The 143430-nt window shown below is 42.4% G+C and overlaps 5 protein-coding genes and 3 long non-coding RNA genes across 13 annotated transcripts; 3 read left to right on the top strand and 5 right to left on the bottom strand.

Annotated features, from left to right (window-relative positions):
- Nucleotides 1-15692: 15692 nt before the first annotated feature.
- On the top strand, nt 15693-50086 carry LOC126999315 (adiponectin receptor protein-like). The gene is made up of 7 exons (XM_050861769.1): nt 15693-16051; nt 21842-22044; nt 23873-23958; nt 38325-38520; nt 40076-40263; nt 44656-44849; nt 45361-50086. Exons 1-7 carry the CDS (start codon nt 15836-15838, stop codon nt 45508-45510), a joined length of 1233 nt encoding a protein of 410 aa, XP_050717726.1. The 5' UTR covers nt 15693-15835; the 3' UTR covers nt 45511-50086.
- LOC126999312 (uncharacterized) lies at nt 49940-58640 on the bottom strand. 2 transcript variants are annotated; one of them, XM_050861761.1, is made up of 3 exons: nt 58295-58640; nt 56702-56788; nt 49940-56159 (listed from the first exon to the last, which is right to left on the bottom strand). In XM_050861761.1, exons 2-3 carry the CDS (start codon nt 56759-56761, stop codon nt 50412-50414), a joined length of 5808 nt encoding a protein of 1935 aa, XP_050717718.1. In that variant the 5' UTR covers nt 56762-56788; nt 58295-58640; the 3' UTR covers nt 49940-50411. The 2 variants fall into 2 exon arrangements, with proteins under 2 accessions (XP_050717718.1, XP_050717717.1); XM_050861760.1 differs by having other exon boundaries at nt 58282-58640.
- A 581-nt stretch (nt 58641-59221) lies between these two features.
- On the top strand, nt 59222-79777 carry LOC126999313 (nucleolar complex protein 3 homolog). Of its 2 annotated transcripts, none has more exons than XM_050861763.1 (16): nt 59222-59372; nt 66437-66765; nt 68274-68529; nt 68796-68850; nt 69115-69287; nt 69684-69898; nt 72021-72174; nt 72787-72914; nt 73403-73594; nt 73937-74155; nt 74442-74623; nt 75636-75844; nt 77059-77240; nt 77772-77903; nt 78233-78330; nt 78748-79777. In XM_050861763.1, exons 2-16 carry the CDS (start codon nt 66760-66762, stop codon nt 79166-79168), a joined length of 2622 nt encoding a protein of 873 aa, XP_050717720.1. In that variant the 5' UTR covers nt 59222-59372; nt 66437-66759; the 3' UTR covers nt 79169-79777. The 2 variants fall into 2 exon arrangements, with proteins under 2 accessions (XP_050717720.1, XP_050717721.1); XM_050861764.1 differs by lacking the exon at nt 59222-59372 and adding an exon at nt 62498-62625.
- LOC126999314 (uncharacterized) lies at nt 59502-64362 on the bottom strand. 4 transcript variants are annotated; one of them, XM_050861765.1, is made up of 5 exons: nt 64228-64362; nt 63272-63697; nt 62370-62579; nt 61424-62035; nt 59502-60940 (listed from the first exon to the last, which is right to left on the bottom strand). In XM_050861765.1, exons 3-5 carry the CDS (start codon nt 62529-62531, stop codon nt 60413-60415), a joined length of 1302 nt encoding a protein of 433 aa, XP_050717722.1. In that variant the 5' UTR covers nt 62532-62579; nt 63272-63697; nt 64228-64362; the 3' UTR covers nt 59502-60412. The 4 variants fall into 4 exon arrangements, with proteins under 4 accessions (XP_050717722.1, XP_050717723.1, XP_050717725.1 ...); XM_050861766.1 differs by lacking the exon at nt 64228-64362 and adding an exon at nt 63985-64173; XM_050861768.1 differs by lacking the exons at nt 63272-63697; nt 64228-64362 and adding an exon at nt 63985-64174.
- Nucleotides 78930-104684, bottom strand: LOC126999319 (uncharacterized). The gene is made up of 3 exons (XR_007753232.1): nt 104018-104684; nt 80584-80698; nt 78930-79078 (listed from the first exon to the last, which is right to left on the bottom strand). It is a non-coding gene; the product is annotated as an uncharacterized LOC126999319 (long non-coding RNA).
- On the top strand, nt 80896-88296 carry LOC126999316 (calmodulin-like). The gene is made up of 3 exons (XM_050861770.1): nt 80896-81049; nt 82390-82594; nt 87909-88296. Exons 2-3 carry the CDS (start codon nt 82397-82399, stop codon nt 88149-88151), a joined length of 441 nt encoding a protein of 146 aa, XP_050717727.1. The 5' UTR covers nt 80896-81049; nt 82390-82396; the 3' UTR covers nt 88152-88296.
- On the bottom strand, nt 82506-83974 carry LOC126999318 (uncharacterized). The gene is made up of 3 exons (XR_007753231.1): nt 83861-83974; nt 82860-83736; nt 82506-82633 (listed from the first exon to the last, which is right to left on the bottom strand). It is a non-coding gene; the product is annotated as an uncharacterized LOC126999318 (long non-coding RNA).
- On the bottom strand, nt 89737-91339 carry LOC126999317 (uncharacterized). Its single transcript, XR_007753230.1, has 2 exons — nt 89994-91339; nt 89737-89843 (listed from the first exon to the last, which is right to left on the bottom strand). It is a non-coding gene; the product is annotated as an uncharacterized LOC126999317 (long non-coding RNA).
- Nucleotides 104685-143430: the final 38746 nt, after the last annotated feature.

Below are 143430 nucleotides of genomic sequence, written 5' to 3' on the forward strand. Positions count from 1 at the left end.
GTAGATAGAAAGGAAGAGAAGGGAAGGGTTAGAGATAGATGAAAATAAAGGAAGGGGAGGAGGGAAGGGAATAGATTTAGAGAAGAAAGATAGGTAAAAATGAGGTATAGATAAGAAAATAGATAAAAAGGGTATATATTTAAAAGAAGGAGAAAGGAAGGAAGGTGAGGGGGAAAGGAGATAAATATAGATAGAGGTAAAGAAAGATGAATGAAAAAAAATTAAAAGAGCGAGAGATAAGAAGAAAAAGATGACAAAATTAGGAAGGTAGAGAAAAGTAAACAGATAGTCATGTACACACACACACACACACACACACACACACACACACACACACACACACACACACACACACACACACACACACACACACACACACACACAATAAAAAAAAATAACTAAAAAAAAAGCAAAGACAAACAGAAGATAAAATACCGAAGCAGAGTAATTACCTGACAGATTAAAATCCCTCCCCTCTGCTCCACCTGAGACTGACCTCATTAAGCCCCTCAGGTAAAGCTCACCTGAGAGAAAAATACACCTGTTGGGATGGGTGGGTCAGGTATTTGTTTGTTTGTATATTTGTTTCTTTCTTTTTCGTCTTTTCTTTCTTTCCTTCTTTCTTTTTCATTCTTTTTTCTTTATTTATTTTCTTTTTTTCATTCTTTCTTTTCTTTATTACTTTCTTTCCTTCCTTCATCTTACTTTATTCATTCTTTCTCTTATTCTTTTTTTTTTTTACTTTTTACTCTTTCTTTCTTTCCTTCTTATTTTCTTTCATTCTCTTTCTTCTATTCTTTTATTTTCTTTCTTTCTTTATTAATTAGGGTATGGGAGGTAATTTAAGGCTTTCATCATCATCATCATCATCAACATCGTCATCAACATCATATTACTACTACTACTACTACTACTACTACTACTACTACTACATTGAGAGAGAGAGAGAGAGAGAGAGAGAGAGAGAGAGAGAGAGAGAGAGAGAGAGAGAGAGAGAGAGAGAGAGTAAAAGAGGAAAAATGCAAAATAAGCAAAAAGGAAAGCAATAAGGATAAGAGAGGAACGGATGCTGCCCCGAAAACCATCCCAAGGTCATTCTTAGGATGATCTGTCACGTTCCTTCGGCTCTTCGTTCTGCCATCCCGGATCCGACAAACTCCGTGATCGGCGCCTTCACGGTACTTTCGATTAATTTAATATTCCCGTCTGGTGGTTTTAGGAGGCAAGTCTTGCTCCAACCCTCCTCGCCTCGACGGGGCTGGGGAGCGTCAGGAGGCCTAAGGTCTTCCTGGCGAGCGTCGCAGGACCCAGGAGTCCCGGCAGAGCGTCTCGGCTCCTCCGGGCCGTTCATGGCGGTGCTGGAGATCCCGAGGGTCCAGGGGCGGGGGGTGGGGCCAGCAAGACAGTACTATCTGAATAAACAGACGACCCAGTTAATGACACGTTCATTACACGTTGTAAAAGGAAGGTACTGAAGGCAATCGTGTCATCTTTACAAAAACAACAGAAAAAATCAGAAAAGACAAAAATCCAGCATTAAGGCGTGTGGTGTTGTGTGTTGGTATGAGTGGGTCTTTTCTGGGGTGAAGGAGACTTACCCGTACCAGCACACAGCACCAAGCAAAGACGATACAAGAGAACACCGAGAATAAAGGATAAAACAGAAACAACACCAGAAAGAAGAAGAATATAGAAAAGAATAAAAGAAGAAGGCGTTTGGTGTTGTATGCTGGGACGAGTGGGTCTTTTCTGGGGTGAAGGAGACTCAGGAGTACCAGCACACAGCACCAAGAAAGGGCGTTTGAAGAGAACACCAAGAAAAGAGGATAGAACAGAAACAACACCAGAAAGAAGAATGATATAGAAACAATAAAAGAAGAAGGCGTTTGGTGTCGTATGCTGGGACGAGTGGGTCTTTTCTGGGGTGAAGGAGACTCAGGAGTACCCGCACACAGCACCAAGTAAAGGCGATACGAGAGAACATCAAGAAAACTGGATAAAATAGAAACAATACCAGAAAAGGAATCATATAGAAAGAAAATAAAAGAAGAAGGATGTAGAAAAAGACCACCAAAAATGATAATACAGAACCACAACATCGATAAAAGGAAAATATCGTGTCATCTCATCAACTACAAAAATGAACAAAAAAATCACAAAGACAAAAAGCCAAAAAAATCTAGCATTAAGGCGTGTGGTGTTGTGTGTTGGTATGAGTGGGTCTTTTCTGGGGTGAAGGAGACTTACCCGTACCAGCACACAGCACCAAGGAAAGGCGATTGAAGAGAACAAGGAAAGAGGATAGAACAGAAACAACACCAGAAATAAGAATGATATAGAAACAGAATAAAAGAAGAAGGCGTTTGGTGTTGTATGCTGGGGCGAGTGGGTTTTTTCTGGGGTGAAGGAGACTCAGGAGTACCAGCAACAGCACCAAGAAAAGGCGATACGAGAGAACACCAAAAGGAAGAGGATAGAACAAAAACAACACCAGAATAAAGGAGAAATATAGAAAAAGAAGATAGAAAATATAAATAAAGAACATCAGAATGATAACACGGAATCACAACATCGATAAAAAGACATATGTAGACATCCACCTTTCGGCCCTGACTAACATCCAAAATTATGGGTGAGTCTTTTCTGGGGTGAAAGAGGCTCATCCAGACCAAGGAACATCAAAAAGGATGATATTAAAAGAACACCAAGAAAATCAGATAAAAACAAAATTGTGAAAAGAAAAGAAAAATTAGATTAAATTAAATAAAATAAATAAATAAATAAGAACAATGTAATTATATAGAATTTAAAAAAAAAATAAAAATCAAATATAAGAAAAGGACATCATTCACCTTTATTCCCGAACACCAACATTAAAAATATGAGTGAGTCTTTTCTGGGGGAGGGAGGGGGGAAGGCTCGTCCAAACCGTCACAGGACATTCAGAAAAGGATGATATAAACACACACACAAAAAAAACACTGTAAAAGGATGACTTGCTTTACGGTGATTCCCAACTTTTCTGTCGTTTCGCCCTTCATGTGGACAAGAAAATAAGTAGCCGAAACACGAAACTTACTTGCTTAACTCTCTAACACTTCACTCCGCTCATTTCTCCTCCTCTTCATCTCCTCCCTTCAATAACATAAATAACATACGAAATAAATAGTAACCGGACACAGAATTTACGTGCTTAAGAAAATTCAATAGCCGCATTTTACGAGACTTGTTTTTCAGTCGACTTATTGCTGGTAATATATATATCCACCTCAGGTTATATTCCCTCCCACCTTTTTTTTTACAGCAGAGGAGACAGTTCAAGGGCGTAAAAAAACAATAATGAAAAAAAAAAACCGCTGTTACTACTACTTAACCGGTTGGGAAATGCTGCTCTTCACTATTTCAGTCTATTTTTACGTATTACTCAGCTAGTGATTCGATAACCTACTCCTGCCCTTTACACTTGCAGTTTCAGACGACGGGACCTGATAAGCTGAGACACGTCGGCAGGAAAGTGTACCATATGATTAGCTAGTCTCAAGTGTTGTGTTGCCTCATCAGTATTGACAAATCATCCTCTTATATATATTTGAACACGGACTTATCTTGGTTTTAGAGAGAGAGAGAGAGAGAGAGAGAGAGAGAGAGAGAGAGAGAGAGAGAGAGAGAGAGAGAGAGAGAGAGTGGTTAAGTGAAGAAGATAAAGAACTGAAGAAGCGATAGAGAAAATAGATAGAAGAAAAGATAAAAGGAAGATGAACAAGGAAAGAAAGAAAAAAGAAAAAAAAAACAAGCAGAGAGAGAGAGAGAGAGAGAGAGAGAGAGAGAGAGAGAGAGAGAGAGAGATCACTGGAGATGACTGGTCCACGCCACTCTAGATCCCACATATTCCACTCAAGGCCACAATGAGGAAGAGAGAGATTAAGAGAGTGGATCCCATATAGGTGAGGTCAGCGGGGGCATGACGTAGAATCCAAGAGGGTTTAGACTGAAGAGTGATCAGGTTTTGGGTCACAACATCTATTCCCAAAACCCACAGAGATTATAATTGGGTTCTCTTTTTTTTATCACGTTCATGGTTCAAAAGCCTTGTCAAACTATCACTAGACTCATAAAGGATGAATTATTGCCACCTTTCTCGTAAAACATCAACTAAAGCGGATTGTTACAGGTAAATGAAGAGGAAAGGTAAATGAACTTCCTACCTGTCTTTCACCTTACCTTACATAACTTACCTGAGCTTACGTAAAAGATCAAGGTGAAGGTAAATAGCGAAGGAAGGAAATGAGTACGATGATAGTCAGTTTTGTCTTACGTGAAAAATAAAGACAAAGGGAAATACTAATAACACAACCTCTACCACTTCTTCCTCTATTCCATCCACCTCTTACCTTCCCTTCCATCAGGCTTCCTACTCATTCTCTCCTTTCTCTGATTTTTCTTCCGACTTCCTTCCTGTGACTATTTTTTGTCCCATACCCTTTTTTTCATCTACTTTCCTTCTTTGACCTTTCTTCTACTTTGACTTTCTTTCTTCTAACTTCATTTTGTCCCTTTGTCTTTATTTTTCTCGTAAGACAAAACTGACTTATCATCGTACTCATTTCCTTCCTTCGTTATTTACCTTTACCTTGATATTTTAGGTAAGCTCAGGTAAGTTATGTAAGGTAAGGTGAAAGACAGGTAGGAAGATCATTTACCTGTCCTCTTCATTTACCTGTAACAATCCGCTTTAGTTGGTGTTATACGGGAAAGTTTGCAATAATTTCTCCTTCACCCACTTTTACCCGTCATAATTAGTCTTAATTTAACCTCTAACACCTGTGAACTGATTTACTAGATAGTTATGCAGGTGTGAAGTGAAAGTGTAGCCAGATTGCTCTTCTCTATCTCCACCTCCTTCTCCACCTTCATCATATTCCCTAATCCACACAACCATTTATATCATTCCTTCCACCCGTTCCTTCCTTCCACCTTCCTTCGGTACAGATCTTGTTATTGTCAATGTTCTGTTTTTGTTGTTCTTCATAATCCACTACTATCAACTTATTCTTGTCTTTGTTCTCTTTCTTGCTCCTCATCCTCTTTTTCCTCGTTTTTTTTCCTGTCTATCTATATCAATCTATAAATCTATGTGTCCATCAATTAATCTCTATCTGTCTACCTATCTGTCTATACCTGTCAATCTCTTTATCTATCTATCTATATTATCTATCTATCTATCTATCTATCTATCTATTTATTTAAAAACAAACACGACCGCCATAATGTTCGCTAAGATATAAGTGCACAGTCATTGCGGCTATCGCTTGATTTGATGTAATTTCACGTAGCTTGAAGGGCAGACTGAATATCTATGTAAATCTGTGTAAACCTCAACCTACCTCCACCACCTCTTTTTCTATCTTCCTCACCTCCTCCTCCTTCTACCACAACCTCCCTCTCCTCCACCTACCTTTATCACTTCTTCCTCTATTCGCTCCACTTCTTATTTTCCCTTCATCACAATGCCTTCTTCCACCTCATCCTCCAACCCCTTCACCTCCTAATTCTGTCACCTACCTCTTTTATCCACCTACTTATCTCTTGCTCTATTTCTTCCACCTCTTACCTTGCCCTCATGCATTCCCTTCCATCAATCTTCCTTCCTCCAACTCTTTTTCTGCCTCCATTTCCTCCCTCATCCCCTAACACGTCGTCTACCTCTCTCCCCCTCCAAGTCCATTCCTATATACATGCGACTGTAGGGTAAAGGGGGAAAAGAATGTGTTTTACGATAGAAGCTTTTTTGTGTGTGTCTGTGTGGGTGTAGAAAGCGTGGTGTTGCAAGGTTGTGGTGGTGGTGGTGGTGGTGGGGGCGTAAGGTATAGGAAGTGAAGAAGATAAAGAAAGAACGAAAGCAACAAGAGAGAGAGAGAAAAAAGATTAAAGAAGAAGATACAGTGGAAAGATAGATGGGTGGTGGTGGTGGTGGTGAGTTATGAAGGAAGGAAGGCAGTAAAAGATGATGAGTGAGTAGAGTTGGAAGCTATGTAGAAGAGTTTTAGAATCGAGTCACACAACGAATAAAAGAATAAATAATGAAACTCGTGGAAATCTTAATATATTGCTTACCTGACCGAAGACTTTGCACAATTTCCGGAGACTTGCGAAGTTATTTTTTAATTTTACATTCCTCCTTTAATACACAGAATAAAAGTTTGGCCAGGGAATATAAGTCTGAGAAAATAGATAAGAAAATGCTACCCTCTTTTTTTTATTTATTCTCCTTTACTTTCCTTCTTTATACAAGCTTAGTAGGATTGAGAAATAAGTGTATGTTCGAGTATCGTAAAATCGATGTCTTTTTATTTTTATTTTTACTTCCATCTTTCACACACACACACACACACACACACACACACACACACACACACACACACAAAAGTGAACTGAACGCGTGAGCAATAAATAATTCAAACTTCCATCTTCTTTCCTTTTCCTTTTTATCATACATTCTCTTCTTACACAAGTATCAGGTGCGTTCCCCGTGCGTAACCTACCTGTCCTTACCTGCCTCTTCTCACGCTCACCTTGACACACACACACACACACACACATAACCCTGACCTTACGCTTCCTTTCTCTAATTCGTGTTTGCTTACTTCAGGAAATGTAAAGTATAGGAAAGAAGGAAGTGCTGGTGTAGGAAGGAGGACGAGGAGTGAAGTGAAATACTCGTAGGATGTCAAGTGAAGGAATGTGATCGAATGTCTAGGAAAGAAGGAAACTCTGGTTGTAAGAAGTTGAGTATGAAGGAGAAAGTGCAGGAAGTGAATCGGTTTTTGTGTTCTTTGTTTTATTTATTTCTTCCTTGTCCTTGCTATCGTTGTTTTCCGTGTTGTGGTAATGAGGAATTATACTTTTCCCTTCCTCTTCTTTTCTTATTTTCTCTTTCCTTGCTTCTTTTCTTATTTTTTCTTCTCTTACTTTTCTCTTTTTTCCTTCTTCTTTTCTCATTCCTTTCTCTTTTTCCTGCTTTTCTTCTTTTCTTTGTATAAATTTAGCCTATAATTATGTTTAAATCACTTGAGTTTATTTTAATCCATTTATAAGTATGCTAAAAGATCTTGATTTCTTCACTCATTCAATTTTAAACTTCTATTTTTTACATTATTTTCCTCTTTTATATTAGTTGACAAGGTGAGGAGAAAGTAAGAATATGAAGTAGTAGTAGTAGTAGTAGTAGTAGTAGTAGTAGTAGTATAACTCCCTTGCCCTTGACCTTACTACTGACCAACATTGAAGTGGAACACAACACAATACTTTGCCACGCCACAATGCAACACAATACCAGTCAACACAAAGCAACACACAAAAGGGCGCAAGTCAAGGGAATATCTACGCATCACCCTTACAACGACACACACACACACACACACACACACACACACACCTAATAATCTTTCTCATCCTCCTCATTCTCTTCCTCTTTCTCCTCTCCTTCGTTTTCTTTCTCTTCTTTCAACTTATTCTTCTTTTCCATCATTCTTTTCCTCGCTCTTATTCTTCGTCTTCTGTTCTTCTTTTACTCCCACATTTTCTTTCTTCTTACTTTCTCCTCTTCGATTTCTTTCTCCTTGTTCAACTTATTCTCCTTTTCATCCTCTTTTCTTAGTTTTCCTCTTCCACTCCTTTCATCTTTTCTTTATCTTTCCTCTCCATTTTCCTTTTCTCTTCGTTGTCTTATTCCTCTTTCAACTCGTTCTCCTTTTCCATAATTTTCCTCCTCGCCCTCTTTCTTCGTTTCCTCCTATTCCTCTTCCTTCTCCTCGTAATTCATGTCTTCTTTATCTGTTCATATCCTTCTTCCACCTTGCCCTTGTCCTCTTTCTCTTCCTAGTTCCTCTAAGTTTCTGATACACTCTTTTTCATCCTCCTAATCCTTCCTTTTAATCCATTCTTTTTCCTCTGTTCCTCTGAAAACTGATCTACAACCTGCTCTTTCATTTACTAATACTTTACCTCCTCCTGATCCTTCCTTCCCATCTTTCCCTCTTCCTCCTCCTTCCTCTCATTTCCTTTCCAACATTCTAACCTCTCAAACCATTATAAGCAACGGTATATTAGGCAAAAACAAACAACCTTCTTCTCCTCCCCTTTCTCTTATTATTCTCCTCTTTCTCTCTCTTTATTAACCCCCTCTAGACAGTTACAAGCAACGGTGTAGTGTTACGAAAACCGCCACATAGTAACTAACATGCTAGGCTTCTACTGCTATACAAGAACCGGTTATATGCACTGGCTTCACCCTATAGCTGGTCTTGTGTGTTGGTGTGTGTGTGTGTGGGTGTGGGTGTTGGGGGGGAGGGGGGGGAGGAGGTGAAGTAAGGGAGACCGTTATGTTCCTCCCTACCTCTGCCTCCCTTCCCCCCCCTCTCCTCCTCCTCCTCTTCGTCCTCCTCCTCCTCCTACTTTTTATCGTCTTCCCTCTTCCTCCTCCTCCTGTCGTGTTTTAAGTATATTAGCGCTTCTGTCTTCGCCGTCTTGTGTTTCTATTTGTAGCTTAGGAACACACACACACACACACACACACACACACACACACACATACACATTTCTTATTGATTTGTATAATGACACCCGAGTTAACAAAATGGGATATCGCGAACTTTACTCAATTACATAATAAAAAAAAAGTTTGTATAAATAGCTCAGAACATTAGCTAAGAGCAGTGTAAGGTTTCCAAGGCTTAGTATAACATGTCAGAGTAAGGTGAGGTTATTAAAGGTCAGGTTAGATAAGAGGTAGATACAGATAGGCAAGGTACTTTAGGCACTGTAGATAAGGGCCTCGTCACCATCACCACCACCACCACCACCATCACCAACATAGAGTAGCTAACATATAGGAAGATGAGATATGATGAAGTGAGGTGAAAGGCTTTAGTGTGGTCAGTATCTATCCATATCTATCTATCTATCTACTTACCTATCTATCTGTCTCCTATCTATCCATATATCTACTTACCTACCTACCTACTTATCTGTATCTATCTATCCATCCATCTATCTATATCTATCTATTTATATTTATCTATCTGTCTGTCTATCCATCTATTGTATGTATTGTATGACGTAAAACATCCTCCTCCTCCTCATCATCATCACCATCATCTTCACACTTCTAAGCTAAGCAACATTAGAAGCAAAGTGCGATACATGTTAAGATAATGAAAGACACGAATGATAGATTGTCCAAGTATATGTTTCATGCTCTTATTTTTTACAGAAGACCCCCCCACCACCACCATCACCACCACCACCACCACCATCACTCACCACACCCACGCCACCAATATGTCCTTGAGCTGGCAACCGCAAGGCCAGTCAGTAACCAGCTCTATTATTATTATTATTATTATTATTATTTAGTTGTAAGGTTATCAATAAGAGTCTCAAGCCTACACTCACTCTCCATACTTTCAAAATCACAAAGTTTCATATTAATGCAAAAAAATGATCTAAGAGAGTTGTGTTCATACCCCACTTGCTTCTATAGCCTATTGATTATGTGTAAAATCTAGTAAAAGTTAGTTGAGTTAATAAGTAAAGGTAAAGTTGGGGGCTTATCCTAAAGATGCGCGAGGCCTCAGTGCTGAAATCTGTCACATTGGCCTTTAGTCTAAATTGTATTCATAGCCTAGTTGTTTCTTTGGACTTTTATCAACGTGCAAAAGTAAAATGTATTAAAAGGTAGGTAATAGGTGAAGGTACAGACAGGGACACAGGGACACATAGCCCATTGTTAAGGTGGAATAGTATGCCAGAAAGGTTTAATTAGGGAAAGTTATGGATGAGGAAGACCATTAAATTAAATAAATTGGCCTTAACGAAGCACAGAGGGTTAAATATACGGTAATAAAGATGATAATGCTGAAAATAATACGAAAGAAAGTCTGTAGGAAGAAAAAGAAGATAAAAAGGGATAGCAAATTAAGGTTTCAGTATATTCTCCGCTGGTATTATATAAAAAAAAAGTTCTTTGCAGTAAAACAGAAGAAAAGAAAACATGCTAGACTATCAATTGGAGGAACATAGTAACGATTTTTTTTTCTTTATTCCTTTCTCTCTCAGCTTAGCATGCACCGAAGGGATGAACTGCCATGCTTTGATTGAGTATGCATAGGAATGTGTGTGTGTGTGTGTGTGTGTGTGTGTGTGTGTAAAATATTATGCAGCATGCCCGGTCAGGAGTCACGTGTATGGATGGATAAAGTGTGTGTGTGTGTGTGTGTGTGTGTGTGTTATTTTTAGAGCCCTCTGGTTTCAGTTGCTACGGGCGTCGTTTGCTATGAAGAGTATACAAAAGTCAGTCAATCTCTCTCTCTCTCTCTCTCTCTCTCTCTCTCTCTCTCTCTCTCTCTCTCTCTCTCTCTGTGACGCACTATCGAGATAAAAAAAGAAAATATGACACGAAGCAATAAATTTATGACTAAGAAAACATGCAAGGGAGGAAGAAAGAGAAGAATGACAGCAACTTGTGATAAAGAACACACACACACACACACACACACAGACACACACACACACGCACACACACACACACATGTCAACTTTAAGAGGTACAAGACACATGACATTTTGCGAATCAAACGATATGATAAGGATGCTCTCTCTCTCTCTCTCTCTCTCTCTCTCTCTCTCTCTCTCTCTCTCTGATAAAATAAAAAGGAAATAGAAAAACTGAAGATTGCATAGACCACAATAGCCCCCCCCCTACCCCCGTTTCCTCATGTCAACAACCCCCTACCCCCCCTACCCCCCCAACACACACACACACACACACACACACGTACGTCATTTCAGGAAATTAAAAAGTGTTCCAATATTATCACTTTTCTTCCTCCGCCTCCTCTTCTTCTTCTCCTTCTTCTTCCTCCGCCTCCTCTTCTTCTTCTCCTTCCTCGAGGGCATTATTCTCTGGGGTCTGTCTCTCTGGTATTCCCTAGGTAGAGGCAGGTGAGGTGAAGGGGGTAGAGGCTGGGGGAAGGGGGGAGAGGGGAGGACTTAGGTAATCCCCCCCCCCCACCCCCCACCCCCGCCACACCACACCAGGTAAGGTCAAATTATAGAAACTCGTGAGGCATGCAGAAAAAACCGGCGATTCTCTCTCTCTCTCTCTCTCTCTCTCTCTCTCTCTCTCTCTCTCTCTCTCTCTCATTGCGGTAATTCAAGTACATATTCTTAATTATTATGGGGCCTACACACTTACATTAGGCTTTCGTAGAGGTTGTTATGTTAGTATTTCCATGCATAAAAAACCGTCGATTCTCTCTCTCTCTCTCTCTCTCTCTCTCTCTCTCTCTCTCTCTCTGTGGTAATTTAAGCCCGTATTCTTAATTATTTTGGGGCCTACGCACTCATATTAGGCTTTCGTAGAGGTTGTTATGTTAGTATTTCCATGAGTAGTCTTATGAGCCTCTAACTAGATAGAGAACTAGATAGATAGATAGTTATGTTAGATACTAGATAGATAAATAGATAGATAGTTTGGTTAAATACTAGATAGATAAATAGATAGATACCAGATAGATGGATAATTTGACAAGACTTCTACACCATGAACGTAAAAATAAAAAAAATAAAAAAACTCATGTGAGCCAGACTAATCTCCTTTGTGACCTCTGGAAATATGTGTTGTGAAAGCGTCCCAGAATACGAGTCCTTAGGTATACAATTTCCCGTAAGATAGAAAGAATAAAGGAATTGAGTGCAGTACTGTGGTTCCCCCGGATATGAGGTAACCAGCTGCCTCTCTTCCCTGATGTAAACAAACTCAGGAGCGAAGGATGTGGGAAGGGCTTTTGTTTATTATTATCCTTCTTTTATATATTCATTCCTTACCACAAGACGTTCATTCTAGACAGTGATTCAGTTTTTTTCTTTGTTTTCTCTTTTGTTTTCTTATTAATGTTATGTTATGTTATTAATGTTATATATGTTATGTTTCTCTATATTCATTCCTTACCAAAAGACGTTCATTCTAAACAGTGATTCCGTTTTTTTTCTTTGTTTTCTCTTTTATTTTCTTATAAATGTTATGTTATTTTGTTATTAATGTTATGTTAGGTTATGTTATCAATGTTGTATATGTTATGTTTCTCTTATATATTCATTCTTTACCACAAGACGTTCATTCTAAACAGTGATTCCGTTTTTTTTTTTTTTGTTTTCTCTTTTATTTTCTCATTAATGTTGTGTTATTTTGTTATTAATGTTATGTTATCAATGTTATCAATGTTATATATGTTATGTTTAGCTATACTATATTCCTATGGCATTTGTTGTTATTAATGTTTTTAGTTTGTTTTGTTATTATTTATCTATCATATTTGACGTCAGTGAGTGTCTTCTTCAAGTGGATCTTCCTTTCTTACACACTGTTTCCTGTTCTGTTCAGTATTTTCCAGCTGGTTATGGTGAGTCATGGTGAGGAAGCTTTTTGTTCGTTTTCTTTTTCCTATTTCTTTCTTTTATTATTCTTTTCTTTACGAGTCTGCCGTGCGTGCATTGGTATAACACGATTGTTTCCTCTTCTCTCTATTGTTTCTTTAATTTAGTAGATCACTGTTTTCCATTTAATTCTGTCTGGTCATGGCGATGTTTTACGGTGATACTCTTTGTCATTATTCTCTTTTCCTTTCTTTTATCTTTTACGAGCCCGCTGCGTATTATAAATTATCTATGTTGTTATTTTTTTACCTTTATCCACTTCTTCCCTCATTATATTCACTACTTTTTATTTAATCGTCCCTTGCCATGATGATGTAGCCTATATATTTCGCGACCTTTATATTTTATTCCATCCGTTCTTTTATCTAGTTATCTATAATATTTTACTTACTTTACTCACTTTTCCCTTATTTATTCAGTATTCGTCATGTCCTGGTGTCGCGTCATGATGGTGCAGTTCCTCGTGATTTGCATTTATCTTTAACGTCTCTGCTTTTCCCTCCCTTTTTACAGCATCCCGAGGGAGTGAGTGTCCAAGGCATTTAACTTTGACGTCTCTGCTTCTTTTCCCTCCCTTTTTACAGCATCCCGAGGGAGGAGTGAGTGTCCAAGGCGAGCTGGATACGAGGCGCTGCTGGTCTTCTGGCTGGCGCTAATTAAAAGTTCAGTATCACCTACACGTGGCCAGGTATCGATTATTAGCGTAACCGGATCTGCGTGGGAGAGAGGAGGGAGGGAGGGAGGGAGAGGCAGTCGGCATGAGATGGATAGCTTACCCAACATTCATATATCCTTTTTTCGATTTTTCTGATCGTGTATTGCTCTGGTTTCAAGAATACCTGTGACGATTGATGTAGGTGGAGCAGTTGTTTAATTTTCATCTCTCCCTTTACGTTCTGGTTAAGAGAACACCGTAGAAATTAATGAATAGGAGAGAAAGGTAGAGAGAGACTGATGCGTTTACATTCATCCATGTATCTTCGATTTTTTTTTCATCTTTTTCACACTATATAAAAATACCGTAGACATTGATGAGTATTGAGAGAGTAGTTATCCTTTCTTCATTTCCCTTCTCTCTTAACAGTCTAGTAACGAAAACACCATAGAAATTAATGAGTAAAAAGATTTTATTGTATAGTTTGTAGTATTTCCCCCCCCTTATTATTCATTCCTCTTATGTAATTACCGTATAAATTAATGTGTTTAAGGAATGCATTTATATTTTCTTCATTTTCCCCATCTCTCTTTCTCACTCTACTTAGGAAAATACCGTGGAAATTTAAGGACGAGTAATCGATATAAACGAAGCGATTATATATTTTCTCCATTTCCTTTCTCTTTAATTAGGAAAACACCGTGAAAATAAGATAAAATAATTGATATCAAGGAAGTGATTATCTTTTCTTCATTTCCTTTCTCTTCCTACGCTCTAGTTCGGAAAATATACCGTGAAAATTAAGAGATAAGTAATCGATATCAAGGAAGCAGTTACCTTTTCCTTTCCTTTTTCCACCTTACGCTTGAGTTAGGAAAAATACCGTGGAAATTAAGAAGAAATAATCGATACAAAGGAAGCAGTTATCTTTTCTCTTCCTTTCTGTGTGCTCTGGTTATGAGAATCCCGTGGGAGTTAAGAGAGATAATCGATATACCAAGGAACAAATCATTTCTTCATTTCCGTTCTCTACGCTCTCTGGCTGTAAGAAGAGAACTGAAATAAGTGGCTGAAAAGAGAAAGGTATTAGATTTAGGTGGCAGAGGCAAGTGTGTCTGTCTATCTTGCCTTTCTGGAACACCGAGGAAGGGAAAAAAATCAGACCGGCTTGAGACAAAAAAAATGAAAAACGCTTTTGAACACGTTAACTTCTTTCTCTCCCTATTATATATCTTAACCCTTCATTTTATTCGCTTACATGTACGTGAATCTTCCGCTTTTCATTTATTTAGTGTGGATATAGACACGTAATGGTTGAGAGAGCAAAGGAGGACGTGATAGAGCCATATTGTGATTCTGGCATCTATAACAAGTACCGTAATATCCACAAAGCGCCATTCTAACCTATATTCAATGACTCAGGGAGGTTAAAATACATCCATTCCTTAAATATATTCCCCATCCATGCTCATTTTGACCTTGAACTCCTCATTTGCGGCTTAAATGTTGTGGGAAAATTCATGGTGAGTCTCCGGCGAAGGTGACAATGTTTTGCGTAAGTCCCTTTAAATGCTCCTTATTCACTTGCTATACGCCTTGTTCTAAAGCGATAATGATACGATCTAAGTAATAATAAGGCTTTGTGGATATTTTTTGTGCTTTAAAGTGGTGTGCAAACGTTGGTGAAGCCGTACTACATAAAGGGGTGATTACATATGGAGGGGTGATGGAAGGGGCCGTGGAGGGAGGGAGTCAGCGTTGCCAATTCTCGTACTCTTGTATATCTAATAAGTTGCTCTTGCGGTTATGAGCACGCGTTGTATGCATTTAAGGAGATGTTTTCCTATAGCGTCACTAATAAATCACGTCAACAACTCGAGTGGAATGGAAAGTAGAATATTTCCTTACTCTAACATTTTGCGCTCTCATGCTGCGTGGCAAACAGCATCGCCAGACGTTCGATAACTATTTAAGCATTCGATAAGCATCCCCTTTGTGTACAAGATGCGATGAGATGTATGGTAAAATATGATACTCTTCGTGTGCATGGCTTGTGAAAATAGTTGATATAAGTTTAGTGCAAAAGTAGGATTTGGGAGAATAACCCACTACTGTGATATATAGGTAGAATAGCTATTACGGTAAGGTTTATGGAACTGTTAGAGTTAATTTATCGCTCTGGCCTTGTAAATATGTTATATTGAATCTTGAATGATTAAATCCTGTCATTCGTATTGATGCGACAATCTTTGTCCAGAAATTAATAGTTTTAACATCTTGAGTACGAGAATATGGGTTGTGAGCATCTTTCCATATTATCGTACTCAGTACATTGCATTCACCGGTTCCAGCCTCAACTGTCGTACACCCACAAACATCGATATTGAATTAAAGTTAATGTAATAACCATTAATTACTGATGCTTTTGAGAGAATCAAGAGGAGGAGGAGGCCCTACGAAGCGATACAAAGCCACACAGGTGAAAAGAAGAGGAGAAAGAGGAGTAAGAAGGTCGGCATTGGCAACCTCCAGAGCCACCGAGGGCAGTCAGCTGATGTCATGGCAGGGAGGAGGATGTGTGTGGCAACCCGCAGTGCAATCCTTTATTCTTAGTGTGGTGGTCGTGTGCGGCGGTAAGGCAGTGCAGCTGGTGAGGCCTGACAGAAGGGAGACAGAGCCATAATCATGAGTGGGTTTGACGAGGTCCTGGGCACGAGAATAGAGGTGAGGAGGAGAACTTTGGGGCAGTCCATGGACCTCTCGGATGGCTCGGTGGACCAGGACTTGTTATTCCCGGAGTTCACCAAGTTGCTGGAGGATACGGTGCCCGGCGACGACGAGAGCGAGGGCTGCCCGCTCCCAGGCACCCCCGAGGACGAGTCTCTCATTGATTCCAAAGAGGCGAGTGCGGGAAATGGGGTTTGTGTTGAGACCTGCTGGTGGTGACGCAATCTTAAACACACACACACACACACACACACGGGGCCTCTCTCATGTATTTTCCGCCCCTTTCTTCTTCGCTTTATTCTCTTCTCCGCTTTTTATTCTCCTTCATCTCGTATCAATGCCCTCTTTTTTGCCTTTTTGCTCGTTTTCCTCTTTGATTTTCTCGTTTTCCTCTTCCCTCTTCACATGTGTTTTCCGCCCCTTTCTTCTTCGCTTTATTCCCTTCTCCGCTTTTTATTCTCCTTCAACTCATATCAACACCCCTTTTTTTGCCTTCTTGCTCGTTTTCCTCTGATTTTCTCGTTTTCCTCTTCCCTCTTCACATGTATTTCCCGTTCCTTTCTTCCTCTTTATTCCCTTTTCCGCTTTTTATTTTCTTTCACCTCTTATTAATGTCCTCTTGTTTTTTTTTGTTTTGTTTTTGCTTTCTACCTCGTTTTCCTCTACGCAGTACCCTCTTCCCCCTTTCACATGTATTTCCCGTCCCTTTCTTCCTCTCTTTATTCTCTTTTCCGACATTTTATTCTCCTTTACTTCATATCAATGCCCTCTTTTTTGCCTTCTTGCTCGTTTTACTCTGATTTTTCTCGTTTTCCTCTACGCAGTACCCTCTTCTCCCTCTTCATGTATTTCCCGTTTCTCTTTCCGCTTTTATTACTACACACATGGACCCAAGCCTTCTCTCTCTTGTTCCTCCTTTTCCTCTCCCCTGTTCCTCATTTTCCTCTCCCCTGTTCCTCATTTTCCTCACCCTTGTTCCTCCTCTTCCTCTGCTCATTTTCCTCCATCCACTTAGTCTTTTCCTTCTTCAAACGTATTTCCCTTTCCTCTTTCCGTCCTTCATTTCAACACATAATGAAGCAAACCTTGTATTAATAACTTCTTTGTGTGCTTTCCTCCTTGCTTTATGCTTTCCACAATACGTATTTTCCCCTCTCATCCTGCCCCTCCTATCTACTTCCCTTTCATTTTAATTTCATTCACACACCTGAACGGGCGTAAAAGCACTTAAAACTCACCCTGTCTTTGCATTGTAACTTCCTATCTTCCATTCTTGTAGAGGATACGCAATAGTAAGAGTGACCTTGTATATTTATCACCACACTACTGCCACCTGTTTTCCCTTCTATCACACCTATTCCTCCCTATTCCCTCAACATATGGTCTAAAAAGATGTATTCCCAGCGTTTAACCATTCTCTTCTCCCATCCTCCCCTCTCATAACCTCCGTGTGTGCCGCGCATAATATAGTGACCTTGATGTACGATTTAGAATGCTCCCCTCATCCTCCCCCCCCCCTCCCCCCCTCATACCCTCACCCCCCATTGACATCCTACGCATCCGGAAGCTGCTGTGACCCTTGTAACTTGACCTTTCCAATCCTACCTTCCCTGACCTCCCAAGATTCAGGTCATTGCCTCCCCCTTTCAGTTTGTCCACAGCTGTAGTAGGCTTATTCAGCTCCATAGGGGTTTAGAATGTGTTTTAGGGGTTTGTAGAGATGGTGAGTGGGGATACATGACACCTCTGATTTGTATTCCATCGGTGTTGATACCTAAGATGTGTGTGGAAGATGAATGTGTCCCTGGCATTACACACACACACACACACACACACACTAGTTTTTTCTTGTTTCTACTCTGGTTTAGTTTTGTTTAGTTAGTTTTATCATTAGTTTAGTTAGTTATCTTTGGTTTAGTTAGGTTTATTTACATTACCTGCCTCTTATTCATCATTGAAGGACATTAACACTTCAGAATTCGTGGTGAAAGTTCTGTTATAGGCCTCCATTTTTTGTTGTTTAGCTAGATCATTTGTCTCCTTAGCCTTGTGTTGTGTCTTCTTGGTTTCTTCATAATAAGTTACTCATCAATAGAAAAGCAATAGAGCAGTCTTTTGAAATAGCATCTACATTTCCTACGTACATAAAATAACAAAAAGAGAACTGGTGTTTGTCATGATTATTTTTTAGAAAGTGGGGAGAGACAGTTGGTGTCATGTTATTTTAGAGAAAGTGCAGAGAGAGAGAGAGAGAGAGAGAGAGAGAGAGAGAGAGATTGGTGTGATAGTTGGCTGGTTGTGAATGGTGAGCAAGGAGATCAGAAGCTGTGATGTGTCCAAATGAGGCAGAATGGGTGCTACCTAACACTGGTGCCACATGCAACTACGGCACCTCAAAGCAGCTGTCATGGATCTCTTAACTATCAGTATATGCATGTAAGAGGTTTATCAAAGCACAAAGAAAATATGCATGCTATATTATATTTAAAAAGATCAACCATGGAGTCTTTTGTAAATCATATTCAGACGTTGACCTTGCGAAAATGTATTGTCCTCCGTTTCTTCATGATATGCTTGGCAGATAACAATGAGCTAGCTACCAGCATGATACACACACACACACACACACACACACACACACACACACACACACACACACACACACACACACACACACACACACACACACAAACAAAAACCTAAATGCGTCGAAGAAAAAGAGACAGACAACTCCAAGTAATATATTGTAGATACCTTGACATTCATATTCAAGAGTGCACAGCAAGAAACTATATTAAAGAGAGACAAGGATGTGAGAAAATTCAACTCCCCAGACATAGCAAAGGAGAAGTCATATTGTGTAACCTTCAGAGTTTTAACGAAAAATATTATTGGATCGTTTCAAGAGGCAGGACACCACAAGCTTTTCTCAGTCCTGTAAAAATACAATTAGGTAACAATACACACACACATGGGGTGTTATCCTTGAGTTTTATGCTTCAGATTTGTTTATGGGAAAAGTTTTGAAAGATCTACCAGAATTTGTTCCAGAGGGCATTGAGTCTTAATCCTTGCATGGTAAAAGAGTTATGCTTGAGCTTTAATAGTTTCCAAACCGTATCAAACTCTCATCGCCTTCACTCCTCCCACTCCTTTGGCAGCACATTCTTAGGTAAAGTTCTGGGCAAACGCAGCAGCTGTGCTTGGCCTTGGTGTTCATTCGTCCCGTTGGTCCTTGAGCACATTTAGACGAGTAAAAAAAAAAGGACAGTATAGTGCTTGTATCTTAAGTTGATCACCATTTATTTGTAATTCATAGACCTCCTGGTAAGCAATAGAAGGCATTTTTGTCACCATAGTAACAACAGCACAAGCACCAGTGAAGTTAGCAGCTGGTGGTCATGTTAAGAATGCATGAAGTACACTTGTGCAAATATATGAAGTATCTTTGTTTATTTTAACTAGAAAAAATATTTACATAATTACATGAAGACGAGGCACTGCAGACTTCAACTTAATTTTAAAAAGAATCATTGAGTCAAAGCATTCATGTTAGGATATGTTTACTGTACTTACTTTGGTTGCTTTGGTTTGCTGGGTACCGGTATGTAAAGTTTTTCAACATGAGCTTTTTCTTTTATTTAATTTAGCGTGTGTATCTAGCATACCTAGTTGCACCCATAGAAAGGAAAATAAACTGTTTAATCAAAAGCTTGCTCGGAGGGTGCTGTCAGTAATGGAGGCGATGAGTGAGTGAAGCAACGTGGCCTCAGGCGTATGCTCCCCGATAATTAGTAGTAATAGCACGTCTGTCCCCCCTGAACTCCGGAACTACAGAGTGTCACCGCATAACCTTTAGGAGCACATAGAGTAACATGATGAATGTCTTAATATAGAATAACTTTTATAAATCTCAGTAAAATGCCTGAATTAAAGCATCATGTGATTTGTATCTGCTCTCCCTGAACCCTTGCCAAGCCGTCTGATGTCACACAACCTTCCGTGGTCGGCCAACAACCTTTACGGGGTCCCCTGGGTTCACTCAGGTCCCCCCGGTGGCCTGGCTCACCTCAGCTGTTCCCCCTTAATGCTTAAAGGACATGCTGGCTATGGGTGTAATGGCTGGCATGTCGCCCCCACCCTATATGCTTTTGAATGTTGAGTTTATGGTGATTTAGTTTAGGGTCATTCAGATGATTATTAGTAAGGTACTCTACTCTTCCCCTCTCCCTTAGCCTCACCTTCCTTCCCTTACCTTCCCTTACTTTCTAGCCTCCTTCCAGTACTTTCTAACTTCCATCCCTTCCCTTCCCTTCTCTTCCCTTCCTTCCCCTTCCCTTCCCTACATCCTAACCCCTTACTTCCCCATCCTTATTAGAGTGACCTGCTTTTCATTGGTATATTATGTAATGTCATGCTTGATCTGTACAGCACTGAATATTGAGGTCGTCATAAAGCGATGTAATATACGTATCATCACCACCAGCTTTTACTAGTTCACTGTAAGCCTTTTCATATCATATTCCACTCTATTTGATATCAATGTGTTCCATCCTGCTTTTACAAATGGTCTGCTTTTCTCTCCTCACCTGGTGCTCTGACTTGCATAATATCTGGGTTGCTGCTCTCTTTCCCTGGTGGTTCATTTGTTATCAGTTCTAGGCATGATATGATCTGCCCAAGTTGGTGTTTTGTTTCTAATGATCACTATAATATCCATCCTTCAGTTTTGGGTAGCCTTCACATATTGCACAGTTTTGCGTGTATAACTGTAGACTATCACCAAACTTTGTACTTGAATACCGTACATTTACAGCTTTATTCATTGCCACATTTGTCCAAGTACTAATTTACGATCTCAGTTTTGTTGCGAATAAATGTTTTGTCGCTGAGTAGTTACACAATAATGACCTTTTGTTCATTATTGTGTGAATGTTGAACACAACCTTCCTCCCTCACTGATTTATATTCATGTATGTTTTGTTTCCATGCAGCGTTACTTAATTCAGGGTTAAATGGTACTCAGAAAAATTTGCCACTTTATCTAAATGAATAGTATTGGGAATATTGTGAATAGAGGAATATATGGCACAAGATCGACAGATGTGGAGGAGAGTGATCGCCCGTCCAACCCCACCTTCAATGGGAAAATATGGACATTAAACGACAATGATGATGATCTAAATGAATAGGCGTATCATGACCCTTAGCAAATGTGTGGTTTATGAGTGCTTTTACTTAATGAAATATATAATAAAGGAGGAATTTGAAGTGTCTTGTCCTTATATAATAATTCAATTAGTCCCCTTTCTCAAGTGAAAACAAACACATAAGAATCTATCTACAGCTTTAATGGATGAAAAGCTTCACATAATTACATAATCAACATAAGCTACCCATTACACATTTCCTATAGAGCTTTTCAATTTACCCAGACCCCTTTCCAGTCAAAACAAATATAAAATTATTATTCACAGTTCTGATGCAAAAACTTACCATAATTGCATAACTGACATAACTGCTCACTTCATGCTCCTTACCTATATATAGCTTCTTAGTTCACCCAGCCACCTTTCAAGTCAAAACCAATACATACTTTAACATCCGTTTATATACATTTCTGGTGCAAAAACTTCCTAAAATTCATAACTTGCCTAACTATCCACTTCACATTAGTTATATATAGCTCCTTAGTTCACCCAAGTCACCACTACTGTCGCCACCCTTGCCTTACCCCCTTTTCCTCACCATCACCACCTTTGCACTTCACTTACCCTTTTTCCTCACCCCACCCCCACATCTACCCTTCCCTTTCTCCCTTTAGCTCACCCCACCACCACCACTCTTCCCTTATCTCATTATCCTCACCACCATCATCACCTTTCCCTTACCCCCTTTTCCTCACCATCACCAGCAGCACCATCAAAACTAACCTAACCTAACCCCCATTTTCTCCCCCCACAGGACGAGGAGCTTCGACACAGAGTGGTTAACCGAGAGTCCCACGATGATGACCTGGTGCTCAGCTCGATGGCCCAGAGTGCCTTTGAGACGGCGGAGGAGCTGGTGCACAAGGTCTGGGAGGAGGTGAGCAGCTGGAAGACCCAACCCTTCTCCAAGCTGCCCAAGTGGCTTCAGGACAACGATTACCTGCATCACTGGCACAGGTGGGTGGTGGTGCGGGGGGGAAGACCAAGGGGTATGCTTCAGGCACACTCTTGTCTTTTTTTTCCTTTAGCTGCTTTCGTTACTGTTAACCTGGTAGCAGCGACGGGCCAAATTTGTGGCTTTACCATGTAGCAGCGATGGGCCAAATTTGTGCCATGATATCAACCCCCCAAAATAGATGATACATAATCTGATCACAAATGCTTTGATATATATCATGAAATGGTTTGTGTGAGTGATGATTTTTTCTCACTTGGAGGGACCATTAAGAGACATGATCCCCGCTGCTACTGGGTTAAACAAAATCAGTGTCAGTACTCGATGTAAGGGGGAATAACAGTAAATAATTTGTCTTTTATCTAGCTGAGTTGGAGTGGTATTACTCCATGAAGTTTATAGTAGAGGAGGAACACTTATGTGTCACAAAAGTAGTGCTCATAATGCCGCCAACTTCATGCCAGTCCTTTAGTTTAGGTTTCACATTTTTTTTATGTAATACTTATAGTTTTGTGACCCTGTAAAAAGAATGCTGTCTATTAACTCTTAGCATCAATGCCTTGAATGATTACTTTTAAATGACTCAATTTTTAAATTTTTTTTATCTAACACACTATAATTGCATTAATATAACCCTATCTAAACTTTTTGCCACCAGTGGATTATAACTGATGTAAAATGACTCAGTCTTATATAGATTAACATCTAATGCATTATAAATTGTCTTATGAATATAGGGAGAAAGCTTTTGTCATACATTCAGCATTGTTTTTGACACTCCCAGGAACCGATTATAGTGGGTGTAGGTGTTGGTATGTTAGTGGGGAGTATAAGGGTGGGTAGGAGGTAGTGTGAGTATTTTGCATGGATGAAGGTGTGACAAGGTGTTTGTAACTGGATGTTATTTAGATAAACTCACTGGAATGAAGTATAGCGAGTGAAGGTGTTGGTATGTGTGGGTATTTGTGCATAAATGTGCTTGGCTACGGCTCTGATTGTGTGAAATGGGTTAAGTGTAGGGAAGAGTGTTCTAGAGTGTGTGAGTGGATGTATATATTGCTTTACATTGGTTGGTTAGGGTCAAGTGTGGATGTGGGTGAATGTGGGTGTGTAAGTGGGTATGGGTATTGCTAAGGGTATGTGTTGGTATGACTGCAGGTGTAAATGTGTATGTCTGGCTGGAGGTATGTTTGTGTGTGTGTGCGTATGTGTATATATCATCCCATTGTATTTATTGCAGCGTGAAGGAAAAAACGCGCCATTGTTCTTTGTCTTTTTCTTTACATTTGCATCACTGTTTCTACATGCTAAAAAATGTTCTGTATGCCTTCACCTTCTTCTTTCCTCACTGACCTTACCCTCCCCTCTCTCCCTCTCTCCCTCCTCTTGATTCCCTCTCATATCTATCTACTCAATCTTACACAACCCCTCGTCTTATCATTATCTCGTAGCCTCTGTTAAGAACCACCTCTCACGTTTTTACCATTCTCTTATGCTTGCTCTCACTTTCATGTCTTCCCTTACTCACAAGCTGTCTAAATCGAGAAAGGGTTCAAGCAAGGGTTATTTGTGTGTTTTAGGATAAATTGGATAAACATGGATAGGGAGACAAGACATTACAGGCATGACTCAGCTATAATATGAACCACTTTTTAAGATTTTTGTATTGAGCGAGACAGTTGGAAGGGCAAAATAAGAAAGGAAAAAAAGCTTGCAAACAATTCGACTGCTTCCACACTCTCATCTTCTTCCCATTCGCTCTTTTCTCAGTCTTCTCCCTCACTTTCATTCACGTTCTAACCATTCCCTCTCTCTCGTCTTCCCCCGCAGACCGCCTCTTCCCTCCTTCGCCGCCTGCTTCAAGTCCATCTTCAGGATACACACAGAGACAGGCAACATTTGGACACATCTGTTGGGTGAGTTGGCCTTTACTACTATTATTATTACCATTATTATTGATGCTCTCGTTTTTGCTTTTTCCTTATCAGCGGTAACTCCTTCATTGTGGCGTGAGTCATTACCATCAATCATAGCTGCAGTATCACCACATAACAAATTCCTTGACATTTCGTAAGCCCCTAATCGCATCTTGAGTCACTATCTTCAGTCGGGCCGGCAATAGCACCATAAATTCTAACCTTCACCGTCCTTCAAGCTGCATTATCACCAGACTATGCCAACACACTAATGCCATGATGTAAAGCACTATTACTAGACTATAAAGATACAGATGTTTTTAGGCTATACAACTCTTCACTTTGTTCATCAGTTTCATGTAAGAATTCAGAGTGTTTTCTTTCCAGTTTTTAGTAAGGATGATGATGGCCGAGTTTGTTGACCTGTGTCTTAAATGTTGTAATGGGAGGCTAGTAGATTATGTGCCATTATTTGCAGGACCTCTGAGTTCATATAAGGCCGTATTACTAAACATTACGTCGCCCAGGTTCACATATATGACAAGGCTTTCGTAGGTGTTTTGGGCATTTCCAGGAGTAGTTTCATGACCCTGGTGGTAGTTTGACCCTTCTTCTGTACCGTGGACCTAAAGAAACACTCATTAGAACCCTATTGATCCTCTCTTTGACCCTTAGAAATAGTTGATGTGAGAAGGTAAAGTGTCTGATAATACCAACCATTATCTTTACAATTTTTAGTAATAAGTTATATACGGCTCGGTTGGTTTTGTGTACCCTCCGTGTTTTCAAGGTTCTGATGGCAGTGTGTAGATTTATGATCTTGTGCCATTATATGCAGAAATTATTGGTATTTTCTTCAGTCTTAACCCGGTAGAAAAGGGATCATGTTTCTTAATGGTCCCTCCAAGCAAGAAAAATAAAAAAAAATCACCCCTCACACAAACCATTTCATAATATATATCAACGCATTTGTGATCAGTTTATGTATTATCTATTTTGGGTGGTTTATATCATGGCACAAATTTGGCCCGTCGCTGCTACACGGTAAAGCCACAAATTTGGCCCGTCGCTGCTACACGGTAAAGCCACAAATTTGGCCCGTCGCTGCTACTGGGTTAACTCATACGTAAGAAATATTTGAATGAATGGCTGTGAAATATCCATCCCCCATTATATAAACTATACCCATTATCTAGAGTTTCATGTAGCAGATCTGTTAGTGTATATTTTTCAAGTGCCATTCTGCCGTTCCCACATGCAAGCCTTTATCTCGCCCCTCCACCACATTCCTCCGTTCACTATTATCAGCTCAAAGTATAAAAGTCTAAGATGTCGCATGACCCGGCTGACAGGACAGGTACTGGTACTGATAACACCTTAGTCTGATAAGGCCGCGTTATCTTACCTCTCAGCCTCCTACCTACGTCATCCCTCTCTTTCCCGCCCACCTGCCCTCTTATCTACTCTTCACTATTATTATTATTATTATTATTATTATTATTATTATTATTATTATTATTATTATTGAGGTCTTCATGAAAGGGCATCAAGGGAAACTAAAAACAACTAAGATATGAATAAGTCAATGCAAAAGTAATAAATAAGTAAATAGAGAAAGAAAAGAAAAACTCCCCTCCCGAAATTGACTCCTCTTTCGGCCACTCCTCTCCAATCCTTGTAGGGGTGGTAAGTAGCGGGCTTTTTTTTATTTTTCATTATTTTTTTTTTAAGCCCTTGATCTGTCTCATTTGCTGTAAAAAAAAAAGAGAAAAAAAAAAAGAGCAGACTTGGATACAAATAATAAAACACATTGACGGTAAAGTAAGAAGAAGAATAAATAAAAGGGGAGACAAAAACAATACCTAATGAGCTAACAAGTGGGTGTTGACTTTTGCTTTAAACTCATTAGGCCAATTCTACACTTCATCATCATCATCATGGAGTAAGAGGCAAAGGAAGAGGAGGTGGGAGAAAATGAGGAGGAGGAGGAGGAGTAGGAGAGGAGGGTTGATTCCACACACCCACACAGAAAACCTATCATATATCAAAAATGACTTACCCATAAAGATCAGCGCCACATGACCATTTTGACCTTGGCACTCGGACCTGTCTGTGCCACCCCATTGTCTCCCTCGTCACTCTGCCGCTTATCTGTGTCTGGTGTTCATGTCGCGGTTGCATCCCCTTTGTTCTCTGTGGTGCTCCTCGTCCTCTGCCGTCTGACTCTATATACCTGTTAAGCTTCTCTCCTCAAATTCTTATACATACTACTTCATCCTTCCTTGCTATCTCCCTCCTCTTTCTTTCCCTCCAAACTCTTTGACTCAATCTATCTGTTTAACGTCTTTCCTTAAATTCTTGTGCATACTGCTTTGCCCTTTCTTGCTGTCTTGTTTCCCTTCTCTTTCTTTCTCATTTTTCACCGCCTTCCTCCTCTGCCTTCTGCTTTTTCCTTCCTTCTCCTCTTTGCACTCAAACTCATACATTTTTCTCTTTCCTTCTCCTTTCCTCAAAACTCTTGTCTCTTCTTCCTTCCTTTTCCTCTTCCTCCTCTTCATCCTTACCCCAAAAACTAATGGCTTTTTTTCCTTTCTTTTCCTTTCCCAAAAAACTTTTATGTCTCCTTTTCTTTCCTTTTCCTCCTCCTCCTCATCCTTACTCAGAAAACCTTGTATCCATCTCCTTTTTTTCCATTTCCTTGCCCTCGTACCCCCCTCTTTCTATTTCCTTCTTCTCCCTCCATGACCCTCTATCTTTTTTGTGTCATTGGTCATGAGAGTAAACATGTATCATTTAACATCACCAGTTGACTTAAAGATTTTTCATATTCACTCCTCAGCAGTTGGTGAAGCTTAAGGACTTAGGGAAGCATGTCATGTGGCCTACTAAGAGTCTCAGATCATTCCTGACACTGATACTTGGCAATAGAAACAGCAAGGGCAAGATTGGAAGCCCAGATCTAACTTTGAAGGCTTGCACAAACCCCTCCTTGTCAGGTCATACATGGGGCGTGTAGGGACAGAGGGGCTAACGTTCCATTACATTATAACGCGTGTAAGTCCCTCTGTGATGCCATATGACCACTGCAGTTGTGGCACCATGATTTTACAGTCCAATCAATCACGTCACTCTGTCATTACACGCCTCATAAGTAAATGGACAATGAGAGCGACAGACTAGGAAATGATTAATGGAAGAAGACCCAAGGGAACACTGTTTTTTATTTACATTGAGACTGGAAACTAGAGGCACGTGACATTGATGACTGGAAATATTTGGAGGTCTATGTTTTGTAGTGAAAAAAAGGAAGTGAATTTGTCAAAAGGAAAGAGTGTTCATCAGTCTTCGTCTTGATAGTAAATTGTTTTCTCTGAGGATTTCAACATTGCTTTGATATTTGTTTTGACCTAGGATTTATTTAACAGATATATTATTATTTTTTTTGCTAGCTTGTTTATTTGTGGCAATGGAGATGGATAAAGATAGCTAGTGGGTAGATAGTAGAACAGTAATAAAGAAAAGCTACCACGTCAATGATTAAAAATATGTGAGAGAGGTTTATGTATTGCAGGAGAATGATACAGGTTGATGATGATGAGGAGGAGGAAGAAAATGAACTCTTGACAAAGGAAAGAATATATACCAATCCTCGTCTTACATAATTCTTTGACCTCGCCTAAAATTTACATGTTTTCATTCCTATTCTTCTTTCGTCTTTCCTGTTCTGAATACTGATTATAAAAGAAGGAGACAGAGGTGGAGATTCTCGTCAATTACTAGTCCGAACATGCCTTTATGCTATGCCTGGATAAGGAACTCATCTCCATCTTCACTACCATGATTCAGGATGCCATGCCACCCTCACATGTCTCCTAATATTGCATAACACCCTTGCCTATCTTGACTCTCCGCTGACGTCTTCTCCGTTATGCCTCTGTCGTATATTTTGCAAGTTGGCGTGTGTCCTCTGGCGCCAGAAGGTCATGTTTATTCTGCCCATGTCCGCCTTTCCGCCTTCTCACCTTATTTGTACTGGGCATGAGTAGGCAGATTGTATGTGTGTGTGAACTTGTCTATCTTTCTATATCGATTTATATGCTAACTGTATTTTGTTTTTATTTTTCTCTTTGCCTTCTCCTGTACAGTGCATGAAAAGGGAAGCTGTATGTCTGTGAATTTTTCTATCTATTTATCTATCTATATCAATTATCTATCTACATTATCTTTCTGCTATTTCACTTTATATATACATGCATGAAAAGGCTAATTTTATGTAGCTGTAAACCTGTCTATCTCTCAGTCTATTTTTCTATCTAATATATGAACTGTGTATTTCATCATTATGTGTTTTTGTCATGTCTTATATGTGCACTAATGACAAAGCAAATTATATGTGTTTGTGAGCCTGTCTTATCTCTATCTATCTACCCTTAACATCCATCTATATCTATCTACCTATCTATATACTCCATCTATCCACCATTCTGTAAGCATCCCTCAAGCCATTTCACTGCAAATTTTATGACGGTGCTCAGGTTATTTGTGGCGCATTAAGGGGGTGAGTGATGTGTGGGTTGCGTCATGCCTCCCGGATCCCTCACTGCTGACGTGGGGCACTGAGGCGAAGGGTTACTGTACGTCCTCAGAGGGATAATTTGCGGGATAATTTGCATAAGAGATTCCATTGGCTCTTCTTCTTTGGTATAACTTATTTTGTTTTGGGATTGATCAAACATTTCTCTGATTTAACTTGTTTTCTGTTGGGATTTCTTTAACATTGCTTGGATATTTGTTTTGCCCTAGGATTTATTTAACACATATATTAGTTTTTTCGCTAGCTTATTTATTTGTGCTAATGGAGATAGATAAAGATAGCTTGTGGGTAGATAGTAGAACAGTAATACAGAAAACAGTTACCACGACACACTGCAATAAAACAAAACAGATGACCAGAGAAGAGTGAGCAAGTTATATGCATCCAAACCTAAAAAAATAAAGAAGAATGTTAATATACACTTGCAAAATGATTACCACCACCACCAGCAGCATATGGCGTGACTTGGACCTTGGGGGTGATTTGGCAACATTAATGATTGTGTGCAGAAGTTCAAGTGTGTGTGTGTGTGTGTGTGTGTGTGTGTGTGTGTGTGTGTGTGTGTGTGTGTGTGTGTGTGTGTGTGTGTGTCCTCATCGCCGTGGTAAGAACATTGCTATCAGGGGAGCACTTCACCATACCTCTCGTCACCTCACCTCACCTCACCATTACCGACCTTAGCCCTCCCTTCCATGACGTCACTCCCTGCTGGTTAGTGCCGGTTCATCTTACCCTTTGATCATTAACCTTTCCTCGTTATACCTGTCTAAAGGTGGATATTGTATTTAACTTTTTTTTTCCAAGTCATCCCAATCTTTGCAGCTGTGGTCGGTATTTTAAGTCACTTTGGCTTCTCACATCAGCTATTTCTAAAGGTCAGAGAGGGGGTAAGTCGGGTTCTGATGAGTGTTTCTTTTGGTTCACGGCGCAGAAGAACGGTCACACTACCACTAGGGCCATAAAACTACTCATGGAAATGCACACAACTCCTACAAAAGCCCTGTCAAATATGTGTACTCGGGCGACGAAATGTTAAGTAATGTGACGCTATAGCATATGCATCTAACTTTACCTTATGTAACCTGGCTGGCTGGTGTGATTTCTTTTGGCTCTTTGATTACTTAACCCTGATCTCTCTTCCTGTTTAAAGATCATCACTTAGTAACACAATTTTTTTTATATTAATTCTGCCTGGCTGGTGGTGATTTATTTTGGCTCTGATTATTTAACCCTAATTTCTCTTCCTGTTTAAACATTATCACTTAGTAACACAATTTTTATTTATTCATTCTTTTTTACATTAATGCTGGCTGGCTGGTGGTGTTTCTCTCCCTCTTCATTTTTATTCCTCGCACCTCCCCCTGTTTTGAATCTTAACATCGCTCTGTCTGGTGATGCTGGTAACCTCTCCTTTCCTGCTAGTCTAAACATGGGTGGTATCGCATTTAACTTTTTTTTTTACATTAATGCTGGCTGGTGGTGATTCTCTCTACTACTTCATTTTCAATCCTTGCACCTCCCCCTGTTTTGAATCTTAACATTGCTCTGTCTGGTGATGCTGGTAACCTCTCCTTTCCTGCTAGTCTAATCATAGGTGGAATCGTATTTAACATTTTTTCTCTACATCTCTCAGGGCAGTTGGTGATTTTAACCCTTGCCCTTTCCCAGCCACTATAAACATGGATGGGTTCATATTTAACTTCCTTTTTTTTACTTCACTCCTGGTTGTTTCTTCCTGCTATGTCCATTGTTATTTCATGTCGCTTCCCTGCCTCTCCTAACTTCGCATCACTTCTGGCAATACTCTTCATTTCTCCACCGCTGGCTATTCCTTCCTTTGTTAATTCATGTCCCTCCCTTCCTGTTCTTACTTGGCATCACTTCTTTGAGTACTCTCTTGATCACTTCACTCCTGGCTGTTTCTACCCGCCAAGTCATGTCTCTCCCCTGCCTCTCATGTTAAGACTAGCAGGAAAGGACAGAGATTAACAGCATCACCAGACAGAGTGATGTTAAGATTCTGAGCAGAAGGAGGTGCAAGGAATAAGAATGAAGCAGTAGAGAGAATCACCAGCCAGCATTAATGTGAAAAAAGAATAAATAAATAAAAATTGTGTTACTAAATGATAATGTGTAAACAGGAAGAGAAATTAGGGTTAAATAATAAAAAAAGTCACCACTTCTTGCAACATTCTTTTGTTTCTCTCCTGCCTGTCCTTACTTAGCATCCCTATCTACAATTTCTCTCGACTTGTTTTTTGAGTTAATCTTTGTCCCTCCCTTGCCTGTCCTTAGCACCACTACTTACAACATTCTCTAGATAGGTTTTTTTGAGTTGAAGTTTTGAAATTCATGATAACACTTTCTAGAGGATGTCAGGAGTGAGTTTGATGCATATATCCACAAGTAAGATTATTTCATCCTGCTCTGTGGATAACTGTCCCTCACCTGCCCCTCTAGATATTAATATTCCCCTCAGCATCACTCGAAACAAGATCATTCACCAGCATCTAGAGGTGAATGTCCTCTTGAGCAACACTTTTATTTCTTTTGATTATTCTGTGTTGTTTTTTGAGTTAGATGAATTGTATAACAGACTGGTGGAATACAGACAGAAATACATGAAATAGCAGGGTGGGAATAGGGGCTTACTCTCTCAAGAAGGGAATGTATGTAAATATAGAACTAGTTGTGTTGTGGGCTAGGTGTGTAGAAAGAGAAGGAAAGAAGGAGGGGAAGAAAGAAAGGAAGGGAGGAAGAAAGAAAAGAAAGGAAGGGCGAGGAAGGAAGGAACGAAGGTGTGTATGAGACAGTAGGTTAGTTGCAGGGGGTTGCTCTCTCAAGAAGGAAGGGTATAAACAGAGAGAGAAAGGAGACAATTATATAACCAGTTGTGTTGTGGATTAGGTGTGTAGAAAAAGAAGGAAAGAAGGATGGAAAGAAAGGAAGGGAGGAAGAAAGAAAAGAAGGAAGTAAGAAAGGAAGGGGGACATGAGACAGTAGGTTAGATACAGGGGGTTGCTCTCTCAAGAAGGAAGAGCATAAACAGAGAGGGAAAGGAGACAATTATATAACCAGTTGTGTTGTGGGTTAGGTGTGTAGAAAATAGAAATACATGAGACAGTAGGTTGCTCTCTCAAGAAGGAAGAGCATAAACAGAAGGAAAGGGGGCAATATATAACCAGTTGTGTTGTGGGTTAGAGTTGGCAGGAAGAGAAGAAAAGACTGACACATATAGCCTGCCTTTGACAAGCATCAGATGTTTTGGTATTAAGTCACCTTCTGCCTGAGCCAACACACCCCAACCTCATTGTCAAGTGGCCCGCTGCCAACTCTTGCCTCGCTGGTGCCACGTGGTGCAGCGCTGGCCCACTCGGCACCGACACGAGAAATAACGAAGGCTAATTAATAGTCAGGGGAGCCATGGGGTGATGCAGGGGCTGACGTGTGAAGTTCATGTTCCAACGCTTTATTAGGTGCTAGTGAAAGGGATCATAGTCAGCTTGCATGCACAACTAGAATAGGATTTTGTGACTTGCATGTTTGTTGTATTGTATGTCTCTAACCTGCTATCATGTATTTCATCCAATCTCGTCTCTTAACCAGGTAGCAGCGGGGATCATGTTTCTTAATGGTCCCTCTAAGCAAGAAAAATGAGAAAAAATCACCCCTCGCACAAACCATTTCATTATATATATCAAAGCATTTGTGATCAGATTATGTATCATCTTTTTTGGGGGGTTTATATATACGGTAAACCCACAGATTTGGCCCGTCGCTGCTAGCGGGTTAAGCAGTGGTTGATTTTTGTTTCGTAGTGTTAAGTGAAAGAGGAAAGGTTCATGGTCAGCACTAAACACCTGCCTAGTATATGACTTTGTGACATGCATGTTCTTATTAACTTCTTTTGTCTTCTCTCTTGCTCGTGGTGGAATGACAGTGACATCCAGTTAACTTTTCATTGATTGGCAGTGAAATTTAAGCGACACTCAAGAGCTGTGACACACTAACTCGAGCATGTTACTGACTTCTAATCTTGTCTTATCACTGCCTTGCTGAGGGCATCAACTTATGTGTCTTTTATATCACTGGTCAGTTACACATAACCATTCTCAGTCCCATGTTCTTAGTCACTTTCGGCGCTCACAACAAATATATCCAAAGGCCACAAATGAGCTTAGTTGTATTCTCATGAGTGTTTTTCATGTGCATGGTGAAGAAGGCTTGTCAAACTATCACTAGGCTCATAAAAACACTCATAAAACTACCCAGAACCTCTATAATAGGCCTATGAAATGTAGATGTGTAAGCCAAGGAGACTGAGCCTTAGATACATGCTTAGAATATTACATATGTGTGTCTGATTGTTACTTCACTTATCTTATCTCTGACTCACTAACGAGCATCAAGCGCTGTCTTTTGTGGTATGAGTGAATGTATCGCTTAGTTATACATGGCAAGACGTAAATAATTGGTGGAGTATGGCTTTATTTATTTATTTTTTTTTTTTTACAACAAAGGAGACAGCTCAAGGGCACAAAAAAGGAAACAATAATAAAAAAAAAGCCTACTACTCGCTGCTCCTCTCCTCTTATTTCTGGTTCACTAAGAGGCATCAACTATCGTCGTTTGAAGTATCGGTGAATCTTTTAGTTCAGTTATACACGGCAAGGCTTAGATACCTGGCTGGAATATGGCAGGCATGTATATATATATTAATTTAGTTTTATTTCTACTTCATAAAAGGGCATCAATATCATCTTCAGGTAGGGTGAATGTTCTTAGTTCAGTTATACATGGTAAGGCTTAGATACCTGGCTGAAATATGGCAGGCATGTATATATATTAGTTTACTTTTATTTCTACTTCATAAAAGGGCATCAATATCATCTGGTATGGGTGAATGTTCTTAGTTCGGTGACACAGCCCTGGGTCACGGCTATCTCTGAAGTGTGTGCATGTGGCGCGGTGTGTGTGGTGTGGTGTAAGGCCTGCCCACATGTGACTCTGCCCAAACACGTGGCAGATGTGTGTTTTTAGTCCAAGGCTGTGTGGACCTCGGGTAAACAACAACAACGTAGATTCGAGTAAACAAGGTAGTTGAGCGTGAAGTGTCTTGTCAAGTGGTATACAAGATGAAAAAATGTTTACCGATAATTATTGTTTTGATCTTCATGGCCTCCTTTGCTGGGAAAAATAATGCTGTCCCTAAAGTATATAATATAACACTTAAGATCCTCAAGTGGTGTCAATGGAGTAAAAATGTATAGGTGTTGTTATTAGGGGAAACTTTATTATCTTTTGAGTTTAAGTTTGTGTGGACCTCATGAGTAGTAAAAATGCTGTAAATTCTGGTGGATAAGGTAGTTGGGTGTGAAGCGCTTACTCAAATAGTGTAAATATGTGAAAATGATTAGTATTAGGAGTATCAAAAACTGTTTACTATGACTGTAAGGATGATACTGATTTATTTACTTATTTATTTTCTTCTACTTTTCTTTCTTCTTCTTTTTGTCTTTACCCTTTTCCTCTTTATCTCATGCTTTTTATCTTTTATCTTACCCATTTTATATTTTATTCTACTTTCTCTCTTTGTTCATTTATTTTTATTCATTATTTCTGTCACAAAGGAAACACATCAAGGGCCTATAAAAGATACTCAAGAAACTCCCACAAAAATTCAACTTTTATATACAGAGAAAAAAAAACACAAACAAGCAAACTTAGCTTCTGGAGTGTCCCGATATTACACTCTTAAAAACTCCCATTTCCCACTTTAATTTTAGCCTCTTGATATTTTCCCTCTTAGTGTGTTGGCGCAGACTTATTCAGGAAGGAAACACACCATGGGCCTATAAAAAACACTCAAGAAACTCCCACAAAAATGCAACTCTTAAATACAATAGAAAGATGAAAATGCAAAAAACAAACTATCAAACTTACCCCAGGAGAGTCTCGATACCAGGCTCTCAAAAACTCCCATTCCCCCCTTTAATTTTAACCTGCGTTGGCTCAGGCTTATTCAGGAAGCGTCCATCATTATCACCTTACAAATGGCCAGGGCACCACCTACCCCCTACCCCAAGGCTGCCTGCAAATACCCCACTGCCTAATGTTTGGCACACACACACGCACTACATTCCCTGGCATCCCTCTACCCACGGCTGTCATTATGGCTTTAAATATATCACAACTACCCTTCTCTTGGTGCCCCACAGCTGTACATTATGTTGTTCTTACCTAACCATTTTTTTCCCCTTAAGTAAGTCACATGTGGAAGGTTTTTCTCATTACCTGACTCCTACTTTCAAGTAGGTCATATGTATGGATTTCCTCTTAGGTTTAGTTAACATATAGAAGACTGACCTCATCATTAAACTCTTTCTCTAAATAGGTCACATATATTTTTTTCTCAAGTATTGGTCACATTGATAAGGTTTTCCTCATCACCCAACTCATATAAAAGGTGAAATATTATCCTAAAAAACTGATAGGTATTTTATAACTTTGCCAGCACCTGAAAAGTCCTAATTGGAATAGCATTTGGCCATCTCATGATTCAGACTACGTACCCTATTTTCTGTATTTTAATAATTTCATATAATATTATAATTTAGACAGTTATAATTTTTTCTCAGCTTACAATTTCCAACCTTCACAAATTTTGACTATTGGGATTTTCAGATCAATGGAATTTTACTGAGCTTCATTTTTATATCTGTTTTTCCATTTTTTTTTTTTTTTTCCTAACACTAGTATTAATCAGAAGGGTCCATACAGCCTCCATGTGTCTATATTCCTCCTGCCTATGACTTGAACACTTACAAGAGGGGATTATCAAAGCACCTCTCCAAACAGTTCTGACCCTCTCTTTTGCATTTCTCACTTTACACTATTTGCAAGACCAGCTACCAGTGGACTTATTTATTTCATCTTTCCATTATTTTCCCTTGAGCTGCCTCCATATCCGTAAAAAACACTTCCTACACACCGAGGTATCTGGCAGCTCTGGACAGGCTATTCCGAGTACAAAGAGTGATTGGCGTCATTACCCACATGGCTGTGTAGGTGTGGGGGGTCAGACTATTAGTGTTATCTGGAGCACACGCTGGTAATTGCCGCTGTTATACACTTAACTCCATCGCCTCCTGCCTTCGTCCCTCACTCCCTCTCTCCCTTTTCACAGTTGGGTTTAGCATTCCTTCGTACTATTAATTTCAACAGTACCTTATTTTCGTGTCTCGTCAAGTAGCCAGTGACAAGATACTATGAATGCTACTATTTTATCGCTTAACTTCATCGCTTCCTGCCTTCATCCATCCCCCCTCTCTCCCTTTCACTGGCTGGGTGGTTGAATTTAATGTTTTCTTCATGTGATTAATCTCAACAGTAACTTATTTTGTGTCTTATCAAGTAGCCAGAGACAAAAATATGGGTGGTTGAATTTAATGTTTTCTTCATGTGATTAATCTCAAGAGTAACTTATTTTGTGTCATCAAGTAGCCAGAGACAAAATACTATAATTGCACTTAACTATTACCACCTCCTCCCTCTCTCCTGCCCTTCCTTTTCACGGGTTGGGTGGTTGAACTTAATGTTTTCTCCTTGCTATTAATTTCAACAGTACCTTATTTTCGTGTCTCCTCAAGTAACCAGTGACAAGATACTGTAATTGCACTTAAGTTCACCATCTCCTCCCTCCCTTCCTCCCTCCTACCTTTCCTTTTCACAGGCTGTGGGGTTGAATTTTACATTTTCTCCTTGCTATTAATTTCATGAACTTATTTTTGTGTCTTAAGTAACTAGAGACATGATACTATAATTGCACTTAACTTCATTGCTTCCTCCCTCCCTCCTTCCTTTCCTTTTCACAGGCTGTTGGGTTGTACTTAACACTTACTTTACAACACTTACTTTACGCTATTAATTTCATGAGTAACATATTTTTGTTTTTCCTCAAGTAACCAGAGACAAGATACTATAAATGCTACTATTATTGCATCACTGACCCCAGGCTGCATATTTCTCATTAGGGTGTTGGAAGAGAGAGAAGGAGAAGAGTGTTAGTGTTCTCTCTCTGTTATCATCTCTCGGAATAAGTTATCCCTTTGTGCCATCAAGCCGCCAGGCAAGGCTGCTATGATGGGTTATCCGTCAGAGCTTATCACCTCGCATGGCGGCATATTCATGGAGGTGTATAATCATGTTTCCTCCTCGCCTTTCATCACGTGCGGCACTTACTGCTCTTTTCCGTATAAACAGGTAAACAGAGATAAGCCGTGAATTCATCCATACTCGCTCTCTCTATTCCTTGGGGTGTAAAAATGTATTCTTCTTTCCTTTCGTCTTTTGTGCAACTTGTTTTGTGGATTGGGTGTAAAAATGTATTCTTCTTTCCTTTCGTCTTTTGTGCAACTTGTTTTGTGGAGATTAGATGAGATATGGTGCAAATACATTCATGATCACTACTGTATATATAATTCATTTGGGCGTAAAAATGTTTTCTTCTCGCCTTTCATCTCCTGCACAGCTTAATTTTTACATATAGTGAGGTTGACAGAGGTAAGGTATGCCGTGAATGCTACCACACTCACTTATCTGTCTGTATCATTCATTCAGGTATAAAAGTATTGTCTCCTCGTCTTTTGTCTCTTACACAACTTATCTTTGCATATTGGCACGCAAACAGAGATAAGATAGGCTGATAACACTTCCATCATCATAAGCTCCTTGTCTTTACCCACCCAAGGCTGTGTTTCTTTTTGTTGGGATGTTGAAATGTTATCTCTGTATGACTGTTTAATAAAGGTGTACAATGAAGGAATAGATAAATGTGTGCCATTCTATGTAGTAAAGAAGAAATGAAATTGGAAAGGTTTAGCCCGGTAGCAGCGGGGATCATGTTTCTTAATGGTCCCTCTAAGCGAGAAAAATGGGAAAAAATCACCCCTCACACAAGCCATTTCATAATATATATCAAAGCATTTGTGATCAGATTATGTATCATTTTTTTGGGGGGGGTTATATCGTGGCACAAATTTGGCCCGTCGTTGCTACACGGTAAAGCCACAAATTTGGCCCGTCGCTGCTACCGGGTTAATGCAAGATGTTTTGATGCCAAGCAAAATAGACAGCATGGAAAATTTAGAAAAGAATGAAACCAAAAGAGAAAGATTTAAACATTATGAATAGAACATAGTGGAAATATGTAAGGATGAACCAGAATTGTTCTATAAATACCTTTAGAGTAAACTAAAAGAGAGAGTGTAACAAGGATAAAAGATGATGGCCTCAATTCCCCAAACCAGTGTTACACCTTGGCATTACATCAAGACTTCATAAACACATCTATGATAATTAATAATCTGTCTGTTTCTCACCCCTCCAGGCTACATATCATTCAGTGTTTTTTTTACTCTAGAAATGGCTAATTTTTATGTATGAGCATGTGAACAGAGATATAGTACTGTGAATTGTGTATAATTACTGATTCATAACTGTTTCTCTCTCACCTCCCCCCCTCCCAAGGCTATATATCGTTCATTGGGGTTTTCGTCTCTGGAAACAGCTAATTTTTATGTAGGAGCGAATGAACAGAGATATAGTTCCATAAATTCTATATATGTATACTCTAATTGATGAGCCTTTCTCTACTCTCTTCTCCCATAAGCTGTGTATTCTTCAATGGGGTAATTGTCTCTGTCTAATATTTATGTATGAGTGAGTTTTATATAATCGCTAATCCGTCACTGTTTCTCTCCCCCCCCCCCAGGCTGCATATCCTTCATCGGGGTGATGGTGTACTTCCTGACGGGCTCCTCGCTGGGCCAACACTGGGTGCAGGTGGACCTGAAGGAGAAGCTGGTGTTCACGGCCTTCTTCATCGGCGCCATCTTCTGCCTCGGCCTCTCCTTCACCTTCCACACAGTCTCCTGCCACTCTGAGTTTGTGGGCAAGCTCTTCAGCAAGTAAGGAACCAGTCTTTGGAGCACTGTTTTAATTAACCCGTCCGCTGTGATTGGCACGGATTTGGCTTTCACTCGTAGCCTGGTAACATTTACTTCCAGGTGTTTCTTTGTCTTTGTGGTGGATAGTGGAGTGTTTCATATGTGGTATTGGTGTGCTGGATATCCCCTCCCAAGGCGCATGACTACATTTTTCTTCATTGAATTGTAGCAGCCACTTTTAGTTCCATTTCTGTAGCTTGGTGATGTCTTCTTGTGGGAAATCTGCAGTCAAGGGGTTAAGCACATGACACCAAACACAATGTAAGTAGATTTTCCAGGTAGCTTATTTTTATGCCACTAACACCGCATTGAAGTTTACTGTGGTTAGAAGAAAGTATATAACTGTTAAAGTTTTAGTTAGGTGCCTTTTTGTTTGCTAAGATTATAAAGCAAGGGAAGATCATACAGAAAAAGATAGTATGAATAATTCTTCATTACTGACTCAGCACTGAAGATATTATTTAGTGCCTCTTTGTTTACTAAGATCCTGTAGCAAGGGAAGATTGTATACAAAAAGAAAACATTTAATTCTTCATCACAGACAGCATTTAAGTCATGGTTGTTAGATGTACCAACCCTCACATATGCAAGCGAAACATGGGCCTGGAATGAAAGTCAGAGATCTAGAGTGCAGGCAGTGGAAATGAGTTATTTGAGGAGTGCATGTGGTGTGAGTAGAATGGATGGAATGAGTAATGAAAGTGTGTATGAGCGTTTTGGAATGGGTCACGTGTGTGTAGGGAAGAAGTGTGGAGTGGTGGAAGAAGTGAAGCGACAGACTTTAAAGTGGTCTGGTCACATGGAATGAATGGAGGTTAGTAGGATGACCAGGAGGGTGTATGTGAGTGAGATAGAGGGAGGGAATGTTAGAGGACGACCTCCAGTGGAATGGAGAGATAGGGTACAGGAGTACATTAGGGAGAGGGGGGAAAGATCCTTGAGAAACTTAGAGAGAGATGGAAACTCTTCTGCCGTGGCCATCCCCTGGTGGGAGCTCCTAGGAGCAGGCATCGATGAGATGATGATGATGATGATTGTTAGATGTCTGTTTGCTATACTAGATCATTTCTACCTTTCCTTCTCCCCTTCCCTTCCTTCTCTCACCTCCTTTCCTTCCCTTCCTTCTCTCTCCCTCTCTTCTCTTCCTTTTTCCTTTCCCGCACAACCAAGAGAGCCCGGGTTTGATTCCCGGGTGGAGTGGAAAAATTTGGGCGGCTTTTCCGATACCCTACACCCCTGTCCACCCAGCAGTGAATGGGTACCAGGTATTAATCGGGGGTTGTGTGCTGTCTCTTGGGATCTGTTCCCTTCTCGTATAATTCCTTCCCCTTCTGTCTCTTTCCGGCATATGACCACAGATGTTGCGCCGACTAAACGAAACTTTCCAACTTTTCTTTCATTCTCTCCCTCTTCCTTCTCTCTCTACCTTACTTCCTTCACCCCCTTTCCTTCTCTTTTGATTGAGAGCCCCCAAAGTGCTGGTCTTAATCCTTTGCATGTTTTCCTCTCCCCACAGACTAGACTACTGTGGCATCGCCCTGCTCATCATGGGCTCCTTCGTGCCATGGCTGTACTACGGCTTCTACTGCGACCTACAACCCAAGCTCATCTACCTGACGGCTGTGGTGCTGCTTGGGATCACCACCATCGTCGTGTCACTGTGGGAGAAGTTCAGCACACCCACTTTCAGGCCTCTCAGAGCAGGTTAGTTTTTTTATTTATTTATGTATTTATTTATTTTTTACAGTAAAGGAAGCAGCTCAAGGGCAAAAAAAGAGAAGGAAACAAAAAAAAAATCCTGCAAATCAGTGCTCCTATATTAAAGAGTAGAGTGGCCGAAAGAGAGGTCAATTTCGGAAGGAGAGATGTCCTGATACTCTCTCCTCTTGAAAGTTGTGCTTGTGACCTTCCTTTTGCTGCCTCGTTTTATTCTCAAGGGAAGTGGTCGGAGTTGTTGTCAGGTTAAAGGTGCTGAGGCTAAGATTATTTATGCTTGTGACCTTCTCTTTTGCTGCCTCTTACTGTTCTCAAGGAAAGTGTTGGAGGGTAGTGCCAAGGTCCATATTCTTAGACGCCTTTGGTTCTCACAACAAATATTATTAACCCGGTAGCAGCGAGGATCATGTTTCTTAATGGTCCCTCCAAGCGAAAAAAATGAGAAAAAATCATCTCTCACACAAACCATTTCATAATATATGTCAAAGCATTTGTGATCAGTTTATGCATCATCTATTTTGGGGGGTTTATATCATGGCACAAATTTGGCCCGTCGCTGCTACACGGTAAAGCCACAAATTTGGCCCATCGCTACTACACGGTAAAGCCACAAATTTGGCCCATCGCTACTACATGGTAAAGCCACAAATTTGGCCCATCGCTACTACACGGTAAAGCCACAAATTTGGCCCATCGCTGCTACCGGGTTAACGGCCAAAAAAGGAGATTAGGTGGGGTCTCATGAGGGTCTGTTTCACATTCATGGCACGTAAGCCTTGTCAAACTATCACTAGGCTCATAAAACTACCCATGGAAATACCCACAACTCCTATGAAATTCTTATATACCGGTGTGTAGGCTGTGAAGTGTCTGAGAATGTGGGCCTAAGTGTACTACTCATGTTGGTTCCTGTTTGGTGTTTTTTTAGGGGGAACGGAAAGGTGTGCAATGTTGTGTCATTTAATTAAGTGTTCGTGTTGCTTTCCTGCCCTAACCTGTAGACGAGGAGGCTTATTGTTTGTGTTTAACCCTAAGACGGTGGCAGTATTTGAAGAGTAGTTCCCCAAAAAGCCAAAATGAATTGTCTGTGTATAATCACTGCCGAACTTAGGACCATAGCATAAATATAGCTACGATGCATGAGAAATGTTTTAACTATCGTCTGTATTTTAATTTTACCACAATCTGAAAGTGGTGTTTTATTTCTGCCTAACAAAACTGACTGACTGAATTTTGGACCGTCTATAATATAGTTCCACCATCGTCTAAGGGTTAATCTCTGTGTATGTGTGTGTGGATATTTTCTATACCCCAGAGTTCAGGCACCTTTTTTATATATAAGTTATTTGCCTTTAAGAATTCAGATGATTTTTTTTTGTGTATGTGTGTAATTATAGTTTCCTGTTTGCATGAATTTTGGACTGTTTGGATTTTAGGACATGTGGAATTTTGATTAATGAACTTTTAACTTTTTTTTTTTTTCTTTTTTCGTGTATGTGTGTGTGTGTGTGTGTGTGTGTGTGTGTGTGTGTGTGTGTGTGTGTGTGTGTGTTTTATTGTGTCATATTGTATTTGGCTTCATCTCTCCCCAGATCACAACTAAGGACACCCAACCATCTCTTCCCTCCTTTGTGATTAATCCTAGTCCCCTCTTGCTTTCGCTCCCTACCCCTTCCTCTCTCTTCCTCTGTTTTCCTGCTCAAGGTGTTCATGACCTCGCCAGTACCACAGTTTACAAGATTCCTCAGCATAGTCAAGCCTCATGCTCATTCCTTTTCCCTGCCTTTTTGTGCTCTTGCCAAGTTTCCTTCTTTCTCTTTCTGTCTGTCTCTGCTAAGTTATCATGCCTCCTCCTTCCTTCTTTCTCTTTCTGTCTCTCTTTGCTAAGTTATCATGCCTCCTCCTTCCTTCTTTCTCTTTCTGTCTCTGCTAAGTTATCATGTCTCCTTTCTTATCTCCTCTTTGCTCTATTGTTCTGGTCTCCTCCTATGGTCTGCTGTATTACTAAGATTCCTCTCTCATCCCATCCTGCTTCCTACTAACTCTCTTCTATTCCCTTGTACACTAAGCCTCCTTCTCTCTCCTTTCAATGCCTCCTTCCTCTTTTTTCATTTCCTACTTCCTTTGGTCATTTTACTATGTCTCCTTTTCTCTCCTTTCACTGCTTGTTTCCCTTTTCCACTTTTCTACTCTCTCCTCTTTTATTGTCTCCCTGCTTGTTCCACTGTCTGCTCTGATTTCCCTTCTTTATCCTCTCATTGTTACTGTAATCTGAAACTTCCTTCCTCCTCCTCTCTCCTTCTATTGTTTGGTCTGTTATCCTGCTTCCTATTCACTCCTCTATCCTCCTCATTGTCTCCCATTGTAATACTAAACCTCCCTCTTCCTCCTCTCTCCTCCTCCTCCTGTCTACTTTATTATCTTGCTTCTGTTTCCACCTTTTATTTTTCTATTGCTCCTCCCTCCTCTCTCCCTATTGCTCCTCTCCCTCCTCTCTCCATATTGCTCCTCTCCCTCCTCTCTCCCTATTGCTCCTCTCCCTCCTCTCTCCATATTGCTCCTCTCCCTTCTCTCCTTCTCATCCTGTTTACTCTGTCATCTTGCTTCTGTTTCCCTCTTATTTTTCTGTTGTCCCTCTCCCTCCTTCCTTCTCCTCCTCTACTTATTTTGCATACCCTCATCTCATATCCTCCAAAAATGACATCACCCAACGCCTTCAAATTTTTATGTAATCCCCGTTTATATTCCAAAATGTACCACCATGCTTCCCTTTACATTCCCAATCACGTTCTGAACTGAAATTGCCCGTCAAGATATTTTGTTCTTCGTTAGTAGGAGCCACATTATTTTCACCCATGTCCCAGAGTAATGCCAATGGTTCTGAGTCTCAGTGTTACCAATCCCGAGCAAAGGTTAATGCAGGAGGTTGTCTGACGTTCTTATCAGCACTTTCCTCTTTCCATAGCGAGTTCAGTCCTCCGGTAATGTGGCTTAATGTGCTTGTATGCTTTAGTTTCTTGTGGTGAGTGATTGCAATTGTAACTTCTCTTTGTGTGCTTTAACCCGATAGCAGCGACGGGCCAAATTTGTGGCTTTACCATGTAGCAGCGACAGGCCAAATTTGTGCCATGATATAAACCCCTAAAAATAGATGATGCATAAACTGATCACTAATGCTTTGATATATATTATGAAATGGTTTGTGTGAGTGATGATTTTTTCTCATTGTTCTCTTTTAGAGGGACCATTAAGAAACATGGTCCCCGCTGCTACCGGGCTAATAAATGTTTTACTGCTTTGGGCTGTTGGTTGGCATGAGGGCCTTTCACTTTCATTTATCTGTCTCTTAATTATAACTTGAATTCTGCAGTGTCATTTAGTCTTCTTTCCCCATAAAATTTTCTTGATGCTGTAGTTTCCTCCTCCTCTGCTCTGCTCCTGAAGGGTTTAATTTCATGCTTAGTGGTAAATACAAAAGCATAGTCTACTTGCGGTGCTGCAGAAAATATACATGTAGTTCTGAGGCTCGTGTTCTCAGATGATTTTGGCTTTTACCACAAGTATTTCCAAAGGCCGCAGTGGGGAAGAGTCTGGTTTTCATGAGTGTTCTTTACGTTCATGGTGCAGAAGTCTTGTCAAACTATCACCAGGTTCATATGAGTGCCCATGGAAATACCCACAACAACCTCGATGAAAGCCTTATCAAATGAGGGTGTGTAAACCCCGAAATGTTTGAGAATGTTGGCTTTAGTTCTGGTTACAGTCTCTCACTAACCAAGATGTGGAACCGAATTTTTCTCTTATAATTCTAATTTTTGGTGTGCATGTTAACCATTAAACTTTTTTCTTTTAGCAGTCTGTCAGACTACAAAAAAATTCTGTTCTCATTCCCAAAATTTTTATATATTGTAGTAATTTCCTGACGTTTTCCTGCATTTGTTTACCATTTATTCTCACCCACCAATTTACTGATGTTCCTGTTAATCCCAATATCTAGATTATATGTACATGTATATGCAATGTAAGCAAGTTTAAAGGGGATCTGAAAGGCTCGTAAATGGAGGAATCTTTTACCATCGCTCATCGCTGAGTTTATTTCATTTTACGCTTGCTCTGCCTTCTCTCGATTAACCGCGTCCTGATCCACCTTGATAATGTCCTACCTATCCTATGAGCCTCTTCTCTCCTTGTTGAGAGTCTTTCATGTGGAACTCGGTCAAACGAGCCTTATCCAGAGCCAGAGAAGGTAATCAAGCAACATGTTTTGCCTCTTGTCTGCTGCCTAAAACAACAAGTGACAAATAAAGAGACAGTAGGTTTGTATCCATGCCATTTACCACCCCAAGGAGACTCAAAGCACTGTTCTTTCTCTTCCTGCAGCGGTGTTCCTGACCTTCGGGTTGTCAGGCATCGTCCCAGCGGTACACTACACGCTGATCGAGGGCTTTGACTACGCCATCACGCGAGCCTCCATGGGCTGGCTCATCCTCATGGGGGCGCTCTATGTCATCGGCGCGCTCCTCTATGCCGTCAGGGTGCCCGAGAGGTTCTTCCCCGGCAAGTGTGACCTCTGGGTAAGTAATGACTGCTCCCGGGTCTTGTGTAGCTTTTTGTTTAAAGTAATTATTTATTGTCATCCTTATTTACCTTATTGTGTAGAGTGATTGTTAATAGTCACCCCCATCTAGCTTCATCACTGAGTATACTTATTCTTCCAGTGTATTCCTATGTCACCATAATGAATAGGGATGCTAGGGATAAGTAGGTTGATGTGGAATAAGTTTAAGTAAGTGAATCAGTCTAGGCCTCTATTCTCATCACAGTTATAAAGCTCTTTGTCTTTGTGTCACGGTCTTTCAGTGGGCAGTGCAGCATATTAGTAGTATTATGTCCCTGATTGTAGTGTGATTATCAAGTATTAATCTAGTATTTCCATTAAACAAGAGGAGTGTTTCAATAAGAAGTGTGGGTAGTTTTATCTAGCAGTTTTTCACTCTTGCTTGCTCTCCCATTTCTTGAGGCAGAGTCCCCTCAACAAAGACAACAGTACCAGTAGTCACGCCACTCTTCTTCTCTCCCCCTCAGTTCCAAAGTCACCAAATCTTCCACATCCTGGTGATTGCGGCGGCCTTCGTCCACTACCACGGCATTTCCGAGATGGCCATGTACCGTCTCACGCACGGGGACTGCAGTGCGGAGGACCTGGCCGCCATGGAGACTCAGGAGCTACTCTGAGGCCGCCTTGCTGGTGTGGCAGGAATGGGAGGGGGGGGCGAGTGTGGCTGAGGGAGAGCCGCACCCTGGCTGGCCCATTGGGGGGGAGGGGGATGCATGAGGGGGGGGAGAAAGATAGAAAGCCACACTTTTTTCATTTTATTTATTATGTTTTCTCTCTTTTTCACTGTCATCATCGTCGTCGCAGAAGTTGATGTGGAATGTGAAGATTATTTTTTTGCCGTTGATTGTGCTAGTTCCTGTTTCTGGTTTTATTTATGTCTGGTATACAATATCTAATTATTATTATTATTATTATTATTATTATTATTGATGGTTAAGCTTACATGTGTTACCCCGGAGGGTCCTGACAGAATTTAAGAAGTCCCTGTTCAGAAAAAACAAAACGGGCATCCGGTGATTTCACTGAAACAAGTGAAGAAAAAATAGGTTCATCATTCACAGCATTTTATATTGAAGAAAAAAAATGGTTTCATCATTCTTGGTATTTATGTTGAAGAAAAAAATTGGTTCATCATTCCCAGCATTTCTACACCATCATCAAGGAGGGAGATCAGCGAGGAGTGTGTGTGTCATGCTGAGGTGGCAACAGTAGCAGCTGGTGGCTCATAACTGTGTCTTCAATCATTTTGCCAGCCTTAAGTTTGAGTGTTCTGTCCGTGTCAGCTTTTTGGGACTCAAATAATGATGTCACTTTACGTAGAGGCGCGGAGCATTGTCTAGCCGACCAGTGACTGATGGAGCAGCGGAAATAAGGCTGTGCTTGCTAATCTACTTCCACCATTCCAATCAGTAATCATGAAAGGGAAATATGTAAACTGTTCTGGAAACAAAGCATGGTGTTAAAAATGAATCTTGTCGAAAATAAAGATTAATTAACACTTTGACATTGGTTGGAAAATATACTGAGGCAAAAAAATTCAGTATTAGCACAAAAAGCAATAAACATTTCACTATTTTGACAGCAGTATAATTTTCATACTCCAAGTTAAATCTTAAAAGTATATATATTTCCCCTTGCTATGTGTGCTAATTGGAAGTGTACAGATTGTCAACCACAGCCTCCCATCAACCCCTGAGAGGAGGGTCCCCACCACCACCACCAGCACCCTCCAGCCAGACAGCACATGGTCATTTCCACGCCTTGTGATACTAGAGTTATGCCAACACCAACACTAACAACGTGAAACTTTCTGGCAGTCTTGGTATGATTGTGTTCACATTACAAGAAAGCGTTGTCGCAGTGTAAGCTTCTTTGTTGCACGTTGATGCCTTGCTGTATTGGCCTGCCACTTGTAAAGATGCTAGCTAGGGAATCTGTTACTGTAACCCTCCTTTATGGTACCTTGTAAGATAACTTGTCGCAATGAAATGTGGATGACTGCATGTTTAGGAATGAAGCATTTATATACAAGATAATCCTTATTATTAAACTTCTGTTAGGTGTCTAGCAGCTGCTAAGAAAAGTATTTAGTGGAAGGCAATGTTTATAAATGCTTGCTGCCTCCATTGTTATTTTTATTTTGTACTTTTGTCTTCTTGTATACTATGTGCTCTCCATCATTACTTCCATTGTTATGTTGAACAGGGAACATATTTCCTTCCAAGACTGTTGGTGTGCTGCTTACAGCTCTGAACATGAAGTACAAAATTTGTCCCCAGAAAGTACAGTGCATACTGTAGTATTAATGAGCTTTTGCAGGAGAACTCAGCCAATTCAAGTTCTCCATATCACCTGTTACTCTTGTTACAAACAATGAATTTGGAGCTTCTGTAATGTTTTCTTGAAAGGAATGGGATCCAGATAATGTATATGAATGTTTTAGATCTCCAACATTGAAATTGTTGGCCCAGCATTGATACACATTTATGCAAAGCTTCTGGTCAGGAGAAAAAGCTGCCCTTCCAACCCTGGAGCCCACCCTTGTGTGACAGGTTGAGGCAGGCACAGCATCCACAGAAAAGCCCTTAACATGATGGTAAATGTTTTTCATTCACATCCTGATCTGCTGATGTCAACCATTTGTATGCACTTCACTCATTATTGTAGAATATTTGTTAGACTAAATTCAATTCATGAAAATTAAGACAGCAGCAACTCTTATTGATTACATCAATAAAATTGATGTTTCCCTGAATCCCTTTTCAAATGGAGATCATCTTGATATGGCAGCAAGGCAACTACTGCAAGAGTCTGTATGGTACTTACATTTATGCTCCAAAACTGGGTATTAAATATAGCTGTAAGCAGCAAGGAAAACTGCATCATTTTCAATAACCTGTGAATCATTTATTTACAAACACTTCATCTGTGTGTACATGAGGAGGGTGCTTTTTGCAACAAATACCACTGATGGTCTTGTGTTGTTGTCCTCATAACACTGACTCTTACCAAGTGAGATTATCAAGTCCGAGGTTGGCAAACATTACCAACAATGTGTTAGTTTCACAAAGCTTTGATGGTAACAATGTGTATCCAGTGTGACAGGTGGATATGTGTTGGGAAAATGAGTACGTATACACACGGTAACTCTTGCAGCAGTGGCAACAGGGAAGAGTCATACATATCACGTTGAAACTGATGTGTGGTGCAGGAAAAGTGACACTGGTGTGCATGTACAGTTGAACTTCATGTAAAAGACTGAAGCTGTGGAGTTATCAGGACATGAATGCCCACAGCCTCTGTTTGGTTAATATCCTTATCAAGAGCTACAGAAAATACACACACCTAATCCTACCCTGAAGAGATGACTGCAGCTTATTCAGTGACCTTACAACACATTGGATCCCTTTGTCCTGGTTCTCTTACTGATTCGAGGCTGGTCAGAACAACTTCACATTCACAACTCAATCACTGGCTAACAGTTAAAATCAAAAGATGGTGGACATAGAGTAAAAGAAGATCACTGCCAGGTGGATTCTTTGATAATCATTAGCCCCGCCTTACTTCCCCATGGACTGCTGCTGCCAGACCCGTGGGAAGACTTGCAGCAGTCCTTTTACACCCTTCTCATATTTGCTGGAGTCGACATCAGATTGTAAGTTCTGAGGGCAATTCTTATAATTACCTTCAGGGCAGCAGGAACTCTAGGCTGGTGGATGCACTGCAACAACGGAGCTAAAAATATCAAGTATTATCATTTTCCCAGTTGATGGAAGTAAAAAAAATTGTCCGATTTTTCAGCATTAAGCAAATGAATAGCTTCTTTTGTGTTTGTGTGTGATCTTTAATCATTTGTGTGTCGTAAGAAACATATTATTAGTACTATGTTTTGTCCCCATGTTATTACAATCTAGTGAGTGTTTCTTTAAAAAGTATAGCTTGTCTGCTAATATGATTGTAATAGTTTTTTCATATGCCCTTACATTCCACATTAAAAAGTTAACAGCCTCCCCCACCATACCCTCAGCCTCTCTTTGTCTGCCTTTAATTAAAATTTTGTGTAAGCCAAGTGGTTCGCATGTTATGTAAGGAAGTGAAGCGTAAGGTGGTCATAGTGGGCCCTGCAGTAATGTAAATCTGTTTTGCTCATACAGTTTGTATCCAGCTATGCATCAATAGCTGGAAGTTGCTTTTGTCTAGGTTGAAATGCAATTGTGATGTTTATTGTGCTGGCACCTTCATTCATGTGGAGAATCATCAATCACAAGCCATCTGGGACGTGAGTTACATGTCTCAACCATCTTGTCATGCCTTAAAAGTGATAAAATCACACCTACTCGACATTCTGTAAAGGTTAAGGATCCTGAACATTTCCAGGAGGTCATGTGACTTGCCCCCGATCACTGTGTCAAAACACAACCCGCGGGCCACGACAAGCAGGAAGGGAGCACACTGCTGATCCAGGGTCGTGCTGTTCAGGGCATTGCACTGGGCATTAGGCTTCAGACTCCAACGTACATTGACATTCCTCAGAGCTGTCAGCCCACTCTCCTCACAAACAGTTGTGCTCGAACCATCAACAACAGGGTGTTCAGTTGACCGGGAGTGAGTGATAGTGAAGTGTTGTTCACCCTCGGCTCCCTGAGTCCCGCAGCACAGGGATGCAGCTTGGAGACGAGGGTTCCTGGGGCAGCAGGTTGAGTGGACGTTGAAGAAACGTTGTCTTGAGGCTTCTGTTTTGTCAGTATTCAGCATTTAGTAATGGCTGGCAGTGTGCTTACATTTTTTGTGCCAGAACTCCTTTTGATGAGGCAAATTCCTTAGTTTCCCAACAAGAATGCGATTTTTGAGTCCTTGCTTTTGGTGTGGGTGTAGTACAGTTTGGTTTCAAGGCTGTTCTTGTGGTAGAGCCAATACAGTGCAAGTCAACATGTGATGAACAAAGTTTGATGGTTTAACAAAAATATTCCTGGCCAAAGGAAATTATCATTTAATAGTCGGCATGTTTTCTCAATATGCTTTTACTGGTAGATCATACTGCATAGGAACATCTAGGTAGGTTTATTTATTTCTCACAACATATTAATTTGTCATGTCACAGTTTATATGGAAGACAAATGTTACAACCGGAACACACTCATTGTTTGTTACACTGTAATGAAAATATAAAGGAAATATATTATAATGAATATATGTCTGGTTTCCTTTGAGTTTATGTACAGGCACTGAACCGGGTAAGCATGATGATCAATGTACAATGATTTATGGCAATGGATATATTTCCTTCATGCTTGAAATTTTGTGTACATTTATTTATTTGAATGTTCCATTGAACATTTGTATGTATTTGATACTAGAGCACTAGACATCAAGTAAAAACTAATTATTTACAAAATTTTCAATAATCTTTAAAAGAAACTTACAAAATTCTGTAATATCATAAAACCATAGGCATTAAAAAAGAAATATGAGGAAGTGGCGAGGTGTTCAAGCATGGTTGAGCACCTTATTCCCACACCTACTTACACCTCAGTATCTCCTGTGTGGCAATGTTCACCAGGGCATTAAAGTCTGCGTTGAGGTGCTGCCGCCAGAACCTCCTGACCCGCCCCCACACCTCCGTCGGGTAGTTGGGCGAGCCGATGCCATGGAACACCCTCGCCACTGCACGTCCTGTCCACTGCTGGTCGCTGTAGGTGGAGAGGAAGGAACGCACGCTGCCCCTGATGCCACACTCCACCTCTGGCTTCACGCCCCCCTTATCCTCCACCTCCACCTCGGACAGAGCACCATCACTCCTGAAGTACTCTCTCAACTCAGTCCGCAGCCTGTCGCAGCGCTCCTGGTCCACTGAGTCACAGCAGAAGAGGATGGTGCTGTGGGAGACAGAGCGCAGCAGCTGGTAGGTGTAGTGCAGCTGGCGGAGTTGGTCCAGCTCCTGCACTTTGGTCCGTCGGTACACGGCGTCCAACACTCGGTCACGCTCGTCGTCACTCAGATCCCCCCGAGCCTCAAGGTGGAAGGACAAGTCGGTCATCTCCACCACCGCGCCAGACCGCTTTACATTCCCTCCGACACTCAGTCCCTGCGTGTTCCACTCAAGCGCCTTCAACTCGCGCTTCACAATCTTGCTATTCCACCCCATACGTGACGATACCTCCACCACGGGAAAGGAGACACTATTACTCTTTGTAAAATCCTTTCCATTCTGGCGCTCTAAGGCAATGGCAACAGCTAGCGGAGGACACTTCCTGCTCACAGCCACCAGTTGGCGAGGACCTCCATAGCAGGACACGGTACAGTTGGCGTACACGTGGGACTGGATGTGGATGAGGTTTCCCTGGTGGAGCTCCAAGTAACAGAGTAGTGTCTCCAGGTTCTCCTCAGGTAAGTCCAGCTCCTCCACCACAGCTTCTATGGGTATGGCAACCTCGTGCCTGGGACAACATGATGAGCTGGTGGGTACGCTGAAGGGGTCTGCTGCTGTGCCTGAATTCCTAGCATCTGTATCCTTGGACGCATAGGAGTGCACAGGAGAAGAGGGAATATCTATAGTCAAATCCTCCTCCTCCTTCTCCTCACTACCGGAACTTAGACTCTTCAGCTTAGCACAGGTACAAGGCTTAAATATTTTGTTGAGGAGCTTTCTGATGGTGTGTCGGTCAATCGAGTTAGCAAATATGTGTCTCTTGAGCTCCTGGATGTCTCTCCCGTCTTGGTCGTCCAGGAACAAGTGACAGTGTGCCTCCTCGCCGTCTCGCCCCGCGCGCCCAATTTCCTGCACGTAGCTCTCCACATTCCTGGGCATGTTGAAGTGGATGATGCCCCTCACGTCAGACTTGTCAATGCCCATCCCGAACGCTACTGTGGCCACGACGATCCTCAGCTTGCCAGACATGAATCTCTTCTGGACCTGGTGCCTGCGGTGTGAGCTTAGGCCGGCATGGTAGGCTTCAGCATCAAAGGATAAGCCACGATGCCTCTTTAAGTTACTCTTGACGTCAATCTTTGAAGGGTCGAGGAGCTGCGTCCTGATGAGGGTGGACACACGCTCGCACTCGTCCCGCCTTGTGCAGTAGATGATGATGGAGGAGCAGCTGGAGAACCGTTCCCCTTGCAGCAGCGCCACCAACGCCTCCTCTCTGTTACGGTCCCGGGACACAGACAGCTGCAGGTTGTCTGGGACGCTGGTGCCTCGGATCACCCCCGTGTCAAAGTCAGAGATGAGGAGGTGCCGTGCTATGCTATGTGCTGTGGCATGGCGGGCTGTGGCGGTGAGTCCCAGGATGGTCTTGACGCCCAGCCTCTCCCGCAGGACCTGACAGACTCTGAGGTAAGACGGTCGGAAGTTATGGGACCACTCTGACACACAATGAGCCTCGTCAAGACAAGCGAAGGCCACTGGGGGAAGCTCTTTGAGGAGTGTGCCGAGGACTCCACCAGTACGACTTGCCACCACTGCCTCGGGGGACACCAGAAGGATGTGAGCAGCTCTGGAGTGTATGGCCATGAGAGCCTGGGACCGCTGAGTGGGGCTCTGGTGGGTGTGGAGACAGACAGCCTTTAAAAAACTCGGCAGCCCCAACACCTGGTCCTCCATAAGGGACACCAGCGGGGAGACACAGAGCGTGATGCATGGCGAGCGATGTTTAGCGTACAGGTAAGCCGGGAGCTGGTAACACAAGCTCTTCCCTGACCCTGTGGAGAGGACAAGGAGGGTGGACTGGCCTGACAAGATCCTCATAATGGCGTCCTCTTGCCCTGCTCTAAATGACGGGTAGCCAAACATCCTGAGGGTATCGCGCACCTCCTCAGTGGTGGCAATGACCTCCCCATCCTCCTCCAGGGTGTAAAGAGGGTCCACAGTGGGTCTCTCCTCCCAGGGGTTGGTGTAGGACTGTGAGCTGCCAAATTGTGGTGTGCTGGTGATGGTCTCCTGTGAGCTGCTCGGTCCTGGCTGCTCCTGCTCCTGGAAATCTGCTTCCTTTAGATTACCAAACATGTCATCATCATCATCAGCATCCATGAAGTCATACTCTGCTAAACTGGCTGCTTGTTGACTATTGTTGTCTTGTTCTGGGTCATTGGTTGTGTTGTTTTCACCATCAGGCAAACATTCTGTATCACTGGTAGAGGTAGCTTGAGTTTCATTACATGCTGCCTCAATTTCTTCTTCTTCTGTGTCTCCAGCAGCTTCTTGTAGTTCTGGGGCAATGGTGTCGCCTGTGCCGGCTTCAGTATTATTATCAGAAGCGGGTGTTGTGGTTTCATCGCCCTTCTCTGTTTCTGCAGCTTTAGGATACAGCCTACTAATTACAGGCCCAGATTGTTTATTTTTAACACCCAAGGCCATTGAGGCAGCTTCTTCCAGGCTGAGGAATGTGGATTCTTTCTCGTCATAATCTTCAAGAGGTGTAAGCTTGTCACCTCTCTTCCCTGGACAGCTCCGAGCCCAGTGTCCAAAGTCCCCACACTTGAAGCAGGTCAGGTTCTTCATCGCAGCGGGGTCGCCTCCTTCGGCACTCTTCATGAGCTGCTTTTTCTTCCATTCCTGCCTCTTGTACTTTCCGCCGTTCATGGTCTTCTTGCCTCGGACGTAAACCTTCTTCTTGAGGTTGATACGCACAAAGTTGTTGTTGAGGGAGCCAGTGGCGGCCTTCTTCATCAAGCGCTCCTTCCCTGTTAGATATTTTCCCTTCGTAGTGGTGTTCTTTTTGCCATGTGACTCAATATCATCCGTCTCATCGTAAGCCGTACTCGGAACTGATGGCTGGGCTGGTTTATCTACAGCTAGTCCTCTCTCTTCCACCTCTAACTCATCCTCATCATCTTCCTCTCTGGGATGTATTATCTTCCTCTTCCTAACTGGTCTCTTAATTTTAGGCGAGTTTTCTTTATCTACTTTTCTGGGTTTTATTTTCGGTGAGTTCTCTTTATTTACTTTCCTGGGTCTGCCTCTTGGTGCTTTCTTCCTTGCTACTCTCTTCTTCTTGGGAGGCGGCCACTGGGACTGAATCTTTCCCTGCTCCTCCAGCTCCTCTATCGTCTCTACCTTCCTCCTCTTCCTCATGCAGACCTCACTGATGGCTGGTTCAGACTCGATGTTCTCTTCTTCCTCAAATGCGAATGGACTGGTTCTTTCCCGGTCCTCAAGTTGCCCTTCATCTCCAAAGTCTTGGTAGTCTTCCTCTTCCTCCACTATCCTTCTCTTCTGCCCTCCATTTATAGGTGTGGTAATGTAATCTTCCTCCGGCTGTGCTCCATCTCCAGAGTCTTGCCACTCTTCCTCCTCCTCCACTATCCTTCTCTTCTGCCCTCCATTTATAGGAGTGGTAATGTAATCTTCCTCTGGCTGCTCTCCATCTTCAAAGTCAAAGTCATCATCCTCATCCACCATTCTTCTCTTCTGTCTTCCATGTGTAGGTGTATCTATGTTGTAATCTTCCTCATCCGTGTCCTCAGCGTAGTCAGGTTTGGGGGTGTTTCTTGTGCTTCTTGTCCTCAGCACCCTGCCAGTGTTGTTCGGTGTTGGGAGGGGACTGTCTTCCTTCTTCTGAGCTGTTTTACTCATGGTTTTCCTTACTGCCGGCGCCTTTCTCTTGGTAGTTTTGGCTGGCACCTTGGCGTTTGTTTTTGTAGGTTTGGAGGCATTCAAGTTTACATTCGATAAAGCTCGTTTTGTAGGTTTTTTGGAAGTGGTGTTTTTGGCCGAGACATTTATTCTTGTGGGTTTCATTGCATTCATCACTGAAGAAGACTTGGGTGGCTTTGTAGACTTGGGTGCAGTCTTGGGCATAGAAAACATATCCTCATCACTGAACTGCTCTTCTACCAGTGGCTCTTCTGCTTGTAGTCTCTCCTGAGCATCTTCTGACCACTCCTTGTCAATCAACTTCATTTTCCAGTTCTCCTCCGGCACAGTTTGTTCCATAGCTACACTGCCCTCCAGTGGCGCTTCTGTATAGCGCTCCACCCAGGCTAGGTTAAGTGATGCCCTTTTCTTGATACCCAGCAGGCCAGAGGTGTTAGTCTGGCCCAGGGTGGACAGGACGCTAATGGGCTGGACGACTGGTGCTTTCTGGCTGCTTGTGATTTCATGGTATTTAGGAGCCTTATCAAAGGTGTCTGATTCCATTGTGTCGGGTATGCTACTCGGGACTGACTTTGGTTTGCTGACAAAGTTTGGTCCCATTAGACCCTCTAAAGATTTGGCTTCCAGTGCATCAAATATACTTGTTGATTGCTCCCTAATTTCTCTAAATGGGTTGAATTCTTTGTTAGAACTGTCTTCCATTGCTTCAGATTCACTCATTGGTAGTAATTCATCAACGGTGCCAAAAGAACTTTCGTCAAATACTTCGTTACTTTCAGAGGCGAAAACTTGACTAATATCTTGTAAGGTTTCTTCATCACTAGCTTTGATCTTACTGAGGCTTGAGTCATTACTGCAACCATCAATCGAATCATTGGACGTTTCAGTACTTCCATTTGATACCCTCGACCGAGAAGAAAATGGGTTCACCTGCGGCCTGCTCACTCGACTCAAGGATTTCCTCATCTTGATGGTGCTTTTGGCGCGAAGTTTCTCGGCCATCTTGGTGTACAGTGACAAGTCCTTATTAACCTTCTTAGTACTATTTCTCTCCTTGTTCAGGTGTGTCCCCCAGGTGCCAGAAGATGTGTTAGCATACTTAGTGGCAGGAGTTGTGTTACCTGTCCCGCCTGTCGGACTGGTGTTACCTGTTGTCACTGTGGCATTACAAGTCTTTGCCTCACTAACATTGGTAGATTGAGTCTTGATTTCTGAGACTACAGAGCCATTAACGTCATTCTTAAGCCTCATATCAAGGTCACAAACATCACCACCTGCCACGCCAAGCACCTCCTGCCCTGCACTGCCTTCCTTGTGTGTGTTACCATCTTGAGAAGTGACTAGATCATCAGTACTTGACACAGACACGTGGTGGCTGACATCGCCTGAACTAGAGTAACGTAACACTTCTTTATCATTTGTTGAGCTTTCTCTTTCGTCATGTATTGTGCTTGTTGCCTCTTTGTCCTTTTCTAAGATTGTTTCCCCGGCATCATGGGAGGTGTGCAGCAACTCTTTGTCCCTTGCCGAGCTCTTGTCTGCGCTTGGCTGCGTCACGGCCTTCCTGTAGTAGCGGTAGGTCTTGTATGCGTGTCTGATGTCCTCAGGGGCCTGGGCCATTGCCTCTCGGTCAGGGGGGCAGCCATAGGTGGCCTTGTATTTGCCTTCCCATACCTGAAGGAGGCAGCAAGGTGTAACTTTTCCAATACTTATAATGAAACATTCCTATATGGAGTCCATGAACTTTATCATTTAAAGTAAAAAATTTAGGATATATAAGTAAGCTAAGACATCCTAATTATCTAAATTATCAAAAACTAAAATATTTCAAAGACGGATAAATAGAGGCTGATATATTTTTCTTATGAATTTAAACTATTTATGTACTATTCATGCACATTTTAAACTAATTGTTCATTTACATGAATTATTCAATGCATATTTTAAACTAATATATTTAGGTACTCAATGCACACAATTTAAACTAATTTGGCATGTGCTTTTTATGTGCATTTCAAACAAATAATGTATGTACTTTTTATGTAGAAATGAAACTGTATGGAAATTTATGAACATTATTAACTAATTATTCATGTCCATCTCATGTACCCTTCAAACTAATTGCATATATACTTTTCCTGCACACTGTAATCTCAAGGCACCATAACAATGTCACCACCCAGCCACTGAGTCCTCCGAGCAGACACACATCCCACCTTAATTTTCTGCTTGGCGAGGGCCAGCCGCTGCCTTGGAGACACGCCCTCCTCCCCCATGACTGCCCCGCTTCTCCAGGCCTCTCTCTGCAAGGACGGAAGGGGAGGAATGGGAGGCCTTATATATATGTATGTAGCATCACAGAACGCCCTAAAATTAATATAATAAGTAAGAATATTTGTTAGAAAATTTAGAATATTTAAAGGTTAGAAAAGTTAGAATATTTAAAGGTTTGTGAGCGAGTATATACAGAAACCAAGCACCATCATCACAAAACCCCATAAAATTAAATAAATAAGTTAGAATATTAAAAGCTTGGAAAACTTAGAATATTTAAAGGTTAAAAAAGTTAGAATATTAAAAGGATTGTGAGCAAGAAAATACAGAAAACTCAGCACCAGCATCACAAGACACCCCAGAAAATTAAATGAAAAAGTTCATAAATATTCTAAAGTTAGAAAAGTTAGAAAATTTAAGTTAGAATATTTAAAAATTAGAGTTTAGAATATTGAAAGGCGTGTGGGCGAGAAAATAACAGTAAACTCAGCACCAGCATCACAGAACACCCTAAAATTAATAGAAGTTACAATATTTAAAGGTGAGAAAGGCTAGAATATTTAAAGGTTAGAAAAGCTAGAATATTTGAAGGTTTGTGATCAAGAATATACAGAAAATTCAGCGCCAGCATCACAAGACACCCCATAAAATTAAATAAGTAGAAAAGTTAGAATATTTAAAGGTTAGAAGTTAGAATATTTAAAGGTTTGTGAGCAAGAATATACAGAAAACCCAGCACCAGCATCACAAGACACCCCATAAAATTAAATGAATAAGTTTGAATATTTTAAAGTTAAAGGAATTAGAAAATTTAAAAGTTAGAGAGTCTAGAATATTAGAAGGCTTGTGGGTGAGAAAATACAGAAAACCCAACACCAGCATCACAGAACACCCTTAAATAAAATAAAAATGAAAATAAGTTAGAATATTTAAAGGTTACAAAAGTTAGAATATTTAAGTTAGAAAAGTTTGAATATTTAAAGATTTGTGATCAAGAACATACAGAAAACTCAGCACCAGCATCACAAGACACCCCAGAAAATTAAAAAGTAGAAAAGTTCGAATATTTAAAGGTTAGAAAAGTTAGAATATTTGAAGGTTTGTGATCAAGAATATACAGAAAACTCAGCACCAGCATCACAAGACACCCCATAAAATTAACTAAGTAGAAAAGTTAGAATATTTAAAGGTTAGAAGTTCGAATATTTAAAGGTTGGAAAAGTTAAATATCCAAAGGTGTGTGAGCAAGAATATACAGAAAACTCAGCACCAGCATCACAAAACACCCCCAAAAGGCAGAAAAATAAGTTAGAATATTAAATAAAAGCATAAAATATGACCCACACCCCCATCAGCTGAGACAAAAACAAACAGGAATCTCCCGCCATATTTTAATGGTCCTCATAACACCGTATTTAGGCACAGGATTCACTCTTTTACCACAGAATAAGGAAGCCAAAGGTGAGAAATAATATCTGGGTGAGTGTAATTGATTTTAATGAGGGAAAACACCTCAAATTACCTTTTATAATCACCTCAGCGTTTCATTCTCCCTCCTCAAGGCTGAACTCAAACGTTGACCACTAAAGTCTTCTAAAACGTTGATAATACGCTTTTTTTTTTTTTTAGGTAATTATGGGGTTTATTATCTACTCTTTACCCTCTGTTATCATATGTATACGTAAATGACTTGTTTGACTAATTATGGGTGATAAACTCGCTATTGTCTGATACATGACACACATGCATCCAACATATTTAGACCAACAAATTTAGGTGTTATTATATAGTAAAGTGAATTGATTGTCTATAGCTTTATAGTTATTGCACTGATAATCTAACTACTCCTCTGATTATTAATATACGCCACAAGTGTTTTTTTCAGCTTGCTATATTGGGTTGTGGTGTCACTGTAGATTCTTACCCATTGCATATAAAGGGACCTGCACTTAATTAACTTGTTGCTGCTCTTTGTATTGATTTAACATAGTATGAGTGTGTGTATGTGTGAGATTGGGAGAGTTATGCATAGAGATCTACTCATATTCGTATCCTGCTAAGTTAGCGTCTCGAGGCAGTAGGCCTATAATATAGTTTCCGTCTGCCTGTCAACCCACTTATAGTGCGATAGTGAATTACAGTGAGGAAAGTTAAGTAATACAGCATCATTGAAAAGCAAAGTGTGTGAATAAACAGAAGAGATCGATGACCTTTTTCTTCTTCTTCTTCTTTGACCTGTTCCGCTTTGTATCGCTTCTTAGATCCTCCTTCTCAACACCAAGATCTAAAGAAAGTTTTTTTTAGATCTTGCTCAACACTTCTATACTTCACACCTAAGAAGCGATACAAAGCGTTAATTACAGCTCCAAGGAAAAAGAAGAAGAAGAAGAAGTTGGGCGCCGCGTTATTGGAACCTCCAGGGAAGTGGGAACGGCGCTCGGGGGAGGGACCTTCAAGGGTGCCACGGTGACCTGAGCCTTTATTTTGTGTCCTCCACGGGTAATGCAGTGATGGATCCAGGACGCACGGAGCCTAGAATACTTCCCAATACCTGGCAATGTGTGGCGACGCGTGGCAGCGGTCAGGGAACAAGGAGGCACCCACTGGCGGCAGGTGAGTGGAGTGACAGCTGGGTGACAGGAGCGAGGCCTAGGCGAGGGCGGGGAGGCTGACAGCACACATTAATAGCTTGTTTAAGCTTTCCGGGAGGTTGAAAGGGTAGTAGAAAACATACATGGCAGCAGAAGACCAGTTGGTTTATTTAGGAAACGTGTCGCCGCATTAAGATAGTTTTTATCAATAGTTTTTGCCCCTAGACTGTAGTTCATAGGTTCAGTCCCCTGTGTCTAACTCAAGGCGTTTATGTTTTAGCACTTGTCCCCTACCACTGTATCTTTTTAGTTTCATGGTGCTACTTCCACATGTATCCTTCATAGTTGTATGATCACACTATGCACTGCCTGGGGGTTGGGATGGCATGTTCCTCCCTTTTCCTTTGTTGTTTACTTGCAACAATAAACTATCAATCAATCAATAGTTTACAGTCTGTGGCCATAAAGGAAACAGGAAACATTATTATTTTTTTAAACTGTTTATATTAAGTCTTGCTCACACGGTTGAGGAGTCTGGTGGTCGGTCTCAGCAGCACTTTAGTGTCACGGATGATAAATTCCATTGTGACATCCTGTGATGTCTGACTTCCTTGGTCCATGCTGCCCCCGGTGCTACTCTTAACCACAGCTGCTTAAGTGAGGGTTGATTGAAGATCTGGACAGCGTTTGAGTAATCTGTCACTCGCTCATTATACAACTTGCCAGCTGTTTGAAATATAATTTAAACCTCACAACATTTATTCACTGACCCTTCAGGCCTTATAAATGGAGTAATCTTTGTCTTTGTGTCCCTAATACAAAAAATACACAAATCAAGGGTCAGTAAAAGGAGTATAGCAATATTCCTCAATCCTAGGGAAGGAAAAAGAGAATCACATGCCATTCCATCACTAAAAGGAGCACTAACCTCTATAATGCTTGGAGGGAAACAAAATAAGAGTGTATCAGGGTCAGGGGACATTGACCACTGATACAAGAGGCTCAAGTATCTCTCAAACAAGTGTAACATCTCTCTGTCCCTGAGGACGCTAGTATCCTAGGCTAGGTGTGTCGGGGCAGGACAAGGCCACACTGGCTCACCCACACCTGCTTGATGGGCTGGTGGTGGGCAGCCTCCCTCAGGTACTCAAGGCCGGACACCACCCACCCGAACTTGCACGGGCTGTACCCACCGCCTGCCCCGTCCCCTGTTATGATGGAGTACAGACTGTCTAGCGCAGGGTTACCGCCGGAGCTGGCCACCAAGAGCCCCCTTGACACCTCTGTCTGGTACATCCCGCCATACTCCAGGCCAGTTAGCAGGGGCACAGCGCTCATCACCCCCCTGCCATTTTTGTACATCCCTGCCCCTATAGATTCCCCAGCGGTGCCCCTGCCGTTGACAGATAATAAGTGGGAGCCAACGAAGGATGGTCCGAGGCTGCCCATACACAGGAGCATAAAGTTCTGTGCCCGACGCAGGTGCCCCCACAGCTTGATGTAGACGATGCCAAATGGCACTGTCCCCACACTCAGTTCCAGGAACACCTCCGGGAAGGGCGCCGACCCTAAGGATTCCACCGCCAACAGCTGGGAGGGAGAGAAGAGGGTTCAGTGTTGTTACAGCTGATACATCATCATGAGGAGCTGAACTAACTAAACAGCTTTTATTCGATGAGGAGTCCAGCCCTTGACTTTGGAGTTGGGAAGGCCGACGCTGCACCGATTGAGCCACAGACGAGCCTTCGGCCCAGAGGAGTTTGGGGAAATTTTCTGCATTTGTTTGGTCACCTCAATAACAGCCATTACTGATAATCATTGTCAACTAGGCAATACGAGTACAGTGTAATGCAAAAATGCCCACACCTGTGATCTCACGAGACAATTCTTTGGTGACAGACACCCGTACTTTCAAACTCCACCACTCATTCTCTTCTTTGTGCCTGCGTGCCTATTTTCTTTCTTTAAGAGAATCCATGAGAACACAAGATTGCTGCTATTATAAACACGAAAAACAAACTAATTGATGACTGCAGTCACGTTCCCCCCCCCCCCCTGTCCCTGTCAAAGTACCTGCAGGACGGGCTTGGGTTGGGCGGAGGCCTCTGACGTGGTACACACCAGCAGCCTGTCCTCCTCCCACTCCAGCCTGGCACGCCGTCCGTTTTCTAAGCTGACCTGCACGCCCAGGGACTCCACGGCTGTGTCCAGGTCCTCGACACGGCGCTGGGCCATGGCGGAGGCTCCCTGCAGGTCATCTGGCTCCTCGTCGTCGTCGTCCCTAATCATGGGCGAGTTCCACACCTTGGCCTGTATCCACCCCAGCTCCTTCCTGGCGTGGGACAGTGTTCGTACAGCCGTGGCGGACTCCACCAAGTGTTTTATCTTCCTGAGGCTGCCGTCCAGCTGCAGCAGCTCCTTGTCATCACGGAAGAGCTTCAGAAGCTGTATCTCGCATGCGTGGAATGCCTTCTTGTTTCTGGCGATGCCGCGGCGTGTCCGGCGGTGGAGCCTGTCCAGGTGGGCGAGCATCTCATTCTTGGTGTCGCTGACGTACAAGTTGGCGGGCTCCACCATGTGGGTAGGCATTTGGTGTTTGTCGAACACGCACAAGCCGCATGCAGGCTCATTGCAGTCCCTACACCACATCCGCAGCGGATCGCCATGCACCGGACACAACTGCGTCTGTAGAAGCCACCGGCATGTTAGCTTCTGCCTCGCCCATTCCGTAAAACACAAGAACAAGGAAGCACACGGCAAAGAAACTAAACACACTCGACGTAAGTCAGTTATCCTCCTCAGGCATTCCTTAAAACAATGGTAACCACGAAACACACACAGGACAAGACAGCTTCACACTTCCACCGCAGCAGATCATCATGAACAGCGACGGAACACACGGCAAAGAGAGAAACTTCATCCTTAAGTTATCCTCCTCATCCATCCTTCAATCATCCACACTCTCCCTCAATTCTCAGTGATGAACAATCAAGACAACATTCACATCCTCGTCTCATACCTCCTGCAAGTCCAGATCGGGGAGGCTGTCGTCACTGGCGGGTTCCTCAGCGTAGCGAGCGTTGCAGACGGAACAGATGACAGCCGAGGCAATGTCATCATTCCTGTCCAGCATGTAGGGGTGGCCACAGGGCAGGGCCACCACGTCCCCTTCCCCTTCCATCCCGCCTCTGCCTCGTCACGTGAGCTGGGGTAGACAACTCACTCCCATCTGTTGAAAGTAGTCTCTGAGATCACGAAGAAAGACGTAGCAGAAGGTATGAATTATGTAATGAAAGTATGCAACATCTTTTGAGATGACGCTGAAAAGCTTAACACGTGCATGTTCTATAAGGAAGATACGTATATAGCAGCCTCCTACAGTACGACGATGAGATTAAAGCAAAGTTAAAATCGTATAGAGAAGGCATGTAGTCATTTCTGAGCTTGCGAGGGAGTCTAGAAGTCGTATGGTGAAGTTTTCGTCTTTGTATGTTTAGAAACTTAAAATGAAGGAACTATAACAGTGTAAGACAGTGAAAGTATGTATTGGTGTGTGTTATTACTTTTTCATAATAAGATTCATGCCAGATTAATACAAGAAAAGCTAAACAGTGGAAACAGGGATAAAGCATGACCATCTAGCTTGTCTTGCGACTGGGAAATGTATAAAGAAACACTGGAAAAAACATCCCAACTAAGATGAAACCCACTGAACAAAAATTACTGCCAACACCTACTGATGACGACTAAGAGATGTGAAAAATGTTAACTGTGACTGAGAAATATACAAACACTTAATACCCAGGGAAAGACTGGACGTGCAGAGACTACCTGTGCTTGTGAGGACCATTAAATGCGGAGAATGTTGGGAATTATTATTATTATTATTATTATTATTATTATTTGCCGTATAAGACTTACCAGTGATTATAGCTAACCTGTGCAGAGGCTGGGATTACATTTATCACTTGAATGCCACTTCACTTAGTTTTTTTTTGTAGGTGTTGATCCACAGAGCAAAACGTCAAAATTGCTCAGAATGTCAGATCAAGTAGCTGTCTTAGTCCAGACACCGCTTGCACATATAAACGTTTTTCCAGGTTACACGGTTAAAATTCGGTTACACACCACTTTTAGGCTTGTTTCTTTGCAGTACAAACGTAGGTAATGGTAGTTCGAGTCTATAAGCAACGCCGATTCTGTAGCGTCAACTTTGTCCCTCGTTGCGCTCAGGGTCATCACAGGGACAGTCATGTACGCACGACATGACCGTCATATGGTTGCTTTCCAAGAGTATACGATTGATGTACGGAATATCCATCACTGCAAGCCTTGACAACACCTCAACTACAACAAAAGCAAACAAAATGGCGCTTATTGTCACGTTAAACAGTTAAGATAATAAGACATCAAACAACAGCATGTGCACTCTTCACTGCAGCATAGAAACTGATTGGACAGTCAAGGTTACATGGCGCCCGTTTAGAGGAAATGCCATCGTCCTTTCATGACACTCTGCAATCAGAAACACTCCAAGCGGCTCTTACTGTTTGATTAGGCAGTTAAGATTACATGATACCACCATTGTGCACACAGGGAAAGCTCATATGAAATAGTAGTCCTTCAATGCTCACTTTTCCTTTCACGGCAGCATCTTGATGAACTGTAATACTCAGATGAGAGGAAATATAACGTGTCAGTCCAAGGTAGGTGTCATGCGAAAGCTGTCTTCTTATCTGTTTTTTAAATGGTTCAGTCTTAACATTTGACGCGTTGAACCAAATGACAACCTGCGCACCACCTTTTCGTTTCCACACTTCTATCTTATCTCACCCTCACCACTGATAAATTGAATGCAGAAATACTGAACTGTGGACCATTGTATTGACTCATCTCCCGTTATAGTAACGAAAGATACTCCAGCAAGATGTGAAGTCTCTCTCCTTTGCGTCTTAAGTCTAGCAACCAAATAAAATCTATATCCTTGTCTTCCTTGTCTTATCCTGGCGAATGGTTCTTATCGTCACCTGTTTATCTTCACTCCTCATCCTCAAGGGTATCTGTATGCTACATCATCTACGTTGAATGTTAGTGGTTCTTAAGGAAGTTTAAACAATGTTTTGAGAGTTGGGTTCTAAGAAAGAAGAAGGAAGGTGCTCGCCATCTGATCCCCAGGGCAAAAAGAAAGGGCGCAGAAGTAAAAATGTAAAAAGATAGATTGTGGTAAAAAAAAAAAGATAGAGAACGTATTGGAGTATGGCGGAAAAATGTTTTCTCAAGATAATTTCGTTGTTCAGAAGTTCTATGCGTGAAAGGTTTAACGGGAAGGGGAGCAAAACTATATAAAAAAAAAAAAAAAAAAAATCCCACCAACTGCACGAAGGGGGAATCGAACTCCGGTCCTCCCAAGTCTCTACACCTATCTTGCACCCACCGCATCACCATGACCTTGCTAATATCTTTTTGCTAATACCTTGATTGCTGACAAACGCCAATTATAACGTGGAGTGAATTGATCACGTGTTAAAAATGTATAATCTAATTGCCTTTTCCTTTAATTGCAGACAAATACCACAAAAAAAAGCGTGGGATAAACTTAAAAGGTGTGACATGTAAAAATTAATGATAGTTTTTTCCCCTTGATTACAGATTAATAAATAACGGGGGATAAATCAATAGGCAAGGTAAAGTTGGGAGCATGCGCTAAGGCTGCACGTGACGGCGGTGCTCGTCTCCGACCTGTTGGCCCCTTGAGCCTGTGCTGGGAGAACAAGTGAATCAGACCCCACAGAAATATTACCAGTGTGTGTATGAATGAATACAAAGATAAGCACATACTTTGATTTAACTCTAGTATGTCTCGTGGATCATTAATAAATAAATAAAATATCTGGATAGGCTACTCTTTAGCCCGTTACCGGCTATGGCTGCCAAAAAAGTCCCTCCGCCAAGTTTGTACCCCCCCATTTGGTGATTGTTAGGTACGCCTATTAACCCTTCATAGGGCCAGCGTAACATCCGGGTTACCACATTATACCTTCCCCAGGTATCCCTACTCCTTTGGCACCGATTTATTAACCATCCCGAAAAGAAGGATGAACAGCTGGGGGAGGGGGGGGGTGCATACCGACTGCCCGAGCCGGAATTCGAACTCAGGCCAGAAGATTCGTAGTCATGTAGGGACGCTAACCACTGCACCGCGAAGGCGATAAATAGAATAAATAGAATAAATGTGTTAGAATGTCTGAACTATAGTAGTACCATCCCTACATGAGGGCTGTGGTGGGGTCAGGGCGAGGCAACGTACCTGTGTCCAGCCCTGCCAGGTCTCCCAAACCTGCGATGCGTAACTTCTGTGATTATATTGATAGAACGCACATCAATACAAGTTTAACATAAATATTATGATATATCAAAGAAAAGTAAACTAGTTATTTGCGTAAGATATTTATACGACAATAAAGAGACGTGGCATACATGTGGGCATCCAGCTCAATGAGAAGGCAGACAGCCTTGCTCGACGTGCCCTTCAGGATGACACAGTGGACCCTGGCACTGACTATACGCTTAACTATGGTTAGTCTCCCAGCGCTGTGTATACCCCTATATGCGACACAGTGCCCCTCAGGATGTGGTAGCAATGCGCCTTATGCTAGGCTATAGGTACTACTGGGAGGTTATTAACTCCCCTGGTGTCTGCTGCACACTATATGTGCCAGGCCGAGGGGCCACACACTGCATCACTATGTCATGGAATGCCCTCTCATTGCTAAGTTTAAACCACGGGACTGCCTTGACCTGCCCCAAACAGTTTGTTGGCTCCTGAACCATGATGTCCTCCCTGCTATCCTCAAAGAACACCCTCAGTTTGCACCAAGGTGGTGATGCCGTGTGTGGCAGCCTGAACTACTGCCGTGCTATACAAGGCTGTGATCTCTGCAGTATTCTACTTTAAGGACTAGTATTTACTCTATCTCTGTATTCATTCCCATCTAGTGTTTGGGCAATGTTCTCCGTCCCCACATTTTTAAACTATCAATCAATCCTAAATCATACTTATATATGAATCTACCTTTGCGCTCGTAGCCCCATCAACCTGCCACCTGTGACATCAAGATCAAGATCGAGCTAAGGAACGTAAACAAACCCGCACACGTGGTTGTCTCTTCCCCGGCGGTGTGTGTCGCCCAACACAGTGCATAAGAAACAACTATTCCACCACTCCTGGCCCCCCTGCAGCCCCTGTTCCGCCCCTGCCTTGTGCGTACGCCCCTCGCTCCCCTGCCAGCTGGGAAGAACAGAGGATGGAGGCAGCTGGCGCGGTGTGGGAGTGACCAGACTGAAAAAGCGGGTTGACAGGTTTTGGCTGAATACTTCTGTTCCTGCAGCTTCCTGCCCTCCACACAACCATGGCGGTGAGTATTGGTATTCATGTAATTGCAGAATCTCTGAATTTGGCTCATAATCATTCAAATCAGAGGGGAAAATGCAAATGACTTGGGTTGTCATTCTGTAACACTATCTAACTAACCCCTCCTGCCTCATGTGAGCTACTCAGGGATGGTAACCTACTACTGTCTAAATTACACTATACTGTATTATACTACACTATAAATTACACTTTACAATACTAAATTATACTATATAGTCACGGAGGGTAACCTGCTACTATCTAAATTATTGTCTATTTTACGATAACACATCAGGAAAGTAGCTCCTCCCCATGAGTGATGGAGGAAGGGCATGGCTGCTCTGGTGCTGGTAATCGGTGGACAGTTGATCCGTTGGGGGTTGGGCAAAATCTGGGTTTAGGTAGGAGGGCAGCGGGCGAGGCTTCTTCTCTGACGCCTCTTCACCTTAGGATAACTAGTACAGGTAACTCGATTTACACGAGTGTTGTGTCCTTGAAGAGGTCGCGTAAATCAAAAACAATGTAAATCAAACAAGAGGTAGGTTTCAATTGAAAAATAAACATTCACTTCATTCAGTGGAGAGAGAGGGAGAGAGAGAGAGAGAATATCCATATCATCGAGATATCCACTCAGGCACTCAGTCTCAGCCTCACTCGTGTGAGGAAGAAATGAGGGACACCATGAGCGACTGGCTAGTATTGGTACCGGTACCAAGCAGTCTGGTACTGGTACCGTACCTTATAGCTGGTACTGTTAATACCGGTACTAGTACCGGTACCGGCCCACCCCTATTGTTGAGTAGCGTGGCAGCGTGGATACTGTATTGTTATTCAAGTGGCGCGTGGGAAGAATTGAGCTCAGCTGTGTGGCCGCGGCGCCGTGTGAGTCCAGTTGCATGAGAGATCTGGTGGCCACTCCATAAAATATCACGTACAAGTGAAAAAACGTGTAAATTAAACATTTATTTGGATTTTGGACCCCGCGTTATTTCAAAACGCGTAAACCAAACTTGTGTAAATCGAGAGTTACCTGTAACTGTGTAGTCGAAGGAAAACAAAACTAATCTAACTTTAGAGATAGGGAATAAAGTAGAGGGTAAGGTTAATGGATGATGGGGAAAAAATGCTCTCAAGGTCATTTCATTGTTTATGAGTCCAGTGTGTACGGCTAACAGAAAGGGGAAGCAAAACTAAGAAAAAAAAGTAGTTCTGCCAATTATAGCCCTAATCTAACCTACGTTCTACCTAGTCTTTGTGGTAATTCCTCAGAAAAAGAGCATGCATTTGTTTTTCAATATATTTCTAGAGTTCTTTCACTTAAAATAGTAATGGAGGCTCTAGGCTATTTAAATATGGACAAGCTGGGATTTCATGTCCTGGCTGGTTATGTATGGCTTCCAAGACTTGCTAGAGTATATTCAATGAATTCAACATGGGTTTATGATGATTTCTCTTGTTTCAGTGTTTTCTTAACAAAATTTTTATTGATTTCAATTTCCTCTGCTGTTTCAGAAACGCGGCAGCAAAATCGCGAAGAAGGCCAAGAAGAAGGGCCTCTCGCTGGCCAAGATCTCCAACATCCGCAAGTACAAGATGGCCAAGAGAGGCGAGATGACTGAGGCGCAGCGGAAGAGGAAGAAGCAGGAGAAGAAGGTGCAGAAGAAGGTGACATACTCCGAGATGATGAGTAAGAAGAAGAGAGCGAAGGAGATGAAAGAGAAATACGACAACGAGGAGGAGCTGTACCCACTGACGGCGGAGATTACGGGTAAGGAAAGAAGAGTTTGCGTGGTATATATTGAATGAGTTTCTGTTACCTATTAGTTTGTCCTTTGGAATAGAACTGTTAATGTGTAATAGTGGTGCTGTGGAGTATTTTTTAAAAGACATTGTTGCTATTGTGAATGTTTGTGCTCATTTTTCGAAGATTTAGTAAGTTTTTACTTGATTTATTCAATTTTACTTGGGATAACAAATTTATTATATTATTTTACTTTATTAATTTTTTCTGAACCCTCTTTTGTGTATTTTTAGGTGAAGACATGATCAAGATGATGGACCCAGAGGACCTCACATACCTAGTGGAAAAGTAAGTACTAGCATGGCTTCATCAGAGGCTACACAGCATTCGTATTAGACTTCCTCTCATATATATTCCTCCTTATTTATGCCTTACAGGTTGTCAGTTAAATCATTCTTTTTTTAGTGCATTGAGTGTATGAATAATAAAGTTATATGATGTGGCTTATTAATTTTTTCACTGCCTATTTGAATATTTTAATGAAAGATTTGAGCCACAGTCTTTTGATATAGTTGTCTCATACTTTCATAGTAACAGTAATCCTCATCTCAGGAAGGGTGCCAAGAGGAAACGCAAAGGAGAAGAGGAGGAGGAAGAAGAGGGGGAGGAGGACTATGAGAGCCAGGAGCGAACCTTTGACCAGATGCACGACGGCAAGAAAGTGAAGAACCTGCTGCCCATCAAGACAGACCGAGGCATCATCCAGAGGTTCAGGGCAGTGGAAGGTGGGTGTGCAGCCTCTGTGAAGCTCCTGTGGTGTGCTGTGTGGTTAAGATTGCTTCACTTTACTTGTGTCGTATATTTTCTTTTCATTTAACATCCTTATTTTCCCTCATGGGGTTGGACAGTTTATTTGTATATAGGAAAGTATGTAGAGTGAAAGGCCATTTTTTAATTCATACATACTTTTCTGAGGTTTTCCAGAGATGGGTAGATATCTGTTATTATGATTGTATACTTATATTGTGTTGTCATGTCTTATTTGCTGAGCTTTTCTGTTAATTTTGTGTTGAAATTTCTTGCAGGTTTGAATATGCATAGTTTATCTTTGTGAAATTCTTAACACCTGTCTACACCTCATTAATGGTTATACTTAATCGTCTTTTGTCTTGTGTGTAAAGATGAAAAGGAAGCTGAAGAACCAAGTGAGGAACAAGAGACAGAGAAAGGTGAGGAGGATGCAGAGGAAAAGGAAGAAGGAGAGGAGGAGAAGGAGGAAGTACCGGAGGTGAAGTCAGCGGTGGAGTTCTTGATAGAGCGGCAGCAGAAACTGGATGAGAGGAAGATAAAGATTGGATGTCTCGCTGCTAATTTCATCCAGCATCCAGAGGAGAGGGTGAGTGTTGCTTATTTTATCCTCTTCCTCTATTATTATTGTTAGTAGTAGTAGTAGTAGTAGTAGTATCATTGGTATTATTATTGTAAGTAGTAGTAGTAGTATGATGAAAAATTGAGCAGTGGTGTAAAGCTTAAATATTCTTCATTACTTTCCCTGTAGGTCATTTTTCTAACCAAGTTTCTGCCCTTTTTTTTCTTGTTATGATTCTGTGAGCCCAATCCTCTATGTCATTGTAACAGCCCCGGGTTCGACCCCTGGCCATCACCTGTTGAAAAATAAAAAAAAAGGGAGGAAGAGGAAGAATAGTTATTATTCATTCTCACATTCCAGTGAGGTGGCTGGTTGGATTCCCTGTCTCTGTCCTCTGTACTCTGAGGAGGCTGGCACCCCAGTGTGGCCAAAGCCCCCAAAGTGTGAGCCGGGAGGTTCTAAGGAACCAATGAAAAACTAACTGGAACTAACCTAAACTCCTGCCCTGATCCTCCAGGTGGCCAGGTAGCAGGCTACTTCCCATCTGGTAACTGTCCCATGCCATCTGGTGTTCTCAGTCCCTGCCCAACTATGGGTTGTTCTTGGTCCCCCAAGTTTGGTAGTCCTCCGTCCCAAGTTTGGGGGTTGTGGTTACCTTTGGAGGTGGAGGGAGTGGGGGATGAGGGAGGGCGGCTGTGGCTGAGGCTGTGGGGGCTAACACAGGATTAATTTAGGACAATTTGGTGTCCTTTTCAAGTTCCCTTCTTCCCCAACAAATAGTAACCTGATCACAACAAGGGTAGTATGTTTTTATCTAAAATTGAAAATCTTTTTTCTCTCTATCTAACATCTTTACATCTATAAATGCTACAAGAGAGAGAGAGATGGGTATGGTATATAGTAGATATTACACATGGTTATTCACTAGACAATCCCGATTTGCTTCTTCAATCGTGCAGTACACACAAAAGTAGAAACAAAAAAGAAAAAAAAAAAGAAAAAGAGAAAAGGGAAAGATCAGATCAGACTGTTACAGCTAAAGGGGACAGCCCAGGTCGTGGGCGGTAGTCGGTGCCCATTTGCATTTGACACCCCATTTCTGACCTTTTGGACAGTTTTACAGACAATATGCTGTTGTGCAATGTGCCTGTGGGTTTGCCGTGGTTGTTTGTGCCTTTTGCTTTAAGCCCCATGGTTGGGGTTGTGGTGGGTGGCAGGACAGGAGTGTGTCCTTTACCTTTGCTCAGTTCAGGCATGACACCACTCCTTGACTCCTTTTGTTAAACTTGACCGGGTCTTCACCATTCCCCATAGATGGCGGCCGGGGCTTCAACTGGCTCTCACCTTCCCCTCCCTGGACACCGCCTTCCCTACCCCTGCCATTCACCATTCACATTGTGCTAATCAATCATGCGTTGCCATCAGGGATCAATCTGAGCCAAATCATCTCCTGCCAGGCTCGCTGTGCTAGGCTTTAGGCTGTGTCGCCGCTGATGCCTCTAGCGAAGGTTAAGTCTGGAATGTCTAGAATGAATCTTGCCAGGTAGAGCAGTTGCTTTGCTTTTTTGCCCTACTTCTTCTCGCTTCCTCTTTTCACTTCTTCTTTCCTTTCAGCTTGGTAATCTAATCTTTCCTTTTTTCCCTTTCTTTCTGCCTTTGTTTATTTCCTTAAAATTAATTTAATTTTTTTTTATTTTTTTTTATTTTTATATAAATAATATATAATATATATATATATATTTATATTATTGAATCAATTATTTCAGGGTCTTTCGCCTTCTTCGTATTTCTTCTTTTAACTACTTTAACTAACCATTTGTTTATTTTAATTGGGAAAAAAATTCATGGTCATGATGCCAACCCTCTGTTTTGGAATTCTTTAACTATACACTATTTGCAGGAGCACCAGCCGGCTTATTTTTTGTTTCCCTGTATTTTACCTTGAGCTGCCTGTATAAATGATAGAAGTGGTGAGTTAGATTTAGAAACATACCTCATAGCTCACTACTTTACTTTCCTACCCCAGCTGTTAGGATTTTTCAGTTATACCCTCTATTTTACCACCAAAACTTCTCTTTCCATGTCAGCTGTTTAGGTTATCCAGCCATACCTTACACTGTACCACTAAAGCTTACTCCTTCCATGCCAGCTGTCCGGGTTGTCCAGCTTGCTACACTTCCTCGAGGAGTCCGACCCAGACATCGCACTGACGGTGAGGAAGTACGCCGCACTGAGTCTGCTGGAAGTCTTCAACAAAATCATTCCCTCCTACCCTATCCAGCAACATGACATCAACCAGAAATGTAAGCCCTTTGACCCTCTGTGACCTGTATGTTCTTGTGTTCAGTGTTGCGTTAAAGTCACCATGCAAGGTTATATATTTGAGGCTCCAGGGAAGTAGTGTCTGTGTAGGAGTCGTATCTATGTAAAACTGACTTCTTAAACTAGACCTTAATGAATCACCAAGCTGTCCTGTCTATCCCTTGGTGCTCTTTCTTCCTTCCTCAATATCTCTCATACCCTTCATTTCCTTCCCCTCTTCTCTCCTTCCTTTTCACTTCCATCTTCTTCCATTCCCTTGTCGCCCTCTATCTCATCTTTCTTCCCTCTGCTTTCTTTCTCTCTCTCCCTCCTCTCCGCTTCTTCCCTCTCCTTATCCTCTTCTACTTTATATCCGCCAATCTCCCTCTCTCTCCATGTGCCCATCTCCCTCCATCCATTCCTTCCTTCCTTCTGTTTCCCTCCCCTCTCACCCCCTCCCTCTCTCCCTTATCATCACCTTCCTTCGTGTCCCTCTGCACCCCATCTCCAGTCTTCTCTCCACAGTATATGACTTGACATCATAATAACTTATAATTTTCAAAGCTAGTTCAGGTGTGTTTCAAATGATGTCTTTACCCGTCCCGCCCAACCAGTGAAGCAGGAGACCAAGCAGGTGTTCTTCTACGAGAACCACCTCCTCTCGGGATACCAGATCTACCTGAAGGGCCTGGAGAAGATGCTGAGTGAGTCCTCCAAGAAGACCAAAGAGCCAGCCATGCAGGTGTGTAGGGATGACGCTTGGGATTCCATTTATTGTTTGCCGTATATTTCAGGGTAAAGATGGACCTCGTGCACTGATAGATAGAAAAGTAGGTCCCATGCATAGATAAATAGATAGAAAAGTAGATCTAATGCATAATAAATAGAGAAGTAGGACACATACATAGACATATAGATATAAAAGTACATTTCATTCATAAAAAGAAAAGTAATCCCATGAATAGATGAATGGAAAGAAAAGTAAATCACATGCATAGATTGATAAGAAAGTACATCTCATGCATAGATAGATAGATAGAAAAGTAAATTGCATGCAGAGATAGATAAAGTACATGTTATGAATTGATAGCTAGTTAGAAAAGTAGGTTACATGCATAGACTGATTGCATGAAAAGTAGATCTCATGCAACAGCCAACCCTTCCAAGTAAATGAGACCCTTTTTTGTGTATCTCTTGTACCTAGAATCACCCTTCCATTACCCTCTCCAGAATCTTGGCGCCGTGGCTGTGCGATGCCTTGGGGAGCTGCTCATCACCCACTACCACTTCAACTTCACCAGCAACATCATCCAGGCCCTCGTGCCCCTCCTCAACCACCCCCATGACGCCCTCTCCGACCTCACCGCCTCCTACCTCACCAAGCTCTTCAAGGCTGATAAGGCTGGCTATTATTCCTTTGAGGTGAGGCCTTTAGCTGCTGAATGTCCGGCGTCGTTTGATGTTGATGGAGAAGTAGAATCTGCCTTTTAGTTAATGAGTCGGTAAATCCATTAACATCACCACCATAGTCTTGCGTCACATCCCATCCATCAATCACCATCACCACCATCATCTTCTAATCCCCATAGGTAGTCAGTCCACCATCATCACCATCTCCACCCCTATCATTTTCCATCCTCCACATCTACCCAATTCAACACCACCACCACCACTAGGCTTTGTTTTCTGTATTTTTATATTTACCTAAAGCTGCCTCCATTGCTGTAAAATAAAAGTGAAAAAAATGTCTATTGTCCCCCACAGGTAGTGAAGAAGATTGACCACTTTGTCCGGCGCCGCTCCTTCAGGGTGCGGCCGGAAGTGCTGAAGGTTCTCCTGGGGCTGAGGCTGAAGGATGCCACGAGTCTGGACGTCGTGATTGAGTCAAAGCTGAACACGAAGCGGAAGTTGACCCACACGGAGAAGCTGCTGAGGAAGGTGAACGAGGAGCAGAAGAGGAAGAAGTCGAAAAAGGAGATGAAGGTGAGTGTGTCGGAGGGTGTTGATGGGTGTAGTTGTGTTTGTGTATTGATAGGTGAATGATGTGTGTGTGTGTGGTTTTGTGTATGTTCAATGGGTTAATGGTATGTGTGTATGTGATTGTGTGTGTTTTGATAGGTGAATATTTACCTATCATGCTCATACTGCTCTGCCTTCACATCCATATTTATTTAATTTATCCTTAAACATGTGAACTACCTCAGGATTTTGACCATTCCATTTGTCACATACGGGAAACTGAACTCTTTGATTTTTCCTTCTCCTCCAGATGTTCCGCAAGAGGAGGAAGCTGGAGGAGCAGATGAAGGGCATCAAGCAGGAGAGGGACACGCAGGCACGCAAGAAGCAGCACACCGGCCTCATCCAGATGGTGTTCGGCCTCTACATCCACGTCCTGAAGCGCCGACCCAACAACAAGCTCAACGGAATGGTCTTGGAGGGCCTGGCCAAGTGAGGATGGGGGATGTGCTTGTTTTGGGATGTCCTTTTTTTCTTAATGTCCTTTTTATCTGGATTTACTTTTTTTCTTGATGTCCTTTTTTCTGAATGTTCTTTTTCTTTGTCCTTTTTCTTAATGTTCTTTTTTCTTGATGTACTTTTTTCTTCTCTTTCTTTTGTGGTAAATGAGAGTAAAAGAGTTGAATGCTAATTTATTAATGGGGGATAAACAGCCCACGACTTGACCTCCTTCAAGAGGGGATTATCAAGACGCTTCTCCCGGAATTGACCTCCCTTTTGGCAACTCCTCTGTACTTGTTTTTATAGGAGCTGTGATTAGCAGGCCTTTTGTCTTCATTTTTCTTGTTTTTTCCCATTACTGTAAAAACAAAAACAACAATAACAACACCACCACCCTGATGATACATATATGAGGATGCGTGAATGTGATGATGGATGTTCCCTGTGTGTGTTTGTGTGTTCTTTTTCTTTTGTCTTAATTTCTTATTTCTTTTCTTCTCTATCAGTGTTTTGTCTGTTCATATGTCCATTTTCCTAGTTCTTTCTTTCCTGTTTCTTCTTGATCTATTTGTCCATTTCTGTGCTTTTGGCCACTCTGTCTGTTCATGACATTACAATACTTTGCCATATTTATACCTTTCCATTTTTTCCATCATATATTTATAGGTAACATGTTCTCATTATAATACACCACTTCTGTAATCACCAGGTTCTCCTATCTCACCACCAGATTTCCTTCATTCACTGCTTTTAACCTGGTAGCAGCGAGGATCTTGTTTCTTAATGGTCCCTCCAAGTGAGAAAAAATCACCCCTCACAAAAACCATTTCCTAATATATATCAAAGCATTTGTGATCAGATTATGTATCATCTATTTTGGGGGTTTATATCATGGCACAAATTTGGCCCGTCGCTGCTACCAGGTTAATAGCAGTAGAACTTTACCAATATTCAATCCTTTATATAATGCCACCATCACCACCACCACTTTTGTAATCACCAGGTTCTCCCATCTCATCAACATCGAGTTCTTTGCTGACCTGCTCAATGTCCTTGGAGGGCTGATGGCCGAGGGTTCACTCAAGTTCCGCGAGTCGCTTCACTGCATCCAGGTGGTGTTCACGATCCTGGCCGGCCAAGGGGAAGTGCTGACCCTTGACCCACACAGGTTCTTCAGGTACCTGTATGCCAACATGTTCAACCTGAGTGCAGGTAAGAAAAATTTAATTTCTCCTTTTATAAGCTTAAGAGAGATACAAAATACTTCCATGTGTGAAGCTGATAAGCCTCAAGATCATTTTGCATAAGGAAAGAGAGACAGTTAAAGTCAATCCATGTATAAGGGTGACCTCACTCATAATATTTTCTATCATAGGCTGAAAGACAATCTGTAATTCATTCCACATATAGGAATAAAGGTAATGCCATAAAAATAATTCAAGAGGCTAAAGACAGACAAAAATTACTCCTCTTCAAGGTAAAGAAATGCTTAAATAATTATGAAAGCAATTTACTTATCATTATTATCATAAGTATTATTCTTATGAAGCATTGCAATAGGTAGAGCCAGAAGAGTACAAATACCATGAGACTTAAGTCTGTTAACTAGACAGACCAATGATAGAGTTTAAGTACCTTGGATCAGTTATGTGTAAGCATGGTGGTACAGAAGGAGAGACAAGAGAAAGGGCATTGCAAGGAAGAAAGGTGGTAGGGTCTTTGGGACGTATAATGAATGGCAGAAGTGTGAGCATGGAGGTAAAGAGGGATTTGAGAAATACGGTAATAGTACCAAGCCTCACATATGCAAGCAAAACATGGGTATGGAATGAAAGTCAGAGGTCTAGAGTGCAGGCAGTGGAAATAAGTTATTTGAGGAGTGCATGTGGTGTGAGTATAATGGATGGAATGAGTAATGAAAGTTTGTATGAGCGCTTTGGAATGTGTCACGTGGGTGAAGGGAAGAAGTGTGGAGTGGTGGAAGAAGTGAAGCAACAGACTTTAAAGTGGTTTGGCCACATGGAGCGAATGGAGGAGAGTAAGATGACCAGGAGGGTGTATGTAAGTGAGATAGAGGGAGGGAATGTTAGAGGACAACCTCTAGTGAAATGGAGAGATAGGGTGCAGGAGTATGTCAGGGAGTGGGGTGAAAGATCCTTGAGAAACTTTGAGCAGGCAAGGAGAGAGTTTCTGGATAGAGAAAGATGGAAACTCTTCTGCCGTGGCCATCCCCTGGGGGAAGCTCCTAGGAGCAGGTGTCAAAGATGAATGAATGAATCAATTATAGAAAATTGAGGATTAAGGGACTAAAGTAGAAGATAGGTACAGCAAGACTAACTTTACTTATATAAAAAAACTTATTCTTCTTAAAAGATTATCCTGCATATAATTTCTCCTCCTTCTTAAAAAAAAATCTCCTCCTGTAGGCGTGAACCATGAGGATGTACAGTCAGTCCTGGAGTCCCTGCGCCAGATGTTGGTGGAGCACAAGCGCAAGGCAAACCCTGGCCGTGTATTGGCCTTCAGCAAGCGCCTGGCCACCCTCAGCCTGGCACTCCTGCACAATGGCACCATCCCGGCCCTCACCACCCTGCGCAGCATCATTCTGGTGAGATAACCTTGCTGCTTGATCTCTTTTTGTTTTGTTATTTCTTCTTATATTTCCTCATCTAAAGCTTGTCTTGGTGAGGCTACTTCAGTGATTATTTTTTTTCAATTTATTTTATTCAATTCAACCTTAGTTGTTTCTTTTTCTGTGTATCTGAGAGAAAGATTGAATGAGAGTGCCATATTGTATATCTATGATTTAATGGTGGTATTTGCAAGATTTTTCTCTTTACATTTTCATAATAAAGTTATAACATCCTTTTCTAGGTTTGTAGGTTCATTAAAAAGCATACAGACTGATTTTTAATATTAATTTTATTGTTTGGTGCACAAGTTATTACATTAATTTCATACATGAGTACCAAAGTCTTAACACTATTACAGTATGAAATCTATCAATATGGTACAATGCAGGCTGCTTTGTTGCTTCTTTTTTTTTGCCCATTATGCTGCCTCCTTTATTGAAAAAAAGTAATAAGAAAAATAGTATAAAATAAATGCAAACAATAAGTGATCCCTCTCCCTCCCCCAGGCCCACCCACCCGTGGAGTCTCTCATGGAGACAGACTGTGACGGCACGAGTGGAGTCTTCTCGGCGGAGGTGGAGGAACCGGAGCACTCCAATGCAGCCGCCTCCACCTTCTGGGAATTCCACCTCTTGGCTGTAAGTTTGTTTTGCAGGGGTTTTGCGTTGCTGTGTTGAGTACTTTCAGGTATAGTGATTGGTTGCAACATTCCATTATTGGTGTATGAATATGTATTTTTTTGTGTTTCTGGACATAGTGAGTGACATGTATCTTTTTTACCTTATGTTGTAGGGTTGTCATTCATATTTGTGTTGTGTTTTGAGGTCTTATTTTATTTGAGGCCTGTGTTTCTGGGCAAGGAGAGTGACATGTACCTTAATCTAGTGTTCCCCTATTTTAATGTGTTTTGTGTTTCGGGGTTTGAACTTTGGGTATGGTGAGTTACACATGTCTTTACCTGTTGCAGAGGCATTACCACAGCACAGTGAGGCACCTGGGGGAGCATCTGCTGGCTGGTGTACCTCTGCAGGGGGAGCTGGCCCTCCCCTACACCCTGACCAAGAGGTAGGACAGAGGACAGTTTTTATCATGGTCTCCCAATAAATGAAAATGTGTTACTTTCCTTGTCTTTCTTCTCTTCTTTAACTCTATTACCCATCAATTCTCTTACTTCTAATATATTTATGAGATAGATAGAAAGGGAGAGTAAGAGAAATGATCAATAATAATAATAATAGACTTCTTTAACTCTATTACCCATCAATTCTCTTACTTCTAATATATTTATGAGATAGATAGAAAGGGAGAGTAAGAGAAATGATCAATAATAATAATAGAGTTCAAAAGGAGAAAGGACAGCATTTTCATGTACACACTGGGAGACTATGATGTGACCAATCAGCTTACACAGTGGATTTATGGGATACTTTTAAACAAAATTCTCACCCCTACAAGCTAACACAGATATGTCCCACCCCACAGGCCTATAGAGGAGCTGTTCGTCGAGTACAACCCCTCAGAGATGCGTTTCAACCCCCGTGTGCCGCCACCCAGCCAGCACCTCACCAACCAGCTCAGCACCAAGACCAGAAGACATGGGAAGAGGAGGACAGGAGACCAATGGGTGACAAACTACATGATCCAGCAGTTGGAGGTCCTCAAAACACCACTCACCAACGGCCACACAAAGGGGAGTCACGGAGCTGCCCCCAAAGTCAACGGGTTCATGGACAATGTGAGTCAGCCAGGAGAATTTCCCTGCCCAAGAGTGGAAGACTTGGACTTCTCGAGTGCCATGCTGCCAAACATGGATCTTGAGATGATAAAAGTCCGGGAGAGAATAGAGGATGCCATGAGTCAAGACTTCACACTCAGCCTCTTAAGAACTGATTCGAAGACATAAACTGTTTATAGATTGATGTACATGGACGTGTACACTTTTGTAAAGTCCAAAATACCTAGAAGAGGCTCCGGAGGAAAACTGAAAGACATTTTCTTAAATCAGATAAGACAAAGTGTCCCAATGTTTATTGAAAAAATTTCTGGATAACACAAGGACAATTTAACCATGAAATGTACACCAAATATGTTAGATCATCTTGCTTTCTCCCTGTGTACTGCTGTTGCATTCCTCCTACAAGTCATCTGTGCTGGCCTGGATAGAGGGTTGCTGTTAACACATTGTTGGGGAGAAAGATGCTACTCAGAAAATGCCTCACAGAATATGCTGCTCATGTATTAGGAACTTGACACCATGTTCAGCAAGCTCTGCTTACCATGTGGCTGGAAGACTACGTACATTAAAGGGACACTATTTCTTTAACACCAGATGCCTACAAGTGTTCCTCCCCTCCGGAGACCCTTTGAAGTATTATGGACTTTAGCGCTATTTCCATCTGTTTTTGCTTCCTATTATTTGTACCTTCTTAATGAAATTTACATTGTTACATTATCTATAAATATCAAAATGTTTAACTAGACATGTGAGAGCTGCCATTAAATATTTTGCATATTTCAAAGTTTTACTGTAGAGGTTACCTGACAAACAAGAGTTACTGGAAATACATACATGGTAAAGGATGTCACGGTACTAAATATTCACATCCAGTGACAGCTGCTAATTGGTAAGGTGTAGGCTTAAGTTAAGGAGAGAGAGGAAAAGATGGGTCCCTGAGTGCTGGTGACTCAACACAGGCCTTGTGAGCAGACGTCAGGACAGTAAACCAACTGAGCCACCAGTGAGCCGTTAGCTGGGTCACCTTCACCTGTATCTCCACAGTGGGGCATCAGGTGTGGTGCCATAGAAGTGGTCTCCAGCATGGTGACTCAGTTGGTTTGGTGTCTGGACTTCTACTCTGAAGCCCCAAGTTTGATCCCTGGCACTCAGTAGTGTTACATTACAGGATTTTTTCACTGTGTAACTACCGTTTCTCTAATTCATGAGTATGAAACACCCCAATATTCTTGCAGTCAGGGTGATGGCTGATGAGTTAAGTTTAAAAGATTCAGAACAAATTCTTTAGTCTCCTAAATGAGGACGAAGGAAATAACAACAACCAACAATACGACAAAAACTAAGATTGTAAAGGAAGGTGCAGGAACGGCATCAAAGAGCAGTGGGAGCAATCTAATAAAGGAAACAACATCTCATAAAGCAAAGAAATGTGGCCAAACTGAAAAGAAATGGATGAAATAGCAGAACTGACAAAAGAAGGCAACCTGCAGCGACGTAGTAATGGGTGATGATGATGATGGTGTCAGACCCCCCCCCCCTAACCAGGCACACAGGATACAGGGGGCAACATGAGCTTTACTAACCTGCCACTCATCCAAAGGTCCATTCCTGCCACATTACGGCATGCATGGAGAGACTTGAAGGCGAAGGCAGTTTAGGGAGGTTGGCGAAGGGCAAGGAGGACGCTGCTGGAGGTGCCTGTGTGCAATAAAGCAATAATGGTAAGATAATAATAAAAAAAAATGCAAGCCTCTAACCGACAATCTAACGCACATCAAAACTCATTCATGGGGATTACTGGCAGGGTATCACGCGTCCAGCAAGTAATTAGACCATGGTGAATTAAATATACACGCTGAGAAGAAGGTAAAAGATACTGAAGAGCTCGATAGGGCTACTCAGATGCGCGAGATAAGGAGATACAAGCTTATCTTTACCACCACCGCCGCCACAACGACCCGCCGCCCACGTTCTCCACCCTTCCTGCCCTCCACTCACGGCTCGAGCCAACACGCAGCTCACGAAGGGAATTTTGACACGTAGTAGAAGGTAAATCACTGTTGAGAGAGAGAGAGAGAGAGAGAGAGAGAGAGAGAGAGAGAGAGAGAATTATCTAGTTTCTTTTCGTGTAGTTCCAGTTTACAGGACTCGGGTCACGCTCGTATTGTGTCCATAGTGATCTAATTTATTTTTGGACTCTTGAACGCTCCTCGCTTAATCATGATCTGGATTTGAGCAGTTTCATCAAATTAAGTCAATATGGGAAGCTGTGTGTGTGTGTGTGTGTGTGTGTGTGTGACCATAACAGCACATCTTTACTGTTTTATCCCTTTGGTTAAATTCCACATGGCTACTTCACTTTCAATTACTTTTTATCATGACCTTATTCCACCATCCTTTTACTATGAGATAAAAGTCTGTTGGATGTAGCCATTTACCCTTAAAAGTTGCGTTGGGAACGGGGTCTAGCTGACTTCATAATTGGAACGAATGTTAAGGGAATAGCTTAGGAATGGAGAGCATGTTCGAACTGATCTGAAGGGAATGGCCTGGGGAGGGAGAGCTTGTCATATGGGGGTAGGCTTACACGCTCGTGGTGAGGCTGTACAGTGAAGGACAACCCAAGCTAATAAAAATTACTTCAAAACTAAACTCGTTGTGGGTCAGCTAATTTTCCGTCTAGCAAGGAAGTGATACTGATTAAGGAAGAGAGGACGGCAAGGGGGTGAGACGTGAGAGATGATTTGGCAAGAAGGGACGATTTGTAGCTCCGAATAAGTGGTAAATAACCTTTCTTTTTCTTGTTCTTTTTCTTTTGAGGAGCATACGCTATAAGCTCATCTCCATCGGCAGACTAAGGTCGGTACTGTCAGACGCTTCACGCTTCCGCCTCTCACATCAATTACCAAAGGTCAAAAAGATCATTCGGGTCCTAATGAGTGTTTTTTAGGTTCATGGTACAGGAGGAGGGTCAAACTACCACCACGTTCATATAAATACCCCTGGAAATGCCCACAACTCCTACGAAACCCTATCACATCAATTACCAAAGAACCAAAAAGGAGATCAGTCGGGTCCTAATGAATGTTTTTTAGGTTCATGGTACAGGAGGAGGGTCAAACTACCACCATTATCATTATAACTACCCATGGGAATGCCCACAACTCCTACGAAACCCTATCACATCAATTACCAAAGAACCAAAAAGGAGATCAGTCGGGTCCTAATGTGTGTTTTTTAGGTTCATGGTAGAGGAGGAGGGTCAAACTACCACCATGATCATTAGAACTACCCATGGATATGCCCACAACTCCGAGAGCCATGTCAAATATGTGTGCTGGGGCGACGAAGTGTTTAACGATATGACCTTAAATTTCCTCGTCCAACAGCTTAACCATGCCGCGCCGCCTCAGCCCCGACCAGCTGGCGGAGGCGAAGGAGTGCTACGCTATCTTCGGCAACCGCGGCGGCATCCCCATCAGCGAGCTCGGCAACGCCCTGCGCGCCCTGGGGATCAACACCTCCAACGCCGAGATGCGGGCGATCGTGGCGGACATCGGCTCGCCCCCAACGGTCAACTTCGATTTGTTCAAGGTGGGAGGGTAACTGTGCCGACTTACTGCATGATTTTACCTACATACATAAACCTACCGACCTACATACAGCTACAAAAATAACGACTTACTGCATGATTAACGACTTACTGCATGATTTTACCTACATATACCTACCGACCTACATACAGCTATACATAAATAACGACTTACTGCATGATTTTACCTACATATACCTACCGACCTACATACAGCTACAAAAATAACGACTTACTGCATGATTAACGACTACTGCATGATTTTACCTACCTACATATACCTACCGACCTACATACAGCTACAAAAATAACGACTTACTGCATGATTAACGACTTACTGCATGATTTTACCTACATACATATACCGACCGACCTACATACAGCTACAAAAATAACGACTTACTGCATGATTTTACCTACATATACCTACCGATTTATATACAGCTATACATAAATAACGACTTACTGGATGATTAACAACTTACTGCATGATTTCACCTACATATGCCTACCGACTTACATACAGCTACATAAATAACGAAGGCAAAGTGCTGATTCAGAAGTAATTAGGACAAAGATAGACAGTAAAAGACAGTTACTACATACATACAAATTGACTTACACATCTACATACAAACCTGTCTACCTACATACATAAACATACACTCTACATATATAAACCTAACTACCTACCAACCTACCTGTCTACTTACACAAACACACATACAAACCTGTCTTCCCTACCTATATACCTACCTGTTCATCTTCCTACCTACCAACAAACAAACAAACAAACCTATTAACCTACTTACCTATCTATCTATCTACCAACCTCCCTCCCTCCCTCCCATTACCAACCCGTCCCTTATCCACCAGTCCCATTACCAATCCTTCCCCTATCCACCAGTCCCATTACCAACCCTTCCCCTATCCACCAGTCCCATTACCAACCCTTCCCCTATCCACCAGTCCCATTACCAACCCTTCCCCTATCCACCAGTCCCATTACCAACCCTTCCCCTATCCACCAGTCCCATTACCAACCCTTCCCCTATCCACCAGTCCCATTACCAACCCTTCCCCTATCCACCAGTCCCATTACCACCCCTTCCCCTATCCACCAGTCCCATTACCAACCCTTCCCCTATCCACCAGCCCCATTACCAACCCTTCCCTAATCCACCAGTCCCATTACATACCCTTCTCCTATCCACCAGTCCCATTACCAACCCTTCACCTATCCACCAGTCCCATTACCAACCCTTCACCTATCCACCAGTCCCATTACCAACCCTTCCCCTATCCACCAGTCCCATTACCAACCCTTCCCCTATCCACCAGTCCCATTACCAACCCTTCACCTATCCACCAGTACCATTACCAACCCTTCACCTATCCACCAGTCCCATTACCAACCCTTCCCCTATCCACCAATCCCATTACCAACCCTTCCCCTACCCACCAGTCCCATTACCAACCCTTCACCTACCCACCAGTACCATTACCAACCCTTCCCCAACCCACCAGTCCCATTACCAACCCTTCCCCTACCCACCAGTACCATTACCAACCCTTCACCTACCCACCAGTACCATTACCAACCCTTCCCCTATCCACCACTCCCATTACCAACCTTTCCCCTATCCACCAGTAACATTACCAACCCTTCCATTATCCACCACTCCCATTACCAACCCTTCCCCTATCCACCACTCCCATTACCAACCCTTCCCCTATCCACCACTCCCATTACCAACCTTTCCCCTATCCACTAGTAACATTACCAACCCGTCCCCTATCCACCAGTCCCATTATCAACCCTTCCCCTCTCCACCAGTCCCATTACCAACCCTTCCCCTCTCCAGCAGTCCCATTACCAACCCGTCCCCTCTCCACCAGTCCCATTACCAACCCTTCCCCTCTCCAGCAGTCCCATTACCAACCCGACCCCTATCCAACCCTTCCCCTCTCCACCACTTCCATTACCAACCCTTCCCCTCTCCACCGATCCCATTACCAACCCTTCCCTCTCCAGTCCCATTACCAACCCTTCCCCTCTCCACCAGTTCCATTACCAACCCTTCCCCTCTCCACCAGTCCCATTACCAACCCTTCCCCTCTCCAGCAGTCCCATTACCAACCCGTCCCCTATCCAACCCTTCCCCTCTCCACCACTTCCATTACCAACCCTTCCCCTCTCCACCGATCCCATTACCAACCCGTCACCTATCCACCAGTCCCATTACCAACCCTTCCCCTCTCCACCAGTCCCATTACCAACCCTTCCCCTCTCCACCAGTCCCATTACCAACACTTCCCCTCTCCACCAGCTCCATTACCAATCCTTCCCCTATCCACCAGTCCCATTACCAACCCTTCCCCTCTCCACCAACTCCATTATCAACCCTTCCCCTCTCCACCAGTCCCATTACAAATCATTCCCCTATCCACCAGTCCCATTACCAACCCTTCCCCTCTCCACCTGTCCCATTACCAACCCATCTCCTATCCACCAGTCCCATTACCAATCCTTCCCCTATCCACCAGTCCCATTACCAACCCTTCCCGACTCCACCAGTCCAATTAGCAACCCTTCCCCTCTCCACCAGACCCATTACCAATCCTAGCCCTATCCACCAGTCCCATTACCAACCCTTCCCCTCTCCACCAGTCCCATTACCAACCCTTCCCCTCTCCACCAGTCCCATTACCAACCCTTTCCCTCTCCACCAGTCCCATTACCAACCCGTCCCCTATCCAGCAGTCCCATTACCAATCCTTCCCCTATCCACCAGTCCCATTACCAACCCTTCCCCTATCCACCAGTCCCATTACCAATCCTTCCCCTCTCCACCAGTCACATTACCAACCCTTCCCCTATCCACCAGTCCTATTACCAACCCTTTCCCTATCCACCAGTCCCATTACCAATCCTTCCCCTATCTACCAGTCCCAGTACCAATCCTTCCCCTATCTACCAGTCCCAGTACCAACCCTTCCCCTATCCACCAGTCTCATTACCAATCCTTTCCCTCTCCTCCAATCTCATTACCAACCCTACCCCTCTCCACCAGTCCCATTACCAGTCCTTCCCCTATCCACCAGTCCCATTACCATCCCATCTCCTATCCACCAGTCCCATTACCAACCCTTCCCTTTTCCACCAGTCCCATTACCAACCTCTCCCCTATCCACCAGTCCCATTACCAACCCATCCCCTCTCCACCAGTTCCATTACCAACCCGTCCCCTATCCACCAGTCCCATTACCAACCCTTCCCCTCTCCACCAGTCCCATTACCAACCCGTTCCCTATCCACTAGTCCCATTACCAACCCTTCCCCTCTCCACCAGTCCCATTACCAACCCGTCCCCTATCCACCAGTCCCATTACGAATCCCTCCCCTATCCACCAGTCCCATTACCAACCCTTCTCCTATCAACCAGTCCTATTACCAATCCTTCCCCTATCCACCAGTCCCATTACCAACCCGTCCCCTCTCCACCAGTCCGATTAACAACCCTTCCCCTCCGCACCAGTCCCATTACCAATCCTTCCCCTATCCACCAGTCCCATTACCAACCCTTCCCCTATCCACCAGTCCTATTACCAACCCTTCCCCTCTCCACCAGTCCCATTTCTAACCCGTCCCCTATCCACCAGTCCCATTACCAACCGTTTCCCTCTCCACCAGTCCCATTACCAATCCGTCCCCTATCCACCAGTCCCATTACCAACCCTTCCCCTATCCACCAGTCCCATTATCAATCCATTCCTTCTCCACCAGTTCCATTACCAACCCTTCACTTATCCACCAGTCCCATTACCAACCCTTCCCCGCTCCACCAGCCCCATTACCAATCCTTTCTCTATTCACCAGTCCCATTACCAACCCTTTCCCTCTCCGCCAGTCACTTTACCAACTCTTCCCCTATCCACCAGTCCCACTACCAATCCTTCTGCTCTCCACCAGTCACATTACCAACCCTTCCCCTCTCCACCAGTCCCATTATCAATCCTTACCCTATCCACCAGTCCCATTACCAGCCCTTCCCCTATCCACCAGTCCCATTACCAACCCTTCCCCTATCCACCAGTCCCATTACCAACCCTTCCCCTATCCACCAGTCCCATTACGAACCCTTCCCCTATCCACCAGTCCCATTACCAATCCTTCCCCTATCCACCAGTCCTATTACCAACCCTTCCCCTCTCCACCAGTCCCATTACCAATCCTTCCCCTATCCACCAGTCCCATTACCAGCCCTTCCCCTATCCACCAGTCCCATTACCAACCCTTCCCCTCTCCACCAGTCACATTACCATTCCTTCCTCTATCCACCAGTCCCATTACCAACCCTTCCCCTATCCACCAGTCCCATTACCAACCTTTCCCCTATCCACAAGTCCCATTACCAACCCTTCCCCTATCCACCAGTCCCATTACCAATCCTTCCCCTATCCACCAGTCTCATTACCAACCCTTCCCCTCTCCACCAGTCCCATTACCAACCCTTCATCTATCCACCAGTCCCATTACCAATGCTTCCCCTCTCCATCAGTCCCATTACCAAACCTTCCCCTCTCCACCAGTCCCATTACCAATCCTTCCCCTATCCACCAGTCCCATTACCAACCCTTCCCCTCTCCACCAGTCCCATTACCAACCCTTCATCTATCCACCAGTCCCATTACCAATGCTTCCCCTCTCCACCAGTCCCATTACCAAACCTTCCCCTCTCCACCAGTCCTATTACCAATCCTTCCTCTATCTAACATTTCCATTACCAACCTTTCCCCTCTCCACCAGTCCCATTACGAACCCATCCCCTATCCACCAGTCCCATTACCAATCGTTCCCCTATTCACCTGTCCCATTTCCATCCCTTCCCCTCTCCATCAGTCCCATTACCAACCCTTCCCCTATCCACTAGTCCCATTACCAATCCTTCCCCTATCCAGCAGTCCCATTACCAACCCTTCCCCTATCCACCAGTCCCATTACCAACCCTTCCCCTATCCACCAGTCCCATTACCAACCCTTCCCCTATCCACCAGTCCCATTACCAACCCTTCCCCTATCCACCACTCCCATTACCAACCCTTCCCCTATCCACCAGTCCCATTACCAACCTGTCCCCTATCCACCAGTCCCATTACCAACCCTTCCTCTATTCACCAGTCCCATTACCAACCCTTCCTCTATTCACCAGTCCCATTACCAACCCTTCCTCTATTCACCAGTCCCATTACCAACCCTTCCCATATCCACCAGTTCCCTACCTACCTATGTATACAACGGACGCATGCTTCCAGACGGTGCTAAGCAAGGACAACCTACCGCCGCGGGAGTCGCCGGAGGAGGTGCGGGAGGCGCTGGGCATTTTCGATAGCGATGGCGACGGGCGGATCCGAACGGAGGAGCTGAAGCACTTGATGATGACGATGGGCGAGAAGCTGTCCAAGGAGGAGGTGGACATGCTGATCACCGAAGCCAACATCGATGACGACGGCCACGTCTCCACCGAACAGTTTGTGCAGCTGATGACGCAGAAGTAGGATACACAGAAGATAGGGTAGACAGACCGACACAGTGATGGTCCATAAGTAAGAAAGACAGACACGCAAGTAACAGCGATGACCAAGAGCAGAATGTGAGACAGTTTTTGTATTTGTGGACCTTGAAGTAAAATAGTTAAAGACAGATATTGACCCCTCTCTCGGCCACCTCCTTGGATTCTTTTTAGGAGCAGCGAGTAGCGGGCTTTTATTTATTTATTATTGTTTCCCTTTTTTTGTGTGCCCTTGAGCTGTCTTTGTTGTAAAAAAAAGATATGGTAATGGACTAAATGTAAGATAGACGGAAAAGTAGACAGTGGTGACTAAGAAATAATTGACAGATTTAGACAGAAAGGGACAGAAGGAAGACAGAGAGGGAGTTTGTATGTTTCATGACAAAAATAGTTAAGGTAGACAGACAGTGGTGGTCCAGAGGTGAGAGAGACAGACGGGAAAGTATAAAGACAGGCAGTAATGGCCAAGGAATAATTTAGAAAGACAGAATGCGAGACAGTTTTTGCGTTTACTGAGACAGAAGTAGTTAAGATAGATTGACAGTGATGACCAAAAGTAATTAAGACAGACAGACAGAAAGACAACCAATTAGTAGTTAAGACACAAGACAGACAAGACGGAATGAGGTAAAGTGATGACCCATAATTATTAAGATAGTGACAGACAGACCGACAGACACAAAGATGGTCAACTTAGTATTTACAACATCGACGGGTAGACAGAAAGGTAGACAGTTTGCACGTTAAAATAACAGAGAGACAGACAGACGGTGGTCACCTAGAAATAATGAAGACAGTTACAGACAGACAAAATGGGAGACAATGTACGTTTGATGACCGAAATAACTAAGACAGACAGACAGGTAATTAGACAGTGATGACCCATAATTAAAATAAAGATAGACAGAAAGACGTAATACGGCAAGACTGACAAAATACAGACAGACAGACAGACGCAGACATACTAAAAGGGATAAAAATTTGTACGTTTGAGGACAAATGTATAATCAAAACAGACAGAATTAACTCGGGCATGAAAGGTAACCGGAAGGGAGGGAAGGAGGGAGGGAAAAGAAGAATGGAAGAGGAGGAGGGGGAGACGGGGAGGTAGCGGCAAGCAGGTGCAGGGAGGAAGAGGAAGAGAATCAGGAAGAAATCTGTAGGTGAAGAAGCGGTGAAAGGAGACTATAAAGGGAGAGAAGAGTGGGAGGAGGAGGAGGAGGAGGAGGTGGTGGTGGCAGGTGAGAGGAAAGGAGAACCAGGTGAGGATGAGAGAAGGAGAGGGAGCGAGGGAGGGAGAGGTCGCTAAATCCCTCTGTCGTATTGGTTAAGGATAATCCGACACTACAGGAGCACATTAGCGAGTCTCTCTTTGTGTGTGTGTTTGTGTGTGTCTATAAACAATCTCGAGTATTGGAGGAGTGGTGATCCCTTGTTTGTGGGGTTCAAGAGTATTGTTTGTGGTATTAGCTCCCACGTGATGTTTACTGAGGGTTATACTTATATACTACCCGATGATCTCTTTCTCTTCCTCCTCCTTCTTCTCCTGTCTGTCTGTATGTTGTGAGTTATGATGAAAGAAGCAACATAAGCAACAGGTATTTAACGATTCCATACGTGATGTTTACTTGTACACTTCACTTTAAATACTGTCCTCCTCCTCCTCCTCCTCCTCCTCCTCCTTCTTCTCCTCCTCCTCCTGTCTGTCTGTATGTTGTGAGTTATGATGATAGAAGCAGCATAAGCAACAGGTATTTAACGATTCCATACGTGATGTTTACTTGTACACTTCATTTTAAATACTGTCCTCCTCCTCCTCTACCTCTACCTCCTCCTCCTCCTAGATAGGGTATAAGCAGCTAAGACTGACAGAGGTAATAAGACAAAATTGGGCGGGAATATAACGTATGCATATGATGTTTAGGTAGGATAATAATAATGTATGGTAATTAAAAGTACCGTGGTTATTATTCTATATATACAACATTAAGATTATCTGATATTCTACTATATTCTCTCTCCTATCTAAACTGTTGTGTATGAAAATTATAATAAAAATGTTAAGGGACGCTTCTCTGCTTTTTTTTTTATATATATTTCCCCGTTCAGCGTTTTCTCCATATATATTTTTTTTACAGCAGACGAAACAGAGCAAGGGCGTAAAAAATAAGAGAAAACAATAATGCAAAAAAGAAAAGAAAAGGCCGCTACTTACTGCTAACGTTTTGGTTGTTATGTTAGGAAGGTTTCAGAAGGAAGTTTAAGGAGGTAAATGTTCTCCCCAAACCTACCACTTTATTCAGGTCCCTTAGCTAACTTTTATAAGGGTAATAACAAAGTGGTTCAGAGCCTACTACTGCAACTGGTCTAACAGGTGGTGGTGGTGGTGGTGGGCGGGAGGACCAACACACGGAGTCCAGCGTTGCCAAATTATCGTACTCAGCGCATTGCATTTTCCTAGTTTCTGACCGATAACTCTAGCAAAAAAGAGCGAAAGCCATCACTCTTTAACAGTTTCAACGATAACTTTGATTTTCTATCGTTGTTTGTGTGGTTACGACGGTCTTGGAGCCTAAAAATAATAAATCCAATGTTCAGAGTACGACAATTTGGAACGCTGACACAGACGCTAAGGTCCATATGCGAGGTGATCTAAATTTAAGTAAAGCGACATCAAACGGAGGATACGGAGCCGTTTTAGCATCTTTACTAGAGCGTCAGTATTTAGGCGAGGTGGTGGTGGTGATTGTTTTTTAAGTGAATCATCATAAAAGTGACTGAACCGTTGAAGGCAGGAGCTTATTCCATTACCGGATAACAAAAACTACAAGCAAAAAAGAAGTTAAGAAAAAAGTGTACCATATTTATTTCTGTGTAACTAAGATAAGTGTGGATATGATCTTTTTTTTTTTAGTTAAAAGTGTGAAACGTGGCAGAGAGAGAGAGAGAGAGAGAGAGAGAGAGAGAGAGAGAGAGAGAGAGAGAGAGAGAGAGAGAGAGAGAGAGAGAGAGAGAGAGAGAGAGAGAGAGAGAGAGAGAGAGAGAGAGAGAGAGACACCCCTTCACCTACACACGCACAAACCTACACACTGAACTAAATCTCATTAAGGTCAAGAATCCGCCTGACCTCGTATGCCCACAAAGCAGGTCACACACGAACAAGCTGACCTGAGCCGTATCCGAGAAGGGGGGGAGGGGGAGGGGGAAGGGAAGGGGAGAGGTCAAAGGTCATATTGAAAGATTGACCTCGTGCGCCCAGCCTCACCTGCCGCAGCTGCACGGGGGATCAACGAGCTAATGACCGTATTAGGGGGGGGAGGGGGGAAGAAAAGGGGGGATGGGGGGAATGGAAAAGGGGGGAGGGGAGGGAGGGATAAGGGAAAGGGAATGAAGGGAGGGGGTTGGGGTAAGGGAGTAAGAGGAAGGGGAGATGGGGAGGGGGATAAGTGAAGGGGTATGAGGGGAACAGGATAAGGGGATGAAGGGTCGGGGCTAGGGAAAGGGGTAAGGGGAAGGGGAGAGGTATTGGGGGGAGGATAGGCTTAATCAGTACCATGGAGGGCTGACTGATTGACCGACTGACTGACTGACGGCTGGATCCTCTGTCTGTCTGTCTGTCTGTCTGTCTGCCCCTCGACTAACACTGATTACGAAAAAATGTTAAAGGTAGAAATGTCGAAGATGAGAGAAACACGAATGGAACTCTACGCATTACCTGACCGACTGACATGCGATAAAAGAACAAATAAATGGAAGTGAAATATTGCATCGGACAGGACATAAGAGACTGAGAGGAGGCAAATGATAAAAAAATAAAAATAAAAAGGGAAAAAAACATACAAAAATAACCATATCGTGTACCAATAAACTAATTAAACTCTCGCAATATACAAAACAAACTAACCCAAGAACCAGCGACTGAGAAATAGAATATAAACTGTAAATGAAACCCCCGTAACCAAAATAACATAATACTCAGCGCCTCCTCTCAGTTAGCGCCGTCTGCCCTTCAACACATCCATTCTCCCTGCCATTGTTTATCTGACCTGAGCTCGGCCACGCCCCCTCCCAAGCACTTCATCTCCTGCCCACTGAATCTCTTATGCTAATCACGTGTTATTTCCTTCTCTCTCTCTCTCTCTCTCTCTCTCTCTCTCTCTCTCTCTCTCTCTCTCTCTCTCAGGATAAGAAAGGAGAAAGTGGAGAAGGAAATGAAAAGGAAAAAATGATGTAAGGATTGAAAAATTAGCTTCGCAGTGTTGTGTTATGTCTGTGTGTTTGTCTCTCTCTCTCTCTGTGTCTGTCTGTCAACGTCTGTCTGGAAGGAAGGAAGGAAGGAATGAGAAGAAATTAGAGAAGGAAAAGAGAATAAAGAATGAAATGGGTATAGAAATTAGCTTGCGGTGTTCTCTCTCTCTCTCTCTCTCTCTCTCTCTCTCTCTCTCTCTCTCTCTCTCTCTCTCTCTCGAATGCGTCTTTTTCAACGTAAAGATAAAGTGCGTCGCTACGGCCAATTATCGAGGCTTACGAAGACCGACGCGGCTTCTGAGCGACAATAGAACGAAGGGAAAAAGAAAGGCCGGTTGATAATCGGCCTAATTGTTGATTGTAATGCCTCCCAGTGCGCACTAAGCCGATGGTTCTTTTCCGAGGGAGTATACTGGCGGGCCGTGAGCAGTTTCGTTTCTCTGTTATCGCGTTTTCTCTTCACTGAGCGTTCGTCTGTTTGTTGGTTAATGGATTTGTTAGTGGTGGTTTGTTGGAAGAGGGCGTTTACCGGGTCACTGGTTTGTTTTTGGTTTGTGTAGTTTGTTTTTGGTTTGTGTATGGTTTGTTTTTGGTTTGTGTATGGTTTGTTTTTGGTTTGTGTAGTTTGTTTTTGGTTTGTGTATGGTTTGTTTTTGGTTTGTGTAGTTTGTTTTTGGTTTGTGTATGGTTTGTTTTTGGTTTGTGTAGTTTGTTTTTGGTTTGTGTATGGTTTGTTTTTGGTTTGTGTATGGTTTGTTTTTGGTTTGTGTAATTTGTTTTTGGTTTGTGTATGGTTCGTTTTTGGTTTGTGCAGTTTGTTTTTGGTTTGTGTATGGTTTGTTTTTGGTTTGTGTAGTTTGTTTTTGGTTTGTGTATGGTTCGTTTTTGGTTTGTGTAATTTGTTTTTGGTTTGTGTATGGTTTGTGTATGGTTTGTTTTTGGTTTGTGTAGTTTGTTTTTGGTTTGTGTATGGTTCGTTTTTGGTTTGTGTAGTTTGTTTTTGGTTTGTGTATGGTTCGTTTTTGGTTTGTGTAATTTGTTTTTGGTTTGTGTATGGTTTGTGTATGGTTTGTTTTTGGTTTGTGTAGTTTGTTTTTGGTTTGTGTATGGTTTGTTTTTGGTTTGTGTAGTTTGTTTTTGGTTTGTGTATGGTTTGTGTATTGTTTGTTTTTGAGTGTATGAATGTGATGTCTGTTCTTATGTCTGGTCTTGTATCCAAATATATAAAAAAAGGTTCGTTAGTTATTATTTAAAGTCGTGGGCAATACAAATTATTATCTACGCGTTTAAGTATCAATTTTCTTTATACAAATTACTTTTTAGCCTGTATGAAATCTACCCTTTTATTATTTTGTAATATTAAAATACAGAAGAAATCTAAGAGTCTATATTCGGTTATCCAAAGAAAAAAATCATTAGCTAAACCTTTTTTTCATACATTTCTCTTAATTACTAGTTTTTACCTTAATGACTTTCAACTTTTTATTTTTTCTCATTTTTCTCTTCCTTTCAATTTTTTTCTTTCTTCCCTTTCCTCTTCTTTCTCTTTCCATTTCCCTTCTTTCTCTCCCTCCCTTTCTTCTCTCCGTTCCTGTTCTTTCTCTTTCGATTTTCCTTCTTTCTCTCCCTCCCTCCCTTCTCTCCGTTCCTGTTCTTTCTCTTTCGATTTTCCTTCTTTCTCTCCCTCCCTACCTTCTCTCCGTGTTCTGCTATCGCCACATAGAGCACGGCCTCCCCTCGTTAGTATTCAGCGGGCGGGCGTGCTCCGTGCCGCTGCCTGGTGTTATCTGGCTACGGGATCTCAGCTGGAGCTTTATATATTGGCCACGCGGGGCATACGTCAACGCTAAACAAACCCCGACGCCCACCCATCACCACCTGTCCCCGCCCGCCGCCCCTCGCGTCACCCCGACACCCCGGACCACGACTCCCTACGGCGGGTTCCCTTGGCGGATCCTTCGAGCTTGTGTGGAAAAGGGGATGTGTGTGGGAGGTTGAGGATGGCGGAGATACAGAGTGATAAATAAAATAGGAATGAGAGGGAGTGAAGGAGGGAAGAAGTGTGGAATCCTTTGGCGGATCCTTCGTGCTCATGTGGAAAAGGGGATGTGAGAGGGAGGTTGAGGATGGCGGAGATACAAAGCGATAAATAAAAGAAGAATGAGAGGGAGTGAAGGAGGGAAGATATATGAACTACCTTACCTAAACCTTCACACTTATGTTGAAACAGGGATGTGTGAGGGGCGGTGAGGATGCGGGAGATAGAGAGGGATGAAAAAAAAGAGGGAAACAAAGGAGTATATACAGAGGAATGAGAGGGAAGGAACAAGTGGAAAGGAGTGGAATCCCTTACCCAAACGTTCGCGCTTGTGAGGAAACAGCGGATGTGTGAGGGGCGGTAAGGATGCGGGAGATACAGGGAGATAAATACAGAGGAAAACGGAGTAAATAAAGAGGAATGAGAGGGAAGGAACAAGTGGAAAGGAGTGGAATCCCTTACTCAAACGTTCGCGTTCATGAGGAAACAGTGGATGTGTAAGGGGCGGTAAGGATGGCGGAGATACAGGGAGATAAATACAGAGGAAAACGGAGAAAATAAAGAGGAAAACGGAGAAAATAAAGAAGAATGAGAGGAAAGGAACAAGTGGAAAGGAGTGGAATCCCTTACCCAAACGTTCGCGCTTATGAAGAAACAGAGGATGTGTGAAGGGCGGTGAGGATGGCGGAGATACAGAGCGATAAATAAAGAGGGATGCGAGCGTGGCGGAGGACGGTGAAGGAAGAGCGGGAGGCGGAGAGGAAGGAAATCAGTGAGCCGCGCCGGAGCCCTGTTGCATACACATGACTCTGGGCTTGATAAACGGGACGCTATGTTGAAAATTATACTGTATAACTAAGTCACGGGTTAATTTACGGTTGGGTTTTAGTGATTCCACGCACGCGAGGTGGTGGTGAGGGAACACACCTAATTGATTCTATTCACTATTGTCTTCCTCCTCCTCCTCCTCCTCCTCCTCCCCTTCTTCCTCTTCCTCTTCTTCCTGCTTTTTAGGGACATAGGAAAGGGTTGTAATATTATGTGTTTTTTGTTGTTTTAATGGTGAGAGAGAGAGAGAGAGAGAGAGAGAGAGAGAGAGAGAGAGAGAGAGAGAGGAAAGGGTTAAGAGGATGATAAAAGAGGTGGGAAGCGAAGAGAATAAAAATGAAAAAAAAAATAGAAAAAAAATGAAAAGGAAAACGAAAAGAAAAAAAAGTGGAAAAAGAAGAGATTGAAGTAATGAAGAAGAGGCGATGGAGGAGGAGGAGGAGGAGGAGGAGGAGGAGGAGGAGAGCAAAAATCAAGCTAAGGGCAAACTCTCATAAATTGCTTTCACTTCACATGTGGGTCTTATGTTAATACAGACACGTGTGCGATAAATGCAAATGAGGTGTACACGCCATTTACATACACACACGTACATACACACACACGCACACACATCACCTACTGTCTTGTGTGTGTACGTTTGTTTGATCAAGAGTCTCGTTGGAGTGTGTGTGTGTGTGTGTGTGTGTGTGTGTGTGTGTGTGATTTTTCCGGACACACACACACACACACACACACACACACACACACACACACACACACACACACACACACACACACACACACACACACACAGGTTAACATTATCAGTTTACAGCATCAAGACAAAACCCACAAACGATCATTCCTTTCAATACTCAATTATTTCCATCTTTTCTTTTTCTGACTTTAATTTTTCTTTACGTTTTCTTCTCTTTTTAAGTTATCTCGCGTTCTCTTTGTTTCTTCTTTTCCTTCTCCTTACTTCCCACTTCTTTTAATCTTCTCTATCATCTTCTCCTCATCTTCCTCCTCCTCCTCCTCTTCTTCTTAACCATCTTTATAATCTAACCCTTCCAAAACCAGCACCCAAGCATCTTCATCTCCCGCCAAAGTCAAAGATGCACCTTCGGGAGATAAACTTCAGCATCTTCGGAAACTGAATATAATAGTTTTCTCATATTCAAAAAGGTTTAGTATTTATTTTTTCCTTCTTCGATCTTTTTACTGTCATGCGGCGGAGGTTGTAATAATATTTTTCCCAGGAATGAGATGGGGTCCTCCTCCTCCTGCTCCTCCTCTTCTTCTTCTCGTATCCATTCTTCTCCTCCTCCTCCTCCTGCTCCTCTTCTTCTTCTCGTATCCATTCCTCTCCTCCTCCTCTCATTTCTCTATCATTTTTCTTCTCGTCAATTTTTTTTCATTTTTCCACCCTTATGCTTCCTCCTCCTCCTCCTCTTCCTCTTCTTCTTCTCCTATCCTTTCCTCTCCTCCTCCTCCTCTCATTTCTCTATCATTTTTCTTCTCTTGTAATTTAAAAAAAAAATTTCCACGCTTATGCTTCTTCCTCCTCTCCCTCTTTCTCCTCCTCCTCGTTTCTTTATCTTCATATTTACCATATTTTTTCCTCTTGTCGTCGTATTTTCTTTCTTTTCATCTTATTCTTTCCATTCCATCTTCCTTCTTTTTCTTCGACTTCTCTTTCCATCTTTCTTTTTTTCTACGTATTGTCTTTCCTATTTTTTTCCTCTTCTCTTCCCACATTCATTTCTCTTCGTATTCTCCTCCTTTCTTAACCCCTCTTCCTCCTCCTCCTCTTCCTACTCATATTCCTCCTCCTCCTCCTCCTCCTCCGCACATCAGGAAAGGGAAGTCAGCCTCTCGCTCTCTTTTCTTCCCATTTCTCACCCTCCGTCAATGTATCTTTTATTTAGTGGTGTTTCCCGCGAGCCAGCGTCGAGTTTCCTTCCTCCCGCGCGCCTTCACGACGGGAGGAATGCATGGAGATAGACGGAGAGAGGGAGAGAGAGGATTTGTCGAGGAAAAGAAAGAGGGGAAGAGGATGTGAAGCAGAGGATGAGAAAAAAAATGAATACGGGAGGAATGAAAAGTGACAGGGAGAAAGAGTATTTATCGCGGAAGAAGAGGAAGAGAGAGGAATTAAGGAAGAGAGGAAGAGGAATGCATAGTGACAGGGAGAAAGAGTATTTATCGCGGAAGAAGAGGAAGAGAGAGGAATTAAGGAAGAGAGGAAGAGGAAGAGGAATGGATAGTGACGGGGAGAAAGAGAATTTATCGTGGAAAAAGAGGAAGAGAGAGGAATTAAGGAAGAGAGGAAGAGGAATGCATAGTGACGAGGAGAAAGAGTATTTATCGCGGAAGAAGAGGAAGAGAGAGGAAGAGGAAGGAAGACGGGAGGAAGGCATGGAGTGACGGAGAGAGAGAATTTGTCGCGGAAGAAGAGGAAGAAGGGAAGAGGATGAGCAAGTGAAAGGAAGACGGGAAGCAGGAATTGTTACGTCGAGAAAGGAAGATGAAGTGGAAGATAGGAGGAGGAGGAGGAAGAGGAGGAGGGAGGAAAAATCAAACCTTTACCCAATCATAAAACCAAATGCATGAATCGTACATATTAAAAACAAAACACACCAAAACACACAAATACCTAATAATATACAGACCAAAAACAGAAAACCCAGACAAGGAACGAACAATATTTTAACGAGCAACTCCTTTAAATAATTAACCCGAGGAGGAACGCTAATGGAAAACTTTAAAAAATCATAGAAAACGAGGAAATGAAACTCAGGACCCTCCACCCACGACCAATGACGCCCCCCCCCCCCCCCACACACACACGCGATGAAGACAGCATGGACAGAGAAGGAGGAAGGGTAGAAGGGAATGGACAGGGGCTAGATAAGAGATAAGGGAAGGCGAGGGACGGGTGGACACGCACACACACACGCACACACGTTCACCGAAAAAGAAAGGAATGTTTCGTTTAGTCGGCGCAACATCTGTACGCTCACCGAAAGAAAGACAGAATGAACAGAAGGGATGAAGGTAAAGGAATGGACGGAGGATAGATGGACAGGGGCAAGGGAAGGCAAGGGATGAGAAGACGGGAACACGGATGCGAAAAGACAGAATGGACAGAGGGAAGGAAGGGAAGGGAAGGGGCGGAAGAATAGGCCACAAACATACGCAGAAACAAACACAGAACGGACAGAGGGAAGGAAGGGAAGGGAAGGGAAGGCACGGGAGAACGCAGCACACAACACCTGAAAGAAACAGAATGGACAGAGATGAAGAAGGGAAGGAAGGGAATGGACGGGTATAGAAGGGAATGGACGGGTATAGAAGGGAATGGACGGGTATAGACAGAGGCAAGTGAGAGCGAGGGACGGACGAAGGGAATGGACAGGGAACAGATACAGAGGAAGGCAAGGGACGGGGTGGACAGACAGACAGGGAGGGAGGCAGGCTGACCACATCCACCACATCCCCTAAACAGCCGGGGCGTGGCGCACTGACGGATTTACACTCTCTAGAAATGAGTCATGGGCGACCCTGAATGCCTCCCCTGACCCCCGAACTACTGACGGGAGGACGAGAGCCAGATGCCGCGGGAGGAGGAGGAGGGGGTAAGGGGGTCAGAAGAGGACGACTATGATGAAAGGGAGGATGAGCAAGAGCAGGACGACGACGAATAAATGAAGGAGGAGAATGAGAGGAGAAGGAGGAGGATGAAAAAGAGGAGTAAGAGGAGGATGAGGAATAAGTGAAGGAGGAGGAGATGAGAAGGACGAGTAAATGGAGAAGGATGTTGAATAATTGAATGAGGAGGAGAAGAAGAAAAAGAGGAGGACGGTAAGATAAGGAAGATATTGAGAATGACAAATAAGAGGAGGAGAAGGAAGAGGAGAATGCACAATAGTAGAATAAAGGAGAATGGACAGAGAAAACAAATAAAGAAGATAAATGAGTATAAAGGAGACAAGAGAAGAGGAAAGAAGACTAAATAAAAGGAGAATGAGAAGGAGAAACAAGCACGAAGATAGAGAAACATAGAGCTAGGGTTGACAGGAAAAAAAAGAAGTAAAACAGAAGAGATGAGCCGAAGAGAAGATGAAACAGGAGGAGGAGGAGGAGGAGGCACGCGGCGGGTGAGTTACACTTCAAATCATCCACGGTGGTTCGGCGGTCAGCCATGCACGGTAGTTGGATGGGAGGGTCGAGCGCGTTAAGCACGGTAACTATTATGAACAGGAGGGGAGGAGGAGGCGCCATGGGGGACTCCGGAGCTTGCTGCTTGAACTTGACAACAAAGGCCCATACTGTGACGCTTTCGGCTCTCCACTATTTCCACGGGACACAAAAAGGAGATTAGTCGGGTTCTCCTGAGTGCTTTTTCACGTCCATGGTGCAGAAGGCTTGTCAAACTCTCATTAGGTTCATAAAACTACCCATGGAAACACTAACACAACAATCACTACGAAAGCCTTACCAAATGTGGTCTGTAAGCTTCGAAATGTCAAGTTAAAACAGTTTGCTCTTTGCTTCCTCGACGTTGCTTGTGTTTGGTGAAGGAATCGAACACTACAAGCTCAGGTGTCTATAGGATTGGAATGTCTGCAGATAAGGTTAAGTTTGAATGTGTTAAATTAGGTTAGATTCTGTTTGGGCTTCATCGGTGCTTATGTCTGATTACGGAAGGGATCGGACTCTATAAACTGGGTAATATACAGGATTGGGTTGTTTAATGATACGGTAGTTAATATAATGAGTACTAATAGGTTGTGAATTCTCTCTCTCTCTCTCTCTCTCTCTCTCTCTCTCTCTCTCTCTCTCTCTCTCTCTCTCTCTCTCACCCATCCACAGCAGCCCTCATCACTCGAAATAACCCATCACCATCTATTCCCTTTCTTTCTTTATACGTTTTCCCATACCTCTCCCTTTCCTTACCCCTTTCATCTTCCCTACCTACCAACCCTTCCTCCTCCTCCTCCTTTTCATTTAGCTCTACCCAATTCATCCTCTTCCCTCCTCCCTTCCTTTCCCCATCCATACCCTCAGACCTCCCATATACTTTCCCTTCCCTCCTACCCTCAACCCTCCCTTCCCATATACTCACTCCCACTCTTCCCTATACTAATACCCTCTCTCCCTTCCCCTTCCCTTCCTTCACACACCCCGCATTCCCCCCCATTCCTCTATCCTCACCCATACCACACACTCCTTCACCCCTCACCATCCTTCATACCCATTCCATTCCATACCCTCCTCCTCCTCCTCCCCCTCTCATCATTGTGTTTGGGGCACATTCCCTCGTCCTGCGGCCAAACTATTCCAGCCGCGTCTACTTTATGGTAGTTAACGATGAAGAGTCTCCCTTTAATGATCCCCCGAGCTGTCCTGCAGATGAGATTTGTAAAGGCGAAAGTACTAAGTGTTTGAGGCGGGGTTAATGACTTGTATGCTGATTATGAAGTAGTGGTTATTGTTATGGATTGTAAGGTAGTTATGGATTGTAAGGCAGTTATGGATAGTAAAGTAGTTATGGATTGTAAGGTAGTTATGGGTTGTAAGGTAGTTATGGATTGTAAGGTGGTTATGGATTGTAAGGTAGTTATGGATTGTAAGGCAGTTATAGATTGTAAGGGAGTTATGGATTGTAAAGTAGTTATGGATTGTAAAGTAGTTTTGTATTGTAAAGTAGTTATGGATTGTAAGGTGGTTATGGATTGTAAGGTAGTTATGGATTGTAAGGTAGTTATGGATTGTAAGGCAGTTATGGATTGTAAGGTAGTTATGGATTGTAAGGTAGTTATGGATTGTAAGGTAGTTATGGACTGTAAGGTAGTTATGGATTGTAAGGCAGGTATGGATTGTAAGGCAGTTATGGATTGTAAGGTAGTTATGGATTGTAAGGTAGTTATGGATTGTAAGGTAGTTATGGATTGTAAGGTAGTTATGGATTGTAAGGTAGTTATGGATTGTAAGGTAGTTATGGATTGTAAGGCAGTTATGGATTGTAAGGTAGTTATGGATTGTAAGGCAGTTATGGATTGTAAGGCAGTTATGGATTGTAAGGCAGTTATGGATTGTAAGGTAGTTATGGATTGTAAGGTAGTTATGGATTGTAAGGTAGTTATGGATTGTAAGGTAGTTATGGATTGTAAGGTAGTTATGGATTGTAAGGTGGTTATGGATTGTAAGGCAGTTATGGATTGTAAGGAAGTTATGGATTGTAAGGTAGTTATGGATTGTAAGGTAGTTATGGATTGTAAGGTAGTTATGGATTGTAAGGAAGTTATGGATTGTAAGGTAGTTATGGCTTGTAAGGTGGTTATGGATTGTAAGGCAGTTATGGATTGTAAGGAAGTTATGGATTGTAAGGTAGTTATGGCTTGTAAGGTGGTTATGGATTGTAAGGTAGTTATGGATTGTAAGGTGGTTATGGCTTGTAAGGTAGTTATGGCTTGTAAGGTAGTTATGGCTTGTAAGGTAGTTATGGATTGTAAGGTAGTTATGGATTGTAAGGCAGTTATGGATTGTAAGGTAGTTATGGATTGTAAGGTAGTTATGGATTGTAAGGTAGTTATGGATTGTAAGGTAGTTATGGATTGTAAGGTAGTTATGGATTGTAAGGTAGTTATGGATTGTAAGGTAGTTATGGATTGTAAGGTAGTTATGGATTGTAAGGTAGTTAGCTGTAAATTATCTTACTTCAATAACGGTTACAGTCGTTTTGGAGTTGTGAATGGACAAGGTAAGAGTAAGCAAGTGTTTGAGGTTGGGTTAATTACTGGTTAGTCTTATGACGTAATGGCTATTGTTAAGGATTAAAAGGCAGTTAACTGTACATAATCTCGCTTCATCACCAATAGAGTAGTTTCGAAGTTGATTGAAAAAGCTAAGAGTACGAAAGTGTTTGAGGGCCATTACTGCCATTATTCTTATGAAGCGATTTTTTTTTTTTACATCAAAGGATACGGCTCAAGGGCAACAAAAAGAGTACACACAAAAAAGCCCGCTACTCGCCGCTCGCACAAAAGTAAGCGGTAAGGAGTAGCCAAAAGAGAGGTCAATTTAGGGTGGAGAGGTGTCTTGATACACTCTTCATTATTATTTTTAGGTTTTATTATAGTTATCTACAAATAATATTGCTTAAACTACCACTTAAGCTCTTTTGAAGTTGAAAATTGAAAAGGTAAAACTAAGTGATTCTTCTGTGGCTAATTTCTTACATCATAAATATATACTTAAATCATACTGAGATTCATTAGGATTTTATGGTACTTAACTATAAAGATTTCTCCATTAATTAATTACTCCTCGGGATGCTTTGAGGTGAATAAAATTTGGGTTAATCTAGCTAACAACTGCCTTTAATATACCCCGGTTCCCTACAGGTCCCCAGGCTTGTGTTGTGGAGTAGGGGGGGCTGGAGTGCGGGAGGTGTAGTAGCAGTAGTTCTGTAGTTTTACCAAAATTGGTGGTAAATAGTTTCTAATATGGCTCATTAACTACTTCATTAACTCCTTTACAAACTACCACAGCTTTAGATAACAGCAAAGTGGAGAGCTACATAACTGAAGCAAGACCATTATAGTTTCTGATAAGGCTCATTAACACAACACCATTTAACTCTTTAAAGTGGAGAGCTACATAACTGAAGCAAGACCATTATAGTTTCTGATAAGGCTCATTAACAACACTATTAACTCCTTCACAAACTACCACAGCTTTAGATAACAGCAAATTGGAGAGCTACATAACTGAAGCAAGCCATTATTAAGTAACCGAGAACCTTTAAATTAATTCTTAAACCAACACGTCCTCGGATTAGCCAATGGGAAGGTTGCATTACAGAGGAACGGGAGGCAGAGGCAAGCGGGCGCGTGTACAGTCGTGAGGGGGGTAAAAAGCTTAACGTAGAGCCAGGGATAAATTCAGTAAGTTATAGACGCCCGAACATGCATTTAAATACTTACATACGTGCGTTCAGTCATGAGAGTTTTTCCGCAGATAAATTATAACCGGTTGGAATAATGAGGCGCGTAAAGATGACGGTTTTATCTCCCGGGGCTGTGATGCTGTGTGTGTGTGTGTGTGTGTGTGTGTGTGTGTGTGTGTGTGTGTGTGTGCTTGGGGGACAGGTATGAGGAAATGATACAAGATTACGAAAATGATCCACCTCTATTACTCCATATTTATAGGTTATAGTAAAGTGATAGGTGATTAAAAACTATTGATTACAGGTGTTACGAGTCCGCCAGGTGAAGGATTGCTTACCTGGAGGGAATACCTTAATTGAGTATGATAAGATAGCGACCCACATCAATCCTTATTAGTCTATATTTACGTGTTATGGTTAAGTGGTAGATGATTGAAAGATGGTGGTTAATGTTATATTGTGTTTGTTCTACAGGTGTCACGAGTTCCCCAAGTATATGTTTGGTTACCTGGAAATACCTGATAATTATAAAATACCGACCAATATCAATCCTCAATACTCTATTTCCTTGTTATATCGTGACGAATGATCGAAAACTAGTGATTAAAATGTTCTCGTGTCTCCGAAGTAAATGCTGTTACCCGGAAAATACCTTAAACTGACAAAATAAAGACCCTTATCAACCCTGATTACTATATATTTACGGGTTATACAGTGACAAGTAAATGAGGGATAACTATGAATGTCCTCCTGCTTCCCTAAGAGGTGTTACGCGTTTCCCAGGTAAATATTTGCTTACCTGAAGCGGCGCCCGTGACTTCCCCAGGTGAGATGCGGCAATCAGAGTGAGGTGTGACGATTCCTCTCACGCGCAGAAGACACAGAAAACACTAATAAATCACAGGAATATCGCAAAAATGGAGGAGCGACGCATACACAGGTCTGCCCTCCCGCCCGGCCCGCTCGTGAAGATGGCGGGCGGAGAATAAATGACAAGGGGCTCCGCGCGAAACACCGAAGCGAGACGAACGAAGCTTCCGAACCATCTTGAGTTATTTAACGTCTCCGCGGCGACTGGAACCAAGACATCACACCTGGGGAACGAAAAACCACGGGGTGTCACTTCAGAAGACCGCCATGAAAGTACAAACCGAAGACATGACATTAAAAAGTCTGAAACTTCCTCCTGCAGTGAAACCCGAGTCGTACCAAGCTTCGAATCACCACGAAAACGAATCTTTGACCAAAACCCGCATTTCCGAGCCCGAGAGCAACACCGCGGGGCCAAAAGTGATAAAATCTCCTCATGGGGGTAAATTCTGCGCGTGTGTCTCGCTAAATCGAGGTCCCGCGCGGCGTAAATCACACGGAGGAGCCACGCGATATATTAGGCGCGTCGGGGAGGGGTGACGCAGCTACCCGCGCGATGGTTCCGATAAGTCATAATTTACGGCCACACTGAAATTGAGCTGGTAATTGCTTGTTGCTTATTATGAGGAGAGAAGCTCGCCACTCCCCCTCACGGCCCTCATGCATGGCGGCGACGAGGAGGAGGAGCAGGAGGAGGAGGAGGAGGAGAGAGAAGGAAGGATGCGCTGAAAGGTTCCTGAATTATGAATGTGAATACGTAAAAAAAAAGCGAACGTTGTGAATCAGGGAAGGTAAAGGTGGCAGATGGTGGGAGTGAGGAAAGGTGGGAGGGAGGGAAGAGAAGAGAGGGTAGAGGGAGGAACGCAGTGGAAGGTATAGGAGGGAGAGTGGAAGGAACGAAGAAGTGGTAGGAGGGAAGGAGGGAATGGAAGGAGGGAAGGGGGTATTGGAGGGTAAGAAAAAGGGGTGGAAGAGAGTGGATGAAAGGAAGGAAGGAAGGATAGAAGGGAAGATAGAAGAGAGTGAATGAAGGGGAGGAAGGGAAGGAGGGGAGAGAGTGGAAGGAGGGAGAGCAGGTGGGAAGGAGGCAGGGAGGTAGGGGAGAGAGAGGGCCAGGTAGGAAGGGCAGGAGAGGAAGGAGGGAGGTAGGAGAGAGGGAGGGAGGGCGAGAGGGGTGGAGGGAGGTTCGGTAGGGCCCAGTGGACACAAATGATGTATGGAGAGTCGAAGTTATAGATGGAGAGATAACCGAGCCGAAGATCCCTCCAGAGATAAGCGGAGGGAAAGCTGGAGGGACGGAGGGAGGGAGGGAGGGAAGGAGGGAAGTTTATTGGAAAGAATGATGGGCATAAACGACGAAAGAAAATAAATATGGAAGACGCGGTGAAGGTTCATTAAAAAAACAAACCGAAAAAAATGAAATAAACAACAGCAACAACAGCGTCCAGGTTGAAGGAAGGAACAAAATACACAAATGAAATTCCTGTAAAAAAAAAAATAAATAAATAAACCGACAGCGAAAAAAAAAAGGCTTTACGATTAACAGGAGCGAAGACGAAATGGTTATTAGACACACGAGTGGTTGCCTCCTCCTCCTCCTCCTCCTCCTCCTCTTCTTCGTCTTCCTCCTACGCCTACTCCAATACATAAATGATTGGCTTCTTTTCCATATATATTTTTCTTCCTCTTTTTCCTTTTGCTCTTTTTTGTTTCTTATTTTTCCTTCTTCTTCTTCTTCTTTTACTTCTTCTTTTTATTCTTGCCTATTTCTCCTTTTTTCTTTCTTCCGCCTCTTTCCACTAGCTATCCTTCTTCTTCTTCTTCCTTTTTTTTTTCTTTCTTTCCTTCTTCTTTCTTTTGCTACTTTCTTCTTTTACTACTACTCTCTTCTGTTACTTCCTCCTTCCCTTCCTCATCCCCCTTCTCCTCCTCCTTCTCTTTCTTCTTGTTCTTGTTCTTGTTCTTCTTGTTCTTATTCATGTTCTTGTTTTTCTTGTTCTTCATTATCATCATCTTCCTCTTCTTCCTCCTCCTCCTCCTCCTTCTTGTTCTTGTTCTTGTTCTTCTTGTTCTTATTCATGTTCTTGTTTTTCTTGTTCTTCATTATCATCATCTTCCTCTTCTTCCTCCTCCTCCTCCTCCTCCTCCTCCTCCTCCTCAACACCCCAACACATCGGAACAGAGCAACAACAGGGCGTCATTAATTCCGGGTCGAGGCAAGGCACACGAGGATTACGCCGCCCACTATATCTTCGCCCCGCGGCCGCCGAGATCTGACCCGGAGATAAGAGGGTCAAACAAGCGGTGTTTTGGCGCGCTGGAACAAAAGAAGGGGCGGCGAAGGGGCGGGGAAGGGCGGGGCGGGGCGGGGATGGGCGGGGAAGGGCGGGGAATGGAGGAGAAGGAAGGGGCAGGTTATGGTACTGATTTTGTTGTGTTTGTGTTGTATGTGTGTTTTCGTCTTGTTAAATACCTGGTCATTGGTGTTTCTCTCTCTCTCTCTCTCTCTCTCTCTCTCTCTCTCTCTCTCTCTCTCTCTCTCTCTCTCTCTCTCACACACACACACACACACACACAAATCATTCACCCTTACAATATATATTTTTCCCGCTTGCCTCCTACACTATTTTTTTTCTCTCCCTTTCTCTCTCCTCCTTCCCTCCTTCTCTCTATATTTTTTCTCTCCTTCTCTCCTTCACTCTTTTTTCTCTCTCTTCTTTTCTATCTCTCTCTCCCCCTTCCCTCCATTTCTCTTTCAGATCTCCATGGGAATAATAATAATAATAATAATAATAATAATAATAATAATAATAATAATAATAATAATAATAATAATAATAATAATAATAATAATAATAATACGAAGAGGAGGATATGGATGAAGGATAAAAAGAAACTAATGATGATGATGATGATGATGATGATGAGGAGGAGGAGGAAGCAATAACACACACAAAAAACGAGAAAAATGAGAAAAATAATGAAGAATAACAAGAAAAAAAAGAAGACGAAGAGGAGGAGGAGGAGGAGGAGGAGGAGAAGGAGAAGAACCAAAAACACACACATAAAAAGGAAAAGGAATAAATAATACGAGGGGAAAGATGAAAAAGAAGGATAAGAAATAAAAGAAGAAGAGCTAGAAAAAGAGGAGGAGGAGGAGGAGGAAGAGGAGGAAGAGGAGGTGGAAGAAAAATAATAACCAGAAGAAAAAAAATATTGCAAAAGAAGATAAAGATGAAGCGGACGAACAAAAAAAAAAAGGAGGAGAAGGAGGAGGAGGAAGAAGGGGAGAAAGAGGAGGAGGAGGAAGAGGAGGTGGAAGAAAAATAATAACCAGAAAAAAAACAAAGCAAAAGAAGATAAAGACGAAACGAACCAACAAAAAAAAGAAGGAGGAGGAGGAAGGGGAAATGAAATAGAGATGTGGCAGGAGGAGGAGGAGGAGGAGGAGGAGGAAGATAATCATCACTTCTCTACAGGAGGGACGGCTGTTAGTTCCCTTGTTAATTGGTATTTTGACTATGCAACTACCTTGTTAGAGAGGGAGAGAAAGAGAGAGGGAGAGAGAGGGAGAGAAAAGTGGTCACGGGTTAGCGGAGAGGGAAAGAGAGAGAGGGAGAGTTTGATGAGTGTGGGAGAGGTGCGTGTGGTGGAGGAGGAGGAGGAGGAGGAGGAATGATTATATGAGGAAGGGGAGGAGATCTATTTGTGTGTGTGAGGAGAGGAGGAAAGGAAGAAAGAAGTAGGTGGTGGAGGAAAGAAGGGAGAGAAGGAAGGAACGTAGGAGAGAGAAGGAAGAATCGTGGGTGTGAAAGTGGAGGAGGAGGAACGAAGAGCAGGAAGAGTTGAAGGAGGAGGTGGAGGAGGAGGAACGAAGAGCAGGAAGAGGTGGAGGAGGAGGTGGAGGAGGAGGCGTGTAAGTATAGAAAGAAAATATGTATAAATGAGGGAAAGAATTTAGCGAGTGGAAGAAAACAACAGAGAGAAAAGAGAGAGTGATTGAGTGAGAGAAAATGGAGAGGAAATAACGTAGGAGGGAGATAAAGGAAAAGAGGAATAGAAGTTTGTAAGGAAAAGGAGAGAGAGAAAACCAGTAACTCAATAAATAAAAAATACGAACAATTAATCTAAAGGAAACAAACAACATATTTCCATTAACAAAAAACAAAACACACAAAAAGCGAAAAAAAGCAAAAAAGTTAAGAAGAAAATATCACCTTAAATCCTTACAGAAAAAGACTAGTACAAACACACACACACACACACACACACACACACACACACACACATTCAGTTCACAACACAAGGGAGCGAACCCTCGACCTCCATATCGCATCGGATTCCATAATTTACGACTACTGAGGAAGCCTGACGAGAAGAAGAAGGAAGAGGAAGAAGAAGAGTCGGGGTCGGAGAAGTCAGAGGAGGAGGAGGAGGAGGAGGAGGAGGAGGAGACCAGGTTATCGGTCCAACAAGCGAGGTAAAGATATGAACCAAATTCCCTCGGCCCTTGCGTTCCTCTCTCTCTCGTCTCCAGCCAGGTAGCATCCAGATCAATTTCACCTGCAATTAACACACGACTTTTAATGACGACCTCCCTCAGCGTATACCTGGAGGAGGAGGACGAGGGAGGGATGGAGGGAAAGGATGGGGGGGTACCAGGCTTCGAGGAATGTCTTGGGGATGATAAGAGAGAGCGTCGCAGCATTCCACTGAGAGCTACTGTGGAATGGTGAGAAATGGTAGTGTGTTCTCAGCCCTCCAGTTCTCAAGTCCTCAGTCCTTACCCGTCCATTCACTCCCCCTTCTCCCCCCTTTCTCTCTCTCTCTTCCTTCTTTCTTTCCTTTCATTCCTTTCTACTACTTTCATCTCTCCTATCCGTCCATTCACTCCCCCTTCTCTCCCCTTTCTCTTCCTCTCCTTTCATTTCTATCTTTCTTCCTTCTCTCCAATCTGCATTCCGTTTTCTCCCTTCCTTCTTCCCTCTGTGCTTACTTAACTTTACCTAATCGATTTTAACTCTCTACTCCCTTCTTCTTCCCTTTAACTTCTTTTCTTTCTTTCCTTTTCCTTTATTTTTCCCTCCTAACCTTACCTCACTTAATATTACCTTAACTCTCTGTATATTTCCTTTCTCCACCTTCGTTTTTCTTCCTTTTAACTTAACCTAATCTCACTCGTTTTCTCTGATAATTCCCTTCCCTTCCATTCACTCAATCCCGTCTTCCCTTCTCCTTCTTTCTGACTTAATCTAACTTGTCATATAATAATTTCTAACCCTCTTCTTTACTTCTTTCTATTAGTCATTTCCTCTTCGTTTTTTCCACTTGTCTTCATTTTCCTTCCCAGCTCCCTCATCACTCCTGTCTTCTTTTGTCCCTCTTTCTTTCTTCCTTTGAAACTAATCTAACCTGGTCTAATAAATACTTTCTCTTCCTTGCCTCCTTCCTTCTTTTCTTTCCCTTTCCTCCTTCTTGTCTTCCTTCTAACCTATTCTAATGTAATCTAATGGACTCCTTCCTTTTCTCCTTCTTTCTCTTAATACTCCCATTCATCCTAATTCTTCCCTTTATTCCATTTTTCTCATTTATTCTCTTAACTTTTTTTTCTTCATTCGCGTTGTGGTAATGGACGATGAAGTGTTATGGGCAGTTCCGATACATATATTTTTTTTTTATTAATGTAGAGACTGATTTGATTCATTACTATTTTCATCATCATCATCATTTATTCGTATTACCTCATTACAACATTGGGTTACTTACTCTTATGCTTAAAAAAAGTTCGACAAGGACAAGGAACGGAACACAAATCAACACAAAAATCGTCACAAGGGTAATGGCAAAAGTTTCCAGCTGAGATAACACACACGAACACACACCAACACGCACACACACAAAAAATGGCGGGCTCAGAGCTTCCCACTCCGGGCGACATTCCTTCCCCGCCTCTTCCTGCATGTCCCTGTCGCTAGTTTGCATCGCAGACGACATTCGCGAAGGAGTACTTAGCGGGATGCCATTCTGCCCCGCCCTCGATCTAGAATAGTTTACCCCATTTAGCGCATTACGAGGCTGCGTTTTCTCTGGTGTTCTGAGAGTGGAGTCGTAAACACGCCGATAATAATGATGCGTTTTTGTTTTTTTAAGATATTCCCCGATGAGATAATGTCGCTTTTGTCTTGCTTGAATATCGTGTTTTTAAGATAACCCACGATGAGATTTTGATGTTCTTTTCCAGCTCAAGACAGTATAAAGTTGGGTGCATACGCTACAGACGCTCGTGGCCTCAGTGCTCATCTCCGTCTCATTGGCCCTTAATACCATCGCTAATCGGATCATTGGCAACACTGCTCACCTCCCAATGGCCGCCGCCGCCACCAAAACAAATGTATGTATAATTATGGATTTTCACTCGACCCTCCCAAGCCTGTGGAGGGAGGGAGCCCATCACCCCGAGACGCAGGGCCAGTATGACATCACAGTTTACCTTCCCCAGGTTTCCCCAGGTACCCATTAATCGACCATCCCGAGGGAGGAGAGGAGAGGAAAGAATGAGATACAACAAAATACAACAAAAAATGCAGTAAGAAATCGAAATGTAGAAGAAAACAAGAAATACACAGTCGACACCAGAAAATACATCAAGGAAAAAAAAAATACAGTAGAAGAAGAAAACAGAGTGATGTGATATTAAATTCTGCTTGCTGGTCAACTCATCAGTATAACTCTCCCCGGTAGGTCAGGTAGCGGCCATCCAGGTGTGTCGGCAGGCAGGTATGCACGAACGTCGAGGTGAGGCTGATTACCATTGCAAATAAGGAATGCCACGCGAGGGTTCAAGGAATGCTGGTGATTCTTAACAATTTCCCTGGTGATGGGCGGAGTGACGGGGGGAAGGGGGGAGGAAGGGGGGATGGTGGAAGAAGGGGAGTTGGGGGTTGGAGGAGGGAGTTTTGAGGGAGAGGGGAGTTGGAGGGAGTTGGAGGGATAGAGGAGTTGGGGTGTTGAAGGGAGGGGGAGGTTAGGTGGTTGAAGGAGGGGGGAGGGGCGAGGGGTGAGGGAAGGAGGTGGGGGGAGGGGTAAAAGGGGGAAGGGGATTGAAGGTTTTAAAGTCTGTTCTAAATATTTGTCTTTGTCTTGAAAAACTGGCTTTGTGGTTTTCTCTTAAGATTAAAATATTTTCCTGGAAGTTATGATATTCGATGACAGGCAGAAATGGATATTTTTTTATTTTTATTTTTACTTTCTTTTAGTGTCGTGTTTCATGGTGATGTTTTCCGTTGACAAGATGGAAAGGGAAAAGAAAGTTAAAAAGAAAATGACGAAGAAACAGATAAAGAAGGGGGGGAATAATAATAATAATAATAATAATAATAATAATAATAATAATAATAATAATAATAATAATAATAATAATAATAATAATAAGAGGACCTACACTATATATTGCACTATGCACACCACTGAGTCTTTCCTATACATCACTTTTACACCATTTTTAACGTCCACCTTTTTATCCACACCACACTTCATCATCATCATCATCACCCCCTCTCTTGCAGTCACCACCACCATCACTATCTTCTTTCAATACCATCAACTTCACTATATGAGTCCTCCCCTTAACACCCTAACCATACACTATCATCACCACTATGCACCATCACCTATAACCTTTCTTTCTCCCTCACCATCACCACTATCACCACCACCACCAATGCATTCTCCCACACTCCACTACCAACCAACCTTCCTTCATCACCACCACCATCACCACCAACACCGATAACCTTTCTTCCTCTCCCTTCACTATCACCATCACCACCATCATCACCAATGCATTCTCCCACACTGCACCACCATCACCCTCCCCCCCCACCAGTACACCACCACCGGCAGCAGCATCACCCCACAGAGCCAGATGATGTCGATCTCTGGAGCGGAGGAACATTATCAGGGGGAGACAGATCGAAAATGTTTAACGAGGCGGAACGGAGCACCTGTGAGGCTGGCCGTCATGCGTGGCTGACTACCTGGATGGCTGGGTGACTGGACGAGTGGACGGGTGGCAGACTGGAGGGTTAGATGGATGAGAGGATGGTTGACCGACTGATTGAAAGACTGACTGACTGGCTGACTGAGTGGGTGAGGGGTTGACAGACTGATTGAAAGACTGACTGACTGGATGGATGAACGTTTAGCTGACTGACTGAATGGATGAACGTTTAGCTGACTGACTGACTGGATGGATGAATGAATGTTTGACTGAGTGAGTGGGTGGCTGGCTACCTGGATGAATGGGTGACCGGACAAGTGGCAGACTGGATGGATGAGTGGTTGACAGAGTGACTGGTTGGATGTATCTTTGACTGACTGACTGGGTTTGGACTGGCTGACTTGACTGAATGGATGAATGTTTGACTGACTGATTGACTGAATGAATAACTGGATGAATGCTTGACTGACTGACTAACTGACTGGATGAGTGTTTTCTAACTGACTGACTGACTGGATAACTATATGACTGACTAGCGGAACGACTGACTGGTTGGCTGGATGACTGATTGGCTGAGTGGCTGACTGGTGAAATGACTGACTAACGGGTTCGAAAATCAGTCTCCCACGGTAAGATATGAGAACGTTCCTCCACCGTGGTTGAGAAAGTTCTTGGATCCCGTGGCATTCGCGCTGGGAGGGAATGTGAAAGTCTGGGATGAATTTGTGTTGATCTGCCGTTTTTCCACTAATTAGCTTTACCTGTTCCACCTGAGTACTGTTAATCATTCATGTTGACTTTGAGTTTTTTTCCCTCTGATTAGTTTTATTGGTTCCATCTGGGAGTGCTTGATCATTTCGGTTAATTTTACGTTTTTTTATTTTTTTCACTGATTAGTTTTACCTGTTCGATTTTCCGTTTTTCACTGTTTAATTTTACCTGTTCCACCTGGGTACTGTTGATCATTTATTATTTTTCAATCTTTTTTTTTTTTAGCTCAAGGGAAAACAAAAACAGCCAAAAGAAGAAGAAGAAGAAGAAGAAGAAGAAGCCTGCTAGACGCTGCTCCGAACACACACAAAAAAAGAAAAAAAAGAACGAACGAGAGGTCAAAAGAGGTCAATTTCGGGTGGATGTTATGTTTTTTTGTTTGTTTTTCTCTAATTACTTCCATCTGGGAGTTTTAAAAAGTTTCTGCTGATTTTACATTCTGCAACTTTAAATTTTTTTTTCGCCTGTTTCACTCGAGTAGTTAATAATTTCTGTTGATTTTACGTTTCTTCTCCCTAATTAGCGGTTTTACCTGTTTATTTCTGTTGATTTACGTTTCTTCACCCTAATTAGCAGTTTTACCTGTTTATTTCTGTTGATTTACGTTTCTTCACCCTAATTAGCAGTTTTACCTGTTTATTTCTGTTGATTTATGTTTCTTCACCCTAATTAGTTTTACCTGTTTATTTCTGTTGATTTATGTTATTTCACCCTAATTAGCAGTTTTACCTGTTTATTTCGGTTGATTTATGTTTCTTCACCGTAATTAGCAGTTTAATTTTTGTTATTTTATTGATTTTGATTTCTTTTTCCTTCACCTATTTTTACCTGTTTATGTTTCTTCACCCTAATTAGTTTTACCTGTTTATTTCGGTTGATTTATGTTATTTCACCCTAATTAGTTTTACCTGTTTATTTCCGTTAATTTAAGTTTCTTCACTCTAATTAGTTCCACCTGTTTCACATTGGTATTTGATGATTTCTGTTGATTTTACACTTTTCATTAATTAGTCTCACGTGTTCCACCTGAGCATTGTTAAGCATTACTGTTGACTATATTTTTCACTCATTAATTTCACCTGCTTCATCTGTGTATTGTTAATGATTTCTGTTGATCTTCCACTTTTTTTTTACTAATTAACTTCATCTGTCCCACCTGGTTTTCTTATTAATTTCTCTTACATATTATTTACGTATACAAGATATATTACACTCATGCATTTAAGTCTAACACAAAATTATTAACAATCATAAATTAGGTTCTCAGCTTAATTATTTGGGGGCGAGGGAATAATTACATATCTCTGTTGATATTAAAACTACTAATTTGTGAGCCCAACTTCAATAAATTTTGTTCTGTATTATTCTTTGGTATTTTATTTATTTCTGTATTTATTTGTTTTTATTTCGTTTTCTCGTTTATCAATAATTGTGCCTTTTTTTCTTATTATAATTGATATTCCGCTTCTTAATTATCATTTTTTTTTACCTTACTTTATTCCATGTTCTATTCTTTCCCTTTTACGTATTTATTTTCTACGTTATTTCCTTTATCAACCAATTCTCTCTATTTTTCTTTTCGTCCAATTTTTCATCCACATGCTTAGCTCTCACAACCTTCCTTTCCCTTTTCTTTCCCTTTGCCTCACTCTTTCTTAGCGCCTCTCTTCCCTTTGTCTTCCCTTTATCGCCCTTTCTTCACCCACGTTTTCATCACCAACTTCCCTTTCTTTTCCTTTTCTTTCCCTTTCCTCCCTTTCCCCTTACTGCCTCTCTTGACGCTTCCCTTTGTTCTAAATCTCTCCATCTTCCCTTTGGTGTTTTCTTCTCCATTAGTCTCTCTTGTCTCTTCCCTTTATCTCCCTTTATCGAACTCTCCCCTCTAATTCTTTCCATCCCTTTTAAGCTCTTACCATCTTTCCTTCACTTTATTCCACTTTACTTCCTCTCTTCCCTTTGTTCGTCTTCCGTCTATCTCTCTCTATCGTCTCTCTCTCTCTCCTCTTCGTCCTTCCTTCCTTCCTTCCCTTCCACTTTTTCACAGACGCACGCTCCCCTTCCTTCCCTTCCTTGGCCTGAGGGTGAATAAGCCTCATTAACCTTTCGTTGACGTCCGCCCCTCACCCCTTCCCTCCCCTTCCTCCTTTCCTTTGCTTCCTTCACCTGCTTCCACTCTCTCCTCCTCTTACTCACTCACTCACTCACACACGCAAACGCACGCAACGGAAGCCCACAGTTCCTGCCTTGGTGGCCTGCGCGAGTCATTTGTTTTATCAGGTAAGGAATCACTCCCCCACGATACAGGTAATTGGTGGCCGATTTGCATAAGTAGAGGAGGGCGACGCTGGGATTATGGAAATGGCGCGCTATAAAACGGGCGGTGGCAGCGGTGGGCGGGCATTGGTGAGGGGTATAAACGATGTAAATGTTGCTATAGAGGACGTGGATGGTATGGGGAAGGAAGTACTGGACATATATGGGAAGGTTCAGCGTTAAGATAGGCAATAAATGAAATAAACTGCAATATAAGGAAGACTGTGTAAATAGAAGTGGACATAGTGCTCAGGTAGGCAATAAACGCTGTAAATGTTGCTATAGACGATGTGAATGGTAAGAGGGAGGAAGTACAGGATATATATGTGAGTGTTAAGGGTAAAGGAAGGCAATAAACGAAAGAAGTGAGTAAATAAAAGCATACACAGGCAACCAATGGAGATATAGACGACGTAATTGTTGCTATACACGACGTGAATGGTAACAGGAAGGAAGTACAGGATATATATGTGGGTGTTACGACGTGAATGGTAACAGGAAGGAAGTACTGATTATATATGTGGGTGTTAAGGGTAAAGGAAGGCAATAAACGAAAGAAGTGAGTAAATAAAAGTATACGTAGGCAGACAAAGGACATATAAACGATGTAAATGTTGCTATAGACGACGTGAATGGTAACAGGAAGGAAGTGCTGGATATATATATGTGGGTGTTAAGGGTAAAGGAAGGCAATAAACGAAACAAGTGAGTAAATAAAAGCATACACAGGCAACCAATGGAGATATAAACGATGTAAATGTTGCTATAGACGATGTGAATGGTAACAGGAGGAAGTACTGGATATATATGGGAGTGTTAAGGGTAAAGGAAGGCAATAAACGAAAGAAGTGAGTAAATAAAAGCATACGTAGGCAGACAAAGGAGATATAAACGATATAAATGTTGCTATAGACGACGTGAATGGCTTAAGAAGGAGATACTAAATATATATTGAAGCAGAGAGTGAATAGGAAACCACTTAACGGAATATATATAAACTGACATATACGCAAGTTCTGAGTAAATATAAGGGAAAAAAACGTCATTACGGCTGCCTTAGACGATTATATGCTAAGAGGAAGGAATTACCGGATATATATGGGAGTGGTGAGCATAAAGAAAGACAGTAAAAGGGATAAACTCCGCCATATAAGGAGTGAGTAAATATAAGTGGACATTGTGTTTAGGTAGGCAATAAATGACATAAACGCTGCTATAGACGACGTGAATTCTAAGAGGAAGGAGGTACTGAATATATATGGGAGCGAATAGGAAGATAAAGAAAAACAAGAAAAAATAGGAGTTTACATAAATAGCGTTTAGGCCATCAATAAACGACATAAACGTTGCTATAGACGACGTGAATGCTAAGGGAAAGGAAGTATTGGATCTATTTGAGAGCGAATAGGAAGAAAAAATAAACAAAAGAAATAGGAGTTGACATAAATAGCGTTTAGGCCATCAATAAACAACTTAAACGCTGCTATAGACGACGTGAATGCTAAGAGGAAGGAAGCTCTGAATATATATGAGAGTGAATAGGAAGAAAAAATAAACAAAACAAATAGGAGTTGACATAAATAGCGTTTCGGCCATCAATAAACGACTTAAACGCTGCTATAAACGAAATGAAAGTAAATAAGAATAAGTTTAGCATATAAAAAGGTAAAAGTTAAGTTGAGGGCACATACGCTAAAGCTACGCGTGGCCTCAGTGCTCATCTCCGTGCTGTATATAGATAAAAGTATAACATAACGCATAAACAAATAAAGGAGGAATAATGGAAGTAATAAATGAAACAAAACTGCTATAAACGCCAAGACAGGTAAAGATATTGTACATAAAGCTATAAACGCTATGAAATATTGAGCTAATGGAAATTTTTGGTACATAACGTCTATAGGGAGATAATGAAGTAGAGACGAATAGATGAAGTAAGTAGATACGATGGAGTAGATAGAGGTAAAGAAGTAGAGGAAACAGAATAGAAAATAGAATAGAGAATATAAGAAAGTATGTATGTATGTATGATAATGTATATAGAGGTAATGAAGTAGAGTGCAGTTAATGGATGTATAAGCGATCAGATCCCCTATATAGCGAATCGAGTACTACCTAAGTGTTTATAAAGGCTATGGGCGGCCTCTCGGTGATATGGAGAGTGAGTGGGCCATTAGAGATTAGTGAAATGGGGCGGAATAAAAGGGGTTGGGGATAAAAGGGAAGTGAAAGGGTATATTAAGCAATCCCGGTGTTGACTCAGACTTTATGGCCGGTTGGTGAGTGCGTGGGTGCTAAGAGCGGTGAGTGAGTGAGTGATTGTGGGGGAGTAATTGTAGGTGGAAGTGGGTGAGTGAGTAATTGTGGGTGACTGTTAGTGTGAGTGGTTGTGAGTGGACATGGGTGAGTGAGTGATTGTGGGTGAAAGTGAGTGAGTGAGTGAGTGAGTGAGTGATTGTGGGTGGAAATGGGTGAGTGAGTGATTGTGGGTGAAAGGGAGTGAATGAATGAGTGAGTGAGTGAGTGAGTGATTGTGGGTGAAAGGGAGTGAATGAGTGAGTGAGTGAGTGAGTGAGTGAGTGAGTGAGTGAGTGATTGTGGGTGAAAGGGAGTGAATGAGTGAGTGAGTGAGTGAGTGAGTGATTGATTGTTGGTGAAAGGGAGTGAATGAGTGAGTGAGTGAGTGAGTGATCGTGGGTGAGTGATTAATAGTGAGTGGGTAAAACTGAGTGGGTGAAAGTGGGTGAGTGAAAGTGAGTGAGTGGGTGATTGTGAGTGAGTAGGCAAAAGTGAGTATAAGTAATCGTGAGTGATTTTGAGTGGGTAAAAATGATTGTGTAAAAGTGAATGTGTAAAAATGAGTGGGTGATAAAGGATGAGTGGGTGGGTAATTGTGGGTGAGTAGATATAAATGGGTGAGTAGATATAAGTGGGTAAGTAATCATAAGTAAAAGTAAAATTATTGGTGCGTAAAATGCCTCCTGTTGTTACTTGATTTTGTAGTTGTAACGAGTAAGTTTTTTTTTCTTTTATTTACTGCAAAGGAGACAGCTAAGGCAAACAAACAAACAAACAAACAAACAAACAAAAACGGAACCAAAACCTCCGGAAAAACAATATTCCCTAAACCCGAAAAAAGAAAAAAAAGAAAAAGAAAATCCAAATAAAGAGTGAAAATATAGATGGAGAGGTGTCCTGATACTCCCCTCTTGAAAGCGAAAGTATTGTCTGTGTGTGCTAAAAAAAACGACCTAAATTCTGCTAAAGGCTATAAGAATGCACTGATGTTTGTGTTTATTACCCTAACTCACTCTTTATGTATGTATGTATGTATGTAAGGTAGGTAGGTAGGTAGGTAGGTAGGAAGGAAGGAAGGAAGGAAGGAAGGAAGGAAGGAAGGTAGGTAGGTAGGTAGGTAGGTAGGAAGGAAGGAAGGAAGGAAGGAAGGAAGGAAGGAAGGAAGGAAGGAAGGAAGGAAGGAAGGAAGGTTGGTAGTTAGGTGGGTAAGTCATCTCTCAAATAGTACGGCTTCCAATAGTTCGGTTTCGGTTTTATGTGGATTTTCAAAGAAGATTTTTTGAGGATTTTTTAATTTCCCGATGAGCAGAAAATTTAAAAATCCCCAAAAGATCTTCAATGACAATCCGTATAAAACCGAAACCGAACTATTGGAAACCGTACTATTTGAGGGGCGACTTATACGCATTCCCGGCCCCACCGGATGCAGCTTTATCATGCCCATCGCCGCCCCGCCAAACACTTAAACGTTGACTTCATTATTTGCATTTAAGAGATCCAATCGCCGCCCCGAGACGCTTCGTTATAAAACACTTCTTATTTAAACACACACACACACACACACACACACACACACACACACACACACACACACACACACACGTAACTGACCCCTCTTTCGGCCACCTCTTCGGATTCTTCACAGGAGCAGCAAGTAGCGGGCTTTTTTTAATATTGTTTCCTTTTTTTGTGCCCTTCTGCTGTCTCTTTTGATGTAAAACACACACACACACACACACACACACACACACACACACACACACACACACACACACACACACACACACGAGTCCCTTCTGGCGATAATATTAAGTATAAATAAGAACAGTGCGCTTGACACGACGATAAATTCCTTTCATGGTGCACGACAACAACACGACAACACCACGACAACGCCACGATGATGATAATTTTTTCGTATATCCTTTATCGCTTCCGTTATAGCAGTGCACGACGCTTCTCATCTGTTAATTTGTGTTTATGCTTCTCAAGGGATAAAACTCCATTCATTAATTAGTGACAGAAGGTAAATGCTTTTCTATAACATTTTTTTGTGTGCCTTGTGTCGACCATATTTCTTGTATCTCCTTTTCTTTATACTTTTCTTTCTTCCTTCCTTTCTTTTTTTCTTCCTTTCTTTCAGTCTTTCTTTCTCTTTTTCTCTCTTTCTTTTTCTCTTTCTTTCTTTCAGTACTCCGTTATTTACTCACCTGTTTGTATTTAATGGTTCAAACTCCATTCATGAGTTAGTAACAGAAGGTAAGTACTCTTCTATTCCACTTAGCATTTTTGTGTGACATCTTTATTTCTCTTATATTCACAAAGGTTCAAGTTAGCTTCCTTTTATACGCCTCTTTAAGGGATCAAACTCCATTTATTAATCACTGACAGATGATAAGTATTTTATATTTCCCTTTTTTTTGTGATCTTCTTTTTCTTATATTCGCAAAAGGTTCATGCTCCGTTTTTCTCTCATCTTCTGTTTATATTTCACAAGGGTTCAAAATCCATCTATTAGTAAATGACAGAGGTAACTTTCCATTGCCCTTATATTCTTTTTTGCGAGTGATGCTCTTCCTTACTTCTCTTATGTTATCCTCCACTATTATCTTATCCTCTGTTTCAATTCAAGGGTTCAAAATCCGTTCATTAGTTACTGACAAATGATAAATAGTCTTCGATACCACTTAGTTTTTGTGTGGTCTTTATTTCTTTTATGTTTTATTTCTCTTCTCTTTACAAAGGCTCCAGTCCTTCTCTTCTCTTCTCTTCTGTTTATACTTCCCAAAGGTTCAAACTCTCTTATTTAGTCAGTGACAGGAGATTAGTTAACATTTCAATCCTCTATACCATATTCTTTTTTGTATATGTTCTTACTTTTCTTGTATTTTAAAAGGTTCAAGCCACTCCCTTATTCGTCATTCATTTGTTTATATTCTACGAAGATTAAACTCCATGCAATACCCTTTACCATATTTGTGTTATCTCCTTTTCTTTACAGTTTTCTTTTTCTTTCTTCCTTTCTTTCAGTCTTTCCTTCTCTCTCTCTCTCTCTTTCTCTTTTTCTTTCTTTTCTTCTCTTTCTTTCTTTCTTTCTCTCTTTCCTTCCATCTTTCTTCCCCTCTTTTTTTTTCCTTTATTGTGGATTACTTACTTCCTCTCCTTCTTTCTTGTGGCGTTCTTACATAATCATACGTTTCTGCAAAGGATCCAACCCTCCTCTTATTCATTATCAATCATCCGTTTATACTCTTCGTGCGATCCAACTCCCTCCATTAATCAGTGACAGCAGATAGCGCTTTTTTTTTTGCCACCATTGCCACCACTTAATAATAGACTCCATTGCGTGACGCTCTTCATTCGTTTATACTTTTCATCTTATCAATTCTCCTCCTCCCCCACCCCCCCTGTTCGTCCCTCCTTCCCTTTCCTCCATCCCCTCGTCCCTCTTACCTTCTCCTCCATCCTATCCAGTCTTCCCTCCTTCCTCCCTTTCCATTCTAACTTCTTCCTCTTTCCTCTCATCCTCCCATCCCTCCTTTCTCCTTCCCCCATCCCCCACCCATCCCTTCTTCCTCCTCCTCTCTCCTTCCTTCTTCCCCTTTCATACAGTTTTCCTCCTTCCTTTCTCTCCTTTCTACCTCCTTACTCCTCATCCCTCTTCCCTTCTTCCCCTCTTATCCACTCTTTTTCCCTCCTCTTTCATTCCTTCTACCTCATTCTCCTCCCATTCACTATTACTGCTTCCCTTCATCCCTTCTCACTTCTTCCCCTTCCATCCACTCTTCCTCCTTTCCCTCTCATCCCTTCTAACTTATTCCCCTCCCATCCACTCTTCCTCTTTTCCCTCTCATCCATTTTAACTTCTTCCCCTTCCATCAACTCTTCCTCCTTTTTCTATCCACTCTTTCTCCTTCTCTCCATCCCTGTTTCTTTCTCCCCTCCTATCTCTTCTTCCTTCCCCCCAATTCATCCCTCATTCCTCCTTCCCTCTCCTCCACTTTTACCTCCTTTCTCCCCTCCTCAATTCTTCCCTCTTCCTTCATTATTTAGTCAGCACCGAGGAGATAACTAACCACTTTTTGTCACTCGCCGCCAGATGCAACAGAGATACATGCTTTTTTTTTTCCTTTCCTTCTCTTCCTTCTTCCTTCACACGCACGTTCAATGATAGGATCCAACCCGACTCACTACTGACTTCCGTTAACCTCCTGACACTTGTTTTACTCTGAACCCGCGGAGAAAACACGCTACTGTTTCACACACACACACACACACACACACACACACACACACACACACACACACACACACACAATTCCCTTCATTTTTCACTCAGTACACACACACACACACACAACCTCACCTACACACACACATACACAAACGAAACTTTCTCTCTCTCTCTCTCTCTCTCTCTCTCTCTCTCTCTCTCTCTCTCTCTCTCTCTCTCTCTCTCTCTCTCTCTCTCTCTCTCTCTCTCTCTCTCTCTCTCTCTCTCTCTCTCTAGTAAGAAGAGGAAGTGGGTTAGTGGAGAAGGTACAGGTAGGGTCAGGTAATCTATCCACAGATCCTAAAAACTACAGGTCACACAATTTCACTTTCCCATTCCCCTAAAAAAAAAAATAATAAAAAAAAAAAAACCTTCCCACCTTCCCCTACTCCTCCCCACAAACACACACAAACAAACACAACAACACCTACCACAACACACATACAGACACCAGCAACACCAACACCACATCTTCGCCAACACAACTTACAGGTCGGTATTTTCAAACGCTACCGCCTCCCACATCCACTATTTCCAAAGGTCAAAAATGGAGATCAGTCGGGTTCTAATGAGTGCGTTTTTAGGCTCAGGGTACAGCAGAAGGGTCAAACTACAAGAAGGATCATGAAACTACCCCTGGAAATGCCCAAAACTCCCAGATGCCTCCGCCTCCCACATCCACTATTTTCAAAGGCCAAAAATGGATATCAGTCGGGTTCTAATGAGTGTATTTTGAGGTTCGTGGTACAGCAGAAAGGTCAAACTACAAGAAGGATCATAAAAGTAACTCTGGAAATGCCTACAACTCCTACGAAAGCCTTGTCAAATATGTATGCCTGGGCCAGTCTTCTAAAAGGGATCCGCACCCGTCTCAATAGCCTCTCGTAGAAGTTGCCGGGATATCCATGGACCATTTTGTGATGTAGGTGATAGTTTTACACGACATCTGCGTCTTGAGCCGGAAAATCACCTATGACAACCCGGCTTTCTCCTTCCATTGCGTGACGCTCTTCATTCATTTATACTTTTCATCTTATCAATTCTCCTCCTCCCCCACCCCCCCTATTCGTCCCTCCTTCCCTTTCCTTCTTCCCATCGTCCCTCTTACCTTCTCTTCCATCCTATCCACTCTTCCCTCTTTCCTCCCTCTTCATTCTACCTTCTTCCTCCTTCCCCTCACCCCCCTTACCTTTTTCCCCTCCTACCCACTCATCCTCCTTCCTTCCTATCCCTCCTTTCTCCTTCCCCCATCCCCCATCCATCCCTTCTTTCTCCTTCTCTCCTTCCCTCTTCCCCTTTCATCCAGTTTTCCTCCTTCCTTTCTCTCCCTTCTACCTCCTTACTCCTCATCCCTCCTCCCTTCTTCCTCTCTTATCCACTCTTTTTCCCTCCTCTTTCATCCCTTCTACTTTATTCCCCTCCTATCCACTCTACCTCCTTTCTATTTCCCTTCAGTCAAACCACGATTTCCGCTGGCGTGGTTCTCATATTTCCGTGGTTTTCTGACGTGTCCACGATCTTCCAAAGCTACGGTAGATTTCACAGAAGGACGACGGTATTACTCACCATCATCATCATCAGCAATAACAAGAAACAAATGACAACCACGCCAGCGGAAATCGTGGTTTGACTGAAGATCCACGGAAAATTTGCCCAGTGTAATAGCCTCTTAATCTTCTCCCTTTTCATCATCTCTCCTTCCTTCCTTCCTTTCTACTCTCCCTTACCTCTCTCTAATTCCCCTCTTCTTCAGTAATAGATATACCAAATGGAGGATAGCACAGAACTCTTAGGTCTTAAAATGGGTTCCAATAGTAAAGCTTAATCTGCAACAACCTGGGAATAGTCGTAAAGGGGAGTTCGATACGGTTAAGAATATGGATGTCGCTCTTTCCAACGGCACATAATCTTTTAATAACAGAACTCTTACGTCTCAAAATGGCGTATATAATCTTTTAATAACAGAACTCTAAGGTCTCAAAATGGGTTCCAATCGTAAAACTTAACCTGAAACAACCTGGGAATAGTCGTAAATGGAGTTCGATATACGTTTAAGAATATGGATCTCACTGTTCTTATGTTCTTTCCAACGGCGTATATAATCTTTTAATAACAGAACTCTTAGGTCTCAAAATGGGTTCCAATCGTAAAGCTTAATCTGCAAACAACGTGGGAATAGTCGTAAATGGAGTCCGATACGGTTAAGAATATGGATCTCTCTCTTTCCAACGGCACATAATCTTTTAATAACACACTTCGGCGCCGCGCGGGAAGCCATAAACCGAGCCTCGTGTTGGACGCATAAATAAGGGAAGTACTCATGGTCTCCCCTTCCCGTTGAGCTGATAACGAAGGTGCTTATCTTCCTATTAGCATGCGACCACCTATCTTCACCTGCTCTGCTCTCTTCCCTATTCTCTTCTTCCCCTTTCTTCTTTCTCTTTTTACAACGCTTTCTCATTTTCCTTCAATATTTCTGTTTTTATACGTTAATTCTTACATCTCTGTTTTCTTCTCTTTCGTCTTTTTTCTTCACTAATTTCAACCTTTCTATCGTCTTCTCCTTTCCCTCTTTTCCTTTTTTTCCCACTGTTTTCACTTCTCTATCTTCTCCTTTCCCTCTTTTCTCTTCTACCAACGAATTTTCAGTTCTCTATTCTCTTCTCCTTTTCTTCTTTTCTTCTTTTTCCTATGCGTTTTTATTTCCCTAACCTCTCCTCCTTCCCACTTTCTTTTTTTTCTTATACCTTCTCACTTCCACATCATCTTCTCATTCTCCTTTCTCTTCTTACACTTTTTCACTTCTCTTTCCTCTCCGTTGATTGTCTTTTTGTGGCGTGAATATTCCGTAGACTTGGACCGAAGATGTTCTCACTAAAACTCTAAATATCTTCTGTTCTTCAAGCTTTCATTTTCCACTAGGGTCCAGGTCTTTTTTTCAGGTTAAGCTTTACCATTAGAACCCAATTTGAATCCTATGAGTTGTGTGTCTCTCGTTGTTTGGTGTCTAGTTCTCTATTTGTGAAGAAGAGGGGAATCAGAGAGAGTTGAGGTAGGAAAGAGAGGAAGGAAGGAAGGAAAGGAGATAATGGAAAAGGGAGATAAGAGGGAAAGAAGGAAAGGAGAACTATTATTGAGAGAGAGAGAGAGAGAGAGAGAGAGAGAGAGAGAGAGAGAGAGAGAGAGAGAGAGAGAGAGAAATTTCTGTCTCAACTAACCGTCAAACCACATGGACCACACACACACACACACACACACACACACACACACACACACACACACACACACACCTCTTCCCCCCTCACCCCCACACACCCCCATTCCCTACCCTACCCTCTTACCTATCCTTACCCTTTCCCCTTCCTCCCTTCCCCTTCCCTTCTTCAGGTGGTGACGGGAAAACAAAGGCCTCCACGCCCCCCACCCCCCTCCCCACGCCCCCAACGCCAGCCTCCCTTCAGAGTCGCGGGTGCTAACAACCCCGCCCGCCTCCTCCACAATGGCCTTCCGCCCTTGTGTGTTCCTTAGGAGAAAAAAGAGCAAACAAATGTATAGAAGAAGGGAAGGAAGGTGGTGGGTGGGGTGGGGGGTGGGGGTGGGGGTGGGGAGGACAGGTAACGATACAGATCAATCAGTCTTTCTCTCTCTCTTTTTTTTTTTGTCTATCACGCGCTGTTTTCTTTTCTTCTTCCGCGTTTTTGAGATAATGGAGGAAAGAGAGGAAAGTCGTCTGTTTCCTCCTCCTCCTCCTCCTCCTCCTCCTCTTCCTCGTGGTGGTCATCTCTTCCTCCATCTTTGAAACGAGGAGGAGGAGGAGGAGGAGGAGGTAGAGGAAATAGCAAAAGAAGGAAGGAATGAGAATAAGCTGATGATGATGATGATAATAGCGATAATAATGACAAAAGGTGATTATAATGATACTGGTGATTTTAATGATGATGATGATGATGATGGTGATGAAGGCGAGAGGATGTGGATGAAAGATAATTATACACCATCTTTCTTTTCAACTCCACAACCACCACCACCACCACCACCTCATCACCATCCCCACTCACAATACACACCACTCAATACTCCACACACCCTCACCCCCCCCCTCCTCCTCCTCCTCCTCCTCCTCCTCGCATTCCATCGTAGGACTCTCCCTCCCTCTTAGATCACAGGATAATCAGGACCTCGCACCTTACCTTAAGAATCCTGTCGTAATGTACCTGTCCGTGTGTGTGTGTGTGTGTGTGTGTGTGTGTGTGTTTGGAGTTATACAAGGGCAAAGGCGGATGTATGTTCTGTGTTTCTCCCCCTCCTCCTCCTCCTCCTCCTACTACTACTACTACTACTACTACTACTACTACTATAATAACAACACAATAACAACAACAACAACAACAACAACAAAACAAAAAAAATCACCCATGCATGCAATTTACAACTCCTGACGAAAACTGAAGAAGGAGGAGGAGGAGGAGGAGGAGGAGGAGGAGGAGGAGGAGGAGGCTGTTGTCTTGGAGTAATTGTTGCTTTGGGCCTCTCCCCGCAGCCCCCGTTCATCAGAGGCGTGACGACGGGACTCTACCTGGCGAAACCACACCTGACCCCCCCCCCCCCCCCCTCTTCCCCGCCGCCACCACCACCACCGCCACCGCACTCCTCCCCCTCCATGCATCACTCACACCTGTCCTCCTCTTCCCCCACCCACCCACACATTCACCCTCACCTCATGACTTCGAAGTACTGTCCACATTCCCTCTGCATCTCATATCCCTTAGGAGTTGTTCTTTTATCTCCTAACGCACTTCCAATACCATTTTCTTTCTCCTCCACCTCTTTCTACACCGCCTATGACCTTTCTCAATACCTCCATACTCCTTATAAGTAACAATTTTTACGATAATTTGAGTTATGTATCGTTATTTGTGATGGTATGGCAGTTTTTGGCGTGAAATCAAGAAATTGAGTTATGTGAGTACGGTAAGCTGGTAAGACTGATTATATTTCTTTTCCTTCAATCCTACATAAACCACCTCCTTGTCCTCCCTCCTACACGAAACTACAGGACAGGACATTGATGACTTACTGGGCAGGATAGCGTCATTCCTATGTCATCTCCTACTCATCCAACTCTCTTTTCCTACGGTTTTACATACTCATATATCTTCTTCTATACCACCTCCTTGTCCCCGAGACCTACACGGAACACGGGGCGACAGAGATGAAGACTTACTGGGCAGGCTAGCGGCAGTCCTACATCGCTATCCTTCTCATACACATCTCTTTTCCTACAATCCTACATAAACCACCTCCTCCTATACCACCTCCTTGTCCTCTCTCCTATACACGGAGCTTACTGGGCAGGTTAGCGGAAGTCCTACATCTCTATCCTTCTCATCCATACACCTTTCTTTTCCTACAATCCTTAACATATCTTCTCTTTATATACCACCTCCTACAATTCTACACACAACTACAGCAGGACATTGATGACTTACTGGGCAGGATAGCGTCACTTCTACACACCTCTATCCTTCTCATCCAACTCTCTTTTCCTACGGTCAAACATACTCATATATCTTCTCCTATACCACCTCCTTGTCCCTGAGACCTACACGGAACACAGCACGACAGGACACGACAGGGACGAGGACTTACTGGGTAGGATAGCGTCACTCCTCCACCTCTATCCTTCTCATCCAACTCTCTTTTCCTACGGTCAAACATACTCATATATCTTCTCCTATACCACCTCCTTGTCCCCGAGACCTACACGGAACACAGCACGACAGGACACGACAAGGATGAGGACTTACTGGGCAGGGTAGCGGCGGGAGGCACCGACCATCACGCCCTTCGCGGTAGGACCCCTGTGGGCCTGCCTGTGACGGGACCACCCCTCTAGACCCACTCAAAGGGCGCCGCCGGGAACAGTGCGGGAGGCGTGTCTGCGGCGCCGGTGAGCCCTGATGAACGTACGATAACAGAGACAGTCCGCGGCGAGTTACCAGATTATCGTACACACACCACATTGAATTTACGAGTTTCTGAAGGTTTTTGACCCATAACGATAGCCAAAAAAGATCGCTAAGTAACGGTTTTAACGATAATTTGAGTTAGATATGGTTATTAGTGTGGGTATGGCAGTTTTTGGGAGTGAAACCGAGGAATGGAGTGATGTGAGTATGGTAAGCTGGTAACACTGATCCACTCCGCCCTGATCTCTTACTCCGGGGTGGCTCAGTGTTACCAGCGCGGCGGGGGACTTCCGGGGCGCGAGGGGGAGGATGATTAGTGGGCTGAGGAAGAGGTTTGTTTTTATTGTGTGTGTGTGTTTTTTTTTTCTGGTAATACTGACTTGTTTTTGGTGGTTCTTTGTTTAGTGACTTTGTTTGTGTTCTTCGTTTACTTGCTTTATTTCGTGTGTGTTTGTTTTCTGTTTGATTATATGTTATTGGTTTGTTTTGTTGCAGTGATTTTGCTTGTGTGTGTGTGTGTGTGTGTGTGTGCGTGTGCGTGTGTGTGTGTTTGTGCTTTGTTTTTGTTTGTGTTTATGGTCTTTCTGTGTGTTTGTTTGTCTGATGTGAAAGGTTCGAGTCGTGTTGAACTTCCTTAATATATAAACGAAATGTAAAGTAGTTTCATATTAAAAAAAGAAAAGAAAAATAAGGAAGAAAAAACGTCACAATTTCTTTCCAGTTAACATCATCCTCTTCCTTTCCTCCTCCTCTTCTTTTTCCTCCTCCTCCTCTAAATGTTTAGTAGTTTCATATAAAAAAAAGAAAAAGAAAGAAGAAAAAACATCCAAATTTCTTCCAAGTCAACATCATCACTTCCTCCTCCTCTTCCTCCTCCTCCTCCTCTTCATTCGCACCTGTGTTTTCCTCCATCCAGGTGAGCAGCGGCAGGTAACATTTCCATAATCACTTCATACCTGAGACTAATAAGAGCAAAACCACAAACTACCTTGAGAGTAATAAAGAAAGAGAGAAAGAGAAAGAGAGAGAGAGAGAGAGAGAGAGAGAGAGAGAGAGAGAGAGAGAACAAGAGATAACAAGAGATAACAAAAACAGACACCAACCTTACGAAACACAAATACACAAACACACACAAAAAAAAACCACACATTGAAAACACACACTTACGAACGAAGACAGAGACAGACAGATAAACAGACAGACGGACAGACAAATAGACAGACAGACAGACAGACGGTGGTAGAGGTAGTGAAGGTACGAAACAACACAAAAAACACAAAAAACAAAAAATAAAGAAAATAAAGACAAACTCAGGACGGGAAATACTTACGTAGGAACAGACAGACAGACAGACAGACAGACAGACAGACGGTGGTGGCAGTGAAGGTACGAAACAACACAAAAAAAAGCAAATAAAACAAAAAATAAAGAAAATAAACACAAACTCAAGACGGGAAATACTTACGAAGGAACAGACAGACAGACAGACAGACGGTGGTGGCAGTGAAGGTAGGCGGTCATCGGGCCATCACCAGCGCCGCGTGAGGGACTCCGGGACCACCCTGAGGAGGAGACGAAGGACCCCTCAGTAGGACCCATCAGCAGGACTCCCCCGGACACTCCCTGAGACGTCCTGGACCAGACAACGACGCGTGAAACTAACCACACACCGCAACCACTGACCAGGGGGGATGGAGGGAGGGAGGGGAGGGGTGGGGTGGGGAGGGGTGTGGAGAGAGAGAGAGGGGGGGAGTGGGGGTGGGGGGGTGAAAGAGAAGCCTCATATATTCTTTTACCCAATAAGCAAAAATAACATAACTACCCATAAGGAAACTGATTGATGTTGCCTTTGTGGGTAAATAAATAGATGTCTGTTTCCAAGGGGCTCAAGACAATTAGTAACTCGTCCATTAAAAAAAATCTACCTGTAATAATATAGAGCTCGGGACTATGGCTCAGGTACTTAACGTTCTAATGACGGTAATTTTGGACAGGTAGTAAATTAATATCAATCCAGGTGTATTAGTTTACCTCTTTCAGTGTTATTGTGTTTCTTATTAAGGGACGTGTAGGAGGAGGAAGAATAGAGGAAGAGGGAAGAAAGGAGAAGGTGGAAGAGGGGGAAGAGCATAAGGAGGAGGAGGAAGAGCAGGAGGAAAGAGAGCGGAACGAAATGGAGGAGGAGAAAAAGGTAGAAAAAAAAATAAAGAAAACAGTGGAGGAGGATGAGTAGTAAGATGATGATGATGATGATGATGATGATGATGATGGGAAGGAAGAGGAGGAGAAAGAGGAGGAGGACGAGGAGGAAGAAGAGGAGGATGTATACATAAAAGTGTCAATCGTAAAATAGAGTACACACACACACACACACACACACACACACACAAAGGTATATCGAGTCGCTCTTAAAACCTCCATTAAGCAAACATCTTCCCTTAAACACACACACACACACACACACACACACACACACACACACACACACAAAGGGCGCTGAGTAACACCCATTATCTCTCTATTGTCTGAAGGGGCAAGAGATGTCACCCCCTTCACGCCCCCTTTTCCTCCTCCTCCTCCTCCTTCTTCTTCCTCTTCTCTTCTTCTCCTTCTCCTCCTCATCCTTTTCCAATTTTTCAGCTTTATTTCAACCTCCTTCTTTTTATGCTACTTTTCCTCCTTTTCCTCTTCCTTGTTCTCTTTCTCATCCTTTCCTAACTTTTTCTTCTGTTTTCTTCAACCTTTTTCCTCTTATAATGATGTTTTCCTCTTTTTCCTCCTTCCCCTCCTCCTCCTCCTCCTCCAGTTTTTTTTCCTGCTTTTCTTCTTCCTCCTCTCGTTCCGCTTCTTTTCCTCCTCTTCCTCCTCCTCCTTTTCCTCCTTCTCATCCTTTCCTAACTTTTTCTTCTGTTTTCTTCAACCTTTTTCCTCTTATGATGATGTTTTCCTCTTTTTCTTTTCCTCCCTCTTCTTCCTTTTTTTCCTGCTTTTCTTCTTCCTTCTCTCGTTCCACTTCTTTCCCTCCTCCTCCTCCTCCTCCTCCTCCTCCTACTTCTGCTTCTTGTTCTTCTGCTCTTATTCCACCTTCTCCACTTTTCCGCTTCCTCCTCTTTTCTCTATTCCTCCTTCTATGCATTTCTTACTTACGTTCTCTATCCTCATCTTCCTTCTCCTCTTCTTCCTTCTTCTCCTCCTCCACTACCTTTTTTTTGCTAGTCCTCTTTTCCCCCCTCAGTCGTTCTCTATCCTCATCTTCCTTCTCCTTTTCTTCCTTCTTCTCCTCCTCCTCTTCCTCCGTTTTTCTTCCTTCTCTCTTCCGAAGTTTTTGCATACTCGAATATATCAGTCACGTCGTCTTCTCTTCAAGGTCACGAAGAAGAAGAAGAAGAAGAAGAAGAAGAAGAAGAAGAAGAAGAAGAAGAAGAAGAGGAAGAATAAGAAGAAGGTAACAGGATGATGATAATGCTGCTGCTGATGATGATAATAATGAGACGTAAGAAAAAGAGATGAAGAAAATGGTTAGAAGAAGATGAAGGATAAGAAGAAGAGAAATAGGTAAAGATGATAATGGTGATAAGTGAAAAATAAGAATAATAATAAGAATATGAAAAAAGAACGAGATTGATAAAAAGGGTAATAGAGAGTAGAGGAAAAGAAAGGAAGAAAGATGAGAAAATAAATAAAAAGTTGGAGAAAATGGAGGAAAAAAAAAGAGTAAAAATGTGTAATGCAAAAAATAATAATGAAATCAACCTCTTATTTCCTTCCCCTTTCTTTCCATCTTCTTTTTTTATTTCTTCATCCTCTTTTTCACCATCATCATCAGATTCTCCTTCCATTTCTCTTTCCATCTTTTTCTTCTACTCTTTTATCTTTCTATGGAAAAAAATAATAATGAAATCAACCTCTAATTTCCTTCCCCTTTCTTTCCATCTTCTTTTTTTATTTCTTCATCTTCCTTTTCACCATTATCATCATCAAATTCTCCTTTCATCTTTTTCTTCTATTCTTTTATCTTTTTCTAATCCTTCACTTCCTTCCTTCCTCCTCCTCCGTCAGTCCTGTCACCTCCTTCGTCCTCTCCTTCCTTCCTTCCTTCCTTTCCTCCTCCTGTGCGGTAACTTGTTTTATGGTTGCTGCTGAAGGTGTAGGCTCCCACGCTCCTCCTCTCCTCCTCTCCTCCTCCTCCTCCTCTTCCTCCTCGTAATCTCTCTCCTAGCACACCTTCATTCTTCTCCGTGCTCTTCATCCTTCCTCCTCTTTTTCCCTTCTCCTGTAACCTTCTCTCCTCCTCCTCCTCCTCCTTAGTCTCCTCCCTTAATCCTTATCTCTCCCATTTTCGCCACCTATCCATCTCCACCTGTCCATCAACTCCACCTCCTCCACCCTCTTCATCTCCACATCTTCACACCATATGTAATTTTTCTCTCTCTTTTTCTCACTCCTTTTCCTCCTATTAGCTGTTCTTTCTACCCCTTTTCGTTCTAATTCTTTTCTCCCTTTTTTTCGTCTTTCATTCCCTTACCTTCAAATCTTAGTAGCACGAGGAATAGGAGAAAGGGGAGAAGAAGGAAGAAGAGAGGAATGGGAATGAAGGAAAGAAGAATGGAGAGAAGTATAGAGGAGAGAAAGAAAGTCCTTCACATTTTGCTTCATTCTTCGATAACTAAAAACAAGTGAATGAATAAATAAGACGAAAGAAACCTGTAACACGAATTTTGTTCTCTACGGGTTTCTGTACTACTACTATTGCTACTACTACTACTACTATTACTACTACTACTACTACTACTACTACTATTACTACTACTACTACTACTACTACTACTACTACTACTACTACTACTACTACTACTACTACTACTACTACTACTACTACTACTACTACTACTACTACTACTACTACTACTACTACTACTGCTGCTACCACTAATAACTAACTAGCTAACTCGCTTGAAACCCTAAATAATTAACTAAAAAACACACTAGAAAACAAGCTACTACTACTATTACTACTACCACCACTACTACTACTAACTAACTACCTAACTCACTTCAAACCCTAAATAACTCACTGAAAACCACTAGAAAAAACACACTTAAAACAGCGAAAAAAGTAAGAGAGAAAAAAAAGTACCCTCCCACCATCATAAAAACATGACGACTAATAATAAAAAAAACTAACTAAAAAATAACATACACTAAAACCCACGGCCTTAAAAGCATGCCACACTCCGGGCGGCTCAGTGTTCTCACGCTCCAGAGGGCGCCACCACACACGCCGCCGCGCCCACGTTCTCACGCTGGCCCTTACCTGCGTCTCGGCTTCTCGGCTTCCCGGCTGTAAACACTGACCACTCGGCTCCCTCACACCCCGTTCACGCCGACCAGCACGATAGTCGGCTCCTCCTTCCCTCTCCCTCTCTCTCTCTCTCTCTCTCTCTCTCTCTCTCTCTCTCTCTCTCTCTCTCTCTCTCTCTCTCTCTCTCTCTCTCCTCGCCTCCTCTCCTACTCCTCTCTCACCGAAGTCTGGATAAGCTGGGGCCCTTATTTTTCTTTTTTTTTTAGGTCTACTGTGGCTGTTTTTTGTTTTTTTTCTCTCTAGACGTCTTTCTTTTTGTTTCTGTTTTTTTGTTTTGTTTTTTTGGTTGTTTTTGTTTATAGTCTTTCTCCCTCTGTCTGTCTGTTTGTCTATTTCTGTCTTTCCTCTTTCTTTTCTCTGATGTTTTCCTCTGTTTGTCTTTTCCTCTTTTCTCTTTCAGTCCGCCTCTTTGTCTTTTCTTTTTCCTTTCTGTCTTTCCTCCTTTTATCTGTCTCTTGTCTTCTCTCTTTCCTGTTTGTCTGTCTATTTCTATCTCTTCCCTGTCTGTCAATTTCTGATGTTTCTCTTCCTGTCTATCGCTATGCTTTTCTATCTGCCTATTTCGGTCTTATTTCCCACCTTCTTATTTGCCTCTGTTTTTCCCCACACGTAAAAATAAATTAATAAAAATAAACTCAAAAACAGGCCAAGGAATCACGAACTACTTTCAAAATATTTTCTCTTAGCTCAAAGGAAAAAAAAAAAGAATAACACGTAAAAAACAACACAAAAAACAAAACAACAACAAAAAAACAACAACAATAACGTGTAGAAGAAAATCAAACCAAACAGCAAACAAAACAAAACAAAACAAAACAAAAAAACTCATTAAGCGAAGCAAAACAACGATAAACCACTCAACTAAACCACTTGAATAATTTATCTCTTCCACACACCTTCATATAATCCACCACCACTTGGTTCACTAATTACTCTTAAACACAGGTAAACAAGCACGCAAACACCTGCAAAGAAACACATACACACACACACACACACACACACACACACACACACACACACACACACACACACACACACACACACACACACTAGCTTAACATTTCTGGACCTCCTTTTAATTTTTCTCTTCACATTCTACTCTCTCTCTCTCTCTCTCTCTCTCTCTCTCTCTCTCTCTCTCTCTCTCCTTCTTCTTACATCTCTATTTAAGACAATTTGCATAGCGTACGACAACCTTTCCTTAATCGTATGCTGCCCCTGACGTCGTTGCCAAAGCCGCGCGTGACCTCAAGAATGTGTACATACTCTCGCTCTTATCTCCCCGGCACTTCCTTATCTCTCCGTACACTGGTTTGTCCCTCCGTTGATCACGCTGTCTCTTCGTTAAACGTCGCTTAGTGTGAGATAACGAAGGACGGGTTTGTATTACGTTAGAGTGTAAAGGGTTTTCTCTATCTGTCTCTCTCTTTCTCTTTCTACTACTATAAGGGTTTTTCTCGCTGTTTCTGTCTCTCTGTATCTCTCTTTCTCTGTCTTTCTCTGTTACTACTTTCTCCGTTTTGTCTCTCTATCTCCTTTTCTTTCTCTGTCTCTTTCTCTCTTACTACTACTACTACTACTACTACTACTACTACTACTACTACTACTGCTACTTTTACCAAACTCAAACCCTTGCCATAATAAATTTTTCCTCCCCTTCTCTCCCTACAAAACAAACTTTATATTCCCTCGTTCCTTTCTTCCCTCCTTCGTTACTTCCCTCCTCCTCTTCCTCCTCCTCCTCCTCCTTCTCCTCCTGCTCCTCCTCTTATAGGCGCTGGAAGGTTGACTTTTAGATTTTCCTGGTGAGAGACGAGATGGTTTTAGGCAGAAGGAGGAGGAGGAGGAGGAGGAGGAAAAAACAAGAGGAGGAGGCGTTACATCTTTTTTTTGTATTCTCTATATCTTTGTCCCTTTCTACGTCTGTCTGTCTGTCTGTCCTTTTACCTGTCTTTTTCTACCTGTCTTTACCTGTCTGTCTGTATACCTATCTAAATAATTTCATCTACACCATTTCCATCTTTCTCTAATTAATAATCTATCTGTTTATCTATCTACCTGTTTTCATTGTCTGTCTGTCTTCCTATTCCATCTTCATACATTCTTATCTATCTCTAAAACTTCCCGTCTATGAGTCTGTCTGTCTATCTGTCTATACGTCTTTCTGTCTGTTCGTTGCTGCTTTTCCTGTCTATTTCTATTGGAGGGTTTGCAGACAGCCCGTTTTCCTGTGTCTGTCTGTCTGTCTGTCTATGTGTCTGTCTGTCTGTCTGTCTGTCTGTCTATAAGCTGGTTCTCTACCGCTTTAATTGCTGCAGAGGAGTAGGAGGAGGAGGAGGAGGAGGAGGAGGAGGAGGAAGGGAAGCATAGAAGAGGGGAAGAGGAATATGGATAGAAGATACAAAGAGGAGAGAAGAGAGAGAAACAGGAGAAGGAATAGGAGGAGGAGGAAGAGGAAGAGGTGGAGGGGGAGGAGGAGGAGGAAGAGAATAAAAAAGCTATAATAATGATGATAAAGAAGAAGGGAAATAAGGCACAGGGGAGGAAAATGGAGCAGAAAGGAGAGGAGATAAAGAAGAGGAAAGAGGAGGAGGAGGAGGAGGAGGAGGAGGAGAAACAGAAAAAGTAAGATGATGATGATGAGGATGGGAAAGAGAAAAACAGAAGAGCAAATGGAAGGGGAGATAAAAAGAAGAAAAGAAGAGGAGTAACAATGATGATGATGATGATAATGATGATGATGATGATGATGATGAGGATGAGGAGGAGGAGGAAGAAAAGTTAGACAGTAAAGGGAAGAAGCACAGGTATGAGGAGAGAAGTAGAAAAGGGAAATAAAAAAAAGAGAAGAGGAGAATAATCTATGAAGGGATAAAAGATGGAGGAGGAGAAGAGAGGCAGAAAGAGGAGACGAAAGAAGATGAAAAAAAGAAGAGAAAATGATTAAGGAAAGGAAAAAGTCTGGAGAAAGGGGAATAAAGAGGAGAAAGGAGAGAAAAAGACGAATGATTAAGGAAAGGAAAAAGTCTGGAGAAAGGAGTATAAAGAGGAGAAGGAAGAGAAAAAGAAGAATAATTAAGGTAAGGAAAAGTGGAAAGAGGAGAGGAAGAAAGAGGAGGAAGAAGAGAAAAAGAAAAAAAGAAAGAGGAGAAATTCTAGAAGAGGAACCGAAAAGGAGGAATAAGAGAGAGAATGATTATGAGAAGGACACCAGAGGGAAAGAGGAGATGAAAGAAAAAAAAGGAGGAAGAAGAGGAGGAAGAAGAGCCTTGTTAATGAGAAGAGAAGCGGAAAAATGCCAAGAAAAGGAGGAATATAAGAGAAAGATTAGAGGAATGAGGAGATGATAGAGGAGGAGGAGGAGGAAGAAGAGAAAGAGGAAAATAATGAAAAAAAAGAACACCAGAAGAAATAAAAAAAAGGAAACGAAAAATGAGGAATAAGAAAAAAAAGAGAATGACTAAAGGAAGAACATTAGAGGGAAGAGGAGATGAAAGAGAAGAGGAGGAAGAAGAGGAAGAGAAGAGCCTTGTTAGTGAGAGGAGCGGTAGAGAGAATTGGAGAGGAGAGGAGGTGTGTGTGTGTGTGTGTGTGTTGGGGGGGGGGGGGGGTTGAGCAGCATCCACTCCACACCTGAGATATTATTTCAGGTGAGGGCGAGAGGGAAGTGTCGCCGCCCTTGTGATGGTTGGCCGCGGCACTTAAGCCAATTACCTGCCCGAGGCTCACCTGTGTGGCTCACGTGCTGCCTCACCTGCCTGGCCGTCTGGGGGGTCATTTGTAAGCTGCGTCTGGGTCTGTGTTTGTGTCTGTGTCTGAGTGTCTGTGAGTGTCTGTGTTTGTGTCTACGTCTCTGTCTGTGTCTCTCTGAATCTGTGTTTGTGTCTGTGCCTGTCTGAGTCTGTGTGTCTGTGAGTGTCTGTGTGTGTCTGTGAGTGTGTCTGTGTTTGTGTCTACGTCTGTGTCTGTGTCTGTCTGAGTCTCTGTGTCTGTGAGTGTGTGTGTGTGTGTGTGTGTGTGTGTGTGTGTGTGTGTGTGTGTGTGTGTGTGTGTGTGTGTGTGTGTGTCTGTGAGTGTGTCTGTGTCTGTGTGTCTGTGAATGTGTCTGTGTGTGTCTGTGGATGCTTGTCTGTCTGTCTGTGTGTTTGTCTGAGTAGTTCATTTATTTCTTAACTATTTACATTTATTTTTCCATTTTCTATTTATTTTTCCTATTTCTATTTCTATTTATTCTCTGTCTATATCTTTATCTATGTCTGTGTGGGTCTCATTTCCTCTCTGTGTCTGTATATGTGTGTGTGTGTACCTCATTTATTCGCTATGTCTGTGTCTGTATATGTCTGTGTGGTTCCTTTATCATCTGTGTCTCTGTTTGTGTCTGTATGAGTCAGTGTTTGTTTTTGTCTGTGTCTGTGTGCTTGTCTGTCTGTCTGTTCGTCTGTTCTTGTGAAAGCGAAATTCGGTCACAATTTTAATATATTTCACGGTATTGTGTTAATGTTTTAGTCAATTAACATTTTTATTTTCCTTCACATCCACTTTTTTCTATTCTATTTTATCCATTTTGTCCATTTTTATTCAATTTTCATCCATTTTTATCCATTCTTTATCAATTTTTACTTTCTATATCCATTTTATCGTTTTTTAAGTTCGATTATCAAAACTTATCAAACTAATTAACCTGTCTAAGTGATATTCGTTTATTTTTACATTTATATAATAGTTTGTTTAATAATTTCCCTTTCCTTTATTTCTTACACAGGTCTTCAATTATTTTTTTACCTTATCAATTTTACCTGAATATTTATCTTCGTCGTGTTTGTTGGCGTTTTGCGTAATATTTTTTTTTGTTTTCTTATTAATTTCTTCGTTACAGTGTTATTTTTTTCTAATATTCGTTTACCTATAGTTGTTGAGTTGTTTTCTTTTTCTTTTCTTTTTTTTTGCATTTCGTTATTTCGGTTGTAAAGAAAATATGGTCTTCGTTCACTTGTTCTATTTTACGAACGTTCATTTGATTGTTTTGTTTTTTTAATTCTTATCGCGTCTTTTCCTTTCTTTTCATATTTTTTTTTTTTTTTACCTGAGCGTCGTTTACCTGTTCTGTTTTCTTGCAGGTAAGCGTGTATAATTATTGTTCTTTTTGTTCTTTTTTTTCTTTCCTTTTTTTCTTATTTCTTTCACTTTTTCTTTCTTTCTTTATTTCCTGTTTCATCATTTACTTTTATCTATTTCTTTATTTTCTTATTTTCCTTATTGCTTTCCTTTAATCCATTTCTTTATTTTTTTGTAACGCTTTTTCTTTTCTTTCTTCCTTATTTCCTTAACTTTTTCTTTCTTTATTTATTTCCTGTTTCCTTATTTATTTTTATCCATTTCTTTATTTTCTTATTTTCCTTATTGCTTTCCTTTTATCTTTATTTTTTTGTAACGCTTTTTCTTTTCTTTCGTCCACATTTTTCAGCTTTTCTTTATTCCAGACTTTATTATTGTTCTTTATTTATTTATTTAGTTTCTCATTTTCCTTATTGCTTTCCTTTTATCTTCTTTATTTTTTTGTGTAACGCTTCTTTTCTTTCGTCAATATTTTTTCAGCTTTCCTTTATTCCAGACTTTATTTTAATTTTTTTCCTGACCTCCCTTAGTTCTTTTTTGGTACACCTACACACAACACTTCCCTCTCCTCCTCCTCTTCCTCTTTAGTCCCTCTTTCACATTTTCATTTTTTCTCGTTTTTCTTCCCTTTTTTCAGCATTTCTTTATTCCAGGCTTTACTTTTTATTCTTCTTGACCTCCCTAAGTTCTTTTTTGGTACACCTACACACAACACTTCCCTCTCCTCCTCCTTCTCCTCCTCCTTCTCCTCCTCTTCAGTCCCTCTTTCACATTTTCATTTTTTCTCGTTTTTCTTCCTTTTCAGCTTTTCTTTATTCCAGGCTTTACTTTTTATTCTTCCTGACCTCCCTAAGTTCTTTTTTGGTACACCTACACACAACACTTCTTTCTCCTCCTCCTCTTCCTCCTCTTTATTCCCTCTTCCACATTTTCATTTTTTCTCGTTTTTCTTCCTTTTTTTCCAGCTTTTCTTTCTCCCAACCAGAATTTTCGCGTTCCTTTACCTCATATATTTATTTTTGTACACCTACACACAGCCTCCTCCTCTTCTCTCTCCTCTTCCTCCTCCTCCTCCTCTTCCGCGTCCTCATTTCCACCATTTTCTCTTCCTCCTCTTCTATTCTCGGTCCTCCTTCTCCTCATTTTCCTTTCTTCGTGTCTCCCAGAACGTCTTGCATTTTCTAAGCCGGTGGATGTCACGCCCTTCCCTCCCTCCTTCACTCCCTTCCTCCTCCTCCTTCTCTCTCTCTCTCTCTCTCTCTCTCTCTCTCTCTCTCTCTCTCTCTCTCTCTCTCCTCCCTGCCTCACTCAGTCCCTCCTTCCTCCTCCTTCCTTCTTTCTTTCAGTTTTCCTCCCTCTCCCTCTCTTCTTCTTTCTCCCTGTCTCCCTCTTTCCTTCCTCCCCATCTCTCTCTCCTCCCTCTTTCCCTCCTTTCGCTCTCCTTCCTTTTTCTCTCTTCATTCTCTTTCCCTGGTCCCCTTCTCCCTTCTTTCTCCCTCTCTCCCTCCTCCCCCTCTACTTCTTTCTCCCAGTCTCCCTCCTTTCCCACTCCCTCCTTCCTCCTCCTTCTTTCTCCATAGGATCCCCTTCGTCCCGCCTTTGGAAATTCAGTCCTAAGCAGGATGTGGCGGGGCACAACACACGCGCTCCCGCCCACAGCAGACGCGCCTTCCTTCCTTCCTTCCTCCCCTCCCCCTGTCCCCCTCCGTCTCCTTCTCTTTCTACAACTGTCAGCATGTAGTTTTAGCGTCTTTCTGAGTCTCTGAGGGATTTTTCGTGTCCAGGGTTAGGTAGAGCGACTGTTTCGGCATTTTATTTTTTATTTTTTTTATTTTTATTTATTTTTTTATTTTTTCGGCATTTTAGTTTTTAGTTTTAGCGTGTTTCCGAGTCTTCTAGTTGTATCGTACCAATATTTTAATCTGCAAGGAAGTTTTAGTGTGTTAACCGAAGGTAACGTAAGAAAATTTAAGTCTTCTTTCTTCATTGTGATCAGTAAGTAGCGGGCTTTTTATTTTCATTATTGTTTTTTTTTTACGCCCTTGCACTGTCTCCTCTGCTGTAAAAAAAAAAAGAAAATTCGCTCTTACAAATGGCAGAATCTATAGTTTAAGTACTTTTTCAACTGCCTGACGAGTTTTTCTCCTCTAGCGTAAGGCAGGTCGACTGTTTCGCCACTTTAGTTCACGTTTCGGCAAAAGGTTTCAGTCTGTTTCTTTTCATCTTTGAGTAAACGCCAAGATCTAGTTAAGACATTTTCCCAACTCACTGGGAGATTCTCGGCCCCTAGACAACGGCAAGACTATTTCAGGATTCCAGTTTCACCCATCCACTTCAAGTTCCACCCCACAACACCAATCCTCAGGGGAGTTTAAGACATTTTTCCAACTCACTGGGAGATTCTCGGCCCCTAGACAAAGGCAAGACTACTTCAGGATTCTAGTGTCACCCATCCACTTAAAGTTCCACCCCACAACACCAATCCTCAAGGGAGCTCCAACCGTCTGCTTCTTTTCATCTTTGTGTAAACGCCAAAATCTAGTTAAGACATTTTTCCAACTCACTGGGAGATTCTCGGCCACCAGACAAAGGCAAGACTATTTCAGGATTCTAACGTCACCCATCCACTTCATGTTCCACCCCACAACACCAATCCTCAGGGCAGTTCCAGGCCTCAAACTGAACGAAACTCTAGTTAAGACATTTTTCCAACTCACTGGGAGATTCTCGGCCACCAGACAAAGGCAAGACTATTTCAGGATTCTAGTGTCACCCATCCACTTCAAGTTCCACCCCACAACACCAATCCTCAGGGGAACTCCAACCGTCTGTTTCTTTTCATCTTTGTGTAAACGCCAAAAAACAGACTAAGGCAAGACTATTTCAGGATTCTAACGTCACCCATCCACTTCAAGTTCCACCCCACAACACCAATCCTCAGGGCAGTTCCAGGCCTCAAACTGAACGAAACTCGAGCAGTCCCAGAGAGGAGAGGGCAACAAGTACTCGTAACAAGGAGTGGTAGGGAGGGAGATTAGGGAGGAGAGGGACAGAAGAGTAACGATGAGAGGGAGAGAGGGAGAGAAGGCCATGACGGAGAGGGACTGGAATATAGAGGAAGGGAGAGGAAGGAAAAGGGAGGATGGTGTTGAAGAGAAGCAAGGGAGATAAAGATGAAGAGAGGGGGAGAGGAAGGAAGGGAAAGATGAACGGGAATGGAGGAGAGAGGAAGGGAAGGAGAGAAGGAGAAACGGAGAAGAGGGGAAGGAGGGGAAGGGAGGGAGAGATTGAGGAAGGAGAAGGAAAAGAAGGAAGGGAAGGGAAAAGGAAGGGAGGTAGAAAAAAAGGAAAAAGGAAGAAAAGGAAGAACAAGGGAGAGAGGGAGAAAGAGGGAGAAAGGGAAAGAAAGAAGGAGAAAGGAAGAAGGGAAAGAAAGAGGCAACACAGAGAGGGAATGGAAGGGAGAGGATGGGAGGAAGAAAAGAAGAGAATGGAGAAGGGAATGCATAGGAGAGGAAGGGAAAGAGGGAAAAAGGGAACGAAAAGGAAGAGGAAGGTAGGAAAAGAAAGATGGAATGGAGGGGAGAGGAAGGAAGGGAAAGATGAACGGGAATGCAGGAGAGAGGAAGGGAAGGAGAGAAGGAGAAACGGAGAAGAGAAGAAGGGAATGCAGAGGAGAGGAAAGGAAAGAGGGAAAAAGAGAACGGAAAGGAAGAGGAAGGTAGGGAAAGAAAGATGCAATGGAGGGGGGAGGAAGGAAGGGAAAGATGAACGGGAATGGAGGAGAGAAAGAGAAACGGAGAAGAGAGGAAGGGAGGGAGAAAAAAGAAGGGAGGGATTTGGGGAGAGGAAGGAAGGAAGAGAACAGCGGGTGATAAGGGAAAAAGAAAGGGATGGAGAAAAGGAAATGTAGAGAAAAAAAGGAGAGAGAAAAATGAAAATAGGCAGATAAAGGAGGAAACGGAGGCTAGAGGAAGGAAGAGAGAAGAAGAAGGGGGGGGGGGGTTGGCGGAGAAGGGGGGGAGGGGGGCAGGGGGGGCAATAGGTTGAGGCTAGAAAGGTATCCTCGAAGCAGACCACAAGCCAGGTAAGTTACGCCACCTGGGCCTCGTCACCACCTGGCCGCCGCCCTTGTTACCTGTGTTACCTGGGGCTAATTACAGGTGATGACCGCACGCCGGGGATTACCTGGGCGCTGATTGCAGTGTGTTTGGGGTGATGTATTGGCGGGATGAAAGCGTGCGTGTGATTGTGTGTGTGTGTGTGTGTGTGTGTGTGTGTGTGTGTGTGTGTGTGTGTGTGTGTGATAGACAGATAGACATTTAAATAGACTGATGTGGATATAAGGAAAGACAGACAGATAAAGAGATAGATAAATAGATAAAAAATGACATAATTTGAAATGGTTACAAAATGAATCTACGATGAATATAAAGGAATCTCTCTCTCTCTCTCTCTCTCTCTCTCTCTCTCTCTCTCTCTCTCTCTCTCTCTCTCTCTCTCTCTCTCTCTCTCTCTCTCTCTCTCTCTCTCAGTACCCCATCAGTAAGCCACCATTCATATTAACCCCGATCACTTCCCTCCCTCTCTCCCTCCCTCCCTACCCCCCATTTCTATCTTACCTATAAATTAATTAAGGTAAACGCCACCTGTACATACCTATTGAGCAGAACGTACATCTAAGCACACACACATACAGACATACATACGCACACACGTTCAATACATGTGCATATTCCCGTCAGGCCAGGTATCGCATTCATTAGAAAGTGATTAAGGTTATTTATTGATTCATTAACGGAGGCTTTTGTATTTCTCGTCTAAATTAACTGCAAAGAGTCAATGGTGGGAGGATATTTTTTTCGAGTTGTTTGGTTTTGTGCGTTTGTTGGTTAGAAAGGAAGGGAAAGAACGGGAATGGAGGAGAGAGGAAGGGAAAGAAGAACGTGAAAGGAGAAAAGAGGAAGGGAAAGAACGGGAATGGAGGAGAGAGGAAGGGAAAGAAGAACGTGAAAGGAGAAAAGAGGAAGGGAAAGAACGGGAATGGAGGAGAGAGGAAGCAAAATAAGAACGTGAAAGGAGAAAAGAGGAAGGGAAAGAAGAACGAGAATTGAGAAGAGAGGAAGGGAAAGAAGAACGTGAAAGGAGAAAAGAGGAAGGGAAAGAAGAACGAGAATTGAGAAGAGAGGAAGGGAAAGAAGAACGGGAATGGAGAAGAGAGGAAGGGAAAGAAGAACGT

This window comes from Eriocheir sinensis, chromosome 16, assembly GCF_024679095.1.
Source record: "Eriocheir sinensis breed Jianghai 21 chromosome 16, ASM2467909v1, whole genome shotgun sequence".
NCBI lineage: Eukaryota > Metazoa > Arthropoda > Malacostraca > Decapoda > Varunidae > Eriocheir > Eriocheir sinensis.

Excerpts from the sequence above, each read along its gene's own strand:
- LOC126999316 (XM_050861770.1), top strand. The coding sequence starts at position 82,397 with ATGCCGCGCCGCCTCAGCCCCGACCAGCTGGCGGAGGCGAAGGAGTGC. Across the intron at positions 82,595-87,908 it reads TCAACTTCGATTTGTTCAAG|ACGGTGCTAAGCAAGGACAA; the intron begins GTGGGAGGGTAA and ends GCATGCTTCCAG.
- LOC126999313 (XM_050861763.1), top strand. Across the intron at positions 69,899-72,020 it reads TCCAGCATCCAGAGGAGAGG|CTGTCCGGGTTGTCCAGCTT; the intron begins GTGAGTGTTGCT and ends CTTCCATGCCAG. Across the intron at positions 74,156-74,441 it reads AGTCGAAAAAGGAGATGAAG|ATGTTCCGCAAGAGGAGGAA; the intron begins GTGAGTGTGTCG and ends CTTCTCCTCCAG.
- LOC126999312 (XM_050861761.1), bottom strand. The coding sequence starts at position 56,761 with ATGGGGGAGGAGGGCGTGTCTCCAAGGCAGCGGCTGGCCCTCGCCAAG. Across the intron at positions 56,160-56,701 it reads TCGCCAAGCAGAAAATTAAG|GTATGGGAAGGCAAATACAA; the intron begins GTGGGATGTGTG and ends TGCCTCCTTCAG.
- LOC126999314 (XM_050861765.1), bottom strand. The coding sequence starts at position 62,531 with ATGGAAGGGGAAGGGGACGTGGTGGCCCTGCCCTGTGGCCACCCCTAC. Across the intron at positions 62,036-62,369 it reads CCGATCTGGACTTGCAGGAG|ACGCAGTTGTGTCCGGTGCA; the intron begins GTATGAGACGAG and ends TGGCTTCTACAG. Across the intron at positions 60,941-61,423 it reads AACCCAAGCCCGTCCTGCAG|CTGTTGGCGGTGGAATCCTT; the intron begins GTACTTTGACAG and ends TCTCCCTCCCAG.
- LOC126999315 (XM_050861769.1), top strand. The coding sequence starts at position 15,836 with ATGAGTGGGTTTGACGAGGTCCTGGGCACGAGAATAGAGGTGAGGAGG. Across the intron at positions 23,959-38,324 it reads CATTTGGACACATCTGTTGG|GCTGCATATCCTTCATCGGG; the intron begins GTGAGTTGGCCT and ends CCCCCCCCCCAG. Across the intron at positions 38,521-40,075 it reads GTGGGCAAGCTCTTCAGCAA|ACTAGACTACTGTGGCATCG; the intron begins GTAAGGAACCAG and ends CTCTCCCCACAG.